This window comes from Rissa tridactyla, chromosome 4 (assembly GCF_028500815.1).
Source record: "Rissa tridactyla isolate bRisTri1 chromosome 4, bRisTri1.patW.cur.20221130, whole genome shotgun sequence".
NCBI classification, from domain to species: domain Eukaryota; kingdom Metazoa; phylum Chordata; class Aves; order Charadriiformes; family Laridae; genus Rissa; species Rissa tridactyla.
This window is the reverse complement of record NC_071469.1, coordinates 37,914,940-38,020,867: the sequence shown is the minus strand read 5'-3', so window position 1 is coordinate 38,020,867 and position 105,928 is coordinate 37,914,940. Positions and strand designations below refer to the sequence as shown.

At 39.1% G+C, this 105,928-nt stretch overlaps 1 protein-coding gene across 1 annotated transcript; it reads right to left on the bottom strand.

Moving 5' to 3' along the window:
• Positions 1-23,922: 23,922 nt before the first annotated feature.
• On the bottom strand, positions 23,923-86,671 carry SPRED1 (sprouty related EVH1 domain containing 1). Its single transcript, XM_054200003.1, has 6 exons — positions 86,056-86,671; positions 51,237-51,411; positions 45,429-45,597; positions 44,060-44,109; positions 34,712-34,870; positions 23,923-28,614 (listed from the first exon to the last, which is right to left on the bottom strand). Exons 1-6 carry the CDS (start codon positions 86,085-86,087, stop codon positions 27,955-27,957), a joined length of 1,245 nt encoding a protein of 414 aa, XP_054055978.1. The 5' UTR covers positions 86,088-86,671; the 3' UTR covers positions 23,923-27,954.
• Positions 86,672-105,928: the final 19,257 nt, after the last annotated feature.

Genomic DNA, 105,928 nt, shown 5'->3' with positions numbered 1-105,928 from the left:
CTTTTGCTAATTTATGTTACAGGACAATACATAAACTAGTAATTTCTCCTGCTGTCTTTTGATAACGCTGCATATATATGATAGCCAAGAACGTGCATCACTGTTTTAATTGCACAAGATTTTTTTGAAAAATTCTAACTTTATAGTAGAGGTATTACGTATATGAGGAAGTACAAGTCTGGATTTCACAAATTGTGCCTTGAGACCCACAAGTGAAAGACATTTTTGGTTGTGATCATATCCTTAGGTTGCTTAACACCTTCTTACAACTTTGCCATTCATTCAATCCACAACTTGCTCCATGTCAATTCCCGAGTTTCCCATCTCAGGAGGAGGAAAAAAAATTGTGACAAAGCTGGCTAAAAAATATTTAGTAGCAGCCTACTCCCACAGGAGTGGACTTTGCCTTTGCCCTGTGCCCTTTGTAATATACAAACAAGAACACCAAAAGAAGAGGTCTCAGTATACAGCCATTACTTTCATGCGAAAGGCATATGTGGCTTCAACTATGTCATCAGCGCCCTAGAGTTTTTTGGTTTTTGGCAGGATTTCTTTTTCACTAGTTTGACAGTTAGCCATCTCCCTCAGCTGTCAGGTAGGTCCTGAAGTAGAAGTAGAAAGAAGTAGAAATGCACAGCCAAGTTTATAAAATTAAGATAGCACTGGATCAGCAATTACTTGAAGCAACCTGAACAGATACGAAATGACATCTTAATTGAGGATGCAGCTGCAGCTGTCTAGCCCTCTCTTAAATATATTGGAAAGCACTCCTGAGTTGAAAGCAAGGTGAAGATAGGAATTTGGGGGTTAGGTCTTCCGCCAATTCATATTAAATCTCTACAATTACAAGTTGCCTGTAATCTTACTAAAAACCAAAACGCATAACTCGGTTTTCTATTGATGTTAAACTCAGGTAAACCTCAACCACTTACCAAACTACTTGTATGAATATGACAGGTCATATGTTGTTATGCTATTCAAAACTGCTGGAGAAGTGTTCCTACTGCCAGGCTTGCAAATGCACACCGGGTCTTCTCAGAGAGCCTAATGGCAAGGGTGGAGTGGAAGGGTCCTGCTTACGGCTGCAGCAGAGCGGTCACCTCCTGGTCTCTGCCCTGCCAACAGGGCAGGCTTTTGGTTGTACGTGGTGCGTACAACCAGGTGTCAGCTCCTGGTAGGGAAAGTGAAACTGCCCACAGATTCGCTAGCTGCACGTTTCGAAAGATTCAGTTGCTTTGTCCTTCTCATGTGCAGCACAGGAATAAAAAACATTGATCTCTCGAATTCAAATGATGAGGAGACAGACCTCCCCTGCAGAAGAGGTGCAAATAATTTGTAGTACTAAGAAATGGTTAGCAGACAACTATTGACCACTAGAGGGGATCATAGGAGTGGAGAAGGAATTGAACATACTACATAATAAATGCTTTTCTGTAACACAAGCTTGCCTACGTGCAATGGTGTACCGTATGTGCACAGTTTAAAAATAATTGAGAAAAGACAGAACTTTATGCATGCTTAAATACAAGAAGCTTATATTAATTGAGTTTAAACAGATCAATAACAGGTTTATTTGTTAAAACAAAATAACTTTTTATGCAGTTTTTTTTTCATCAGTTTAAATTAATACAGGTTTAACCTGTTCAACTTTTATCTATAAAAACGTACTAGCCATTCTTTTAACCTATTAAAAAATAGGCACTGTTCTTCAGACTTGCTGACATTCAAACAAGTGAGGCTTGCTTGTTTAAAAACCAATGTTAAATTGTTTTTAATCCTTCTATAAACTCCTTCTTATCTTTAGGGATGATTTGGGAGTACCCGGCCCAGACAGTATCAACTTAATTATATCATTGTGGAACCAGACTGCAAGTTAAAATTGATCTATATATAAATTACATCAATCTTGCAAATAAAGTAGGTGTGAATGATGGGTATACTAACTTCACTGAACCTGAACGTATTTATACTAGCTGCAAGAATCCTGCCCATCAATTTAAGGGCTACCCTACTGAAATTGAAACTGACCTCCCATCATAAACATTTGATTTCGAAATCACCCTTCTAACATGTCCCAGACCAAACCAAGCCACCTGAAGTAATGACATTAAAGTTTTCAATCCAAATTGAATTCTCTTGAGAAATTATGCACAGTGATTAATTCTGCAGAATGAGAATTTCAATTTCTTGAAAACGGACTGCTCTCAAACTACTTTCTCAGGGCACGTGTTTCTGCACAGATGGTGGGGAGAGGTCAGAACCTGGCAGCCATCAATACCCTGCACAATGACTGCAACGTACTGACCAGTTCTCTTTTTCCAATACTTGTCTAAGGAGACAGTGGCTCTTCATTGTCCTTGAGCTGGAATAAAACAAATAAGGCACAGTCTAGGTCTGTAATGTTATAGACTTAATTGCAGATAGTTGAAGTTACTGAGACTTTTGTCATTTACTTTAGAAGGAGTAGGTGTGGGGCCTAAATATTTTAGTGAGATGTGCTTGTACCTTTTAGCATCACTGATAAAAATTAATAATTCCTTGCAGATGAGGCATCTACATTTATTTGTTTCTGTTTTTTTCTAGTGGTGCATTACAAGAGAGGCGTTATGACTGTTGAAAGAACCTGGCTTCCTTTTTGTGTAAGTGGAGTCTAACACTGAATATATTAATACACAACAATATAGCAAGAAAGGTGTTGACCAGCAGCAGCTTTACAAAAGGGAAAGCTGAGCGACTCATGGAATCACCAGCACCTTTCTCCTCTGTCAGGGGTTTCTATTTAGTTGTCTTCTCACTACCAAGATAGTCATTACACTGTGAGGACTATTTACTTCTGAAGTTTCTCATGGATTTTTTCAAGGAGAAGGTGAGAAGATGGTTTAGTCTGTAGGTGCCCAGTAACCATTTGTTTGCAGAAGAGGCTGCTGAGTACGGGTCATAATTTTGTGGACATTATTCCATTATGAATGAGACTGAAGCCTCAAACTAATGCAACATAAGTGAGCAAAAAAAGACAGACCTGCAGTAAGTCTGGCCCCTGCTACAGCAAATGTTCAGCCTGGCAGGACAAAGCAATGAATATTCCAAATTCATATTTCTCATTCTTTTAAAAATAAACTGTGCCCGTTTTGCTCTTCAGACCATATGGCATGAATCATTTCAGTGAAGCATTCATCACATCATGATTTACACTGACATTATTTCTTAGAAGTTAAGTGGTGGGGCTTCACTGTGAGGAGCTTCATGTATTACAGCCGTTCTCTTTCATTTGTTTGACTGAAAGGTAACTTTATTCATCTCAGCTCAAAACTAGAGTTACAGAAGTGAAAAACCAAGCACAAAGTGTTCCTACTTTTAGGTTTTCTGGTTGAAAATTAATCTCAAAATGTACACAAACTTTAATTTTATTTTAAGCTTTTATAGTCATGTTTGATGTAGTCATAGGTGCCTGTTTGATGCTTTTACTGTTTTCATTTTAGGAAAGTACAACAGAGAAAAGTCTTATGATAGTTCTTATGCAAATACTGATTTAATTAAAATATGATGAATATTTAAATGGCAAAGAAGGTATGTTACCAGGTGTGTGAGTTGCCTGAGAGGGATTCTCTGAGGTCGGAAACCTGCTACTGAATCCCCACAACCTGTGCCAATAACTCTGGAAGGCTGCAGAGTTCCCCAGGAAAGCGTTATGTGCAAGGGCATCACAGGTGCTATGCTGCCTCCAGAGGGAAACCTGGCATATAGATTTGCAAAAGCTCCCTCTTTCAGCTCACGACTCTTTTTTCTATCACTACCTGTTTCTTTATTACATGGATTTGCCACAGTTAAGTGAATTTTATGTGATATTTTCCCTCTATTAGCTTCTTTCTGACGAGAACAGAAATCAGAGAAAGGAAGATCTTTTGCACATAGTAAGACAAAAATGATTTCTCTTCTAGTCACGTACACAGTGTGACCTTGGGAAATCGCTTAAAACTCTTTGTGCTTCAGGTCGAAAAACCAGTGTTGTCTGGGTAGTAAAGATGTCAGACCAGAACTTAATAAATTTAAGACATAATAATCATCGTCATACTCTCCTCAAGTGATAAAATGTAAAGTATCAGAATATCTGTCCCAATTAAAATAAAAGATGGGAAACACGGGATATTATTAAACGATGGGAGTAGTTTACTTCTAAAAAAAACCCAAACCCAAATCAAAACATCATAAAGTGGCAAATGTTGGGTCTTGAATGTAAAGCTGAGATTTTCAAAGTATGAGACATCCATTCCACTGGGGCTTGACTCACAAGTCATACTTCACAATTTGTAGCAAAACTGGATTCTTAACATATTGGAATAAAGATTTTTAACAAGCTTCCATCTGTTAAACCAGCAAGTTGGCTTGGTCTGATCATGCTTGCTGTTTTAATAAATAGCCAGCATCATTTTTCAAACCACAGCTTTCAAATTAGTGTGGAGGATTTCAGCTTGCACTGGTTGTGGCCGGTCCTGAAAGGTTTACATTGCTTGTACGTTTGGAGGAGCCTGCGCCACAAAGAGGGCCCAACCTCACGGCCCGGTGGCTCGGAAGAAAGGCATAGCAGTGCCATTTAGGAAGGGTGGGCTGAGAAGTGACCTCAGGATAGCCACTTCCTTGACTAATGGTATTGCAAATGAGACGTAATTGGTCTCAAACAGGAAGGGAGTGAACCACTGAAGTCCGAAAGCAACTCCCTGTCTGGAAGGTGTGTTTGCCACAGGAAAAAAAAGCTACTCTGTTAGCATGGGAAAATGAACTGAGGGCATATTTGTCTTTTTGTTGTTTTTTTTTTGTTTTTTTTCAACTGCACAAATGAAAATGTCAAAATGTCAACAAAGAAGTGTGCATGAAGTGAAATTCTTGCTTTTCCCTCTCTGAAAGAACACACACTTCTAATTTAAAGGCTTCGATAGTGCTACACAAGCAGTTTTCAGGGAGCCTGGTAATGGAAAGGCTTCAACAAGCAAGATTAGAACCCAACATTTTGCGTTCTCTGACAGAAATTCCCTTCTAGATAGGGAATTAAGCTTCAAATCAAAGGGTGACCTGAATGTAAATCAGTATAAACTTGTGATTCTGAAACTGTAAGTAAACAGGTACTCACCTCCTAGCACCACAGGCATGCTAACTAGGAAAGTTAATAATGATGTATCAATAATGGGTACTTATTGATAATCATGTTGTGAGGGAAAAAACAACAAACTTACCTGGCTAACACATTTATCCCAGCACTCAGTACTGCCAAGTTGCCTTTTCTTTCTATCACTGTATGTAAGAATAGAGAAAATTAATTCAATATCCTAAATTGTTTTCTCTGGACAACAGACATCAAATTAATAACCTGTTGTCCTTATGCTCATTAAAAATGAAAACTGCCAGAGTTTGTGGGTAACATGACTAAAAGAATCTGAAGAGGAGAGAGGCAACAGGAGGCTATGAGAGGGTGGGAGAAGGGACATTTAGGGTGTGTATATATATATATACATATAATCATTTTATATATTAGTGTTAAAGGTTAAAGCAAAGCATCAATGAAGTTAAGATGAATGCTTGTGGTCCAGAGTAAAACATTCAGAAAGCCATCAAAGAGAAATCATAATGGGAGAGGTGATAAAAAAAAACAAAGAAAGGATTAAAAAACCTACTAAATATTAACAGCTAAAATGATGGACAGGCTAGAAAGGCTGAGCATGCTTGCTTTATGCTCCATGCCTCTGAAGTCCTGAGTGTGAGGAGTATCCAAACTAGGAAATGGTGAGGATTTGGGTGCTGGCCTCCAACCCATACCATTAGAGGTTTTCTTACAAGACAACAGAAAAAAAAAATTAATTGTCCAGTCTGTTGTCTCTTCTGCATCTTCTCTGTTTCTACATCCAAGCTCATCAGTGTCTCCTGCATGCTTTCCTGGGGTGTTTGATCCAGACTTTTTCTCCTCTCCATCTCAATCTTGTTCTTGTCCCAGTTCCCCTCATGAATTCCCACTGCAAAGCATGGGAAGTGCTAAAGGCTCAGTGAAATGGTTGCTTAAATAATCTAATCTACGTGAAGCAGCTGAGCTGACAAGGCTGAAGTAATAAAAAATTGAGTAAATTAAAGGAGCCTGAAGTATTTGAGCCCAAATGATTGAAGTCTGACAACATTAGAAACAATTAAAAATCTGTGACGTGGCCTTTAATGCATACAGTCTTCCTCTCATGGAAAATGTAATACAAACACACATACACACACACATACATACATATATGTATGTATACTTAAAAGGAGGTCACTAACTTATATTTGAAAATGTAATACATTCACACATACGCACACACATACATACATATATGTATGTATACTTAAAAGGAGGTCACTGACTTATATTTGAGGCTGGGGGTAGGTTTTGGTTCTTCGGCTCTCTCTTTCAAATGATTTACCTATGTACTGCTTTTGTAAAAAGATCTTAACCTAATTCTATTGGATTCTCCTAGAAAAAGAAAGAAGGTATTTTTGGAAAGCTTCTTTTGCTTTGCCTTGAACTGTAGGCATTTTTTTTTTAATAGTAACTCAGCCTTTTGGTTTTCTTTCACCCCTTTCACCCCCTCTGTTGCTATTCCTTGAGAACTGTGGGTGGCCGATGAAGCAGTGCACATCACATGATGTCACTTAGCAACATGATGTTCATAAATAGCAACAATCATTTTTCTAATGGCTAGTTTTCCCCATCAGGAAAAATGCTTAGACCCAGTCCTTTCTGACAGTGCCGAATTCTTCCTCTGACCTTCCAGCATATTTATTGCTTATGCTTTCCTTTTTGGGGGTCCGCTGCAAATGGTAACATCACAGCTGATGCTTTTAGAAGGCTTCTAATATATTTCTGAGCTTATTGCTAACATATAATGATAATAATTGTTAGCATCCTTGAAGCTCTTTAAGAATAATCTCCTCTCCCTTTCTGCAAATGTCTGCATTGCATAAATCTCAGATGACCTCAACATACTGTTGGTGAGATGAAATCAGAAGGGTCATCCACAGATGACTTTTTTTTTTTTTTAAATGCCTTTGGGGAATACTCAGGAAGCTCAGAAATGTTTCAATTCTTTCAGAAAGAATCTAGCAGGCTTTTGCATCCTCTTAATATTAGTGTAACACTTTAAAATATTGGCTATTCTGTGAAGGCCTGCCTTTGTTAAATGACAGACTTTTGCCAATACCATACCTTCACATGAGTTATTAAGGCAGAAACCAAAATATAAGGTTATAAACTAAGAAAACTAGAATTGTGCAAGCCTTTGAAAAGGATCTTGCAAAAAATTGCTTAGGAAACATAGCAAAATTATGCAACCACCTAAGCCCAGCTTGTCCCCAAGGAGATCTCTGTCTGAGAGCACAGAAAAAAACCCGAATCCTGTCTGTGCAGCACCAGTTCCCCTCTCCCTGACCATATGGCTGCTCCTCAAAGAGTTGGGGGCTCTGTAACTGAGAAGAGGGAGTAATGTGGGTGAAACCAAGACGCTGTCATCGTGCGTGTGTGACGGCTTCCACAAATTCTGCAAATACTCTTTTCCCTCTCCCTAGTTGCATTGCTGGTTCATACCCCAAGTAACTAGTGGCTAAACTACACAGATAGGGAACATTATTTGGATTTCTTGCTCCCTTTTTTTTTTTTTTTATTTGATTTTTTGAAAATCTAATATGCTGTGGAACAGGGAAGTAAGGAAGACTCAATTTCCTTTTTATTTCCAAGACAGCTTTTGTCATTCATACCTTCTTTCTGTGGAGCTGCATTTCATTTCTACAAAACTGGCTAGGAAAAATCTACATTAGAAACATTTAGCTCACAGAGCTCTATTCAGGTCTGACATAGCTGCACCATCTCATATCAGCAGACTGTTACTACCTGAGCCACTTCAGGGACACAAGCTCATATCTCGGGGGTGACAGCAGTAAAACCGCTATGAACAGTCTTGAAATTTCAACTTCAGTGTGTCTGGTGGGAGCCAGAGGAATACGAACCACGAAATACACCACTTCCTCTTCTTTGAGGGAAGTAAGGACAGTGGTACTTAATCAACAGCTCTGAAATAGTATACTAAACCCTTTAAACTCAGCTTAACAGGAGAGGCAGATACAGTGATCCCTGTAATATATCACTTTCTACTGTTTCTTCCTACAAGCAAGCAAGTTAAGACTTCTGTCATGAAAGATGAATTCATCCAAGCTGGGATTTTGTGTGAATTCTGCAGACTGAGAAAATGAATGAGAGATTATGGCCTCTGCAAATGCATGTTTTACTCCCTGCCAATGCAAGAAGATAAAAAAAAAAAAAAAGTTCACATTTTAACTGCTATGTACACAATGTGATTACTCACAGAAATCATCATGTTCAGGACATGTGCTGGCTGGAGATATAGGAAGAGCAAGTCCTTAGCCTGACTACTTCCCAACATATTTCTATTTGCCTCGTAGTCCTTTTACATGTTATAGTGTGAATTAGAGTTGGAAGAGATGGCTTAATGAAGGACAGATTGTGGGGTGTAACAAAACAAAAATCACAAGTGAGCTGCAATGAAGATGATTTAGGAAGGAAGAATATTTCATGCTCTTTGTATGTCAGTAGATGGTGCTCCAGATAATATCTACATATACAACATATGTGCACAGAGCAGTTTATAGACAATGATTATTAGGTAGCCTTCCCTTAGTGGAATGGAAAGGACTTCAGGGGAGAAAAAGTATATTTAATTCAAGCTATTTATGATTTCAGCTATTTTAACTTAAAAATATACCTTTTGACCCTTATTTTCTTAACTCCTCGTTGTGTTCAGATGTGTTCATAGAGGGTTTTTGCTTCAGTATATCTTCTGGCTTCTGCATCAGCACCTAAGATAGTAAATAAAACCAAACTAGTAAATAAGTTTGCTTCACAACTTAACTGATTTTCATTGTAATCCCCATACACACAGCTACGTGTACCTCCCTATGAAGATCCATTTAGGTCCTTACCTGAGAATGATATTCCTTAATAGTCTTTCATACCCCCCATGTTAGCAAGAAACTTACTTTTAATATGTTTTGTCTTAGCTCTTGATGCCAATCTTCACAGATTATCATTCCCTTTATTTGTTCTCATCATTAGGTGACACATGTTAGCATTATTTAAGTGTTTTCTTGTAAGAGCTTTTGCTCATCCTTGTTTTATTTTTTACAATATAGACATCCATTTGGACACCAGACTACCTAGAAAATTTCCAATCATAAATACGAATAAAAAAATAAGTGGTGTTGAGACATGACCGAACCTTGAGGTATGCTGTTTCCTATTGGTTTTACTAAGATGAAGAGTTCAGCATCTTGCAAGAGAGGAAGTTCTTTATTTGGTGACAGTTACAAATCACAGCATGTACAAAGTACACAAATTGTCAATGGCCCACTCTGCTCCCACACTGTCAATGGAAAAAGTTCCTTTAGGCCAGGACAAATTGAGTGGACACGCAAGGATCTTTTCACCACTCCTTCCTAACACAGGGTTGGTGCTCCTTGCTGCCTTTCTAAACAAAAAGATAAAATAAAGGTAGTGAAAAAATATTCTTAGATGGAAAAAGAAATGGTTTTAGTATGTGATTCCGCTGAGACACTGCTGAGTTTCAAGAAGAAAAAAATGGTGGACAGAAAGGAGGAATCAGGATAACATGCTGGAGCAGAGTCTCCAGGTCAGTTTTCAGCTCTGTCAGCCTTCTTGCAGACAAGTTAATGGAGGTGCTCAAATCTTCAGCTAGGTTTTGCATGCTACTGGCTGTAATGCATGCCCTGACGTAAGTGTCCAGCCTATACTCCATAAAGCATGACAAGACTGAGATGTCAAAGGGTGAAGTTCATAAGACTAGAGTGATCTGAGCAGAAGATAGCCTGGTTATCCAGTAGGACACATTGAGGAGCTGGCAACGATCTAAGTGTCACTGTTGTTCTTCTAAGTAACAATCAAATTCTTTTTTTAATAGCTAAGAAAAGAGGGTTGGAGGCAGTACGCTTCCACTCACTATTCCAGCATTTTGTGCATTGTGGGAGATCCAAATTCAAACCCCTACTGTGTAGTAAACAGGCTGAGGCTTTCTCAGGCAAGCCCTCCTCTGAAGATCATCAGTTATGAATAAACTGGTTTCACAGAGAAATTTCTAGAACCCAGTGCTCCCCTGCCCAGCTGCATGCCTTGAAATTGCACCTTTTGGGCACAGCAAATATGTGTTCTATAGAAAACAAACTCCACTAAAGACATTTGTCAGAGCACTAGGTGGATGGAGCAGTCACCTAGGAGCCATTACACCGGTGCTGATGGGGGACCAAACCTGGGATCTACAGCCCAAGGGGTTACTCAAACAGGCTGAACTATTGGGACCACCTCATATGCCTGTCTTACTGGAGAATTTATACTCCAGATTTAGGTAGTAAATCAAGAATCACAGATAAAAAAGGATGAGGAACCTCTGTTTTGTGAATCCTGGCAGAACTCCAGAGCTGCCCAGCAGCTAACTCTTTGATACGGTTGCAACTTGATGCACCTGTATGTCTGTCCGACAGATAATATAACTTCACACATGAAATATTAGGTATTGAGTGACTTTAGGTGCCTTTCTGTGTTGAGTAGATAAGGCAACTGAAGTGTCTGAAAGTGCCTACAGAAACACTTGAGGGAAAAAATTCTTGCTCTGAATTTAGCCCATGATCCCTATGAGACTGAGTTAGCTGTCTGTGAACTGGGAATACTATCACATCCTTACTTCCTAGAAGTATTGTAAAGGAAACCACTTGGTAAGACTGAGAAGCGCAAAGGCAGTACAGCTGTACAGAAAGGGAGGGAAGTTAATATAGTCGATAGAATACAACACTTTCTTGAGATACAGATTTCAGGAGAAGAAAATATGTTTTCATATGAAAATGTTAAATAAGTTTCTTCCTAGATACTACAATGGTTGTAAACACTTATAAAGAAATGACCAACTCTAGAATCAAAAGGAAGATTAGCAGCTTTAGTTTTATATGCTGGCAGGCAAATTCTTTTCTCACTTTGTGGAATTCATCCAGGCTTCTATTCTCTAACTTTAGTGAGTTACTCCAGATTTAAACCAGTGTAAGCAAGGGCAAGTTAAAAATACTTGTGCCACAATTGGCCTTGGAAAATACATTTCTCCATGATAGACATTCAGCTGACTGCTGAGGCAGACAGCATGTCTTGCCCATAATCATTTTGTATTTGCTTCTTTTCCTCAGTCCTTAAAATGAGTTCATGACTTCATGAATGTAAGAGTAAATACATTATATAATGAATACACTTTTTATTCAATATTTGGAGGAAATTAAAGTAAATGTTGTATGTAATAATACTGCATGGAAAAAGCAATGATAATTATCTGATGAGAGAGTTTATGAAGGGTACTCAGTTAATCCTGTGGTTTGAGGTAAATGGCAGACAATCAAGTAAACCTAATTAACATCATAAAACAAAGACAAACAGCATTAGCCCACCAGCTCTTGGCAAATCTATTATTTTCTTCAGAATATCATTGCATGAAAAAGTTAGGGTGCATATACTTGAATAAACCCAATTCCGTAAGTGACTTGTCACATTGTACTGCTGAAAAAATATCAGTAAAGACCTTTTAGTTCCATTTATAGAATGTTGCCTAAATGGATTCCCGTTTCATTTGGAATAAGAAAGAAGGGTTTTTTGTTTGTTTTGGTTTTAAATAAAGCTATCGGGCTTTAGCCAAATCTGACCTAGACTTTCAATCTGCACTCTTGCAAGCAAGTCCTCACTCCTGCAGATAGATCTTTGGGAATGAGTTTTGCCTAATGGCATTTCCTCCCATTTATTCTGGTAGATGAGTATTGCACAAGGAGAGGGGGTTAGTGAGAAAAGAGAAACCACACAACCATTGCAATAATAACGATACCATATATCAGTGCAGACAGTTAAATGAGAGCATCTCTGTTGCTTTAGGTGCACTTCTCCCTTTGCATCAGTAATCATTGAAGGTGAAGAATCAGCACCTGGAAAAAGCTCCTGAAAACAAGTATATTTTCTGTGGATTATATTTTTGTTTGGAGGGAAGGATCTGTGACATTTTCTTTAGGGTTTTGTAAAGCAAATATACATAATGTATCATTACATTTGATTTCTTGTCATCCTGTTGGTTCCTTCTGTCCTCCATTAAAACCTGGAGAACTCTACATCACTTGTAGATAGTCTTTCAGTGAATATAGTACTGTGGATAAACATTATGAGATGTACTTTGGACGTGACGAGGGTCATTTCTTCATACACATCTTCATACATACACAGATTCGGACAGAATATCAGAAGATGGACAACACAAAACCTTCTTAAAAATGTCTGTTTCCCCAAATTTACATAGAATCGAGTGAATGGGACTCAGAAGGGTTTTTGAAAAGTGAATATTTATTTTCCTCTACACAAGCCATCTGAGGTGAACAGAAACCAATCTTTCAGATGAGGAGGATTACCAGATAAAAATAGCTACCTGTATGATGTTTCTCCTAGGGAAAAGGGTAATAGAGTATTTTCATTTTTTTCTGTTCATAAAGTACATATATGCTGCTTAAGAATTAGCAGTCCAGTTATTTCATCATGTCGATTATTAAAGGGTAAAAGGAGTAAAATAAGGTGCCAGCCCTGAATCCTTGTCCGTCTTCAGTCCTGACCTGGCAGGAGCTCTTTCCCAGGGAGAGTCGGTGAGGATTTTGCCATATGTATTAGGAGTGATCGGGAAGACACATAGAGTAGCAATTGGCCATCTGCTGGAAGTCTCTGGTAAGTTGTTCTGTAAACATGCTCGATCTTACCTAGATTTCTTTGTCTACAAAAGGAAACGGAGGATAGAAGACAACTGGAATAAAGAACAGTTTTTCTACTTTAAACTCAGGATTTGTGCAAAACATTGGGTGCTTTGACCATGATTTATGAAATTCAATAAGCATTAGCTATAAACTTCAGAATTTTGTTTTGTTTTGCATAGATGTGTCTATGATGGACTTTAATTAACCTTTCTATACTTTTTGGGTTGTCATACTTTGTTAAATGTATTGCCCGTTCTTGTTAATCCTTTGTGGTTTTTTCTTTTTTTTTTTTTTTTTCCTCTCCTAATGACAAAGCATTGTCTAGTTAGATTTATACAAAATTTATCCAACTATTAGTCTTTATTGGGAACTAATAGAGTAGAGAACTCACTATGAAGAAATAAAGCAAGTTAAGAGGGATACGTGCATGTAGTAAAGAGGTGGCATGGAATGACAGGAAAAGGGCAGCAACTTTAAATTAAGAAAGGAAAATGATGTAATAATGATTAAGCCACAAAACAGAACTCCAACACAGTGAATGAGCAATGAAAATAAGGTAATAAAAAGGAGCACTGAACTAGCTTATGAGACATGTTATTACAGTGAACATGATGCTAGCACTGTTTATTTTGGTTAGCATTATGGCCACCTTCAAGGTTGCTATGACAAATGTGTGTGAGTGTTTAACGGAAAGTGAACATTTTTTTTTTAGCTAAGAAGGCATCCACCAGCTCTCTGCCTACTCAATTTCCTAAATTACATGCCACATAAATTTAACTTTATTGGCACTAGACAAATGTTAACGTTAACCGCTTATGGGTTAAAACAATTTTGGAAATATTCAGTGTGCTTCTCTGTTGACATTCCTCAATTCATACATTGAAATCCATGCGGTTAAGCAGTTTTCCATGAAAAATGAATTCACTCAAAATGTATAGCACAATAAGAGCACCTAAATAAGAAGTTCTACTAGCTAAAGGGCTGATCCACAGATAAAATTAATATATACAGCTTCTACTGGATTTAAGGGAAATTAAAGTTGTTTTCATAACTGGCCTTTCAATGACATTTTTTTTTTTTCACGGCACTGAAAGAATCTTATTCATGTGTGACTGAGTGACACTAAAATTTATGCAAGCTTCTTACAGCAGAGGGAGTAAAGGAGGAAAAGCACAACAGGGTTTCTCCATACGACTTACAAAAACATTATCAATGTGGTTCATTCATCGAGCAATGACAAACTCAGAGGCCCGTTACCAGCTGAAATGGATGTACTGAACCAAACAAAGAGGGAAAGTGGAATTGGGACAACGACAGCCTGAAAGTGAGCTAAAAATAGAGCACAACAAGGCCATCGGAACAAAACGCACAGGAGGGTCACGCACTGTCAGTGCCCCTTTCTAGGTTGTTATGTAGCAACGCAGTTCACAAAGATTAAACTAGGTATTTGGGAGCTTTGGTGGCATAGAAAGCAGGTGAGGGGTTCCCACCTGGCCTATCAGAACACATAGCAGGAGCGGTAGAAGGCTAGATTAGCCTTGCAGCATTTGCAGCTGTGCAGCCAGTACTTAAATAATGAAAACACTAAATGGCAATAAAGTGGGGTCACAATGGAAGTTCTAAGGCAAGGAAAAAAAGCTGTTGTAAAAAACGAATATAAGATCAGGGAACCCATCTAATCAGACCTCATAATTTAAAAAAAAAAAAAAAAAAAAAAGGGGTCAATTGTCTCTGCCAGGACCTCAAGCTGAAGGTACACTTCCCTCTAACCTGATAACTAAAGAATTTTGTGGTATTATTGTTGGAAACCTTGATATACGTTTTCTCTTTCCTGAAACGCTGTTCAGGAGATGTTTTTTTTTTTTTTTCCTTTGTTCCTAGGGGATGATTGGTAGAAAACTTTGTCATTGTCTGTACATCTTAGAACAAGATTGCAATTTCATTGTTAGGGTGCTTGATGAAATGTAATGCTGTCACTGCTAGACTAACAAAAAGCATCAGGAGGCTTCAAGTCACACCACAGGAACCTGTAAAACTACAAGTGATATTGATCACGTTCTTGTCTGGTGTGTGTTGTCAAAGATTCAAGCTTATAAGAGATCTCCTACAGGGCTGGCCATGACCCTGTCAAAAGGATTCTAAAGCAGCATGCATATAGAGGAGACACTTCTACAAACGTTCCTGAAGTTGATGTCTTTCTAATGCTACAGGTAGCAAACAGCATAAGAGCCTAATCACGTACAGTTGCTGCTCAGGGAACATTGTATGTAAGCAAACAAGTACCTGAGAACAAGAAAAGGAAAAAAAAAAAAACCAAAACACTTCTGGGATGTACTTGATGATGGGAGAGGAGCAGAATCACCTGGCTGTGGAGATTTTGCTTAAGATACCACATTCTGTTTCAACATAGGAGTGAGTATTTTTACCGTTCCTGGGGATGTGCTGTGGTTCAATAAACTCTGCCCCACTGAAAAGAAACTTTTCATGCCATGTCTCCACAGAGTGCTCCGTGAGATCTTTGTGTTGGTAGAAGAGCTGGAATGGCTGTGATCGAGCTGAATGCAAGAGCAGAACTAATGCAGGGATTGAGGAAAGTTGAATACGGAGCTGCCAAGGTAAACCTCATCTCCGCTTTCTCATTCTAGTCCACTAATAGCTTGAAAAAATGGAAGCAACCTTTTACAGTTGATGTTTAGCATCAGCCCTCAATAACTCATCAGGAGCTATTTCACCTGAAGACAGCTGTCAATAAGCCATTTTAAGACATTATCTGCAGTGTTATCTAGCTGACTGATACACTGTTCCTTGCTCACTGACGTAGCTACAGGGCATAAAAGTCTTCAAGCTAAAGTTTTTGGAAGAAACTAAGACTGTGCACTGAGCAATTCTTTGCATTCACCACATTGCATTTCAGCTCAGTTACCTTTTTAAGCAATTTTACATCCTGAATGCCTAATATGTATGACTGCTGTAACTTGCTATATTCCAACATATAATTCACTTGGAGGATGCTATAAAAAAAACCCCAGCCACCAAAAAAACCCATTTGGGAAGAATCTTTGCTTCAGTCCTGATTTGACATCACGAATTACTGTCAATTGTCATCAGTATCATACACAGACAGAGGTAAGACACTAATTTTTCAGGTATTGTGATGATAGCCGATGACATGGCAGGCTTTTGAGTGCTTCTGCTTTCTAGCTATGTCCACTGGCAGTAAAAGAAGCACCTGTTGATACCTACCTCCTCTTGATGAGCTTTTTCCACTTTTGTAACGAAACAAGATGAGAGTGAACTGACAATCTTTCATGATCTTCTTTAAACTGTCGCTGTAGCTGTGCTATTGGCAAGCTACTTACTGTCCAAAAACGGAAGCAAAGAACTCACTGAAAAATTTTATTAGCATCTTGTTACCAGCCTCATTTCAGAAGTTGTTTAAAGTGTGGTGACTACCCAAACATGTCAGCAGCTGGTGAGATTACTGCAAGTAGAGCTGATCTTACAAGTCAGAGGTATAGTTAAGCCCTAACTACACCATGTTGTGTAAACAGAAAAAAAAAAATTCATTGCAAGATGGACGGCGGCTGATAAGGTGCCATCTGATCATCCATGTAAATACGCAAACTGAAGTTCCCCTTGGGCTGCATTCACAGATGTCAAAGTTCCACCAAGTCCTGGCAGCATGTTCACCAAATGCTCTGACAGCCAAGCCTTTCATCTCAAGTGATGTTGTGATAGTATGTCAGTCGCTCTGTTTTTACAGACATGAATCACTCATGATGTCAGCCTTTCCTAAATGACCTTTGCAACACATGGGAGCAGTTTCATTTAAATGTTCTTACGTCCAGTTACCACACACACAGTTTTGAACTGGGCATGCTTAAAGACCTTTTCTACAATATAATCATTAATTACACAAGGTGAGATTTTTCACACATGAAAAATTTTCAGAAGGCACGTAACTCCAGAAGAGGTCCACGTGCATAGCAGGATCAAGTTTGACCATATACATATCTGCATAACTTTGATATCTTGCAAAGGACAGTTCTTTACACAACAGCCTGATAAGGAAGCCTATATTCGTTAAAGATTCATTTATGGGTACATGATGGTAACACAAACTATCACTGATTTAGTACATGCTACTTATGAATTCAAGAGCAAGCCCATACAGTGTTCCATCTGGGTCTACAAAAAGACTCCACTGTGTTACCTAAAGATTGCCTGCTCAGTGAAGGGGAAGGCTTCTATATCATCCTCAGAAGAATAACAGTAGATTTTCAAGAGCAGATGCTTAGGAAGAGAGTGAAAAAATACAAATCAAAGGATCAGGGACTTGAAAAAAGCAGCTGCCAAGTGCAGGTAGCTTTGCACTTGAGATGTAACTGAAACCTAAACCCTAGGGGTATGTTAATGGTAACTTCTAGATCATGCTTTAGTCAATTAGAAATACCTGCACTGGACAAAGCACATCGTAAATGTTAGTTTGGAAGATCTGAAACTACTCTAAGTCATCTAGAAATAGAAAGTTCAACTAGTTGAGCCTGTTTTCTAGGTTCTTCTAAATAACAGTAACTGTCCTAACATACAGTAACAATACAAATCTGCTAGCATTCTCACCCTACTTTTCACTCTAAATGCAAATGTATACGTTAAAGAAATTGAAACATAGAAGCTGAAGAGAGAATGAAGATAACTATTGCAGTGAAGGAGTTTCAGTAGATACGTATGGGACACACATTCAGGGTGTGAGGTCAGAGCAAGCCTTACAGCTCCAGTGGCTGACGATCATAACTCTGCTGCCAGCGTGACCTTTCCTCCTGCCCAAAGGTATATTACTGCACGACTGGAGAATGGTTGCATGGAAAAGTACAACCAACGCATCCGCTCCTACCTTCCCTCAGCTTATTTCCCGCCTTGCTGGAAGGAGAGGTCAAGTTGATTTGTGGTGTTTTTTTTGTTGATCTCAGGGCAAACCCCACCTATTTTACTTACACTACTATAAGGCCTCAAGGTAGTGTTTACCAAGAGATGAGATCTTCAATTAATAAACATAGGAAGACAATACTGTCAGTGGTTAGAACTGCTACCTCTTGAATGTTTGAGTCAGCTGAGAGGTATCAGGCTGAACAAATGAGGACAGAGAGGAAAGCAAAGAGGTAACAGGTCTAAAGGGAAGAGAGAGTGCAAGAAATAATTAAGCACTTCTTTGGAAAGACTAGGAGATCAATGGAGAGAAAAGCTACAGAGAGCATGAAGTCATCAAGGATAGTGCAGGAAGGACTTGAGTCATGATCAGCACGTTACTGAGTAAGCTGATGAGCCAGAGTTACCACTTCAGAACTGGCTGGAGGTAAGGCAGCAGGCACCCGTAGACAACAAGACACCTGACAAGCAAATGATGCAGTTCAGGTACTTTCAAATTTTCAAGAAGCACAAAAAGGGCCAAGGTCTTTAGAATATTTCATTATTCTAAACTTTGTAAGTCAGAAACAGGACTAACAAATGTGAACTGGTACTGATATAGTTAAAAATCTATTCTAGTAACCACTTGAGAAAAATGTCTGTCTGAGGATGGATGTTTGTATGCAGTAACATTACTTTGATTTTTTTAGGAGAGGCATGAAGGGGAATGACTCAATCTTCTCAACTCCCCACCCATCCTTTGGCTCCATTTTGCAGTAGGTACAGGGTCCCAGAGCCACGGCCATTTCTAGCTGCATGCGTTAGGACACCCATGTCCAGTCTCGCCCTGACACTGATGCTCAGTCTGAGAATGCGCGTGTGCCTTCCAAGTACACTCTGCTCAGCCATTTTTGCTCAGGAAACTTGCCTCGGTTTCCAGCCAGCTTTTAGAGAGGCTTTTAAGATAGATTAGTAATCTGGAAAAGGTTTGGTGGGCCTGATTTATTTATTTATTTATTTATTACTAACCTACTACTAACCTACCTTAAAAGTTAGTTAGCAACTCCGGGAAAACATTTTCTGTGCCAAAAGAGCATGTGAAACAGCTGTTCAGTACTTATGCAAACACCTGTGCATATTTTTAAACTTACTAACAGTTGGAATAGCTTTCTCCCTCACCTCAATACTATGCTAATACTTATTACTTATATTGAAGCCTTTGTTCATGAAAGATATTCATATTTTAATAATTCTGTCAGTGAAAAATATTGCGGTATAATGATGACATGACTAAAATGACAATCTTTCTGTGGTACTTGAAACATTCAAGCATTAAGATTAAGAGACCAGATTTAGCAGGCACAAAATCACATCACTTCTCAGAGACTGCTTTCTTGCTTCTCCAAGATCATCTTTTTTTAAAAAAAACAAACCACAGAATTGCTGATGCTGTAAGTGACTTCTGGAGATTGCCTAGTCCAACCCCACCTGCTGAAAGCAGGGTCAGTTTGAGCAGGTTACTCAGGGACATGCCTAGGTGAGTTCTGAATGTCTCCAAGGATGGGGACTTGTCCACCTCTTTGGGCAACCAGCTCCAAATGCAGTAAAGCCTTCTGGATACTCCTTCACAACTGTGACGTTAGAAATATAGGTTTACTTTACTAACATAGCCAACACAGAGTTGTCTATGCAAGTCTGCCACAAGCTAAAATTATTCAGAAGTCTGAATACCACCGCCACTTTAGAACAGGGTGTTAATTGAAATGTCTGGAGAGCAGTCAACCTTCAATATCAATCAATTAGCTAGTCATCTGTGTAAATCCCAGACAAGCGTTATTTACGAGGGGAAGTGTTCTGTACTATGACTTGGTGGATTTCAGAGACAGCGGGAGAGCCAGGACCTGGACTGTAACAGACATTACATATTTATTCAGGTACACAATGAGGCTCAAAGGCCCTAAGGAAGTCAGAAGCTGCATAGCTGTATTTAGAAAGTTTGAAATCTCTTGTGAATACTGTATCACTTGTCAACTCATCCTGAAGAAGTTAATTTTGTGAACAGAACCCAAACAATGCTCCTCTTCCTTTGCTCTCCCTTCTCCATGCCCGTTATTCCACACGCACAAAATTTACCCTCTGTCCCACCCTGTACCTCTTCAGCTCGGGGATCATCATTCTCACATCTGATGCCTCCACCGATTTCCAGGCTTCTAAGAACTCACCGAAGACCACCAAGCCCAAGGAAGAAAGAACAGTCATTTCTTCATTCTCATGACAGAAGCAGCCCTGAAAGAAAAAGAGCTCACTCTTTCATAAGCAGCATTTTTAACACATAGCTGTAACGTCATGGAAAACAAGACCAGTGGATCCTGCACAGCTGGTGACTCAACGGCATTTCTAGTACTGTTGAAGGTCAACAGTGACAACCCTCCCAGACTAATTTGTTCCACCAGGTTGGTTTCAACAACTGTTAAAATTATTTAACTGCATTACTGATGCGATTGTTAGGGCAAGAGAGCAAACCAAGAGTTGTTTAGAGCTTCAGGGTTTCGTTTCTCCCCTCCCCTGGGAAAGAGTTGCCCAATAATGTACTGGAGAGTTCATCCCATTACCCATCTTATAGAGAGTCATATGTGAATAGGCAAGAGACAAATGAAAATTTAGACTTTATACTCAGACACCAGCTCTTTGGATTTGGTCAGCTGTGGCTGAATGCCCACGTAACAGAGAAAACTTCTCAGCATTACCATATTCGAGAGAGATACAATATTTCCTATTCCTTTGGCCCTTGCAATACAACTTTTAAATACTATTTATAATGGGCATTCAGTAATCAGCCGCTATAGTCATCAGATGCACACACAGCCTGTAAGAACTGTATATGCTGGCAGATAAAGCTGAAGACGACTTCAGACAACATAAAAGGAAAAAGGAACGAGTTATGGAAAAAACATAGGAAAGATCAAGTCACTGTAACACTTCCCTCATAGGCAACATAAAGGAAGAACAGAAAAGCACCTAAGCACGTTGGCAGATGTGAAGGGACAGTCAGCTTGGCAAAGGGACAGTGACAGCCGCTGACAGCAGTAATATGGTTTCACAACGCCTTTTTACTTCAGAAATCGCCTTTTTACTTCAGAAATAACGAAAATTCTCATATCCTGTTTGAAAGAAATTTTTCACTACACTACTTGCCGTTGACATGGGATACAAAATGACAAGTTACCTACACAGGGGCCTACCAGGTCTTCAATACATGTTAATGGATTTGTTTTCTACAAATGCAGTAGTGGAAGGAGAAAGCTCATCCAGGAATGGTTTGGTGGGCTGCAATATTGGACCAGGGGAGATTAGCCCATAATTCAAGGCCAGTTTTGCATGAAACAGGATCTTAATGGGCTTTCTTACAGCTAATTGTAGCATTGCCTGGAGAAACAGAGTTGATCGATCAATACTATATCTATGTTTAAAACGATAACTCTTTTCCTTTTAAACATTTACTGTTGATCCCACTAAATATGGTTCTATCATCACAAAACCCCCAGTATTTTCTGTTGTTAGCAAGCTCATTAACATCTGCACATTGTCCTTCCTGGTGAAATTGCAACCCTCTCTTAGCAAGGTTGCTCGTTAGCATGGAAAGCAGGTAAATCTGTCTTTCTATAAAGTCTCTCTTTTCAGACAGCAGGTCAGACTGCAAGAGTTTTCATTATCTACCATGAAGGCCTGGGTAGGAACAAAAAAAAAGCTTGCACCGCCCCCCCCTCCGCCTTTTTTTTCCCCCCTCTCTACCCATCCTCCCACCAAACACTGAGCTTTTTGGTCTTACCTTACCCCTATACATATTGCTCAAAATCAGGACGCAAATTTTTTTTTTTTGGTGGTGGTTGTTTTATAAATAAATAAATAAATAAAAGCAGTAAGTGCCAAACATGAAATAGTTGTTCCTGCGCAATACTTCATACTGACATAAATAACCATACATTGCTAAAAACACATCAGATACCATTTGGTGGGTACTGAGATGTGCCTGCAGTCTGCCAAATCACCACTTAGCTGAAATCACAATTCATCTGAGAGGCTTTTTCTGTCAGTGAAAGTCATCATCTTCTCAAATACTCCCAGATTTTTCAAGTCAGGGCATGGACACCTAGAGCTACAAGCTTCTTGAAGAAGTGACTTACCTCTTTCTTTCTTTTCCTTCTAGGTAAAAGTAAATATTGCTCATCATTCGCATTATGCAGTACTCAAAGCATGTTTTAGTCAGATCCCATTGTGTGTGCATGCACGCACCCTCCAACCTCGAGTTAAAGATATGAAATGTGAGATTAGTCTTTTATTCGCACTCATGTACTTAAGTGTCTTTCCAAGCTATTAAATTACATTACATAGTTCAGTGTTCCCAAATGATGGGAGTGATGATACAACCCTACAAGGCTAAAGTCTTTCGTTCTGGTACAGGAGCACATAGTGACCCATAACAGTAAGCCAAAAGGTTCAAGAAACAGTGATACAAAGTACTGATTATTAATTGCTATATGACAAGGATAAATTGGGATATTTTTATGAACTCTCTTTAGAGACTGGCCACAGTGGTCTACAGACTGTAGTCTGTGGATTAACTTCAGTTTTTGATTTAATTTATGAACCCCAGCAACTGAGTTTGACTTAACTGTCAAAAAAAACCCAAAACCCAGCCCCTTACCTATCTTTTTTTTTTTCTTGTTCAAAACTAGAAGATTGTGCATTATCTATGACATTAAGGTAAATTTGTCCAAGATCTAATACTAGGTTTTCAATTTTTATGATACCATGTTTAATGCCGAGTCAGGTTCTCATATGTGGTCTTCACATAGTCCTATAATACTCTCTGTTAACCCCTCACCTTATTAGTCACTTAATTCATTTGCCTGTTTCCTCTCTCTGGTAGAGCTGCATTTTCAAATCATCAGTTAAAAGCTCAAGTATCAACAGTTAATAGTCCGTGTAATGATTACACCCAGCAATAATAAAATTCTTCAAGTTAGAAACTGATCAGATGAACAGCGAGAATTACTTGATCGGTTGTTACCAGTAAGAAAACATTTGCAAAAGCCAGAGGCAAAGACAATTCAATTTAGAATAATCCATCCTGAAGCCTGACCACTGAGCTTTCAAATTAGCGTCTCACAGATTTCTACGTGCTCATCTTCATTTTTCTTCCTGGACTGATTAGCTTTCCTTCCCTTTCTGGTGTATATCTTATACTTTAACTTGCACAAAGCTCAGAATTATATTCCGAGATAACACATTTTTGCGGTGGGGTTGAGCGGGAACTCAAACACGATTCATGTGAAGGAATCTTGACCTCCATAGCATGATGTCCAGGACAAGTACTGCTGTAGGTACAAAGCAAGCTGGTACAAGCACGTTTTTGTTTAAAACATTATAGCAACTCTTAAAAATTGTTCTTCCAATGAAAAGATGCTGGAGCTTGAAGGTAATACAATGTTTGTTTGACCAGTCTTAAAATCATAAAATGATCCGATTAACATTTTGCTTAACCAGAAAGCAGAATACTATGGCAAAATGATTAACCTGTATTTACATCTCTTTATTCTGTTCTTCAGCTGCAACATTTGATTTCATACACAGTGTTTTGAGTAATCCCAACACAGAATGGAAAAACATGTCAGTTGTTTCATTTCAAGATAGTTTTAATCAGGTAATTACAGGAAAAAAACATTTAAACAATTTTTATGGTGTTATCTGCTACGTCAACTTACAAGGATATGATGTAACAAACCAGTTACAAACTTAAAGGCATATTTACAGTATCTACTCAAAGTAACAAGCTATATTCATATTCATAAAGGAAACACCTATGGGATGAGTTAACTAAATTATACATCATTTAGTAGAAAGAAATAGCAGTTGAGGTTTAATGGAAACAATATACACATGAGGCACTTGGAGGTCATTAGGGTAGAAAGCAAATGGCACCAAGCGGAAGAAGGAAAATTATGTACAGCTTATACTGCAGCTTTGAACGTGAAGGCTGCTTCTTCACCAAATGCTTTGATTTCTTAAATGAACCACAACTTTTGCAATTAAGAGAGAGAAGCTTTCAGGAAGAAAACCCTAACAACGAACTGCCCTCCCCCCCCGCAAACCCTCCTTGTATCTATCAGCGCACCAAAGGGAATGGAAGTTTTATCCAGCCAGCTGCTGGACTAACCGTACCATAAGGCATCTTGTTCAAGTTACTGTTTTGTTGCCAGCCACCACCCTCGATCTTCATTTTACTAATATGAATGTATCACTGTACTGGCTGCACACTGGCTGCCATAAGCTCTGAAAAGATTTAAAGTCTAATTTAAACCTGTGCATTATTTACACAGGAGTTCAACATTATCCTCCAGGAACACACGAACAGACCGTTCTGAAGAGAACACATCTGAAATGGAATGTTATATTCCAACACACAATATTAAGACATTCTTCAAAACACCTTTGTTTCTCTAAAGGAAACTGCATTGGTTAAGAATGTTTGGAAATAAGCTCTGGAAAAGCATCCGAGTTTTATGCCATCATTTTCTGCTGTTTACTAAACAGTTACCATAGTAGTTGTAGATTATTGTCAGAATATTGCTTGTAATCTTGCACACAGCTACTGAATCGCGTGTGCGAGCCCACAGACCCACCTGCGCATACTCAAAACTTGATTCGTGTCACAAACCAAAAGGCCGGATTCCCTCTGCACGAACATCAAAACTCCATCACTTTGCTGTGGGGAAAGAACTTCAAGGGGAAAAATAAGTAAATAAATAAACATAATAAACCCCCCAATCTTTCTTATGAACCCAGTGACAGAATGAAAAGAATTGTCACTTCATTCCTGATTTTTATGCTCTTGTGTAATAGGCCATCGTAACTGTTTTAAACCTATGAAAACATATGGTTAAAGCATTTTTATTTTCAATCAGTATTAATACTGAAACTTAAGCAGCACAATGAGATAAAGAATCACAGTAAGAGTTCAAATTACTATTTTGTAAATTCGTAACTAAAGCTTAACGTATTTTTAAGTATGAGCATAGTAAGTTAGATAAAGTAGTGCACCGATAGGCAGTTAAATTACTAGGTAATCAAACATCATGCCTGAATGCAGCTGAATGGTTTTCCCCCAGTAGATGGTGCACGAGTGCCACTATCATTTAACTTCCTCCCCCACTGTCAAAGGGAAATACTTAATTTTCACGGTAACGGAGTCTTTCAACAAGTGAGGGACTTAATATTCTGCGATGGTTTCCAAGGCTCGGGCCTCCCCTCCAAGCAACACAAAGCTCCGCTACTACACGCCTGACAAACTACAGTTCAGATGTTAAGGGCAAGGGGAGGAGTAAGGATTTGGGGAAGAAATTTCTCTTTTCCCAAATGCTTAAGAAAGTATTTCAGAAGAGACAGAACAAATGTTACTGTGCCATCAAAAACAAGAGATGCATGGACGTAACAGCCCGTTCTGGAAGGGGTTTGCTGTATGTCCACCTTCCACTACTCATCTCTTAACTGCAACAGTGGGTAAGATCCCAAACATCAGAAGAAAAAAAAAAAGTACGTGTGCGTCCTACTAAACCCAACCCTTACCTAACCGCGTTATCTTCACAGTTCTTTTAGTCGCTCTCAAACCAGGCACGCAGGCTGACGCCTCCAGCGCAAGAAGAAAAAGTGAACACAGGTCAGTTCAGTGACCCTTTTCAGATGGGCCAAGTCTTCAAAGAGGAAAGCAAAAGGTTGAAAACATTTCAGCAGCAAAGTGGCTAAATGCAAGGGGAAAATATTAACGCACGCATTCAATAAAGATATTAAAGCATATGTGTTTTGTATACAATACAGTACAGGAGCAGGAGTTTCACTATGTTGTAATAGTGCTCAGAGGAAACTGTTAAGCTCATTTCTTCCTGAAGTACGTACACAATATGATTCTACAGCATTTTCCTATACAGCCAGCAAGTTCTTTTCTTCGGTTGTTCACACCTCTCTCTTCACCTTGAATTAGGAACCTAGCACTTACAAATATTGAATTCCTCTTGTTCACTGGAAAAACATCACCTTTTTTTATCAAAGTTGTTTTTAAAGTTAACAGTCTATTCTAGGCAACCAAGTTTAGCTGAAAACGCGTGAAGCATGAAAACCAACCAGAGTAGCAGCTTTCAAATATATAAACAGTAAAAACCAAGACTGCTGCTACCATGTCGTATTCTTGGATTTAATTCATCCAATCAACTTTTAATACAAAACTAGAAGCTCTTCCGTAACTTCTACAGTTATCAATATATTTGTCTTCTTTTCAATGTGAAATAATACTTTGAGATGATCTATGTACACAAGGTGGTCAATTCAAGCTGTAATATAAATATAAATGTTTTCTTTTAAAAAGTATTTTACAGACAGATAGTGTTATATACACTTGCTCATTTTACTTCTGGGCTACAAAGGAAAATTAAGGGCACTGATACATGCAGAAGGAAAAATGACACAAAATATACTGAAGAAATGCATAGGAAGTGAGAAAAGTCAGTCATGTGCATCTTCTAAAGTCAATTGGTTTTTTTTTTTTGTTTAATAACAAAGTATAACTGAGGACAGTCTGTCCCACTCCAGCCAGCATATCGAATAGGCACCTCTGCTGATGAATTAAGTCTGGTTTTAGTGTTTTATGAATCTTTAATAAGAAGTAAATGTTTCTGACTTCATGACAGAGCAAAGCATGTAACGTTTTAAAAAATTCTCTATGGGTTAATCGGTTAATTTTTATCTGAAAGTTAAACACTTTAGCAAGTACAAAGCCATAACAAGTATCATACACGATATACCACCGTGCATACACACACACACACTCTCTCTCTCGCTCCCACCCCCATCCTCCCTCCAAATTTCCTCAATTAAGAAGTTCACTCCAGTTTTGCCTGGGCTGTAATTTATTTCTCAAGCTAAGTCTTTTGTTGTTGTTTTTGAACACAACACACAGCACTTTTGTTCTTGCCCGTTCAAATAAGAAGTTGTTGCAGTTCAAAATAATGAAAACAATTTCACTTTTGTTATTAATCTTTTGTTTTAATCATAGTACTTGATAAACAGCTGAACAGGATCCTAGTTTAACAGAAGGATAAACAAGAACACTGATGACAATTTGTTACAACTGCCTTAATGTACCTTTTGCTTAATGAACATTTGAATATGCAATAAAGTATTTTTGGAGGACACCCCAAAAGAAAACAACTTGCTGGTTGAGCAACAGAAACAACTTCCTTTTTGCTATTATGTTGAAATCAAAGTCATTTATATATAAAAATAAATGTTATGTTCTAACAAGAACATTTTAGACAATTACATCTGTGCTTAACAAAAAAATATTGGTCACTCAAGACTAGAATAATTAATATTTTAAAGGTTTTTAGATTATCAGAATGTATGGATACAACTCAACACAAACTGTAGCTGAAGGGAAACAGGACTGAAAATATCAATTTTTCCATCTGGAATAAAAATGCGACTAAATTAACTAATTAAATATTTAAAATACTACCATGGAATGTGACAGTAGATATGGTCCATACCTACTATTATCAGAGGGAAGGAAAGTTTAACATGTAATAATTCGTACCTTACACATTTAGTTAAATATAAACATTTGTTATTTATACATAAAGTCGCTTCCAAAAAACTATTAATAAGTGATTTAGTTGCACTTAAAATCAGTTTCGCTTCTCATTTGCCGAGTATTAACTTTTCTTAATCTTAAATCAACTGTCACTAGTGCACTTTTAGTTAAAATTTCCCCTCAGGTAAGTTTTAATCCTTTTAAAAGAGCCCCCTCACCTAAACCATGAATGTACAAAGTGGCAAAAGTTAATCCCTTTTAGTATAATCATAGTTTATATACTCATTTTATAGCCAATAATAAGAATAGGCTTTCCTCTGCAAAATCTCCTTCCCAACTTGCAACAAACGCCACGCGCTCGAAGGAAATAGTTAGGCATGGCTAGCACTTGTAAAATGCCAAGGTCTGACAAGTCTTGTTGCTTCCTCCACATCAAGCATCTCTTACATGAAAGAAGATTCCCTTCGGCTTGCCAAAAAGCTTCCACAAATCCAAGTTAGATGCTTCCTGGAAACAAAGATTTTTTCAGCTCTGTTTGGCACGCGACCGACTCATCCCGCAGCTTTATGCTTTCCTCCACAGCACCCACACACCTCACCACAGTGATGGCATGCTCGCAAGGGGAGGTAGCAGCACATACACGGTGCAATGAACGAGAGTGCCACCAGCGCTAACCAGCGTAAGCAGAACTTGTCATCGCTAGTGTCACACGAGCAAGGATCAGAGAAATCTCCTTCAGAGTCTGACATGCAGTGATACAGCATGCTCTCTGCGCAAAGCATGCAACTAACTTGGTAGATACATCTTTTAATAGGATCTGGCGCATCTTGACATTTTCCTCTGCCATTATCTTCGTGATTAAACCTTTCCTGGCAGTATATACAGCGGGAACGCTCACCATCCTCTTTTCTTCTTTTGGAGTTTTTAAATTTTGATGAGGAAGGCTGAGTTTTAAATACCACAGAACTCTTTGAGTCTTTCAGGGAATTCAACTTAGTTCCATCCCCACACGGGTATAAATAGTCAGATTTTTTACTGTCTGATTTAGAAAATGGTATATTTGAGTCTGCGTCATCCCTCTCCAGGTCGTTCTTCCACATGTCAGGATGCCTGTAGTCTGCATAACGACGTATCAAAATGTCACGAGGGTTTATTCTAACGATTTCATCTTCATCCTGAAAACTAACGTGTCTGATTGACTTCAGCGGGACCTGAAATGGCAAAGCAAGAGAAGTTTACTATAGCGAAGTCCCAAATTTATGGCCAGAATGTAAAACTTAGATTAAAAAAATTAAAACACACCTTTTTTTTCCTTGCTACCTGAAGATAAAAACTTCAGCTTATTTTCTCACTAGTACAATTTACCGACTTCCCCACAATAATGAACCTTTTGCCTGATATTAAACCCATAAGCTTTAGTATTCTTTCCTGACTTTTTAGTACCTCATAACAGCTTTGGATATTTTGGTATCCACATAAAACTTGATACTGCTCTTTGAATTATGCTCAAAATTCAGGTTTTTAAGATGTTAAAATAGCAACTAATTCCAGAGATCAATTACACCTTATGTGAATTTGCTGATTTCATAGAATCATAGAACCATAGGGTTGGAAGGGACACCTGGAGATCATCTGGCAGGGTCACCTTAGAGCAGGTTGCACAGGAACACGTCCAGGTGGGTTTTGAATGTCTCCAGAGTTGGAGACTCCACCACCTCTCTGGGCAGCTTGTTCCCATGCTCTGCCACCCTCAAAGTAAAGAAGTTCCTCCTCATGTTTAGGTGGAACTTCCTATGCTCAAGTTTGTGCCCGTTACCTATTGTCCTGTCCCTGGGCACCACTGAAAAGAGCCTGGCCCCATCCTCCTGACACCCACCCCTTTAGTATAAGTGTTGATAAGATCTCCCCTCAGCAATCTTTTTTCCAGACTGAAGAGACCCAAATCCCTCAGCCTTTCTTCATAAGAGAGGTGTTCCAGTCCCCTAATCATCTTGGTAGCCCTTTGCTGCACCCTCTCCAGCAGTTCCCTGTCCCTCTTGAACCAGGGAGCCCAGAACTGGACACAGTACTCCAGGTGCGGCCTCACCAGGGCAGACTAGAGGGGGAGGATGACCTCCCTTGATCTGCTTGACACACTCTTCTTGATGCACCCAAGGATGCCATTGGCCTTTTTGGCCACAAGGGCACATTGCTGGCTCATGGTCATCCTGTTGTCCACCAGGACTCCCAGCTCTCTTTCCACAGAGCTGCTCTCCAGCAGGTCAGCCCCCAACCTGTACTGGTGCGTGGGGTTATTCCTCCCCAGGTGCAGCACCCTACACTTGTCCTTGTTGAATTTCATAAGGTTCCTCTCTGCCCAAATCTCCAACCTGTCCAGGTCTCTCTGTATGGCGGCACAGCCTTCCGGTGTGTCAGCCACCCCTCCCAGCTTTGTCTCATCGGCAAACTTGCTGAGGGTGCACCCTATCCCCTCGTCCAGGTCATTGATGAATATATTGAAGAAGACTGGACCCAGTACTGACCTCTGGGGAACACCACTCGTCACTGACCTCCAACTGACCTCTGTGCCCCTAATCACAACCCTCTGAGCTCTGCCTTTCAACCAGTTATCTATCCACCTTACTGTCCATTCATCTAACCCACTCTTCCTAAGCTTCCCTATGAGGATGCTGTGGGAGACCATGTCAAACGCCTTGCTTAAGTCAAGGTAGACCACATCTACTACCTTCCCCTCTTCTATCCATCCAGTCATGCCATCATAGAAGGCTGTCAGATTAGTCAGACATTTCATGTCAGTGATGATCCACTGCTGTAGGATTAACACCCTGATACACTCAGAGTTACTCGTATTATCGAGGAGAAGCTTTCCTTTATTCCTGATCTAAGTTTTCAAACTCCCTCCACTTTTGCAGCAAGAGTATTGAATACTGGTTACTTATTCTCAAAGCTGTATTCCAGATAAAGATTTTGCTACATGAAGAATACTACTCAGTAGCATCATCAATCAATAACAGTGGCTTCTAAATATATCTCCCCTTAGCTAATATACAGTACTTAAATCGATTAGTTTAGGACACCAGCAGGCAAACACCTAAGTACTTTTTAAATTCTCAACTTGTAACGAACTGACCATAATTCAAGACTTTTTACCTCAAAAGACAAGTAAGAAGGAACATGCTAAACACACAAAAGAAAGAGCAGAGAGATAAGACAGAGTTCTTGTTTATTCTGCCTTATGACGAAAGGGCATGGGGGCATGAAAAAGCTGTTGAAGGTGGCAAATCTGAATCACTGGAAACAAAATACCGCAGACCTTAGATATAAGTGTAAGAGTGGACTGCCACTAAATGCCACTGAAATCACATTACAAGTGGCTTTCAAGAAAAGGTGCAAACAACGACAGGATAAAAATTTAGCACATGTGTATGGAAGGAGCTCCTGAAAATAGCAGATAGTGCAGCAAAAAAGCAAAAGTCTCAGTATGTCCCAGTATTCCTGCCTTACAGACAGGCAATTATTTTCCTACACTGTAGGGCTATTATAATCGGAGCCAGAATATAAGCGAGCTTCAAGTCAAATTCCGCCTTTTTCTCCTGTCAAGTGCACACACAGACTGCAAACCATCTCACAGAAAAGACTGAAAAATATCACTCCCATACCCATTAGCATTACAAATTCTTCCAGGATCATGAATTATTTGGGAATGCAACTTCGGCATCAGGATCGCTGCTTTGAGAGTGTTTACCTTATTAGCACAGATCAAATTAATGAGAATTAATGTGTCACCATTCTATAGTCTAGGACAACAGTTGAACTGTATGTTCCTAATCCGTTGCAGCGTGTAACAACAAACTACTAAAGATGGTGTTTTAAGTTAACAGACTTCTGTCCCACTTTGCACGTGTCTGTGCCCCTACCACACTAAAGCCTGCATGCCCTGGTTTTAGGGTAGGAGGCAGAGGAGGGAAAAGGGAAGGCAGCTGGGAAAGAGGAAGGAATTGCTTCTTAAAATATGCCAGCTTCTCATTATGTAAGAATATCTGTAGCCTGCTCTAACCATCACTTCCCTGCTTGATAATCCTTGCGTGATATATTTTAAGTACAGAAGTGTAATTAGAGCTGCTTTGCCTTGGGAGCTTCAACTGGAGTATGCTAACAACAGTAATTTTTTTTTCTTGGCTCCAAGCCATGTAGTTGGACTTCCACAAGGTCTTGAGGATACAGGGTGAAGAAAGGTTATATCCTATTCAGCTACCATCACTGCTTTTCCATACTTCCCAAGGCTCCGATGCAAGCACTCAGGCCTCCCCTTTGCTTACAAAAGCAGAATGCTTCTCAACTCTATTCTGTTCTTAAAGAAGAGAAAGAGCCTATTGTTTTAGCATCAGTAACTAGCTATGGCTAATTGGCTTTTTTGAACAGTTAACAGGGTAAATTTATTTAAGGGAAAAAGCAACAAAAATGTCAATTCCGTATGTTACAGGCATAAAGGATCCTTACCCCACTGTCCACACAGAATATTATGCATGCATTTAAGACATTAAATAAAACCCATTGTTTAAAAGAAAACAACCCCAAAACCTCAAACGAAAAAAACACCCTCGACCTCCCATTAGCCAGACAGCTAATAGCCGTTAAAGATCACTACAAATACTAACAACTACAAAATCTGAGCTCTTCTCAGTCTTTGAAGGCTTGTTATTTGTTTGAGTGGAACACACCACATACATAGAATCCATTTCTTTTTTCAAGTCCTCAGCCAAACACCTACTAAAACGCTTAAGGTCTGACATGTTACAAACAAGGCAGCATTATGTTCTTTATGCAATTGATGTTAAGAAATAGTTTTTTAAGAAAGTACATGGGAAATGCTGAAAAACAAGCAAACAGGAGAGATGTTGGAAAAGCTTTATTTATAAAGTGCCTACATATTGGGCGTTTAATGGGACCTATACGAAAGCATGAGGTACGTGAAACCTTAAGAACAACACACAATCCAGATTCAGTTAGGTACAAATACTAGTAAAATTCAATGAGAATAACGCACTTAGTCCTTGAGCCATTCAAAATCACAACTCAGTGCCATCTCTGTGGAACAGCTAAAGCAGGAAAGGAGGAAGAATATTCAGCAAACTCAAATTCCAGAGAGAATCTCATTATGAACATAATTAGCCAACTGGAAATTAAGCAGAAAATTTTTGTTGACATGGCTGAACTCGCTAGTGTTACACCTTACTTGAAGGGGGCACCTTTAGACAGGACAAGGACACCTGCTTGCTACTGTAGCCTTCACTGTTTCTGCTCAAACAGACCTGCCTGACTTTGCTCAGCTTGCAGCTCCACCATAGGAGGACACCAGCAGCGGAATGTATCACCGCAAAGTACTAAATTTAAGTACACATTTGGTGTATCAGGAGCTGAAGAACTGAGTGACTTGGGTATTTTTTAGTAACAAAGTATTACAGGTAAAGATCCGAGCTGTCATTAATCACTTCAGTTTGAGCACCTACTTCTTGAGCTGTTCAACTTGTAAGCAGAGTAAGAGTGTTCAAACTTATTTATACGAAATTGAAACAAAATAGGTATTTACCTCAAGATCTGCCGTGCCACATGGTCACATACATGGAGTTCAGCAGAGACAGTGCAGTGTGAGCACATACCGAAAGTGAGATTTTGTTGACTTGCCTACATTCTAAATGTGTGCACCACAGGACCATGCAAAAAGCATGGAGTGTCAGATGCAGGTGGTGCATGAGATGATGATGACCATGCATGGTGATATGAGAAAAATATCTTAAAGAATATCTCCTTAAATTTCCATGGTATCTCCCATAACTTCAGTCTACAAGAAGTGAATTCTAGCACTGTCATTTCTAAGAAATTCCTATTTAATGTCTATCAGACAGGCACTACTCAGTGTACTACAGCTTAAACTATAATTTTCTCAGTAGCCAATTCTGTATGTGCTCTTAAAACATAAAGGTATTTTTAGGCTACGGCACTTTTCTTTACAACTCAAGGAAGAGTAAGAGCACAGACATCAGTGGTTACTGTAGCTGTTGAGCGTTAGCTGCAATAACCTAATCACCCATCTATTCTATTCTAATAAATTTTTAAATTCTCTTTGCAAGTAAATGGGAGAAGGAAAAAATATGAGGTGACCTATACAAAGAGATAATTGGAGCAAATCAATGATTAAAAATCAGCAGTTCATAATTTCAAGCTCTTTAGTTAGTTCTCCAGATAACAGTTTCTTTTGCCCAATAAAGCAGTTAGAAAGCAGCTGATACAAGACTTTAATACAATCCTATCTTTCTTTGCAAGCATGACTGAGGGTATTAAGAAGATTTATTTCAAGGAGCAGAAATATTTTCTGATGATGTGTTCACAACTACTTGAACTTGCATTCAGCTTTGACTTCTGTTATTATGCTTATTCTAAAAAGCTTCCCATGTGTTTCCTTCTAGGGGTAACACCCTCAAATTATTATCCAACTCTCTATTAAGTCTACTTCTACAGTCTACAAAAAATTGTCAGTTCTTTGAGGCTTAGAAAAAAGAAAAATGTATACTGTTAAAAGAAAAGCTGACATTGCCTTTCCAATGTTGTACGTTTCCATTGCTTTGCTAATGTTGTATAAATATGACCTTTTATAAAAAAAATGTCTGTATATCAGCCTTCCTCACATTAGTGTTTTTTTTTTTTTTTTTTTTTTTTTTTTCCCTGTTTTAGTCTGTTTACCAATAGGTTAATACTTTTCATGCATAACAGATAAAGTGTTTTCCTTTCTGGACCGAAATAGAATATTTTAGTCTAAATAGGCAGTTAGAAAGCATAAACAATGTTTCACTAAAAATATTTAGCAAAAGTGCCCTACTGTGTAATTCATCCAAGATAGTAATTTTAAAGATACTTTTCAATATTTCTAATTGAAACAATATTAGTATACATGTAACCAGACTGAGCTCAAGGCCAATTAACATTTTCTGAACAAATTTGAACAGCTTTTTAAGGCTGCAGATACAGCGGTCTGTAATACAGAAATCTGACTTCAAAGAAACTGGAAGATTTATTCACGTAGTCCACTGCACTACAAGCATAGGTAAATACCTTCACAAAGCTTTACCTCTGCCACAATAATGCCGTAATAATTCATCTGCAAAGCTTACACCGATCATTTCAAGAAGTTGAGAGTGTAATACTACATACAGGGACTTAGAATGAAAGTGCTTTCTTGTCAGAAACTCCACACTGTGCCATTAATGCAGTAAGCAAAGCAAGAACTGCTTCTTTTGCCGATAGTCTTACCTGGTTAGGTTGGCTAGGGAAACAGGCTCTCCTGGTGTTGAAATCCTCAAATGCTGAAGGCCTTAAATTTGCACCGTTGTAAGGTTCACTGGTTACTACAGTTTCGTGTTGGAAAAGGTGATCTTTCATTAAAGAACCTGATGTATTTTCTTGAGTAGTCTAGAATACATAAAAACTCCCTTGAAATGGTTTTGCATTTACACAAAAACCACACCAAACCCACCGAGTTGATACATAAATGCACAAATATTCTACATAACGTGTAAGAAGCACCTATAAAAGCAAGTATTTTGAAATACACATTTTTAAAATACTTTTAAGTATGCAAGTATTTTCTTTACTGTGAGTCAAAATAAGAGTTCCTTCTCTGCAGAGCGTACGCAACTTGGGCATTAGAGATACGTGCCCTTAACTCAGTTGCCAAATCAGACTGAGGAACTTCTTTAAGGAAGGAGAGATTAACCCAGTCTCTGAGATTATGCCTTCTCTACCTACCCACGAGGCTGCCAGTATTTACAAATATACAACCGGAGGAAAAAAATATATTCTGAGACTACTAAGGCAAGAGCTAGTCAGACATTTTAATATATTAGAAACAAAATCAGCCAGAAAGGAACAGAAAGTCAGTTTTAACATATACTGTCTCAATTAAAATATCTAATTACAGCAAGTGTATATTAAACAACTAATGACTGTCTTTTTGAAATCAAGGCTGTATCAGGCAATTTGATATAAAAATGAGACCATGTGGCAACATATAATGAGATATCTGCAGGACGTGTGCCACTCGGAATAAGGAAGAGGAAGTATGTTTGGGTGGAATATTGGCTTGTGAGATGATCCAATTTCTGGAAAGAACAGAAAAAACAAACAGTTCGCATTCTTTAGCTTAACTGACTGGGATATACTTAGGATACAGTAGAGCATATTGATACAAAACCCATTGGAGTGCCAAAATATGTACTGTAGAATGTTTTGTTTGTATTGAGAGACGCTGTAAAGTTAACTGGCTGTCATCATCTGATAGCACTGAGGAAATTCTGGCATCAGCGCTGGATTCCAGCAATTAGAATGTTTCAGCCTTATTATAAGGATTTGTATACATCAAGAAATCATGAAGGGGGAAACAATAAAAATACTGCAGAAAACTACTGAGGCAGAGGCAAACCTGAAGTTTCGGCAGGTTAAGTACGAACATTGAATCATTAGTTTTCAGTTACCAAAATACTTAAGGAACTTATTCTGGGATTACATTAGCACCTCACGTACATAAAAGCTTAATGCATCAAGTTCTAAGACATCTAGATAAAGTGGAAGTAGCTGTTCTGTAATTGATCCTTCGGAGAAAGAAAATCATCACCTCACTAAGAATTTATATATGGTTCAGAAGCACTCTGAATGGAAAAACATTAAAATTAGGAATTAATCAATTATTAGCTTTTAATTAATACTAGAGAGCATACACCCCATGAAAGACGATAGTTCAATCACATTGAAGTTCCACTGAAGAACTTTGAAGACTGGCAAAACTCCATAAAGAAGTACTTTTTTCAGATCCTGGAGCATGCCAACTCCACTAAGCAATCGACCCTGTTGTTGTCAAAATTAAATTTTCTGGCCAAACACTGTTGGGAAAGGAGTACAAAAGAAATGTTCAAACAAACAGCGAGAGTTAGATTTCATGGATGCATACTTATTTTAAGAGCAAAAAGCAACAAATATTAGTGCAATATCGCACATCTTCCTAGCAGGAGGTACTCCTGCAGATACATTGCCCAGTGACATAAAAAGCTTCCAAAACACTGGTTCAAACCACAGGAGAGCTGCATTCAGAATGAGGAAGAAATGCTTACAACTATTTTTGGTTTGAGCAACGTTATAAACACTTACAAGCAGAAACTATTTAAGCTAGGAACATACTATAACAGCTAGAAGCCATTTTACAGGAACCACAGTGATAAGCGCTATCTAAACCTCTCCCCACCCCCCCGCAGCCCCCCTAGCTATTATCAATGTGAGTGGTGCAGGGAGAAGGATGAGAGCTGCAAAAACTACTGCCTCCTTCCTTCCCAGGGAAAAAACCACATACTACCCACAAGCCAGTCTTTATCCCTGGGTGAGATTTGCAACAGCCTGCATTATTTCCTGTCCCTACAGGTGATTCACACCTTTTATTCTTCGGAAATAAACTACCTACGCTATAGAGCCAAAAAAGGACACAGGGACGCGCTCAGACAGACACACACGCTCCCCTTGGCAGTCAAGAAGGGCTCCATCTAATAAAGGATGCAGGCACTGATCATCTATTGCAGTGCTAACTAGCAGCGCCAGACCCTGATGTATGAAATACAAACCTTAATCTTAAAGCAAGCCTTTGTGCCCTACACGCGGCAATTATAAAGGAATGCTTTTTATAAAATTCCAACACAGACACCGCAATTCAAGCTAATTGACTTCCAGGGACAAATTTGGGGGTGGCGGGAGACAGAGAAAGGCATCTGACCTTTGTAAGGCGAGAACTCATGAGACTGCTGTTGGGAAAGCACACCGCTCAGCCTACCAACCTAGGCACTACAGGTGAAGCGGACACAGCCTGGTATTATTTCTGGTATTTATGAAAAATGAAAAGCGATCGAGTCAGTATTGGTCTTTCTTAGCCTGTAAATATCTACTACGCACAACTACAGAAATGCCAGATGAACATCCCGAACTCTGTGTTTTTAATTAAACTGATAGTTTTGACCCAGCCGAACCACGTTTATTAGTATCAAAAAAGGCTTTCTTTGGATGACACTTCCCGCTCCAATGCGACGTTTTATGACAAGGTCATAAACACCTGAAACCCCACATTTATAATGGAAACACTGACAACCTGAAGGGAGAGGCCCTAGAAACAAAAATGCTATTGTATTGAAAATGCATTTAAGTAAAAAGCAAACACGTGAAGTTTTCCACAAGAACTAAGCTTGGTATATTAAATATACCGAATATTACCCACAAACACAGATGCACACATTCCCCTTTTCTACTGTCCAAAGCAATTACACCGCCCACATTCAATATCCTTTAACCACAGCCTGCAAAGTACAGTACTGGCATAGGTTATTCAGTATCATCTGTAAAGTAACCTACGCCAGTTTTTAATGCACAACGGAAATCTGGTTTGCTCCCAGCTGCTGGTATAATAATTACTGTCCTATGGTTGCTAAGAGATACCCTGAATTTTTTTCCAAGACTACTAAAACATTTCTGTGCGCGCAGGCAAAAGGATGCCGGGTAAAGCAATAAAATGACTCCAGCTGTAGCTCTCCAGCAGAATTCAAAGCCAGATGACAGCTGTAGAGAAAATGAAAACCAGACTGAGCTTCTCTTCTTCTTCAAATTTTCTCTCCTTACTTCTCCCAGTTTGCCAGAGTTAAGGCTGGGAGAGAATTCAACATTGTTCTGCAAACATTGTTAAAAATGTTCTGCTCTAAGTAAGTTTAATGATTACACAGAAGGATGGATGAGAGACCACATTTCCATTGCATCCCAGTTCTTGTATTTACTTCCCACGAGGCCGGAAAATCTGCTGTTTGATGCTAACCAACACAAGCAGCATTTAAATGTTTTTTTCCTTAATTTTTTAATTGTGAATAAATGATACAGGTTTCAAAAACATCTGAATAACTTCCTTCTGCTTTAGCTATTTTTAAGACTGATGGAGCAACTATTTTCATGCTTGGCAAAGAAACTCTATTACAATCAGGTATGTATTTCTGACATGAACTGAAATATTACCTAGATTACTCTGAATGCTTTATACAGTTTAAAGTAAAAAAAAATAAGGCATTTAACATGCCTCTTTCTTCCAAGGCTGTACTACTTGAATGTATAAAGCATATTAGAAGTTTTTAGAGATTCCAAGGAAGGAACTAATAAATTAAAACACAAAGCATAACTGAGGAAATAAGAGAAAGATGGAGATGTAAAAAGGCTGTTAGGGATACTGGTGAGAAAAAAATTTATAATTTCCTCCGCTTTTCTGAATGCTACTCCACCAAAAAAAAAAAAGAGTAATAAACCCAAATAATTTTGGCACAATATATTACTAGATTTATTTTAAATGGATAATATAAATTAGTATTACGTTGAGTTCTAGCAACTTCACTTCACCTAGACAATTTATTAAGTGCACTAAATAGTGCTGCTCTTTAGTGATTTATCATGTAGTGTTTTCTTCTCCACAAAAACAACACAGCGTCAAGGGTAAATCACTTCACATTTCCTTACAAATCATAATGTCGAGTTATTTTTATAATATAAAAATTCTGCGAACCTTTTGTTATAGACAAAATAAATTGAATGGTCACTAAATAGTGCATTTACAAAGAGTTCACTAAATAGCATAATTACAACAGGCACATGAACCACTTACGTCCTCCTTGCCTGCTCAAGGACCACTTAAGATGCATGTACATTGCAGGCCTTTTCCCCTTCGTATTGACAAAAAGCCCAACATACCTATTTCTGAAAGAACAAGCCAAACTTTTTTTCTGCTTATAATTTACCAGTCTACAGTTTTCTTCTGCCAGTAGTAAGAAACTCAAAGAGCATAAGTGCTCCATTTCTTATTATTTCAAAACTGTTAAAATGTGTTGGTAGCCTATAAATAACACCAGTATGGCTGAATCAACAAAACCTGAGAGAAATGACGACTCATCTGCTCTATTTTTCAGTACTTAAGAGCAAGACGTTCACACGTCAGTACCCCAAACCCACATAAAAATACTTTCAAATGCATGAGCTCTAGATTTCATTTAGTTAGATTGACTTCTGAGAAAAAAAAATATTCTGATTTTTACATTTTTTCAGTTAAGCTAGGTAAGTTCTAGAGCAAGAACTACATTTGGTAGAGGCAAAGAATCTGAACCAACCTTTGAACAAACAAAAAACTGACTTAGACAAGCTGCCTGTCTACTGCATTCAAAATGCCTGGTTTTATACCAAAAAATCCAAACTTCCTACCAAAACAAATTCCAGGGTGTATTTCCATATCAGTATATATACATTCTCAGGATCCATTTACAAACATTACAGGAAGTCAGATAGCTCAGCATTAACTCATTGGTGTATTTCTATTTGAAATTAATCTAGTAAGACTAAGGCTTATTTAATGATACAAACAATTCGCACACGTTATGTTCCTTAAACAACTAAGAGTAGTTGTAACCAGTTAAGCAACCTTTACAAGCAAGTAGGAACACCCTTAAGTGATTATATTTTTTAATACTAAGATTTAAACATTATTTGTGAACAAATCTGAAGATCATCTTAAGACGTTATAATGAAGTTACGTCTTCTTAAAATGATAAATTTGATCTTCAGTAAGAAGAATGCCTTCTCTGTGAGATTTTATTTAAAGAATGTTAAAAAAAAAAAAATATCTAGTGACCCAAGTGTCCTGGTTTCAGCTGGGATAGAGTTAATTTTCTTTCAGATAGCTGCAGTGCTTTGGATTTAGTATGGGAATAATGTTGATGATACATATTCTTTCAGTTGATGCTAAGTAATGTTTACATTAGCCAAGGACTTTTTCAGCTTCCCATAGAAGCTGAGAGGGAGACAGACAGGACAAGGTGGCCAAAGGAATATTCCATGCCACAGACGCCATGCTCAGTATATAAATGGGGGTTGGCCAGGGGCAGGGATCTGTGGTGGCTGCTTGGTACAGGCTGCACAACCGATCATCGGGTGGTGAGAACAACCTGTGTCCTATCACTTTATTTTGTATATTCTTTTCCTATTATTATTATTGTTGTTGTTTTTCTTTTCCATTATTGTTTGAATTAACTGTCTTTATCTCAATCCACCAGGGTTTTTTTTGCGTCTGCTTTTCTCCCTCTTCTCCCTCCCCTGCTGGGGGTGGTGGTGAGAAGGTGGCTGCGTGGTCCCACTTGCTGGCTGGGGTTAAACCATGACACCAAGATACAATACAGCAAGCGAAATGCTGGCCTGGAAAGCATAAGATAAGAGTCCCATTTTTGGATTTGCATTTAAGAGTTGCACATACAAGTTTTGGACAGCCCCTATTTCTGCTTTCTGCATCGATAAAACGTGCTAATACATACTACAAGCAGGCACTGAGGTTTAACAGCAGCGCCACTGATGAGATCAGAAGGCTGCGTGCTTTGATCTTCTTTGGATCATTTTAGTTGCTCTCTGTTGCACCGAATATAACTGGCCAGTAAAATAACTTATGCAGCATGTTTTGCTTTCTTCATCACTAATCATCTTAATTTTTAAAAAAACACTGTTAATGAAATTTATGTACGAACTACATGCTATATTCATACTTCAAATACGCACTAAATACAGGATTCCTGCTGTGTAAGGAGACTAAAACAGCACAGGCAAAGCACCTTGACAGCAGATGATACAACTGACAAACACCTATTAACATTAATATTTTCAGTCGTACCTTGATGACATCCTGGGGACTTTACCTACCATACTAACTAATGAAGAAAGAAATGAAACTGAAGAATACCAATACACCTGACGGTTACTACAGGGTATAGACAAAAATATAAGTGCATTAACAAACATGCTATGAAAAGTGTCATGGTTTAGGCTGGGCTGGCCACTCAAACCAGGCCAAAAGTAAGTGTGAAATAACCCTTTTCTCGTTTTGATATTCTGCTATTTTAGAAACAATTTATGACTACTTAATGTTTTTAATTAAATGGAGGAGCTCCACTGCTTGATCTTCTGTACTCCATTCCTTAGAGGTTACAAATTACAATTCTGGAAGATTGTTCTGATGAAAAACAAACATCCCGTTGCCTTCCTATCTAAGTGTCAACCTGCTCTTTAACACTCTATCCACACTCTAAAATGCCCGTGTATAGATATACTCCAAAACTTACTCAAAAACACTATTAGAGACTTGGGAAAACAGCTTATAGAATAAATATGGGAAAAAAATACCATTAGGGCCTTTTAAAGTATAGCAGGGTAGGAAGAAGGGGAAAAAAGTCAACATGACTCTTCAAATACGTAATATGTTATCTTTGAACAAAATTGTCTTAGCAGTCTTTCATGTTAAAAAAACCCCAACAACTGGGGTATCAAGTTCCACTTACAACAGGGGGAAGGAATTAATCATCTGGAGGAGAATGCACACTATTTGGTATTTCCAAGATACTCTTGATGACTAGACCTGGTGCCTGTAACTAAAATGCTGTAGCCTTTCTACACTGACATTCATAACCCTGCAATTACGGCTTCGTTAGTGATACATAAACCTGATTTAGATGAAGCCTAGCTAAACCAGGGCAGTTTCAGCCTTCCCTGCAGTTCTTTTATTTTGCCCATTCTGGTATTGTTATCGATAGTCAATTCTCGTATCGTTTATTTTACTTTGATATGCAGAGATATGGTAAGAGACTGGCTAGCTTTTCTGCCTCTAGAAATCAGGTAATTCTTGCCATCTGTCCACAGCACGAGTCCACAATTAAGCAATGTGTGTAGTGGTGAAATCATGAAATATGTTTTCCTGTCTGGAACGTAACAGATAATTCTACCAGCAGTTTGCACCAAACAGGATTGTTTGTACCTGTAAGTTATATATAGAGAGAGGTTTTTTAAAAATATATGTATTTATTTTTAAGAATATATATGTATTTATTTTTTAAAATATATATAAAGTAAATCTACATCATCTATTTACATATCTAAATATTTCTACATTTACATCCATATAGAATAGATGATGTAAATACACTTTTCTCCACTTTCCCAATAACAAACTTTGTAAATATAAAGAATCATAGATATTTGCTTCAATTTTGGCATCCTTATATAGAAATGTAATAACTAGGCAGCATAATCAAGAGGTAATTAGTTTCCTCTAATCTCATTAGGCCTGTAGAAATTGCTCAATTATTAATCCTTGCAACAAAGCGTGTTTAAACAAGTCTTTTAAAAGCTGATTAAGGACTGCATTAACTTTGGCACACATTTCCTCCACCCTGTCAAAATCTCATTCCTATTTTAAATCCACAATATCTAATATTTATAGCAATTTTACTTTAAAGTGCCTTAAAATAAAGCACTGCAAATAAAGAACAACAGGTGGTTGCACGGCCAACACTTACACAGAGATACATTTCTTCTACCATAAACCGGAAAGAAATCAGGAGACTCTTCTGCATTGCCACTGCATTGCAGTATCCTTTGTAGATACTTGACTCTCTGTCTCCTGTCATGATTTGATTCTTACCCATATCTTCAAAGCAGGCTGCTAATTTTCTTGATTTTGTGTTGCAGAGGTTCTACACTGCACCTATCTACACTGATAAAGAATTTAGTATTGCGTAAGTGACAAAACTCTTTCCCTCAAGAAACCACTTAGGAATACTATCAGTTTTCTGAATAGTCACTAAGACCCCTGACTCAACTTCTTTCTGTATCAGCTTCATATTAATTTAAATATCTGCACTCTGAAAACTGAACGTATGTGTGAATAAAGCCAAGACTTTCCTCTGAAACTGTAAATAAGAAAGATGACAAGCACACATAGACACAAGTAGGTTTTTACTCAGTCATATTACAGCTATTTACCGTATATATGTATCCATAATATTTGTTTATACTGGCTTTTTAATTACATGGATTCTTGGACATTACCAGGCAGTGCTCCACATCAGTGTTACAGTACTTGATATGGTATTCGTGTAAAGCATTATAACTCTGAAGCACAGTACGAGATAAGTTTTTACCTCTTATGCCATTATGACCTATAGAAATTGAACGGTGCAAATATGGATCGATAAAAATTTGAATCTCAACAAGTGACTGCTTTATCTTCAGTGTGTTTTTAAAAATGAGCTGAACTTCTGTCCTTGTTCGGACTAGGTACTTCTAACAGTTATCTCAGCATCTTTTCAACTCTAACCATACAATGTTAGAATTGTCTATCACTGCAGAGTGAAATCTAGGAAGACAAATAAATAGAATACGCATGTAAAAGGAGAGGATTCCTGACCCCTCTTTTTTTTTTTCCTCCCTCAGAAGAATGTTTCCTGTTCCCATGAGTTCAAAGAGGACACAGAACCTAGAACAGATATTGTAAACTTAAAAATTAAACTCTGAATGGTTAATCATCCTATTGATTAAATATTGACTACTCAGTTTAGGACAGACAATACTGTAAATCCTCTAGATAACTGTTCTGGAACTTATTTCACTGAACTGAATTTTGCTATTGCTCTTATTTTCCTTATTCTCATTAATGAAGACAAAAATTGTTCAACGAATTTCTTCAAAAAATAACTGCACAATTAATTTAATAATTTAAATACTCACTTGAAAGCAGTCTTCTGCCACTTCAACATCATTTTGGGAGGGTGGATAACCTAAAGTAAAAAAAACAAACCAAAATAGACAAGGTTATTTTCTTTTTTTTATGGTTTACTGCTGCTAGTAGTCCACACCATCCTTCAATATTGAGCTACGATGATATAAATATGCTTGTTTACTTTTTTAACCAGTAGATCACTGTATTTCAAGTTGATTTTAATAAATACCATTCATTTCTACATTCTGTATTTTATATACCGAGTATTCCTAGCCACACTCCTCTCTCTTGCTCACACCTTTCTTGCAAAAACTTTTTCAAAGTGTCATCAGAAGTCAGAAGCAAGGGAGTATATTCTTGTTAATGTAGCGTTTTGAAAATTAAAGGTAGATACATTTGGTTGGCATGAATGCACACTGTGCTATATTTTGCTATAAATCAGCAGAAATTGGAACTGTGAGACCCTAAGAGAGACAAGAACTCATATGTTGTCTAATTATTTCTCTTGCAGGGATATGGATGACATCAGCACAATTCAAAAGAAGTCATTCTAGTATGCCAAAAAGCATTTCCCTTCAGAAACCTGTTTCTCCCTTTGCTAACACTGTAACACACATTCAATCCCTAAAGTTACAGCACAGAATATTTTGTTTCAATTTCTCCCTTTGAGTTACTTTTTTTACAAGCCTGAAAGAGATGTTCTTTCCATTCAATAGACACCTGTTCTCTTCCCTCTCTCCCTTTCCCCATCCAGCGATACACTTATATTTTCAGCTCAAAATCGAGGCTTGATGATCTTCAGTTTGCTCTCTAGTTTCCTTGAGGTCAGTGAAGCTCTGGAACCAGTTAGCCACATTACTTTTACCGTCCCATATAAACCTGTCCTCAGAACTACTTTGTCAGCTGTTAGTAAACAAATAAAGCTATTAGCTGAAAGTATGTGCAGATAAAAAGAGAACTCAACAGGCCTCAAATCATTCAATTTCATAGCTTATCCTCTAAGAACACAGAAACCATAACAAGCTTCTGAGAAGATGATCCAAGTAACACACTTTAGCACTCTAGCTTCCTCCATTTCTTCATCTTTTAAAACAAAAACAAAAACGAGCCAATGCTTTATTGTATAGGGATGTTTTGGGGAATTACCTTATTAGTGTTTGTGAAACAATTTAAACAATTTAAGACACTGGGATGAATGGCACTTTAGAAATACCAGAGGTACTATTTAAAAACTGCTAAAATCTCAATATGCTATAGATCAAGACACATCTTTCAATACTGTCAGCATTAACATTATGCAAAGTGCTTTGACTTATCTCATTTACTAAATGCTCAAAACACATCCCCCCCCCCAACCCCTCCACCTGAAATACGTACCTTGAGAAATATCCTCTACTGCTCTCCGAATACCTCTGTCAAATGCTCTTGCATCAGCAGGACTCTGAAATGTGAGGCCAAACTTTTTGTCATCAATCTTCCAGTGGTAAAAAGTAGGAGTAACTTTGTTGTAAACGAGGTCCTTCTTTAATGTGCATTCCAAGACCACCTTCCAGAAAGAAGACAGGAGGGAAAGATATCACTGACTCACATATCAAATTTGAGAATAAAATGTAGTCGTCCTGAATCACCTGAAAACATACATCATAAGAGCAGGTAAAAGTCTCTGCTTAAATTTCTTCCTGTTACAAGGACATAGTTTTAACTTTGTTTCCATTATGGCCAAATCATTCGCAAAGGGCTGCTGACAGGCGATATGGGTTAAGGACACTGCTTGTATTCCCAGTGAATCTTCCCAGCCCCAGAAGTATCTCCTACCCGCAGCAAGTACTTCTGTCAGTACAGACCTGCTAGATGCCCAGCAAATTAAATAGGCCGTATCCCAAAAAAAACATTATTGTGCTGATATCAAGTATTACTGTATCACTGGGATTTTTATTTGTAAAATTTTTGAGCCCTGGACTAACTTTACGCTGCTTTCAGGCAATATCAGCTTTCTCCCAGAAAGGCTACTACACAAGAGAAAATAATACAAGAGAATTGTTTTAAAAACTGAAATTAATCAAAACTAAAATATGTATTACTGCCTGTACCTAGACACGAATATATTTATGGCTCATGTTCAACTATAACAAAAACAGTAATTAGGAATAACTAACAACTATTTGGCTACAAAACCATTACAGGTATACATGCACATTCAGTTATGAAGCAAAGCTGCAATCTTCACACCATTTCCCCACTTTAAATTGGCTGGTTTTTTAAGATATATTTTCTTATTTAATTTACCTGCAAAAATGATTTTATGCAACATTGTTACATTGAATGTTTCTTGATTAAAAAAAAAAATCTAAGGTGAACAAGAAAGTGCGGAAGTGCATGTACTGATCCACTCCTGTTGCACTAGGTATAATAAAATGCAAAGCAAGGCAACCTGCATCTCTGTATTACTACCAGGTTCTGAAAACCTATACGGAGAGGTGAATGAGGAATTTTAATATTCTATCATTTCAACATTAATGTATTTTCAGAATTTTCATTTTTAATTTTGTTACACATGCAGCTCTTTGAGGGAAAAAGAAAAAAATTCTTTACAGCATGTGGAAAAGTGAGCTTGATTATAACCATAACTTAGGAAAAAATCTCCAAATTTTTTTAAAAAACAAACCACACCGTCTGTACTTAGATTATTCTTATACATCCTTTGTGTTCTTCCTCTCCATTCCTTGTCTAATTATTACCTAGGCAAAGAGGTTTTTTTCCTCCTGCCCTTCATTATTTATTCCCCCTACCCTACACCCCACCACTAATCATCTCGAGTTTTACTGCCTTTTAGCTCTGTTTCTAGAAGGATGACATTCTTTCCGCACACAAAGTCTTTCAGCATTATTTTTGTTACTCCACCCTGAATTCCCTAAATGGTAAACAATCTGTCGATACAACTGTGTACAAGAAAGCATAGGAAGGAATCTAACTACTTGCTGTAGATGCGCAAGAAAAGGTGCTGCAGCAAAAAAAAAGTATCCTTCTGCAGTTCTGAAGTGTATTAAAACATTCTTTGTTCCTTTTGATGATTTTAACTCCTTTTTAGGAGGAAGCAAGTTTAAAAATGAAGATTTCTCACATCACTGCGTTTTCTAGGTCTGTGAGCACTTTTTGGAGATCCCTACTATATTAAACACCAACTATTTTCACATTATATTTTGTGTGCAGTTTCATCCAAAGTATCAACAAAAACTACTGCAAGACTGATTTTACAGCATCTCAATGAAGACCTGCTCTCAAAGGAGTTAATCTAGATTACTTTATACTGAAAATTCATACCTGGATGACAAATATTTTTACAAGATGGTAACACTGGAGATAAACTATTGGAGTAAAACTGGAATAAACTCTAGTCATAGCAGCCATCCCACCACGTCTCTGTAATGCCAATAAAATCACAGCCCTGCAGGTGTGCGCACGTCTCTGACTCCTCTTTCTTTATTCTCCATGCTACATGGGTTTGCACAGAGGTATTTAAGTTGGGCCCCTGATGCAGCTGCCTTACTGGCTGGAGTGTCCGGAATTCCTTTGTGCTGCACTCCAGGTGCTCTCCTGCTGACCCTGATCCTTCTCCGGGCTCTGGGCAGCTATTGCTGGCACTGGCATCAAACTGGTAGGAGTGGGATGGACTGAGGTTCCCCTCCCCCGGCAACTTTTGTTTAAAGCACTCTTCAAACTGGCCTGGGGACCAAGCAGCGTGACCTGAGCACATTCCTGCTACAGAGCATGTGGCCCCAGTGCCACCGTGACCCCGTGACAGGATTATTATTCTATGTGTGATTTTTTTTTTTTCCAATTCAAAGAGTAAGATGATGTAAGGACTGTACTAGAGCCCATCAGAATCAATCTTTTATCAAACTTTAAAGCCAATTAAAAAAAAGAACGATAAATCTTTTTGAACTGCAGGTTTTTAGAAGGGAACAGTATTTATATTCAGTTTCAGCTTTGTATCTCTCCCTTTACACTATTACCTGTTCTTCAAAACAAAGATTTTAAACTTTGATTTGTCACTCCTGACTCACGATCCAAAAGATACTAGTCTTTTTTTTTTTTTTTTACCTTCAGTAAAAACTTGCATGGCAAAGGACTGGAGAAGAAAATAGAACAGAGAAGTCTACTAGACGTTTCATTCAAGAATGTAAAATTCACCAAAGCCTGGAAAAGCTTGAGCCTGATGTATGTTTAACACTACTGCTATTAAGATAGAAGAGAGCTACTGTAAACACAGTAAAAGAGAGCAGCAGACCTGACCAGGTTAGGAGGGAGCACAATTGTTCCAAGCAGACTGGCTGGAGCCAGATCTAGGAAGGCGAGTATAATAAAGGAGGAAACGTGTAATTATATCAAAGTCTTCACAAAATACCCTTACATTCCAACGCAGATCTAAACAACCTGAGCAAACTAGCAGGGAGCATTCCCTCTCCTAAATTAATTCAATGGTGACACCACTTTGATTTTCTTCTCAGATAACCAGGATGCTTTTTGTGAACCCCATGAGATGTTTTTAATAGCTCAGTACCGCACAAAAATTTTGGAAGTTCTACATGTAGCCTGAAGATGGATTGTAAAAGGGCTAACAGCAATCTAGCTCTCAGGTATATAAAGAAACAACAAGAACACCCACCCCCCATCCTCCCTCCAACAAGGAACTTCAATATTTTTGAGTCCCAAAGCATGTAATTTATACAACTGACTTACAGACTGAGATCTACAGTTCTAATTAAATGTCCACATATCCTATAAAATACATGGAGAGATCTGGCACGCTGCAATTGCAACGTGCTGTCAGAAGCAGTACCTGGAGAAGCAGCAACTCAAGGTACTTTACAAGAAACAATAAGAGAAGAGATAAAAGATCTCTCATTCTTTTTGAGTATAACCATTTAAAAGGCATCATCCATCAAATACCTCACCGATGGATGTCAAGTTGCTTTGGAGTAAGTTCCACCTTTCTACTGACACATAGGTTGAACAGTAATACTGGAATTATGTTTCCTACGTACTTCAGGTAAAGGCCACAGATACGAATTCCATTTGCTCTCTAACCTGAGGTATTTCAAAACCCATGCTTCCCTGTGTCCCAGAAAAGCACTTCAAGTTTCACGCTATAGGTTCTCCAGGGTAAAGGAATTTCTGTAGTTTTTCTGGAAGCTAAGCCAGTTAGCAAAATAAAGACTTACTGGCCAGAGGAAATAGAAATATAATCTAGTTATAAAGGTATTTTAACAGTGTGTAATGTGACTTGGGGGGGGGGGGAGGGGGAGGAGACTCCATTTGTAAGGATTACTTCCTTTTTTTGAGGAAGGTGGTGTTGCGTACTGTGAAATTTTGTCGTTAATTCATTACACTGTATCTCTTGCTTGTCAGTGCATTATTTGAAGTCCACAGAAATACACGCATCCATAGCCAACTTTTACTCCATTACGAGAGCACCACTGTCTTTACAGTGTTCTTCCTCGCAGCCTAAATCTGTACTTGTTAGTTAGCTGAGCTTTATTCAGTATACATTGGATAGATGCTCTTCCCAGCTGCATTTTTTCCACCTTTTATCCTGTGTTTTTGAGGGGCTGACTTCCAACAGCAACTTCCTAAAACTGCAGTAAGATCAAAATCTGCCCTGACAGACGGCGAGACAGATGGACACAGGACAGGACACACACAATAAAATGGGGGCAAAAAAAAAAAAAGAAGAGACAAACCAAAAAACCCCACGTTCAATGCAATAAAGGTTTGAAAAACATATTTGTCCTAACAGGAAGAGGAGCAGGTACATTTAAGCCTTCTACCAGAAGTGGAAACGAAACAAGGCTTGCGCAGGGGAAGCAGGAGAGCGAGTGCAAGCAGATCAGGACGCTGATGGCTGCCACATTTTCGTACGCGTGCGGGAGAAACATTAAACCAGCCTTCGGTTCTGAGCATTTTATTACCCTCAGATTCCAAAGGCAAAAGCTGTGAATGCCGAAAGTATTAAGAATTAAGAGAAAATTGTCAAGTATTTCGAAATGCAATTAAGCTCCTCAAAACCAGCCTCAATAAGGCTAAAAAAAGTTCTAAAAGGGAACTACTGCAAAGTGAGGAAGGAACTGCAGGTGCGCATAGCTGTGCGGGAACACAGGGTACTCTGCTAATAGCACTACGCCTCGCTGAAACAACTGAGTCAGCACAATTTCTATTTATATGCTCTCTTCCTACAACAGCCAGAGTCAAGGCAGAAAACTCAGCAGTCCCTGCCTCCAGGGAGAAATTGGTCTGCTTGAGGAAGAATCAGCAGTACGGTATAAGAAGTAATTCTACCTTTTAAGCTTACATAGGAGTTGTAAATTATCGGCAGAAAATAGTAAGTTCTCGATAAAGTCATTAAGATGGAGGTTTTGCGCTTTCCCCACTTCTTTTTGTTTCCACAGTAAGATACCCCCCACACACACACACCCCCCTTCAGAAACCTATTTGGCACAGAAGAAACCAAGTAAGCCAATTTTGTCTTCCGTAGACCTGCATATAGAAACAGCTGAGATCCTACAGCACAGGCTTCCTTCTGCGAGGCTAACTTTTGTGACGCTCTTTAAGACAAGTTTGTCACTAGTATTTTGTTTAACGTAGCTGCTAAACCAGATCAACTTTTGGACCTGTCAGCTTCATGCTTTCTTCCAATACAAAAGTTGTTTTCATGTGAAATGGCTACTTTTTGTCATAGCCAAATTCCACAACTAACTGAAGCATTACTGAGTAATTAATTCAGATTTTGTGTTTTTAAAAAGTTATCTCATTTTCCAACACTCCTGTTAAATACAGTTATCATTGGTGTATAAACAGGTTAACAAGATTTAAACTTAACCCTCCACTGGAAAAAAAACTGAATAGCAAGACGTTTCCCCAAATGGATGGAAATGTGCAATGAAAAAAAATATGTTTTAAAGTTTCTAAGAGATCAACATGCTTAATTCTAGAAACGCATAATATTACACCTAAAAACAAGTAATTGGCTCTTTAGGTATATAATCATTGATATGGATAAAAGCTCAGCATCAGCATTATACTGAGACTATGAATTTACTTTCTAGTCTAGAAGCAACAACAAGCAAATGTCTATTCTTAGGTCCTGTGTGGTTTTAATAGCAACACCAAACGGATGTAAATTGTTACCGTTTTATCCCTGAGTCGTTCTCCATGGATAAGAAAATCAGCACAGCTATTCTCTTCCTGGGGAATGACTTTGAAGACTGTGACACAGCTTAGTCCACCCCCTCCGAGTGGTAACCATCCACCACTTGAGTCATCCCGGGTCATCACCACAGCTCGCACTCGTGCATAACTATTACTGTAAGAGATGCAAAAGAAGAAATTAGTTTTTCCATAAATGCAAACCAGCTAAGTCTAGTTAAAAAAAAAACCAACCAACCAACCACACACAAACAAAACAAAACAAAATAAACCCACAATCAAGATCACGATAAGTAACGTCATGGAGGTTCAGTCACCACTTCCATAACAGTCAGCTAGAAGAAACCAATCTAAGAAGACCCCTAAAAAAGCCTTTTATGCCTTCATTAGGACTTCTCGGAGCTTATATGTAATTCCTTGTAAAGAAACTTAACCAGACAATATAGTTCCTCATAGTCAAAACCGATATTCTTCTAAAAAACTTTACAGTCAGTGACCTAGCTAGAGAGGGCTGGGGGGGGGGGCGGGGGGGGGGGGGGGGGGGGGGGGGGGGAAGAGTAAGAATCAGCTCCCGATTTATTTTCGACTAATCATGAAGCCAGTCAGCCACCATGAAATTGCACAGAAAAGAGAACAAGAAAGCAGAAAGAGGTCAGGCCTTCTGCCACTGAAATCTAAACAAGAACAGGCTTCTAGCCAGAAACCCCACTCCCCTTCGTCCCTCCCTCCCTCCTCCCCACGCACGCAGCCCGTCCTTTGCAAGGCTAGGTCAGGGCACACACGCTGTGGGGTTTGACAACAGAACCAGTTACAGCTACTTAAAACCTACTATTTGCAGCGTCTACTAGCTGGTTCTCTCCTGTCTTCGCAGTGTGTGGAAAATTACTTGCATTTTACAATTTAGCAGCTTTTTCCATCATTCAGCATTTTTATAAAATAAACAAATGGTTATCACTTCATCACTTAAAAGCCAAATTCCTTTTTCAGAGTCTCAGAAAAAGAGGTTTTGTTGATCTTTCTCTCTCTCAGCTTTTATTTATTTCTTTTAAATTAAATGACATGCTTTAATTTTGGTTACGAATTTGCTACTACATCAGTTGGACAACCCCATGGTTTACCAAGGAAGTTATAAGATCCTACATTCGAAGTATGATTTCCTGCACGAATATAATAGTACATGAATGAGTATTCCAACACTTTAAAAGAAATAAGCTTCACAATATCTTTTGCAACATATTTCTGGTTGAGGGTTTAAGTACTTATGCCAGTTAGCATTAGTGACATCAAATTTAAGGATTGAGCAGGAAATTAGAAGAGGACAAAGTTGCTCCTTCTGTACCAAATTATTTGTGATATAACCATTCACCAAACTGTTGTATTTTAAAAAAGATCGCTGCTTTCTCTCCCCCCCCAATGTCCCAAAATAAGCGAAGGTAGGCTTTTTTGCGTAATTAATATATTACGTTCTCACACACACATATGATTCACACATATGATTCACTTTTATATATATATATATACACACAGAATTTTGCTGCAAGCATCTAAAGCTTAAATACATAACGGTTTGCAAAATGGGAAATAAGACTATCCAATTTTAGTTTACAGGCAAGTGAATTTCTTTGTAGAGACTTTGCTTGCCCCCCCTCCCCCCAGCAAAAAAACCAGCCTCCTCCTCCCCCTAAACCTCATAGTTAAAATGACAGTTCAGTCAGTGTTTCTCACCGTTTCTGTACCAACATCTTTTAGTAACTCCTCCCACACAGCAGACAAATATTATCAAGAAAAATCCAATCCTTCACTGTATGCATCTATCAATTCTAATATCTGCAAATAAAAATGGCTATATTTTGGTGCTTAATAATACTGAAAGTTGAATCATTCATTGGTCTCTATCACTGTATTTCACTCAGAGATAAGTTCAGATTGTAGTTGTACACTTAAGACACAGGTAGTCATTTGTCTCTTGTTCCTCTCAGATGAGGAGCCTTTTCTGACCAACTGAGGACACCAGGACTGTCCTCTGAAACAGTGAGAAACAGGATGCACTACCTGGTTAAACCTACACACTCTCTTTGCTGTTCTCCATTCAAGCAAACCACAAATTTAGCTTTAAAGTTATTCATTCTATAAATTTCATTGTAGATCTGAATTAGAGCTTCCTTTTGTATACCAACAGATTGCAGCAAGAATTCGGTTAAGCATCATTTCGAGATATCACAGGATTTCACTCAGGCTACATGAGAAAACTTGAACTAAACCAGATTAATTCGTCTTTTTTTTTAAATAGAAGTTTACACTCCACATCCATTTTCTTTTCAAGAATGGCAAAGGAGAAGCAAAGATGGATGATACATATCATACCTCAATGGCTTAGCTACTTCCATTTGTCAGAAGTCTTCTGTCAGTGTTGAGCTTTTTTCCCCCCTTCCCTACACTGAGACGCCTACTCTGGTCTACTTAAATCATGTTCTACTTCCATATTTTCTATTCTTTATACTGTTTTAAGCAATACTTATCCTTTCAAATATTTCAGAAACTACTTTCAAAAACACTGCATTCGTGAAGAGCAAAAATGAGCGTCCCCAACAGGTAATATTTAATGAATAACCTCTTAAATGAAAACAAAACAGTTTTTCCAACCACCCTCCCTGTAAATTAACTAGACAAATTCATTACTGTACTTGCAATAAAGCCAAAGACTATGAAGAGATTGCTTAGTTTTGTGTTGTTGTTTGGTTTTGAATATTATTTTTCACATTTTAAAGGAACTCACAATTGGTAATGACAGCTATTTTTAGTAAGAGTACAAAGCTGGTGTGCAATTAGCCACAAAGGAGCAGCAGGACTTAGAACGATTTCCATTTCCAGAATCCTCTGCAAACAAAACAGCATCTGCCTGTCACACTACTGGTGCTGCTGAAGCCACCTAGATCTCTTGCATCTCTGTAAGTGTTACAGCCCCAGCTACTTAGGGGAATTTTAGAACAAATTGCTAAAATGCCGGTGTAGTTTAGCTGTGGGAAAGAGGACAAACAAGGTGCCACTACTAGGCGTCACCTACTCTTGCACGTTTAGCAGCTCTATCAGGAATACCTGAATAAAAGAAAACACAACAAAAATGGAAATCAGTTAAATATTGCTCTTATGAAACCTTTTACTAGAGATACCACAAGCACATGAAACGTACCGTGAAGAGCAGCACTGCAACAACAGGCCCAAACCTACTGTACCACATCCTGCCTTTCCTGAGACCCCCTGATTTTGGTTGTAGCCACTGGAAACTCTTGAGGCAGAGCAAGGTTTACAGGAAAAGCCAAATGGGATTCTGTCCATAGGAGCACTCTGCTTCCCAAGGGCCAGTGCTGAGCATCAGGGAAGACTGGGGACAACCACACCGGAATCCAAGACTAATTCCTAACAATTATGGAAATGGATCTTCTCTCTAACAGACGAGTGCCTCAGGTAAGGAAATGAGAGTACGGTATTCTCATGTGATTACAGCGCGTTATAAATTTTAATGAAGTAGGTAAAAAAAAAAAGTTATCTAGCAAGTGATTTTCCCCTAGTAGTTAAGAGCTACTGAAGAGTACAGCACATGTCGGAACTGCATACCTACTAAACTTGAAAGGAAGTCATTTTAAGATAGCATAGCATATTGTGTAAAGTTTCATACTGAAAATATTAGCAAATGAAGATGACTCTTGTACCAAAATCAAAAGCTGGAGTGGGGTGAACTAAAAAGCCTGCGAAAGCATGAGGGGGCAGAACCAAAGGGCTACAAACCCCAAGTGGACAGGAAAGATAAAAGTTATGGTCCTTGCCTGCTATCAACTTTATTTTTAAGAACATCAAGCACTAAAATCTGACCACAGGTTTTAAAAGCTCTCCAAACACTGTGTGTTTTTATCCTTGTAATGCTCTTGGGCCCAAACTGACTTATGACCTGGATGACCAAATGGTCGTTCAAGCCCAGGAGACCTTCCACTGACCTCCACAGGCCGGGACCTTCAGCTCAGCAACTCATGAACAATTCTCTTTCTGGTGGCTGGGGGGAGGGACATAATTGTAATTTTGTCACTATGTTTGGTTTTTTTTTATAAAAACAAATAAATTCTTTTGATAATTTGAGGTATTTCTTATGTGTAATATCAAGCCAATTAAAGATACCAAATGTTATTACAACATTTGTCCGTCCTTCCATTAACGATCCAAAAGAGAATGAAGGTTAAGAATTTTCTGCCAAAATATTTTTCCCAGAGAAAAGGGGAAGAGACGTTGAGGGAGGAGGGTAAAAAAAAAAAAAAAAAAAAAAAGGCAGCTATCTTGTTGCATTACATTTATTTTAATCCAATTTCAACAGTATGCAAATCTTCCCTCTCCTAGATTCCTATTAAGCATTACCATGCTTTTATTTGTATTGCATCTTGCACATTTCTGTTTTCATACAGGACTGAAAAATAGTAACAGTGAACTCAGAAATGTTTGATAAGACAATTAAGCTGCAATTACAAATTGTTTTTCAGTACTATAGAGCTACCACCATCAACGTCAAGAAACCTGGATCTTCAAGTGGAATTATAGACTGAACCATACAAGAAACTGACCACTCCTTAGCTTTGGTAAAAGTATATAGCATTATGGTTTCTCTCAAAGCTGGAAAGCAGATTTGCAGAAAAGGACCTCAGGTTTCAGGTGGACACCAAGTTCAACATGAGCCAGCAATGTGCCCTTGAGACAAAGGCGGCCACAAGTATCTCGGGCTGCATTAGGAGAAGCGTTGCCAGCAGGTTGAGGGACATGATCCTTCCCCTCTACTCAGCAGTGGTGAGGGCACACCTGGAGTGCTGTGTCCAGTGCTGGGCTCCCCAATACAAGAGAGAGGTGGAGCTACTGGAGGGAGTCCAGCAAAGGCCACTAAGAGAGTTATGGGACTGGAGCATCTGTCTTATGGCTGAGAGAGCTGGGGCTGTTTAGCCTGGAGAAGAGAAGACTTGGGGGTATCTTATCAACATATATAAATACCTGAAGGGAGGGTGCTAAGAGGATGGAGCCAGGCTCTTTTCAGTGGTGCCCCGTGATGGGACCAGAGCAATGGGCACAAACTGAACCACAGGAGGTTCCACTGGAACATCAGGAACCACTTTTTCACCATGAGGATGCCTGAGCACCGACACAGGTTGCCCAGAGAAGTTGTGGAGTCTCCGTCCTTGGAGATATTTGAAAGCCACATGGACATGGTCCTGGGCAACCTGCTCTAGATGTCCACCCCCCTCCTTGAGCAGGGGGTGTGGATAAGACGACCTCCAGAGGTCCCTTCCAACCTCAATTATTCTGTGATTCTTTTATTTATTTCATCTTGTATTTCAAAGCACAGCAATTTCAATAAAATACAACTTTATAAATATAATGAATACGGGTTAATTTATGAGAATTCATGATACTTTGAAGTAAGAGTTGTCACTGTGCACAACTGCTATTTAAACACTTCTGACAAGGCAAAGGAAAAAAACCCCATCATTCTGAATTCTGAAAAATCGTGACACACTCTGCTATGAAATTACACTGTATTTGCTGGCACGCAAGCAGCAGCTCCAGGCTGATCTCCGAATGTGAACTGGTCATGGATCAAGGCTCTTTACCTTTGACTGGTACTTTACACACGTACTTTAACCCCTCCAACTCCTGGTGCAATATCCTTAAGTGTTTGTAGCCTCACCCAAAAAGCATACACAAACCACACTTGGCTTTTTATGGTTCTTACTATCCAAACAGCTTAGCAGAAGATTTTACAATTCCCAGCTAGACAAGTGTCCATGAGTATGTGCATGCCTGGAGTACCAAAAGGTAATACCAAACCACTGAGCTAAAGTCTTTTACTTGCCGATAATATTTGTTGAGTATTGACTCAATTTAGGAAAAAAAAAAAATATTAATTTCAGCCATATCACACAAACATATCAGTACGCTGCTGATGATATAAAACCCTTTGTTACTAAAGGTTTAGAGAATGACTGCCACTGGCACAAAACAGTGATGACTTATCTACAACAGAAGGAGATGCAAATATAGCACAAGTACTAAAGATGACATAATTTACATGAAGAAAACATATGACAGAATATCCTATTAATTTTTATGAAAAGGAAACTGCGGTATATACATTTTTTGCCATAACAACAACTACTGTACGAGGCTCTGCCTGACACGACTGTTACCTTTCTTCTCTCCAAATTATACCAGCAAAGCAGAACATAAACCAAACTATTATACTAGTAGAAGATAAAACTTTGCAGATTTTCTCCTTTAAGAGAGAGGCAAAAGGTATTCTTCACAGCAAAGACAGGATGTACCAGCAACCGTGCCTGACTACTATGTCTAGGAAATTTATTTTTGTGAGGAGCTTAGCAAGGAAAAGACGGATCTCCAGGAGGAACTACAGAAAAATGCTGTTACATTTAGGATACTGGTACCCACACTGATTTACAAACAAAGAGCTTTGGACTTTGCCAAAAAACCTGAATGGGACATTCCTGCTTGAAAAAAAAACAAACAAAAAAACCCAACCCGAAACCACCAAAAAACCCCTTCCAGAAACCTGAACTACCAAGCAAAATGGCTTGAACCCAAAATGGCAGAGAGGAAAAGCTACATGGGAAACTGTATTATGTAAGGAGGGATAACTGGTATCCTGAAAGAGCCAAAAATACTTGATTACACAGGACATGTTTTTTTTTGTTTTCCAAAAAAAAAAAAAAAAAAGCGTTTGACAGTGCAAAAGGGAAAATGAGACACAAATGAACAAGTGTCCAAAGTGGGAAACTGTCAGAACAATACACTGCTGTTATGAGGTGCTCTCTTGGACACAACAGCAGGAAAAAAAAAAAAAACCCAAAAAACCAACAAACCAAAACCCTGAAAAAAATAGCAGCACTAGAACCACACCGCTATTTGAACACAGACAACTTAAGATTTCTGACCATGTAGAGTAACTGACACTGCAAGGTAGAATGGCTACTACTGCAAGACTTCTTGCAAAGCACAAGAGCACACGAAGAACGGAGAAGCTGTTAGAGATCTGAACACACACAGTAGATATTTGACATTTCTGTGAATAACATGTTAGCCCTGCTCCCCAGCGTCTCCTCTTGTTTAATAAATTTAGCTAGTTTCTATTACTTCTGTATGTCATCCATGAGGATCGGTTATATAAAGTAATATTTTAGCAGATTAAAGGAGATCATGACACATACTTGGGTTCTACCTCATTTAAAGCAACCACCTTCTGGATGCCTAAATTTTCATAATAGCATGGATTCTGCAACACTGTATGGTCAAGATATATTACTTAGAAAATTGCATCTGATATCAAATACGTAACCAAATAAAAAACTCAAGCAAACTTATTTTTCTTTCTACCCTTCCCCACAGAAGTTAAAAAGAACCAAAAAGATGGGTCAACAGGTTTTGGATACGTGGAGCAGAACTAAGAGAACAGTATACAGTATGTAGTTCCCCTTTGTAAGAGTTGGCGAGACAAGCTCAACATGGAAGATGCGTTTTAACGACTTCCACAGCTGTCTGCTTAACAACAGAGGACTCCTGGATAAAATTCTAATTTTAGGCAGATGGGATAACAGATTTTGAGTGGTCAGATCCTGCCACTCATATGCCCCCCAAGCTTAATGAGATTCCTCCAGAAAACCCTACGTTTGCCTCATTTTTAGGAGATGACACCCATGAACTCCAGAAATATCTACTCCTCACCTCAGCCCGGCTTCTCCTCTCTATATATATTCCCATAGCTTTTTTCTTCCTCCTTACCCCAGAATTTCTGAAGATCCACAGGAATCTCTTTACTCCATTTATAGAACACAAGTGTCTGTACCTCTTCTGATTTTGTGAAATCACTGCTTATTTCTTATCGAGTAGCAATCAAGCTACTGGGTACTGATGCCATGTATTAACTGTGACTTGCTTACCATGGAAACATGCAGATAAAGATGAAAAAGCCCACAAATAAAACAAGAGAAAGAGTTAATTTTTTTTAGGTAAGAAAAGGTACCATCTCTTTCCAATCTTGCAAAAACAGAGGAATGTCTAAAGAAACGATGGAAGACAAGCTTTTAATTTTCTTTAGCACTTTGGCAAACTTAGGACAAGCCTAAGGCAGATTCCACTGAAACTAAGACAACTTGACACTTCCAGTAAGTGTCATTAGACAACAACCATCCAGTCTAGAAGGAAATTTTTTATTTCTTTTAAAAAAAATTAAGCTTAGAGATTCAGTCATGCCTTTTATTTTCCTTGGAATAGCAATGATTACTACAGTTTGTGATACATATTTTAAGGAAAGTTTTTCAGCTAATAGTTACACCTGAGCAAGTCAGAGTTCTCTCTTCTCTCAGGGCCGTTTTTGTCCCCTCTTACATACTCAAAGTCCCTGAGCTTCACTCAACTATGTGAGTACAATTAGATCATCCTCATAGTCAAAGCTATTAGTCATCAAGATTAAGGATGGCAGGACTCTGGAGACCCTGTTAACAGGAGATGTGAGTGCATTAATCAACAAGTCATTTTGTAATAAAGTTCTTGACCACTAAAATAAGGTGAAGGTAACTATTATATTCAAAGATGACCATAGTAAGATTCCTTATGAACAATTTTAGCTACTCTAAGAAGGTATGACAGGCTGTGCTGAATATATGTTATTTTCAAACAAGAACCCGTGTACTTTTTATTTCATTGCTCCTTACATTTAAGAGTAGTGCTCCGCAAACAGCCAAGATGCTATTATTCTCCTTGTAACACAACTATGAGCCTATTTAGCAAAAATAAAAGGACAAACCACATAAACCCTGCTATACTTTCTCTAACGCACCAGAAAACATTGTCTCAGATTTTATGTTTACTCTGTCTGAATTTCTTTCAGCTTGACCTGGACACTACACTATTTGGGACAGGGACTATCTGTAATAAGCATAATTCAATAAATACCTGAGTGCATAATGGTATACAATATGTAGAGTTTAGCTGGTGAGCTGCTACATACTCTTAATCTTTTACCAATACATTTACGGAAGAAAACAATATCAGTCCCACTCAGGTTACTCACCTCAAGCAACACTTGGCATTAGGTAGGCAACCACAACATTTACAATTTTAATCTTGTCCCATTAAAACAAGTTTATAAGAGGTCCAGAGATCATTCCTGGCATGCATTTCCCACTCAGCCTGTACAGAAAAGGAACAGAACCTGAAACCAAATAAAGCATATCCACACTTATAAAAATAACCTTCCTTTAACCGTCTTGCTGAGCTGTGAGATTGCTAATGAATGTTGTATAAGAAATAGTGTCTTAAAACTATGTGAATTAAAACTGTAATATCATGTGTTGATATTGTTAAGTCTAAAGACTGTCTCAACGTTTACACTGATGTGGCTTTTCAAGGACTTTAACCTGCCCATATGAAAGTGATCTTGCAAAGTAAATTATATTCCAGGAAAATCCCTAATGCTAAACTGCTTTTTTTAACATAGTAAAAAAACAAACATCCAAAAGGATGTTTCAAACCCACACAAATGGGCAAATCGTAAATGTCCACACTAATAAAACAGAAAGACTACAAGCCAAACTGCAAAATGCTTAACAAACAGCACCAAAATCAGAGTAAAAAAAGAAAATCTGAACGAGCCTTAAGGATGACAGCTTGAATATCTATTTAAAAGGTCTATGTTCAGTGACCGAAAGGAAGCTACTATTCCCATGCTATGCAGCACCACACTTTGTGGTTTGAATCAGTCTTTCTGTAGTTTTAACAAGCCATGAATATTTGGGATAGAGGAAATAAACTGAGACAGACAAGTGAAAGACAAACGCAAAGACTTCTGTTACATTAATCCATCAAAGGAGAGGAAACAGAAGATTAACAAGATTACACAAAATGTTTTAATGGTATGCCCTTCATACTTGCAATACGTCAGCATGAACAATGTGACTTACACAGCCAATATATAATTGTATGATCTATGTTTGATAATCTCAGCAATAATTAGCATCCTAGCCAGCACTCTCAAGCAGAGAAATATGTGATTCACAAGTCCTAAGGTCAGGGAACATACGAATGTAACTAAGCCTTGTGTAACTCCATTCCCGGCTCCAACTACTGCTAAAGTAATACCTTTCACAAGTTTCTACAAAAAGCTGTGTATAACGAATACACAGGTCATACACGAATGTAAGTAACACACTCAAAGGCCTCTCAGTTCAGAAGGAAGATTATGTAAATTGTATTGTTTGTTGCTGTTCCACAAGACAAGTTTAGAAAATTGTAACCAAGTACACAGAAAAAGAATAAAAAGTATAGGCGCACTCCCCCACCCCAATATGTAACAAAACAAAGTAAGAAAACATTCACATTTCATAAATAATAGCTAGTCACGAGAGCTCCTACAATAATCTCTGAATCTCTCAGTCTACTCAGTAACTGCAAAGGGATCCACAAGATTTTTGGCAACAACAAAGTCCTAAACAAAAAGGTTACAACACTGAGATCATGAGATGATTTAGTGTTATCTTGTTGCTTCCTCTTCGGACTTTTCAAAACCATTAATACCATTATAAGTTATGCGTCTGGGGAGGGGGGGCTTCACCATAAGGAGGAAGTTCTAAAAATGGTGCTGGAGATCGCCAAGTCAAACTGCACAAAATATACGATTGCAGTATCAAGAACACAAGTGCAACGTGACACAATGCAAGCTTAAAACAGCTTTTAGACAGTAGAATCCAAACAAGGAATAAAAGAAAGGTCTTTCTGCTCCAGTCAATCTATGAGACAAAAAATGTCATGTAGGAACAATTAGGCAGATTTTTTTTGGTGCAGCTCTGACATCTATGTTGCAGTTTTACGAGACAAAACAGATTGCTATCAAACATAAAAGTGTTTTAAGTGGCTATGTGCCACTTCTATTACACAAAATACGGTGTAATAAAATAATTTATAAAATATAGTATAAAGTACAAAATTAAGAGATCTTACTAAGTCAATGAGATATACCTTAAGCCATTCCACAAATATTTGTATTCTTGAATTTAACAGCACTGAAAATGAATCCTGACTGCTTAAATGAAGAAATACAAACAGAAAATTAAATATCTCTGCTTAGAGAGACAGAACAAGACATTATATATTCAATAAATATAAGAAGAAGTTTAACTGATGGAATGGACAAAGAGGTGTAGATAGTGAAGATCAAATTCAAGAAACAGGAATCTAAATTTGGCTGTTTCATTTGTACCCATTTGTTTTATAATGGACATTTGCTCTTATTCCATCAACAGAAGAACCTTCTCTATTCATATACCAAGCACAGGGTCTACTATTAAAACAGTAAGAGTTACAAATAAGTTTCCCTTATTATAAATAACAATGAATTTTGAGTACTTCTTTCTGCAACAAGACTGTACAAATAATCCCAATAAACCAAAAGTCATTAACTGCTTTACTAGCTAAAGAAAAGCAATCAGCATTTTATTCTGCATCCTGAAAAGTGAGGTCAGAAGACCAGTACCATATTACAAGTAACTTCTTTAGTGATGCTAACAAATGATCTCTAATTCTTGAGCCAAAATTTTCACTATTTAGGGACTTAAGCCTAAAGTACCGGCTGCATCATAAAGGTTCGCCTAACAGAATTCTGTAGACTTTGTTCACAACCCAAGGCTGGGAATGCATTCATCACATATAAGCTTTACATACAGGATGGAAAACCGTGGTTTGGAGGGCTCTGCTGCTTGAATTTGGTTGCTCAAACACCCAAAATGTATTGCATTTGAAAAGAAAGACTATTCCCTAGCCATGCAGTAGTTCCTAGACAGAATTCATTTGCCTCTAATTTTTAAGCATTCCTTCCAGTGTTATTAAAGACTTATTATTTTAAAAAACTTATTCACTAAAAAGAAAAATCAAGAGGGAAGTGACTGTTTGAGTCAAAGGATTCTAGAACTGTCACTCTGCCATTGTAACTACCTGATGACTAAAGAAGCTCATCCTTGTTTTCTCCATCCACGTGTTGACTGGGAAGTGTCGTGTGACCAGTACTCGACACGACCATCTCTTTGAGGCATTTTCACAAAAAACAGTAAAAAACCGATATTGACTATTCCACATAAAAAGCTGATGTTTAAAGAAAAACAGCTGACACAGTTGTTTCTTTAGGAAGCACAAAAAAGAAAAGATTGCCCAAGAGTTATTTAAGGGGAAGAAAGGGGAGCTAAAAATGCCAGGACTCAAGTAACAAAAATGAAGTAATAGATGTTTCAAAAGTCAGTAACATGAAAAGATAAGGGGCGGGGGAAGAACACTGCTTGCATAAATTCTTCCCTACCGAGTAAATAACATTAAAAAAAAAAAAAAGGAAAAAAAGGGGGGAGAGGAACAGGAGACAGAGAGGAAATGGCATCTCCTTTTCCCAAACAAGCAGCAGACACACAAGGAAAAACTGGGTGCCCTTCTTCAATGCATGCAGCACAAAGTATTTGGTTTTAACCGTATGAGAGAAGCATAATCACAAAGCATATCACTGTTCAGCATGCAATTCTTATGCTATGGCTTTCTATAATACACTTATCTCTTCTGCATTAAAAGTGAAGTATAAAATGTCATACCTAAATCTAAACTAGTACAAAAAATGGTTAGGTTGGTTCCAATAAAAAAACCACAGTAAAATACTGAAGTTTTTCATTTATAACATTATCTGGAAATTACTTAATCCATATACTACAAGCTACTGTATTGAAACTATTATTATGATAAATATTCTAAGTAACACAGGTGGAAAACTGCTAGGGATCATGAAGGTGTGGAAAGAAAGATTCTAAGAAGCATTTGCACAGCGAGCAAGCAAAGACAGATTAAAATGCTTAACAATCATGTTTCTTATCTTTCCTGCAACCACTTTCTGCAGCCTGATTTCAGGAGGTCCTTCAGCAGAGACTGGTGAGAGAATACAAAACTACTGATAGTTCTATGCCATCTTCTGCCAACAAATCCAAGGCAACTTTCATACCTGCACTACCTTTATCGTGGTAAGCATTTTAAAGTAATACGATTTGGCACTGCTGCCAGAAACACGCTCCAGTCGTCTCTTGCCCTGATCATTTATTGTTGCCATGCACTTTCTCTACTGCTTCTGCAACTTTGCAGCGATCAGCACTGGGAAGTTGATGTGAATCACGAGTAACACAGAAGAAAGGTTAACTTCAATGCAGAACAATCACCCAACCTGAATCAGTAAGTGACTGATTTTGGTCACAAGGCGCACTCGTAACCCCTCAAAGTGGTTCTGTAGATATGATACTTCGACGCAAGTTCCAGAGGAGTGTCTGAACATGCATACGGGTGTTTGCTTCACCCTTAGCAACTGCTGCCAAACTCTCATTTACTTAAGTCTGTATGGATCAGGAAAAGAAGGTGCCAGTCACATTACAGGTCAGTTGGGAGTTTGACTACTTCTCTACATTATATACGTATTTTGAGATTAAACCACAACAAGCAATATGAACATCTAAGATAAGTCACAAAGTTGGGTACATTTGATCTCTTTCTGCAGTATCAACATAACTTAAGTCTTAAATTTTCCTTTTCTTTTTTTTTTTTTTCCTTCATGTGTGTGGAATGATGAGCACCAAACAAAGTTATGAATAGTTCTCTTCCTCCCAAGAAATGTACCTTTTCTTCCTCTAAATTCTTACTGCCAGAGGTTCTGGCCTTCTTTGTATTTAGTGAAGCCCAGTTTATATTCTAACAAAACAGACTGATTTTCCTTTATGTAATGACTGAATACACGAAGGAAAAGCCCTCTTGATTCCAGAAGATGCAAGGGGATTAACTCTGTTAGCACAGAAAAAAGATTCTCTGAACACTGCGCAAAAAGTTTATCCCACAATGTGGTGAAAACTGAGACACAGAGAAACCACGATTTTCAAGAAATGCACCTGAAAATACATCACAATATGAGAATCAGTTATAAGCACATCTAACCTGCACGCAGCTTTTAATTTTGGTATCATTAATCCACGTAAAACCTAGTACTTTCAACACAGAAACAAAAGAAATGAGCACTATCTTGCTGCAGATTAAAACATTGATACAGTATATCTGGCCAAACTTTTATACTCCTAAAACAATAATTTTACAATAAAGTAACACTTAAGATTATAGTCCTACTGTATGAATTTAGAAGTCTCAATGCAAACTATAATAAGACTCGGCAAGGTTTAAGAGTACTCAGTCTGGATCTTTTTATTGGAAAGGAGTTATAGCAACCTCTGCGTGGAAGAAGTTTAATATATACCAAACAAATGTGATTTGTCTGAAATGATTCATCAGCTCATCTTCATTGATGCACAGTCACCAATATTCAAGGAAATATCACCCCAAAAAAGTTTCAAAATAGAAAATTAGCCTTGTAAGAACAACATAGAAAAATTCATTTGACAACTGAACCTCTTCTCCTAGGAAACATTCCTTCACTTTTAGGAATAACTAAAATTGATGAAGTCACTACACTATTAACTAACTACTTGTAATGGAGATTCTTTAAATTTTAATTGAGACTAGTCAGTTTACTGGTACAACACATTTTCCAAACTGCAGTACTATTGGCATTGCGAATCACTGGTGCTTGTTGCCACTTTTTTTTTTTTTTATTTGGCATTACTATGCCAAGCACATAAGGGAGAGGAAATACAAATCTCCCCTCTTCAAAAGAGGAAGAAGAAAAAAAAAGTACATGAAAACCCTTCAAGTTTTGCAGCTATTCATCCTTTAATAAGGATCATCGTTTACTGAAGTTTATTCAGCATTTGTTGAGAATGCACGGATATACAAAATCCATTAATTTCAAGCTTTAAACACTGGGTTCCAGTACACTGGCACTCAGAAGAAAAACAGCTTCCAGATTACACTCATGCAAGCATTTTGACACAGACAGACGATGCGTCTCCACGAGACAAATTAAAGGGCGATGCTCCATTGAACAGTTATAGGATAGGAGTACAGCATACTATGCACAGCACACAAATGTTACATAGATCTCATTTTGTGAGCTCCTTATTAATTCCAAGGTTTTATTCATAGGAGGTATCTAAACAGTCATACATGTCGAGTTCTCCTGGTGATTCAGCACCTGTAGGTCTGCAGCAAAAATTATTGATTTTGTGGGATAATGGGAAGGCAACTAAACCTACTCACCTAAATCCAGCCTGAATCCCTAACCCTTTCTTCTCCTCCAGACTTGGGGGACAATTCTGCTGCTTTCTTTGTGTTAACCCAAACCAGTATGCAACTGTGAATTGAGATGGTTGTCCAACTGAAATAGAAAACCCATCATCCCAAGACGACTGTTCTGACAGATCAGTGCCCCAAATCACCTGCAGTCACCATGCCCTTAGATAGAAGGCCAAGATGTGTAGGTGAATGCAAACTACCCCTTTCAGTGGCAGCCCAAAACTATTCTTCATCATTAGAAACGCAGATTTACACAATTATTTAAAGACTTACCTAAATTATTCAACTGGGGGGGGACACTTTATATATAAATTTATTTTTAATCTGGAGAAAAGCCATAAAAGTTGTTCTCTAGTCAATACACAAATTTTAATTCTAAATAGTTTGCCTTTTTTTTTTTTTACTGCTTTAAATCAGTTTGAATGATGACCAATAACATAGCTGTTTGTCCAACATATCTCCCTGTACAGTATGGGAACAAATAGACAAAATTATCCCTTTTGCTTTAAGAGATACAGAAACCAAGAAAAATTTTTTGTTGCATTTGACATATTTCAATCACTGTAGAACTGTAGATCTATTATACACACACACTTCCACCAGGAAGGAAAGTCTCATTCAGTCAGGATACTGCTACAGTAGTGTTTTCCAGATATAGTCAGTAGTGCTTACATTCAGTTGTACATAAAGGTTGAAAAAAATAGAAATTACAAAGAAAACAAAAAAAAGCACCATGATTAACTTCATGCAACTAGAGGCTGAGAATATCACAGCCTTGTCTCAGATATGAAATAAATACTTTTATCATTTTCATTTGAAATTAGCCCTATAAGTCTATCTATGCATTTACTCTTGATCCTCACGCTCCAGCTTCCTGAGCAGCAGTTACACGGTTAAAACTCGATGCCTGTTAGAATAAACTTCTGGTGGGAAGTGCTAAGAATTCACCCCGCTGCCTACCAATCTATCCAGAAATCTGTTCTCACTCCTACTTCCTCCTGTCTGTTCCTTTCTGGAACAGCAGTAGGGGGGTTGGGAGTTTGCCTTTCCTCCACTGGATCACAGTTGTGTACATGAACTATACCGGACCATATGGCAATCTCTTTCAATTCCCAAGAGGCAAAACAAGCTCCCTCCAAACCCAATCGGAAGAGATCCAGGTAAGAGAAAACCTACCGATAACAGCGTTCACGTCTCCATGTTCACAGAGACCAGTTACTAAATTCTGCCAATACATTAAAGTAACAAGTAGGAACTATAGAAAATGTTACTTCAAGGGTAAGAGCCATCCTGTCCATACTCAAGCATTTACGGCGCGCTCCAGCTTCTTCTTCCACCATACACAAAACCAGCCAGCTGCCAACTTCCAGTAATCCGGAGAACAAAGACTCAGATGCATTGTTCAGCACACAGGAAGGCTTTGACACATGAAGAAAATTACTCTATTGAAGGAAAAACAGTGGCCGTTTAACAAGCAATGTGTGCAGAGGATGAGCCTACTCGCAGGAGAGTGGAACTGAAGAGGAGAAAGGTTGAAAGCTGAAGAGAAACCTCCGTAGCTGCCTGGAAGCTGCCAGGTGGAGGCAGGCCAACCAGAAACGTAGTGGAGATGGATTTTCCTTTCGTGAGGGGAAAACATTAAAGTCTTATTAAACACCAAAGTGCAAAAATCCAATAGGAAAACAACCCCCAGCCACAGCACCTCGGGAAAAATTCCACTGCTTGCTCTCAATGAAGGGAAGTTGCTCACAAGGACCCAACCTTTGGATACATAAAGTTGTGTTTAGCTCTTCGGTAAAATTAGGATTGTCCGATCAAATACACTGGAACGGATCTTGCTCACTTCCTTTTCTGGAAAGTTAAACCAGATTTTTTTTTTTTTTTTTTTTTTTTTTTTTTTTTTTTTTTACAGAGACTATTTTCAATCCTACAAAATAATAATTGCATTTTATAACACCTTTTAGCCCAGCAAACAAGTTCTTGTGTAAAATAGTACAAAATTTTGTCTACATTTCCATATTAAGTTTTAGGGAACATGACTTACTTGAACATGCAAGGAATTGACTTGACAGAAAATAGCTCCCTCGGCTGGAGCTGCATAATTTTTACTTTTTTGTTTAATTCCACTAGTAGAGTCATTAAGTACATAACCAAATTATATTTGTATAACAACACAGTAATCTAAGTTTCTTATTTTAACTTTTCCTATTCATGACTATGTTCTGAAGTTCTATACAACCACATAGATGGTTGAGAATAACAAGAAGCAACTATATCAGAGGGAGGAGGGTGTAAACCGAAAGCAGCATAAAAGTGTTGTTCATTACCTGCCCTAAAGAAACACAAAAACCACCAGACAGACAACTGCCAAGTAGCTAGAGATATATCCAGGATCTGTCTATATTGGAATATAATTACAATAAAAATCAAAACTAGACTATGGTTTGCCATTGCATCATTTCTTCTTCAACTTTAATATTGTACACAACATGAAGACAGACATGGGCCATACAAGATAAGATTGAATAATCTTCTGCCTTTAATTGATAGGTGTTAATGCACCTGTAGTCTGTAATCACAGATCCATGACATTTGATATACTAATACCAGAAGTGTTATTGTAAAGAACCATTCGCTCCTCATGTGAAGGTTAAATACTCTTCCCTCTCAGTTTAAGGGATTTGAACATTTCTCTCTGTCCACACTTCATTAAAAAAAAAAAGGACATAAGCAATTAAAGAAATAAGGAATGAGGGGCCCGAGAGATTTTAATAAAATCTCTAAGCACTAAACTGAACTAAGCAGAAGTCTGATCACATCAGTATTTGCCTTAGAGAGAAAGAGTCATCCTTTACTGAAACACTACTCTAGACATGACTAAAAATTGCTACTTTCAGAATAACAAAAAGAAAGTTTTCTTTTCATTGATAAGCAGCTACAAAAAGAAGGCACCTTTCTTGGTTCTGCTTTATGTCATGATTCATGTTATGAAGATTAAACATCCAAAAACCTTGAGGGTTCAAATGTTAGCATGAAAAAGTTAAGGGCTTAAAAGTTAACTCTTCCTCACTTAAACCTTACAATGAACACTGGCAAGAGGATATCAAAGACGCCAGTAGCCTATTGCATTTTCAACCTTCGGAAAGGTTACAGCTACCTTACAGCTGGAAAAAAACCAACACAACTACAAAACAAAAACCACAAACAAGAACAAAAAAATCACAAAAAGACAAACAAACCCACCTTTGAATGAAACTTTGAAATCCACATTTAACAGCAATGAGTTATAATACTAAAAAGTTCAAAAGTTAAAATACTAAGTCTTAGAAGTCCTACAGGGCGATATAGGTTTCAGAAAGCACACGGAACCTCTTTAGGAACAAGGTTCTCTAATTCACTCCACAATAATTTAAGGTTCAGTTAGTGTCAAGCACCATTATTTCTTAAGGGCTTTTCTCAGACAGATTATGTGTCAAATAGCTTTAACCCCAGAGATGTAACATGATCTTATAATAGTTATGACTAAATTACAAGTTTTAAAGTAGACAGCCATCAAAGTAAGGAGAACAGGCAATCGTGGATTCAGGAAATGTACATTCCCCCATAGTCAGCTAATGGCAACTTTAATAGGATGTGATGGATTTTTCTCCACCAGGAGAAAATACTGCCTGCATTTCTGCTTCAACAACCCACGCCAGCTGACTAATGGAGTTATATTTTTGTCTCATATGAGGACGGTTACTTGCCCATCCTCTAGCAGTTGCAGAATGAAACATTAACAACAGCTGTGGGGCGAACAGAAAAGCTGCTCTATTTGGTAGCCAAGATCCAAAGTACAGGCCTTTCCCCTCGAACAGTGAAGCTCATTTTCTGTCACCGGGTGACGAAAAGGCACAGCCAGAAAAAGGCCACTTTTAGGGCCCAAAGTAGCTAACTGAAGACACTTTTAAGGAGCAATAAGTCTTCATGGGGAGGAAAAGTAAAGGATTCACAGGAATTAAAAACAGGGTTCTTGGACAGACAAGAGCCCTTGGGAGCTTAGAAGTCGTCGTTGGAAAGAAATAGTGGCGGATCAAAACGGGTTTCTTAAAACAACTCTTATCAAATACTATTAAATGTAAAAACTCTTTACTTTGGCATAATAACAATCCTAATTGTAACAGACCAATCCCCAAGAAACACTTCTGCCACACTACTGAATAATCAGCATATGCCTGCAACTAGAAACATCATTTTACGCAAGCACTTGGGCTTCAGTCCTGCAAAAATTTAAATATATCACTCTGAGTAGACCTACAGATCTCTGTGGAAGTCTGTAGAGTTTATCAGACACGTAAAAGCTAGCACATATTTATAAGTCTTGCAGGATAATTGCTTTTGGCAGAATATAAATAACATTGCTCTAATGTGTTTCAGCATCATGGTCTCCTGCCTTAAGAACCAGGCATTCTGGTGAAGCCTGTCATTCTTCATATAAAGACTGGCAGCTGCATAGCCCACAGAGGCATTTAAACTTCCCTTTGCATTTTCTTTAGAGTTTCAGAATAGCGTTTGGGCATTCTTTAAAAGTAGCAAGAAAGCTAACAAGTGAAGCCGATAAAAATTGCCTACAAATGCTTTCTTACCAGTGCCATGGATACCACTGGTAGGACCAGAAGCAATTCTTAGACAAACTATCTATAGCTTCCAGCACTTCCAAACAGTACATCAATTAGGCTGTGGAGTTTACTAGGTATTTTTCCAGAATCCAATGCACTGGATGACAGGGCAGTAACTCAGTATGAGAAGTAGTCTTAATAAAGGACTCTAGTGTTCACTGTACTATCCTTCAATGAAAAAGCTTAGAAATCTGCTACAAGAAGAACTTTTTAACAGCAAGACAGGCATCTGAAATAATTTTAGAAACTTAATGCCAGTAGTTTGCCTAATTGACTTTTAAATGCATACCTAAAACTAGGCCTTCGATTTCTCTCCTTGTCAGTCTTCTTCATCTGTTCAGCATTGTCTTACTGTCTCTATTGCCTTTCATTTTAACTTCTAGCAAGGATAAACCTGAGCAAAGAAAGGGAACTTTGGTAGCTGTCAATGCCATTGAGAATTAAAAGAATGCTATCTATCACCTCCCGCAGTCACTACTGCTTCTGCGAGCCCCAGCTGCAACAGCAGGTCTGTCTTGGCAGAAGGCCCAGCTCTAATAAGGGGAAAGGAATTAATATGTTTTGTAGACATAGGTAGCTCTTGCAGCAGGTTTACTTTTGCCCTTCCATTCCCCCTCTACCCCCACATTTTCATTTGATACCTTCATCTCTCTAATCCCACCTTGAAAAAACAAGATGGTTTCACTGATGATACATCATCAAGATTTTACAGCTGAGAAAGTGCTGCATGCAACAAGAACAGCCCTGGTATGATTTACTTCTAAGAAATGGTCTACGAGAAGTCCAACAACACTAACAGCAATGCGGGGGAAAAGAAGTATTTTAAAATACTCAGCAGCTCTCTCAAACCCATATGATTTCACATTTACAGTTTGTATTGCCTTGGCCCAAATAACCAGTTAGAAATTCCTTGCATTCAATTGATTTCTATTAAGCACATTTTGTTTCGTGTACAAAAATGACAGACAGACCTACAGGTAAAGGGAAAACAAAGATAAATTTTTGAAGTATTCAGCTGTCTTTTAGTCAAGAAATGTTTTGTTTGCACCTCAGATGTATCTAGAGTAAAGTACCATCTCAGAAAGTACATTAGATCTGATCATAAGCACATACAGTCTTTGAAACATAATTAGACTGCCCTTCTGATAGCCAAGGTGCAAACAAAGCAGTTTCCAAGCATTAATGAGCCAGCCCTGACTGAATGGACACTGCAGGAAGGCGACACAGGCAATCGATCCCCTCCCCACTTCACGAGGTCCTTGTTCAAGGCTGAAGCCCAAGAGCACCAGCACCTCCCAATCCCCTTTCTCCTCCTGCTAACACACTGCTTTAGCATCAGAAAGCATGCAGATGACAGTGACGTGGCCATAAATTGAATGCATTTCCTAACAAAACTAAATTGCCAAGTTTTTCCGTAGAACATCATGCTTACCATTTTATCTCATCACCTTATTTGCATGGTTCTTGTGAGACAAACCATTTTAAGAAAAGAAATACCCGTGCAGGACCCAATGCTCTGAAATACTCCGTTTAGACACTTATTTCAAGTTCTAATATGCAAACATGAAAAGCAAACTATACCAAAAGATGAAAACTGAATAATCTGGCACAGGAATTTCAGTTGACTTCAACTTCTGCATGCCTGAGAACGCAACACTTGTATTAAGAACAGATAAGCCATCCAAAACTAAATTGCTGCTAAAGTAAAATAAAGTCCGAGCAAACAACCGCACGGTAAAGTTCTCCACCAAAGAATCAAGAAACAAATAATATATTTCAGCTCAAACTTCCTGATGAGGAAACAGATGCATACGGAATTTGTCAACAAGAATTTTTGCCAAATCCTTTATGGCAATACTTAGGGTTTTACATAAAGCATTAGTATTTTAAGGCAACAGCAGCGTAAACATCTTAAGATAATAAGTTAATATAGTGCTAAATCATTATTAATTTGTGATGTTCTTGAAACATTTTCTGCAGATATTAATTGCATCTCTGAAGATCTTCTAAATCTCAGTTATCAAGTTTTCTTGAACATTTTCAATGGGAGATTTCCAGTCTCCCAGGAAGGAGAAACTGTAGCTGACCCCTTTGTAGTTTTCAAGTAGTTGTGAACCATCACCTATCTTGTTGCAAAAACTTCCCCAAACCAATTCAAACCACAGATCTGCTTCACCATTAAAAAGCAAACAAGTGAGCAGTTAAGTTCAGTGGATTTTAAATAAATCTACTCCCACTCTCCCTCATTAACTGATCTCAACTGTAAATTTGCTTTAGATGCTTTAAGAGGTGGCTATTAACTACACAAAGTTATTTTGTGTGTCAAAATGACAGCACCGGTGATATTTATTTAGTGAAACTGGATTTGTCTATGTTGGTAAAACGCAGGGTATTAATAGAATTCTTTTTGTTTCTATTTTAAATGGCTTGTGTACTTATGCAACTTTAGCTAATTCTGAGATACTTCACAGATTGACAGAAAGGATCTGAAAAAAAAAAAAACAAACCCAAACCAAGCCCATTCTGAAGAGTGAAGTATTTCAAATTATGTAAGTAGTCTATCAAAAAAACATTAAAACAAACCCACCCATGGCACATTATCAGTAATACCACCACAAAAATTCATACTATTTGGGGGAGGGGGCATTTAAAAAGAAGTTTAGATTTACATCTTTTAAAAACACTCACAGAATTATGAAGATTTGCTTGTGAGCACCCTTTTCTGCACAGTTTTATAAAGGAGCATCCACTTCCAGGCCTTCAGAGCTACCGACATAATTTCATGCAACCCCAAATAGTATCATCAATACTGAATCCAACTTAATCCTGGAGATCTTGGAACCTCAGTTGGTAGCAGCCTCTACCACCAGATTGGGCAACTGCTGCTACATGGCTATGTATTGAAATGAATAAACCACACATGAAACATTTTCCTATGTGAAGGAAATAGTATATAATGGAGCTCAGGAGCCTGAAGATGAATGAACAGAACTTTTATCATTAGGAAAAAACAAACCTTAAAAAAAAATTAATAGAAGTAATACATAATCCTCCCTACTTCTGCTGTTGGATATTAGAGCAATTTCTGATCATGCTCTCTATGGAAGTTAAAGGTATACAGATACTACCTGGCTATTTAAACCTCGAGAAGTATCAATCTGAGCTTCTTGTGATATACTGGAATAATGCATGAAGAAAGGGTTAGACCAAGAGAACTTCCTACTTTTTGATGAGCATTGTTATTGCCAAAGGGCATATCCCAAACAGAAGCAATTCCTGAGAAAATAATTTGCTGAGCTGTAATAAGAACTCATTGCGGAGGAAAGCAAAAATAGTCCTTTGGAGAACACCATTTTCCAGTGTAAATAAAGACAACAGAAGCTGCATCCTACCGAAAACACGATACAACCAACCTGATTTTCTTGTTAATGATAAAAGATTGAACAGCATCTTTCAATTTAACTCTTAAGACTGCATTCCTCAGGAATCAAATATACCATTTTATTATATCCACAAAATAAGGGGATATTTGTCTCAGCTGAGGAATATCAAAACTTAAAAAAAAATCCCCTTTCATCACCTAGATCATAGATATTAATGCTGTAACTGGGAAACGACAGTTATGCTTTCTCCACTCTAAAATACCTAATTGTAAGTTAGACAAGAAACAAAATATGTAGAAAGCAGATCCCTTCTACTATAGGATACTCTGATTTCTGCACTGATTGTAATTGCCTTAGAAACAAACTGTGAAGAAGCCTCAGAAAAGCTGGCCAAAATTACTCTTGCCCTTGTCCTGTTCCTTCCTTTGACATGTGACAGTTAATTAGGGTATCTCCTGCAAGTTCTCTACTGAAACGATCTCTTCCTGAAGCACATGGCAAAGATTTGGATCATCGTGCCTTATTTGGGATGATAACATTGATCAAGGCTCATTGTTTGCACCCTCCAGCTGGAAGGCACATGAGGACCTTAAAGCTGGTTTAAAGCTTTTACTTCATCCATTGAGCTTCAGTTGTTGGGATCAAGTTCATGCAGCACAGATTTGCCGAAAAATAGAAAAGCCAATTCTATACCTCCCAGTAGCTGCTCAGGCCTGAAAAAAAAACCAACAGCTGAAACAACAGCTTTGGTAAACTTATTTCTGGTTATTCCACAAGTCTATTCCATACATTTTGATTTTGTTCAGAAAAGCAGCTATACATATAATCGTAGTTCTACTTCAGGAAAGCTTTTTCACAAACATCAAAAACGTTGAATTTTCTGCAGTGCAGAAGTCACTCAACATTGATTTTCAACATTTCTCTAATGTCTTCTGCTTTCACTGCTGAAAGGAGGATGAACTCATAGCCTGTGGGAAGCATTCTGTCTTTCTACAGCAAAGGAAACACATGTTTTTATTTGGGTTATGTTTTTGTCGTCCCAGAGTGGCAAAAAACAGGCTTCTTGCTAGCATTGCTCAAGGGTAAAACCCTGGTATTAAGACCTGTAAGGGTGCTCAGTGGGCCAGTCAAAATGTCTCAAAGAGACACTAACCAGTGTCTTATTTTCCAGAGAAGCTTTTCAGGATAAGCTGCATGAGAACACTAATACAGAGAAATGCTCAGAAAAGAGCTTTCTAAAACACTAAAAACAAAACAAAACCTACAGGGATGGGTCTCTCTAAAAGTCAACATACTTCAAAACACAGAAAGATATGCCACTTTCAGCAGTTAAAAAAAAAAATAAATACAAATAACAAAATAACTAATGCAAGAAAAGTACAGCTTTAAAAAGGTACAGCAGAGAATGAAAGAGAGAGGAGAACCTGAAAAGCTCCTCTAATTAGAAAACTAAGCTTATCAGTTTCCTCCCCAGTTAACCACAACTTACTGCAGAAGAAGGAGAATAAAAGGCACCCACAAGGAAATTGCACTATACTAAACTATAGCACTCTAAATTCATGTCTTTTTCTGGAATAGCTTCCTTGAATAGAACTGTTCTTCATCCAGAATTCAACTAATAGATGAAGGAGAGCTCATGTTTTCTACGTTGCTTCAGGGGAATGAGCATGGATATACCCTCCCTTTGCAGGATCTGCAGGCAGCCATAAGAGAGAAATGAAAGGTAGCAAATTCCTGCACTGCAACCGAGGGACTTCAAAGAAAAACAAAACTGGTTTTCTATCTGTGACAAACATACAATGTGCTTGCACAAGCGTCTCCCTTACACTCTGCAGAGCACCCTAAGTATATGACATAAGACATTTAAAAGCATGTGATAAGGCAACACTACTTCAGCTTCTTCTGAAACCAATTCCAAAAAGTCCTCTTCACCCCCCCAGACAACCTGAAAACAGAGAAGCGCCTCGTCCCATACCAAGACTCCCTCTGCCTGCCTGCAGTCAAGAGGCTGGGGTGGAGGTATGGTCACGGACCAATTTTCAGTGCCCCAGGCAAATGCTTAACTGATTTCTGCAAATCCTCCATTACCTAACGCGGGGTTGTTAACATGCACGATTCTTTTCCATCACCATAGTAACAAAGCACGTACATTTTAAGGTGCATATGGGGGCTCTTCTAGAGGATGTGTCATGTTGAATACAGCTAAGACAATGTAAGATATTTTAAGCTAGACCCCGTTCAGTACAAATACAGAAAGCATGAAAGTACTGTGCTAGAGATCATCACAGGACTGTTTAAGCAGTGGTTACACATCCATTAAAAAGTTTTCTGGAGGCTGAAAGAAGCAGAATATGAAGTAAGATTCAGTCAGGACATTCATCGGCCTTAACAGCCCGATTTTAGACACTCTTTAGACACTTCTTCAGGAACCACAGAACAGAACATAGTAAAAGATTTGAAGAACGATACACTTTACCTACCAATTGCTAAAAAAAAAAAGGATAGAAAAATAGATCTAATTAGAAAAACGTATTTACCGATTAAGAAATGACAAGCAACTGGCATTTTCGTTTCAATGAGAGCTGCAAGTTCTTTGCACTTACATGACTGAAGTATGATACTATTGCCGTAGGAGGACACACAAGTGACACCACAGAAATCCAGGCTTAATTGTAATCCATATGTTAGATGCCTCCACAGCAAATATGCCCATGGATGTCAACAGCCTAACTGGCACCCTGCGACTGCCATGCTAGAGCACATATCCCATAGTAGCATGACTTCTCTTAACAGATGTCATTATCACCTTAAAAGAACCAAACCAAAAGCAAGTTCAACATAACAAATGCATCATTCCCTCAAATAACTTCCCATACACTGTGCTAGAGAGAAATTCCAAATTAGGGGGGGGGAAAAAACCCAACACCAAAACTCCCAACTTTCAGATAAGGATTAAGAAAATCACGCTAGCAGAAAAATATGTAAGAAACAGCATGCTACAAGTCTGGATAGAATTACAGCAATATTACCAACACCTGAAACACTCCCATAGTTGAAATCTGAAGATTAAAGGCTAAACCCAGACTAATCTGCAGAAACAAACAAAAAAACCCGAACAAACTTGTTAGAACATTGTTTTACTTTTCAATACTAGCATTTATAGGATTTTAACGCTTATTAAGATGCAGTCTTCAATTATACAGCACCACCTGTGCGTGATCAGAAGGTGCAGCCCTCCTCTCTGGCACAGGATGAGCAGCAAATGAGGCAAGGGGCTGAAAAATAAGAAAATGGGTGTTTCCTAGTATCGAAGGCTTGAGAGCAGAACCCAGGCAATCTGATTATATTCCTGGCTCTGTCTCATTATCAGAATCATCAAAATTCATACCCCCTGACCGCATGGATTGTATTTGCACAAACAATCTCAGTTCTCAAGCCCAAAAACTCACAAGCACTTAATTTTACAACTTTGCATTCCCTTGGCACACTCATTATGTACCACTGATATCAGCAATCATAATTTCTTCTACAGCTTTTTTTTTTCTTTTTTCTTACAGTCATGCAAAATTAAAGTAAGAGACAGCGACCCCAAAATTTTTTGCATAACATCAGTAGCACAGGTCAGTAGCATTGGAATTATAAGTGGAACTTGTAATGAGATAAATAATTGCCCCCTGAAGAGGGCATAAACATACCCATCTTAAGGCTACCCTACTAGGAAACTTCCATTCTACTCTGGGTCCTAGAGGGAGCAAAGACCAGCGATTAGCAACAGTAACTAGTGCTTAAAAACATGCAGGTTTGGCGCACAAGGTCAGCCACTTACATAGATTAAAAAAAAGCCAAAACAAAACAGGATTTTCCATTTTAAATGTATAGGCCTCAATTCTAAATCCTGAATTAGTTTCTTTACCCCTTTCAAAAATGTGTTCCCATTCAAGGCTCATCATATTATCGGCCTCAATCACAGGCTTCATATTAAGGCATGTTGTACTGGGATCCAGAGTAAGCGCAACAGGCACAGCAAGAAACACCTAGGGCACAGAGCACTTCATCACGTCTGAAAAGTTTTAGGAAGCTACATAAAAATTCCTAAATCAGAGCAGGCTCTGTACTCCCACTTTTCACTACCCTTCCTTAATCCTTTCAAAAGGTTAAGAGAGAGAGAAATCACTTCTGCCCTCAAGGTTTATACCACTTCACCAAAACAGTTCTGCACAATTTCTGAAAGAAAAAAAAAACAAGACTGGCAGGAATCCTCACTGAGAGTTTTATCTTACCAATACTGTGTTTCTTTAGGGAAGGCAGGCAGTCTCAATAGCAATTTTTAATAAACCTGACACTAGTTTTCAGTAATTACTTGTTTTATTAATGAAATTCTTGATACTTCTTTTTGCTACACTTATTTATTCACAGCATTTGACTTCACTAAAACTGAAATAAATCAGTTTCATTTTTGCTTTGACAAACTTCAGTTAGTGTCGCAACTCGTCAGTACAAGACAAAGGAAAAGGGTGATTGTCAACAGTTGTCAGATCATCTTGGGGAAGACCTATTTATTTGGTACTGGTTTTCTGGAGTTTCTTTTTAAAAAAGAAAGAAAAAAGGACAACTCTTCCATAGACTTTCATGATGCCTGCTCTCTCAAACCATCCAAGCCAGCCACCAGCTCACAGGATTTCTTTAGGGGTTCTGAAGAGGAGAGTGTTTGACTCACTGTAGCAGAAGTACGGATTACAAGACTTCCTCACCTAACTAAAACATCACCAATGGCAGTCAGTGGTCAAAATTTTCAAACACAAGAATGGATACATCTGGGAGGGAAAACAAAAAAGATGGAGGAGAAAAAAAAATACCTTTACTACCTCATTTTTAAGATGGTTTAGATGTTTCAATAGCACTCATTTGGGGAATTCTTGTGTAGCACACACATGAAAAATGTTTTCTTCTGAATGGAAGTCTGGTATCAGGCAGCAATGCAGAATGGAGCACAGTAACTGCTGATGTTTCTATGGCCTATTTTCCCTGTTTGAATTGAAGTATTTACTGTCATATGACAGTGAGTTAGTTCTTAGAGAAAAAATGCTTGTGATCTCCTTGCATATATAGATGCATTTATCATCATTCTATTGGGACTGTTTAAAAATTATTATTATTAGTTTTCCCCACCTTATTTGGAGCATTGGGAATTAGGGCCTGCAACTGCGTGTAACAAGTCAGTTATTATTTAATCAGAGACACATTTATAAACAATTTTAGTATTCAAAGCACTTAAATGCAAATGTTTTGTCCCTTACCATATCTAAGATAAAGATTTGTTGCTCCTTTGTTTTGCTTTGTTTTTTTATGTTTTTCTCATCATATGTAGGAGAAAAACAGGGAATATAGAGCACTGAATATAAATAAATGAATATGTTATTTTAACAAACTGATATCACAGATATCGGCATGAACATTATGTAAAAGATAAGCTTGGAAAGATGTGAAAACACAAGCACTTAAAATATCTGCTTACTTCCTACAAGTAAGTGCTGTTGAGTAACACCATCGTCGTAGAGACTGATTGCTATTACAGATATTTTTCAAGTAGGAGAGATACCGTGTTTACCCCGGTACCATATATACATGTTACTATATACAACATGATACCACCTCACCTACGAGAAAAACTACAGCCAGCTAACAAATTTTACTAGATCATAGTCTAAACACTAGCAAAAAAGAAATAATAATCTTCTATTACAGAGTACAGGAAAAGTAAGCACAACAAAAGTATGTATTACTATTGTCTTAAGTCTAGAAATATATGTTAATACAGCATACCAAAAGAGCATCCAGTCCCCTTCCTTCCCTCAAAAAACACAAGTATTGCCGAAGATTATTTCTGCTGAATACCGAGACTGGTTAGAAAAGACACCTAACAAAGTATTAGAAGGTATAAAAAAAAAAAAATGTTGAAAATACGTTTACATCTTCTTGAATTTTAATGTGGAATATTTGTACCACATTAGTCACCAATAATTAAATACATACTTCATAACTAGAAGTGCTTTCAGAAAGAGGAATGAATATTTTCAAGGGAGAGAAAGGAGGAACAAATTTTATATTTTTAGGGATCATTTAATTGTTGTTTACAACCAATTCCAGCCATTCAGTAACTGTGCTAGTTAAAGTTTTCTTACTTAAATGTTGTCGCACATTAGAACAGAAAAGAAAAAGCCAAAGATAGTTCCTTTTTAATATATCCATAAAGAAACTGGCATCCTCAACAACATGTCAACTCCCAGCCATCTTTCAAATTCCTTTAAGGAAACCGCAACGTGTTCCAACCAAGAAAGAAGAGTAAGAGGGAGAAAGCAGACATTTGAATATTAGAGCAAAGCTATTTAAGACAACATACATCGCATGCTGTATCATAGATACTTTACTTGAATCAGAGAGTAAAAACCGAAAAAGACAAAAGGATTTCCTTTGTCTCCTTTTTAAACTTGTATCATTATTCTGAAAAGTATTTTTTATTTCTCGCATTTGTCACATCCCATCAAGTCAATCAGCAGCGCATATGATTTCTCCAGATATACATAAGAATGAGCAAGTAACAAACAAAAATGCCAGTGTTTAGCCTAAAAACCACCAGGAATGGCCTCAACTTTAATCCTATGCCTTCTGATCCTGTCAAGATATATTTCTTTCAAGAAACATCTCTACTTTTGAAACGTACACTAACATTCTCACTGGCACTTTAACACTTCAAGAGCATTAAATTTTGAATGAACAAACACAGGAAACACTTGTCATTTTATAATTCAGACATTATCGCTAGCTTCAGTTATGCTGAAATATCCAGAAAGCATTTTTCTGCAATACCACAGTAATCAAGCAATGTTGCCAAGGTGAACCTTTCTTTAAATAAATAAATAAATAAATAATAACAACAATAATAAAAAACCACTCCTGACTCCCAGATTATGTAACATGCAAATTCAGTTTCACCTTCAAAATATTGTCACATAACATGAGCCAAAGAGACAGCAAGAAGCAGTTCATAAAACCGGAAAAGCCTCCCTGGGACTCTGTAAAGAGCCATTCCCCAAAAAGAAAACATAGCAGAATAGCAATGATTTCATATAATCAATTGGTTTAGAAGATGCTTTCCTGAAAAAAAAAAAAAAAAAGAATCTTACTTCTTTTTACAAACCCTTTATGTTATGGGATGAAGAATTCCAAAGTCTATATATGCTCTAAATAGCAGAAAGAAAATTAGCCTGCTGAAAAGCGTTAAAATCCTCCCAGAACTAATATAACCAAACTAGTTGGCTTTACTTTCTGCAACACGATTTCGTGTTCATCTTTCAGTATTTGGGCATGTAATACAGGGAGTTCTGAAGCACAAATGAAATATAAACAGTATTTTCACAAATATTGAAGGAAGACATAAAGATATCAAGTAAGAATTTTATCTTCAAAATGTAGTTCGGCTTTACTTTTTTCAAATCAACATTTGAGGTTGTTTATAATATTGTAATCTAGAGGCTGTTAAGCACATAGCGTTAGTATACACTCCGTGTTTCTTTAAGTTATAATCTCTTGAATTAAATTATCAAGGAAAATGGAGTATAAAATTACTTATATTTATGTAGCAAAAAAATTAGCATATGACAGTCTGAATCTGTAAAAATACAGTACGTAAAAACAACTCCAAATATAATTTAAGAGCACAAGCATTCCCTGAAAAATTTGAAGAGGCCACCTACAATACCGAGGAAAGTAAACAAGCCAATAAAGCAGTGCTCCTACTTTTCAATAGTAGCAACTCAGACTCCATCTTAAGCCTGTCATCATTCATCCCTACTGAATGGGGACTACGTAATGTAACAATTATTCTTTTACCTAACACTGAAATTCAGTAGCATTTCCAGACAGCAATAAAATCTGCCACCAAAACAGGAATTCGGTACAGTGCTCGCTGACCTGCCTGCTTTGACATTATTATGTTAAATTGCATGAACAGCGAATTGACCTATGAGTCCACAAATCCTACTAATTCCTTCATTTAAAAAATGATATTATTTGTGAGCACCACATTGTGTTCATGCTGACCACACTGATTGCAAAACACCACTGAGGGGAAAAAACTAATTATCTGGAGGTATAGAAATACTCTCATTTAACTAATACCTAACTGACAAATACAATAACATCATTACGAGGACAATGTAAAAATCACAAAAAAGATTCATCTGTGGGAATCAGAATTTTATAAGGCTGCCTGCCGTACATTCATGACTGACAAGAAACTTAACAGTCCTTAATGCAGCTTTTTAATTAATCTTTCCCACCATCATTGAGAATTTAACATTATTAACTGAGGTCAAACTCTGAACACCGCAAATATTTATATCTTACTCCACAAGATGAAGTTTTATAAACAAAGAATAATGCTCAATTACCAGAATATTCCCAGTAGCCACAATGACACAAAATGCATTGCAAAGTACCCGTATTCGCCCTTATATGCCAAGAGATTTGTTAATGAATTCAAGGCCATTGATGTCATCAATTATACTGATAAAATTAAACACAGTGAACTTTTGAAAAACGACGAATTTCAATTTGTAGATCTGCCCTATTTTCACAAATGGTTTATTTGGAGTTTCAATCATATTTCCCAATCACTTAAAGTGACACACTCATGCTATGCGCAAAATCAACCAAAGAGGAACGACGACTCTGGCCTCACCAAAAATGCTGTCAAAAAAGCAAATGAAACAGAGAAGAAAAATATTTTTCTTATTTTCTTTTTCTTCTGATATTTTAACAACCAAAGTAAAGAAGAAAAAATCTGTTTATTTGAGAAAAAGCACCGTTTATAGTGCTTTGTAAGGTTATACAGATTTAGCTCTACAACAACAATGAATTAACTCACACGAAATACTGTATGTATCCTTTCTCATTCTAAGTAAAGATTAGTTATCTTTAAGGTATTCTCTCAGGTTGCACTAAAAATGAAGCCCTCTCTGCTCCACGAATGTATAATTAAGGATCACCTTAGTGTAATTTGTTAAGATAATGAAACAGTGCATTCATGAGCAGCGAACATCACCATTTTAACACTGGCAACCACAAAACAGTTACATCAAACTGTCTGCTTCGGAGATCCTTCATCACTAAGTTACACTCGATTTTATTTTTTGAAAGATTTCAAAATACTTAAAATATTGACCTCTAAACAGTCCATGCCATATTAAAAACATTTCTCTGTTATTCTGATATTTCAGAGGACTCTTCAGCTACGGCAAAGGTTAAGGAGAAATGGCGATAGCTAATCCGCTGTAAAATTCTCAAAGTAAACAGACAAAAAATGAAGTGCTTTGCTGATTTCTATCGATTTAGTTGTCTTCACTGTCACCTGTATTTTATAACAGGCAACATTTTCAGATGTCTCGCTAGGTATGACTGACTTCCTTCTACATTATGTCGGTATCTTGCAGATGCAAGACAGAATTCAATAAAATGTAGATCAACCCACATGGATTAACATACTGGTCTGAAAACACGTTCACAATAATGAATTTGATTTTCAGCATTTTATTTTTGAGTTAGTATTTCGGGGGGTGGGGGGGATATTTCAATGTTTTATGAATAAAACTCTTCCCCGCTTAAATGTTGGGCAGCACAGGCAGAAGGTACTTCCGAGCTAACGCTTCTCGATAGGAAAAGGACAAACACAAACCATAAAAACAACTCCCCCCCCCCATCCCCCCCTCCCGCCCCCGCATCTTTACAGCGATTTCCCATGCTCGCAGCCATGAGCCCTCTTTCCGCTGCCCTCTCCGAGAAACCTGCCGGCCCGGCCGCCTCTCCCTCCCCAGGCAGGTCTGATCCGCCGGGCTGCTGAATGCAGGCACTGTACTGCGCTGTGAATGGACGGACAGCCAGGTATTTTATGAATGGAGCGGATCACGTGCTCCCAGCACCTCCCCGAGCTGATATTTCCCACATAACTGTGTCAACAAGCAGCGAACGGCACATATTAATACAGCAGGTCCCGGGGACCGTCCCCCGCCCGCCGCTGCCTGCAGCCTGGTCCTTCGCACAGCAGCGGCAGCCGCCGTAGGCCCTCGGCAGAGGCAGGTTTTGCCGCAGGTCAGCGGTGATGACAGCACTTTTTTTTTTTGTTATTTTTTTTTTTTTTTTATGAATGGAGATTGTGGTATGCAAATGAGAGCGATTCACAAAAAAGGAAACATGGCGGCGGCCCCGGCCGCCGGCCCCGCGGGCGCCGCAGCGGCTCCCCTCTCCCTCCCTCCCTCCCGCCCCGCTCCTCTCCGCGCCCCGCGCAGCCCCCGGCTCCGCTCCCCCGCGGGGCTCTGCCCGCGCCGCGCCTCGGGGAGCAAACCGCCCTCTTTTCGGGAAGCTGCCCCGGGAGGGAGGGAGGCAGGCAGGGAGATGGGAAATCCGCCGTTCCGGGCGGAGGAGCCGCCCGCCCCGCCAGCCGGGGCTGAGCCCCCCCCCACCATCACCGCTCCCCACCGCTACAATGGGCGCAGCGCTCTCTCCCTCCCTCCCTCCCATCGCCATGGCCGCGGCCGGCGCCCGCATCATTCATAAAATCAGCCTCGGCGAACACCGACACCACAAACCGTAACGCCAGAGCTCGGAGACTGCAGCGATCAACCTTAAACTTCTTCATCACAGGGAAAGTTTCAAAATACTTCATGTTTGGGTTTTTTTTCCAGTGCCATAAAGAACTCGGATGTTTTCTGACAAATATTTATCTCCTCCGACCCCAAGTGTATTTCAACGACAGATTACAGGCAGGGGGATACAGCCGCACACACATTCTCTGGATTTCCTCCAAACCAGTCACATTAAAAATATTAAGAGATCCCTGAACTGTCCCCTTCCTCTTTTTCTTTTTTTTAAAAAAAAAGAAAGAAAAAAAAAAGAAGTCCCAAGTGCTCATTAAAAGGAAAAAAAAAAAGGCTTTAGGGTAGGTTTAAGCTGTATTTACACTGACTGACTCATCCAATTAAAATTCAGGAGCAGTTTCCTGCAGGATGAAGCTCCCACACACTAGTTTCCATGTGAAATATCTACAAGTAATAGGATATTATCAGAGGTGGTACGTGCCGATACCTCTCTGGGCACTCAAAAACCAGCCTCCCCCTCCAAGACACCATCATTACCTGCCCCGTTTCCTACGGGGCTTTAATTAAACCACGCTTTGCTGGCCGCTGGCTCGCAGCCCTTCTGAACCGAGCTCCTTCACAAAGAGGGAGCTTCTGGGCTTCCATGTACGCGAAGCAGCAATGCGCAGAAGGCGCAGAGGGAGGCCAGGACACGTTCGAGCGGGGGGGACCCGCCGAGCTCCAGTCCGACCCCGGGGCGGAGGGGAGAGCCGGCAAGGGATGGGGGGGGGGAGGGACACGGACGGACGACGACGACGGGGACCGGCCGCTTGCTTACTCGTTGTTAGAAGTCGCCGTCTCTTCGCTCATTTTCTCCTCACCGCGATCCGACAGGCAGACGGAGCAGCACCGACGCAGGCAGGGCGCAGCCAGAACTCACCAGAAACTTCACCATTGTTACCCCCCCCCCCCGGCCTGCCGCCCCCGGCCAGGGCACGGGCAGCGCTGGGAAGTGAGGGAGAGGGAAAGGGGAGAGGCGGGGGGAAGCGATCTTTATCCTGGAAACACGAAATCCTGTTGTCCGGCGCTGGAGCGTATTTCCCCCTGTCTTTAGAGATGATGATGATGAAGAAGAAGGTAACGGTGGAAACAGCAGCAACAACCCCGGGTCTTCTGCTCTGGAGCTGCTCCCGGTTAGAGGGGAGCGGAGCGGCGGCGGCAGGGGACGGCTCCCCGCCGCAACAAGCTGCGCCGCACCGTCCTCCCGCTGCAGCTCATCTCCCGCTGCAGCCGCCTTCGCTGCTGCTGCCCTCCTCTTCCTCCTCCTCCTGCTCGGCCGCCTCCCTGCCCGCCCGCCTCCCGCGCCCAGCCGGGGCAGGCGGCGGCGGCACAAATTCCTCCAGACACCGGAGCCGCCACAGGCCGGGGCAGGCGGCGGCGGCAGGGGGGGCGGGGAGGGAAGAAGGGGGGAAAGGAGGGGGGCAGAGCGGCTCGGCGGGGCTCTCCCACCCCCTCCGGAGTGAGGCCGAAGCGCTGCGGAGGGCGGGCGCGCCGGCCCCGAGGAGAAGGCTGGCGACGGGGGGAGGGAGGCGTTTTAAACCAGCCTGGGGGTGGGAAGGGGGGGACGGACGGAGGAGGGGGGGGGGGGAGAGGGAGGAGGATGCGTCACGGCTGTTTGTGTGAGGAGCGGAGCGGGGAGGGAGGGAAAGAGGGAGGGGAAGCGGAGCTGCCAGGGCGAGAGAGGCGCCCCCGGCCGCTGGACGAAGGAAGGAGGGAGCCGGCGGGGAAGTTCAGCGGCTGCGCTCCCTCCCCGGCAGCAACTCCATTAGCAGCGGCCGCCGCCGCCTCGGCTCCTCGCCGCCGCCTACCGCCCCCTCCTCACAGGAAAACTGGGCGGAAGCGTTGACTTCAAGCTCCTTCCGCCGCCACAGCTTGATCCAAAATAACCGCAGGGGGAAAGGGAGGAGGGAGAAGAAGGGAAGAGCGGGGGGGGGGGGGGGAGGGGGAAGCGATCCTCTGCCCCGCCGCGGCCGCTCGGCTTTCCTGAAAGTAGTTCCCTCCTTCCCGCCCCCGGCGCTGCCTCACGCGCTTCCCGAGGAACCGCCGCACACGCAGGCACGGCGCCGCGGAGGGATACGCGCGCTGCCCCGCCGGCCCCCGCCTTCCTGCTCCGGGAGCGCGGGGACGGGCGGCTGCGGGGGCCGCTCCTGATGTGGGCCCTGACGGCCCCGGCCCAGCGACCTGCCCGGACCGCCGGGGCCGGTGTAGCGGGAGCGGGTCCGGCCCGGCGGGTCTCTGGGCCCGCGGGCTGGCTTTTCACTCCTCGGCTACTTTTTGTTAAGCCGAAGTGAATGTAAACGCCAAGCGTGCGGCGGCCGCCGGCGGGTGCGGGGGGCTGGCGAGGCGGGACCCGCCGCGTCCCGTTCCCGCGGACAGCTGGCGGCGGTGGCCCCTGGACCGCCGGGGAGGAGGGGCGGGGCGGCGGGTCGGGGAGCGTGGCCGCCTGAGCCCCGGTCCGCCCCGCGTCCCGCGGTACCGTGCGGGGCTGCCGCCGGGGCAGCACCTGCCGGGCTGCGGTGCCCGGCCCGCCCTAGCCCAGTGTAAGGAGAGGCCGCGTGTAATTAGCTCCCGAGCTCTAAATGCGGGAGCGGTTGTGAGCGGGCGGTGGGGCGGGAGGGTGCGCGGGGCCCCGGCTTGGCCTCTGCCCCCGGAGGCGCAGGGGGATGGAGGCGTTTGCGGTGGGTGCCGGGGATCGGCGCCATCGGGGAGCCGCAGCACCCCGAAACCGGGTCCCTTCTCGGGAACTGACACGGGGAAGGTGCTGCCTCGTCTGAGGGAGAAGTGGAGCGGTGCTGCAAAGCCCGAGGACTCAAAAAAATCATGAGTCAGACCATCAAATAAATTAGATTATAATAAAAGATTATATTGTGGTTTTGTCTGCCGGTTGGGTTTTGATTTCTTCCTGCCTAGTGTCTCTATGCGTGCCTGCCAACTGATACCTCTCAGTGTCGAAACCTATGGAGTAAAATACTGTGGCGCTACTGTAAGAGACACTTCCCTGATGCACATTCATTATTCTCGGCTTCCCGTGAACTTCCTCACTTTTCCGCAGCTGCTCTCCAAGAGCCTTCGCTGTCAACTCTAATCCCATTTTAGTTTTTCCCGTAACTGCGGGGTTTCTTTCCAGCTCTGGCAGTGTCACAGGAGCAGGGATGAGCGGTTCTCTCTTCCTGTTTGAAAAAGATGGGGCGAGCTCCCCTGGTGATAATAACGTGGCTGATTCCCACACTACCATTAGTTGGCTGCTTTTCCCAAGGAAGGGAGAGACGGGGACATGGGAAATCGGGAGGAGTTGTCACCATTTCAAAGAAACCTGGAGTGCCCCATCTAATTGTAGGCCAGACTACAAACTTGCAGCATCCGTTTGAATGCACGGAAGCAGGGTGGTATTGCATTTATCAAGGGTATTTGTTAAGGAAATTCTTCCTTTTCACATAAGGTTGAAGATACAATATGTCCATGGGTCTTAACGATGTCCAAAAATTTTTCTTGAAGATTTTTCCTTTTTCTGTGTGATGGAAAACTATAAGAAAATGTTGCAGTGAGGAGAAAGCATATATAGTTTCAGGCAGGTTTTTATTTTGAGGGCTAGTTAGTTAAAGCATTTTAAGCATAAATTTATTTTCAGCTTATAGCAGTCGAGAAAAGGCACGTTTCATTTCTAGATGGTTTATGTTCATTGCAATGTTCCTATGGTTCGAAACTCCATGTTTGTATAAGAGGGTTCTCCCATACGCATAATGGAACAATTGCAGTAAACTGCTATCACGCTTTCTCTCATAAAGGGCCTAAAACATGTTTCAGGCAGCACACATCTCAAACCTACTGTAATAATGCTTGATTCCTTATCTGGGAGACTTTTGGAGGAAAATTTCCAATTGTTTTGTAAAAACTTTTTTTTTTTTTTTTTGTAAAAGAGTATGCTCAAAAATGGCTCAGTTATTTATGGCACAACCGCATCCAAACACTGAAAAGACATTACGAACCCATTTTTGTACAATTTTACAATTCACATGAATCAAATTGAGTATTTGGTGGGACCCCCCTCAAGCGTTTTGAAACTGAGCTGTGGAGGCATAGTGTTATTCACTTAGCAATGAGAATCCTTTCCGAGAACTTCCTGTCTTGTAACTGGCAGATAACGTGACTTCCCGCTAATTTAATTCTCATTTTCTACTGGCTTCAAAGTTGAAATATTTAACGTTCTGTAAACTAATGGTTTTATTGAGATAATTTGATTAATACAATCCTGTACAAGAATACTCAAGAATCAGCTCAGTTTGTCAGGTGGGGGTATAGCTCTGTTCAGGTGCACCTGAAGACACATGATGATGACCAGAAAGAACATTAATCTGTGTTTTTATTTTAAATTTCCTTAAATATATTTGATGTAAAAATAATATTTGTCATGGCAATTCAATAAAATGAACTGTTTCGTAATAGACTACAAAAAATTTCAAATAATTTCAGTCTCCTTAAGGTTTCTGTGAGTATCTTTATTACGCATAAAGTGTATTCAGTTGTCAACTGAAGCCGTGAGACTCATCCTGCGATTTTTAATTGTCTGTGTGGAGCAGATAAGGGGAGAAGGCCCCACCGCTTCTTCACCTGTGGTGGCTCTTCAATTTCTGCAAGCAGTCTCATGCTGCGGTCTGCGTAGCTGAGGTCTTGCGAACAGTTTCTCCCCCTTCACCCGGATATCACGAAGAAGACAGAAAATCTGTGCTGGTCTGTGCCTTGATTTTGAAATCCTGTTTGCTTTCTTCTGCCCAGGTTGGAAAGATCAGAGAACACGATCTTGGAGTACCAGCGTCTTTTGTACCTGCAGCAGTTGGTTTCAGGGTCTTCTAGGTTCATTTTTTTGGAGCAGAAAGAAGTGATTAGGTGTTTTCAACATAAATGGCTTATTTCAGAAGTATGAGTGAGCCTTGCCAGTGCAAACAAGGCAGGAGCGGGCTAGGGACGGGTGACACCGTTCAGAAACCTCAGACAAATGGCTGCTCCACGTCCTGCGTGCTTGTCTTTGTATTGTCTTGTCTTTCTTCATACATTCTGTGTCTCTCTGCTTTTTGATGTTCCAGACTTTACAATTTAAATATCCTGAATTGAAATCTGGCCTTCCTGCACACGACCTGGAAAAGATAACTCTAAAAATGCAAGCTTCTGGTGCTTTTCACTAGAGCTACTGAAGTGCACTCACTCAGTGTAGGTACAGGGATGACTTCTTAGCTAGAGAGAAGATATGCCCAGTATGGAACGGGGCAAATGCGGTTAAAAATGATGATTTTTTTTTACATTGCTTTTGATGTTTTCCTAGATCCAGAGCCTTAGTTGCACTTTACAAAAACTACTTGATACCTCAATGCCGCTGCTCCGCTGTAACATTTTGCTAGCCGTGGACCTCTGAGGCGCAAGTATTCTCTGGCCTTGCTTCCAGAGACCCTTTTAAATGAGAAACGGGGAGGCAACGGTTACTGGTAATGGAAAATGCAGGCAATGTATGTAATTAGGAAGGCATGTAATATACAAGGAGAAATTTCTGTAAGCGAAATAATCATTTGTATTCTGAATTTCTGTATTCTTGTAATTTGCGCACATGTATGCACCCCAAAGTCATCAGCGTGTGTCCTTCTGTAACTAAAACTAGTCTTAAAAATGCTCAGTTAACCAGGACTAATTATGATGAGGCAGCAGTTCTGCTCTATGGTACAATAACAGGATTCCTGTTATTTGCCTGAATGCAGAGCCAGCGTACGTTCAGCCCAATATCCTTGTTCATCACTCCTTCGCACGCGTCTGTGTGTATCTGGGAATGTCTCTGATGAAAGAGGTGGTCAGGAGTGGCCGTGGAGTGTAGCAGGACTCTGAGTCTGCGGCAGAAGACTTGCTTATATATAGAAGACGTATTAGGGGGGTTAGGTTGCATAATTCTGATCGACATGGCATTCAGATCTTAGAATCTGTAATAGGATCAGTGGAAGTTAAGTAATGCCATCCAGATTAGTCGGTCATGGCAGAACTTAAGTGACCAGTTCTTACTTGAGGTTTTAACTCCTAAATGTGGAAGTTTTGAACCCCGCCTCTACAGAACGCAGTGATGCTTATATTCGTATCCAGATGCTAATGACAAATTTACAAAAAATGGAGGTCGGACGGACGTTCTGCCATTTTGAGGAAAATTATTAGAGGTCATTTGGGAAATTCTTCTGTAATAGCTTTTATTCGGAATCCTAGAGTGAGTTAAACACTGGGTCATCACTACACACATCTTAATAAGGATTTAGCTAAACTGAGCTGATTAAATCTTTGTTAGTATTTCAGCAAAATCAGATTTTGTTAAGTTCTAACCAGGAATCCTGTTATTGCATACAGGATAAAAAAGTTGCCCTACTTGATGCTACTCTCTCAAAAAATGTTTTCCAGCAAGATACAAAACCATGTTAGGGTCAAATCTGTATCAATTCCAATGTGTTTGAGATGGATCTATCTCATCAGAATATCAGACTTTCATGAAATATTGCAGTTATTGATTTGTAATAAGCTAGAACTGTTTATACTAGATAGAAAAATGCTAGCAATCACTGCTACGTGTTGGAAAAATGGAGACCCATGTGGGAGGATGGAGGGGACATCTTGGGTGATTTCAGATGTGTCGGCTCTTGTACCTTTGATGTGGCTGATGTGGTTGACGTGCACAGCAATCGCAGTGGTGATCGGTGGTATCGGTTGTTCAGTAACTTTAATCTGTCCTTTTTGGGCATGCTCACAGGATGATTTGGGATAAGCGTTGGTGCCTGCTGGCCAGCAACTGGGAACAGATTCATTGCAGTCATTTCAGTCTATGAAATAGGAACCGGAGACACATTTCTGTTCCATATGCAGAAATGTGTTGTCTAGGGGAAACTGTGGTCTAATGTGCCAAATGCAGAATGACCCGTCAGCAGTTCTGGTTCTCCTCCCAGCCCTGCCACCCCTGTGTTGTGCGATCTTTGGCAATTCATTTAAAAATCTGCGGGGTATGGCGCGATTGAACAAGGGCTTGCAATGTATTTGAAGAGATTTCAGCTGAGAGGCTGTGGTCAGTTGTATGCAGACTTTTAATTCATTTCAGGGAACAGCTGGGAGATTAGTTTCAACCTACCACTGCAGGGGGTTAAAGCAAACCTGTTTCTTTTGCAATAAAATGAACAAGGAGCATTTACACAACAGTTTAATATGTTCAGCCACGAGGAAGTAGGTTCCTACATCGCTCAACTTCCATGGAGGACAATTCTTACTCCACCTTGATTTCGCGCCCTTCTAGAACTGAGGATGGAAATATCTACCATGTTTTTAAAGGTGCCTCAGAGATTCAAATGGATACATAACTCTCTCAAGATTTTCCATTCCAATAGAAGCAGAAAGGAATCAGAAATGGATACACAAGTTCTGAATGGAGTGTTAGCTCAAGTGAATGTTGCACACAGTCTTCGCTTTGGAAAATAGACTGTGCGGTACCAGGATTGCAAAGAGAGAACTTGCCTTGCTCCACTTCAGATGCCCAGTTACTGCAGTATCTTCTTCCACCATGCTTACTATTGCCATCTTATTGAAATTGTTTAATTTAAAAGAACGTTAAAACCTGAGACTTTCTGCATTGTGCTTGTTTCTTTTCCTACAAATGGGCTTGTGCCGCAAACCAGTGTGACAACTAAGCTGTATGTGCCATTATATCTAGGAGCCACACAGAGTTGTGTTAAATTAACTAATGGCATGATTATACCATCAAACAAATTCAATTAAATTGTTATACATGCATGATGCCTCTTGTAGAAAAACTCAGGGAAGGAGAGCAAAAATTTAAAAGAGCAATATAAACTAATTTAAAAATCAAGCATCCAATATAGAAGGTTTTTTGGTATTTATACTGCATGTTTCCATTCCTCCCTCTTTACTTCGAAGCAAATCCATCCTTTTATTTTAAAAAATCGCTGTCTTTCTTCTCAAGTAATGGAGATTATGAACATTGTTTTAGCATTGTAGTGTAGTTCAGATCAGGGCTATTTTAAATTCCAGTTGCCTAAGAGATTTTTCTTTTGTCCAAGAAGGTCTTGAAGCAAAAAGTCCTCTTGCTTACTTCCCCAATTCAGGCTCATCATGTGGAACCCTAGAAACTCACTGCTTCGAGTTGTCAGCACTCGGACTGGGTTGTGTCTCTGGTTTAGTGACTAGCTTAGAGCAGACTCCCGACTTTTAGATGGCTAAACCAACCCTACTTACGAGTGCTTTCTGTGCTTTAAAAAATGATCAGTCTAGCAAATTGGTATAATACTCTAGGGTCTCTCAGCTCCTGAATGGCTGTGATGGCTCTCAGCTGAGAAATAAACCAAGGTGCTGATTAGCAGTGTTTATTAAAAGCCCTGTGGCACTTTTTGCCCAAGCTGGCTATAGATGGGTAATCACATCCACCGTTACATAACGAAGATAAACATTTCACGGCGTTATAAACTCTCCTGCTGTGAAGCATAAGCCACCCACCAACCGCCTGATTTTAGGAAGAACCCTCTCTATTACATAAGTGTTCAGTATGGGGGTTTCTTGCACCTGCCTCTGAAGCATCTGGTACTTGTCACCTTCAAAAACAGGATTCGAGACTGGATGGACAACTAATCTGAGCCAATCTGGCAATTTTTATGTAACCGAAGGCTCGTTGTGACAGGAGAATGTGTCATAGTTCTCGCTGATGGATCTGCCGAGTTCCCAGGGCTATTTAAAATATGTATTGTATGCTCTTCCTTAAAAGTTCATTTTTAAGCTGCTTGATTCAAGGTAATATTGCAGGAATCGCTGTACAAATGTGCAAATGAGTGGGTCTGTATTCATATGTGTGATTGTGGGTGACTTTTAAGTACATTTCTGTTCATGAAGAAGCAATGAATTGCTAGCAGAGAAAGTGGGAGTGCTATTACATAAGTTGGAGCTATCCAGGATATCTTTAACTCGTTCTCGTATGCTTTGTGCATTTTTCCTTTCTTCACGGAAAGGGCAGAACAGGTGTAACGATTTAACATCGGCCGTATCTCACCCTGGATTCAACTCCTCCCAGCAGTGTTTGGCTAGTCTGGATTCCCGATTGCTCTGACGGGCAGATCATGCAAATGCTACCAAAATGCTGGTGAAAGAATTTACACGAGAGATCTATATCAGAGGATTTTTATCATTTAGAGGAAGAAAAATTTTAGATACCTTCTACTGAAGTAACATCTCTGATTTCAAAGCAGTCTTTGAATCCTAGATAGGAAATCTGTTATTTTTCGTGAGAATGTATTAGAGTCTGGGATGGTAAATGGTCATGTTTAAATCAAAGTATTTTATTTTTAGCACATATTTAAATCTCACTGATGTTTCTGCGAATTAAGCACATGCATCAAGCTAAGCGCATTCTTGACCGCTTTGTGGCTTTAGGATAATGTAACTTGCTGCCTGGATTAAAACACGTCTAAGTGTTTCCTAAATAAAAATCTCGTAGTGCACAGCAACACAGTGAAACGTTTTATTGTGGGACATTAACAATACCATATCTAATTGAAACACAATGCTCTTTAAATAAAAAAAAAAAAATTGGCAGCATTAGATGCTGCATACATGTTCCTTGGTAGTGGTATTTAATATTTTAAACATCAGATTGATCCGAAGCTCTCCAACCAATAGACTTCGTGAAAAGCTCTCCAAACATTTTCATCCATCGCTGTGGGTTCCAAATGTATCGGCTCTTTGTCTTTTTCCTGGTTGCACTGATTGCAACTGTCACTGAGTCACACAGCTTGCTTTGGGCCTGCAGCCAAGCTGATTACAACAGCAACTTGTGAACCATAAAAAGGTAGTCTCAGATCTCAAAGAGAGATGAATTATAAAGAAAAAGGACATATGAATCCATCTGGAAAAAAAAAATGGACTCAAATGGTATTTTTGCCTCATTCTCACTACTTTCTTGAGAAAGAAACTAGTTATCAATGGTGAAATTAGTTATTTTGAGACTTCACAGGGAGCTTCAAATGAAAAAGATGATGAAGCTGTCTGTAGTCTATCAGGTGTTAAGGCAGTACCTGTTAGTCCAAAGATCACAGACACACAGGTTTAGGGGCAAATAAGCCAAAATAATATCTTAGTTACTTTCAGTGTATTTCTGTGTTATTTATTTCTCAGTAAAAGGAGTGCTCACCAGCTGTCTAGGAATATTTGACATCTCCAGGGTGTAAACAATAAAACTAACAAATTTTTTTGTACAGTAACATTTACACGGATGATCTTTATACAAAGGATGGTTAACATACCAAGTAGGAATGAGCTAAGCTATTGTCTTTTGGGGGGCCTGGAAAGCACTATTATTAAAGGTACTATCACAGCCTTTTTGGATGACTGACTAAAAAGTTTTCCCCCTGTCTTCCGCAGCAAAGCATGGCTCACATAAATCATTTTGGGTAAAAAACACTTGAGTTCCCAATGTTTTAACCCATATATTTTAATTGCATGAATTCAGTGGGGGTTGGGTATATAGATAACTTTTAAAGGTTTCAGTCCTGGCGAAACACCACTTCAATTTAAAACATGAAGTTTTGCATTAGATAAGATAGAAGTATTCTATAAAATGATAAGGAGCAAGATATTAATTTGATGTATGTGGCTCCACTGACATGAGCACCTCTGTTAGATAACTTTTCTTCTGGGGTGACCAAACTTCATGTTAGAACAACCCAACTTGTTTCTCCTCCATACTCAGTGGGAAGCTGATCTCTGTCTTCATTCCCTAATTAGGAGAAGACATCCCAATTTCCAGCCTACATTTATTCATGATCAGATTATACCCACGTGTTCTCATGAAAACACTGTCTGCTAGCTTAAATATTTTTTTTGCCCTTGATATATTTGTAGTCTGTTGTGATATCGGTCCCCATAGTTTAGGTGGACCAGACCACAATCTTCTATTTTGTTCTCATATGCCAGGTTCTCCATTTCCAAGACCAGTTGAATAGCCCATCTCTGCAACTGCTTTAGCTTGAATTCATCCTTCCTGTACATCAAACAGAGGAATTGTTCATATGAGGTATTTCCAGGGCTCTGCACTAATGGTATTAATCCTTCCACATCCCTGATATAGCCTATGAATGCATCCCTCTTTTTCTTTGGTTATAGCAGATTGGTAGCTCAAAGTGTTGCATCCAGTTAACGTACACACATCATTCTCCTCCTGAGTCGTCTCTAGCTGAGGAGCTCAGATTTTACAGTAAAACTTTTGTTCTTATTTTTCTAAATGCTTGATTTTGGCCTTTGAATTTCACTTTATTCCAGTCCTCAAAGTTATCCAGTTTTTCTGGTGCTCTGTTGTGATCACTTTGCTTTGTCAGTCCATCTCATAACCACAGATGTTTCTGTGACATCTACATCCATCTAGATGCAAATAAGACTGATCCCAAGAGCAGCGCTTGAGGAGCTCCGCTGGCTGCCTCTCTCCAGCTTGGTGCTTTGCTTTCGACATTTGATGAGAAACATCTGCACTTTGCAAGGTGACGTGGAGACCGTTGCTCCTGCATGTATTTTTAAATGAGATTTTAAGGTGCATTTTGTAAACAGAAGAAGTAGAGACAAGATACCTGAGTTTTTTTGGGGTTTTTTTTGGTCAAAGGAATTAGAATCCTCATTCAAGGCCTTAAAGCTATTTCGGTCCGTTAAAGTTCCTCCTGCTCCCTCAGGCTGCTAATATTTGCAGGCAATGCACTAGTTTGTATGAGAGCATTTTAACAACTTCAGAACAATTAAGGGCAAATAAACAATATTAATATTCAGATTAAACATAAAGAAGTATAATCTAATTTTGCTGCTTCATTTGAATTCAGATTAGAAGCCACCAGAAAACCTACAGCTCATCTCCCATTTCATTCAAGTTTGAATAAAAACTACTAAAGTAAAACTAAAAGCCTTTGTGAGAAAGAAGGTCGTCAGGTTCATTCAGATCCAGAAATTCAAATATATCTTGGAACAGTAAGGCAGAAACCATACTTACCACTTAAATTTAATCTGCAAATCACAAAGCTGCATCAGAACTGGCAACAATTTATATAATTCTTTACAGTTTCAGTATACAAGGCAAGACATAAAGACTAAACTAACACCTACTATCTGCTTTCTCTCATTGCTTAGCTTGTAAACTGTTTGAGGTAGGGCTAGTTTTAAGATTATTCTGTTTCCATAGTGCTTAGAAAAATGGGCTTTTTTATTCTTAGTTGGCACTATTGTAGGAAACACCATTTCTGAAGAAGTATGGACAAATACTGCCCTGTTGTCAATGAATCATGGATAATAGTAATGCTTTACATATTTCCTCTTACCCTCCACATTCTGTAAAGGTTTTTAGAAAAAGAAATCTTCCACTGTAAATTACAAAGTATTTGCTGTACAAAGAGCAGTGTTCAGTTAATGTAATGAATAAATCCAATTCACAAATATACAAAGATTGAGTCAGGTTTTAGAAACTATTTTTAATTCTTTCCATCGTACACGCAAGCTGCAACACGTCTGATAAGACATTCCTACATCTCTGATCTGTATAAGAGAAGGGGGTTTTAAACCCTATCCTTGATTTTCTGAGATTGATTAAAATGCTTCAGCACAGCTGAATCGTGCAGGTGTAAATTGTCTGTGTGTGGGAGGAAGAGACAGAATTGCTTCTCTTCAGCCTGATCTGACTTACACTACAGCAAACAGCCTTTTCTCCTTTATGAAATGTGTGGTAGTCAAGAAGCATCCTGCTCCTCTTGTGAGCCGGGGTACTGACAGAGTGTTTCCAGTTATTCATTCTAGATGGGAAATGCAGACAAGTACAATGCAGAACACATGGTTGGAAATGTGCTCTGGGTTTCTGGTGGAATTCTTCCATTGCTAAATCAATCTTCTCCTAAATGTCTGTGAAGTGCCCTTGCTTTTCATCTGCCTTTCACATACACACACACTCGTTCACAGACACACACACATGTATAGCTGTGCACAAATGCACGCGTGTGCGCGCAGATATGCACACACATGCATGAACACATCTCTCAGTTGTTTCTGAAAAACAAAGTGTTTATAAATTAATAAACCTTTTCAGCTGCTTTTCTTCCATGATATTACACCTACTTGGCAGGCTTTGAGGCTGCTGGTGTCAGCACAAAGATCTGGCCTTCGTTGCGCTAGCCACTGAATGTGCACACGGAGAAGAATAATCCAATAAAGCATGGAAGTCCAATAGTGTTTGCAGGCAGAAATGGGAGGCACCTGCAACTGTTACCTGTCCATTGCCTGGAGATGGATAGGGAGATTAGACTGCAAGCGAGGCACCTAGATCATATGCCTGAAGATATGTGTTGCATATTTTTTCCTGCTGTGATTTGCCCAAGGTTGTACTGAGTCTCTGTGGTAAGAGCATGAATTGATTCCAGTTCCCTTGATTTCAGTCTAATATGTTAACCGCACATTATTCTCCTACTGTTACTAGAAAATATGTACCTGAAAATGCTGTGGATCTGAGATTGCTGGGAACTGTTACTTGGCTTGACTGGCTATGAATCAATTTAACAATAAGAGTTGGCGTACTAAAGGTGGATTGGTAAAGCATTTGGGGGAACTAAGAAATTTTAAAAGCCCCAAGAGAGAAGCAAAGAGCAAAACTTTCTTGGAAGTCAATGGAGAGAGCAGCTGATTGACATATATTTTATAGAGAACTCAAATCCACCTAGCGTGCAAGTTAATGTAAAAGCAAATAACCTTTGTTTTTTTCAGTCACTTGGCTAGAAAGAAACTTGCTGTTCACAGAACACAGACTACATGGAGAGCTGCAAAGGGTCATCCAGTGGAAAGTACATTTTGAGGATGTTCTTTAGACTCTTGTCTTTTTAGATTCCTGTCATTGAAGTCTTGAGATATCTTCTCTTTGCCAATACGCCCTACTGAATGAATGTAGCAATTACCTCTATTAAAATAGCCAATAGCATCTGAGCAGCACTCCTGTAACCACAGTTCAGGTTTCAAAATGGAAAAAGGAAGCACATTTATCTTCAGGAATGAGGAGGAGTCAAGCAAAACAGTCATTCAGCACATTTGTCTCTTTTATGTCCCCTGATCTCCTGAAACCATCAGAAAGATTTTGCTGTTGTGTGTTTCACGGTCTTAACAGTCCGATAGGATAAATGGTATTTGTTAAAAAGTTTTTAAAAGTCCAGGAATAAACAAATTGGGTAGAAAGAGTCAAGGAGGGCATTTTTCTTGGTCTGGTGCTAGATCTTCTAGTACTTAAAAGCTTTCCAAGATCAGTTTCTCTATTTTGCAGTGGAGAACTTGCATACAATACCTAGCCATAAGATTTTGCTGGTTTTTATTACTTTAGCATTTATGTAGTTAACATTGACTGTAACAATTAACTTGGACTTTCAGGCAATGATTGTGTATGGCCTACTATTCCTGTATGTGTTTTCAAGTGCTATGCTGTATGAATCCTACTAGCAAGAATTTGCTGTCCTCCACTGTATTACTTTTCTAGCAAATGTTACAGATATTCAACCTGACAAATATGCATATGTTTACATGTACATGTTCAATTTTGCTTTTAGAAATGTTATTGTGTTTTGCATGGCTTACAAAAGGTTTGGGATCAAATTTCTGCCTGGTGTGAGAAAGTAAAATTATATTACTGGAGAAACATTGGCTTATGGCAGCCATAAGTGTATATGAAATGTAAAGAAAACATATTCTTCCAGATTACAGAAAATATGCTCTTTGATATCTTCTTCTGCCAATCCAGCAGCGCAAGGCACATTTCCGGAGGAAAGACATTGTTACTGGGAATATCTAGTTTTGCAATAATTTGCTAACAAGACTCTCTTGATCTCGGGATTTACATCTAAGTTAAGGCAGCCCTGAAGTGATCTGACCTTGGGACCAACAACTTCAAGACTTGGTGAATGTAAAAGGAATCCCCCCCCTTGCCACTACGGCAAATCCTCTGAACATTTCAACTGCATTCAGCTAGGTTCAGCTAGATCAGGGAGTTTTTCCTTTGTCCTTTAATCTTTCCACAGCTCTTTTTCCTTCCTCCAATAATGTCAATGCTGTTGGGTTTTATTTTATTTTCTGCTAGTAATAGAGTCATAATCAATGACTTTCAGGATTGGCGAGCAGTGGACATTTGCTTTGGGTTTACCCCAAACTGTCAGACCATTACTATCTATCTCCTATGTTGGCCATGACCATTTTTTCACTGCTTATATATAAGCTAGCTACTCTATGGTGATTACTTATATTAAATGAAGCACATGGGAGAAGCTTTGCCACCTTCTTAATGAATCTTCTGAGACTGATTCTTTTGTGGTTCAGCTGCCTTGCTGTAGCTTCCAGATCTTTCATTTTCAAATCTACCACTTAGTTTTCCACAGACTTTTGTCATTTTCTCACAGATAAGGTGAAGAATTGTGGAGTCCAAGAGTTGGTGTATACTGTTGCTTTCCAAATCCCACAAAGATTATTCAAACACTGCAGATCACCGGAAATTTCTTAGGCAAGTCAAGCTATTCTAAATGAAAAAAATCAGATACAAAAAAATGATGATGTAAAATTCTATATATTTATGATTAAAATGCTCTCATGGGATACAGAAGCACACAAGATATGCTGCTCTCAAATTGCTCACAGGATTGCTAAAGAATTCATCCTGTTATTCTTAGAAACAGTTCTGAGAACATTTCTTTTTCTGTATGATCGCAAATAAATCCTGCTTCATCTCAAAACCCACAGAGACTCAGAAGTCCTTTCTGGGCCACCTTCGGATTGATCGGGATACCCCATTCCATGATTTTGGATGAATCCCTGAATCTTTTTGAGTAAGATTGTTACTATAACATAACTACCACTCAAATAATAGAAATGATGCTATCTCTTCTGCTGTCTGAATAATCACCAGCTGGAAAAAGCTGTAGCTGCTATCAGGCGATACATAAAGGGCTGGAGAGTCAATATTCATCATCCAATAGGATGAAGAACTGAACTGGAGTATTTTTCCATACTTCAAATAATTCTCTTTATTTTTAATATGACATTTTTAACATGAGACTTTCTTTACATAAATTATAGTTCTTAGGCTCCACCTTACAAAGCGTGATTGGCATTTAAAGTAAAATCCCTTTCCTGATCAGCTGGTCTGCAAAATATATTTTAAGGGGAGATCCCCTATACAGGATATGACTTGTAACCCTGTTTGTATCCACTTGAAAGCTCTCTTTCTAGATTTCAAAACCATCCCTGACTTGGCTTCACACTTTTCTGGTTTCATATTCTGTTCTTCCCAGCCCATCCATTTCCCAGTTTTAGATTTTTCTCTGTCTTCTTTTTCTGCCCTTTACTTCCGTGAATCATTCTTCCACGTGTACTACACATCCTTTCTTCCAAACAAATGTGGCTGGTAATTCTTACATGAAAACTAGAATTGGTGAAAATTGGAGTAATGGTGCTGAAAAAGCTACAAAATTTCGCCGTTTTCATAACGGTTTCACTGAAGATCTTAATTTCTCCTTTAGACAGATTTCCTCTGCGATATATTAGTGATTTAGAATATTGAGTATGATATACAAATCTGTCAGATTTTGTAATGCAAAAATACATGAATAAACAAGTTCCTAACAATCAGAAAGAGGAATTATATCTTCACAGAAAACAGAAATGTCCACTAGGACTGGCAGGTGTGGTCCCTTAGACTTCCCTCAGACTATTTGCTTGAGAAAGCCTTTCCCTAGGAAAGCCATGCAATCATACAGTGCAGAATATGCCTACGAGGCATCTGCTTGGGGTTTATTTTACCACTTCCATGTTGTGCTATTTTGGCATGACCATCATTAGGCATCTGAGGTCTGAAACAACCCTACAATAAAATGCTGGGTTTTTAGTATAGTTATAAAACACTCACAGCATGAAGTCCGTCACTGCCTCCTCACACACCACAAGTTAGGAAATGGTGTGGGATCACATTTGCCTGTTGCTATTTTCTTAATGTAATTTGCATGTTTTTCAGGTATTTTGTTTTTTCATTTACAATCCTTGTATTTTCCGTAGAGGAGAGTGAGCCACCGGAAACTAACACACAAAAAGTTATTCAAGATATATGAAAAGGAGAAAAAAAAAAGAAGTCTGAGGACACAAGTGCTATGTTCTGTGAGAAAATGGCATGAAACACGTGTGCCCATTCTTCTTCCTCTTGTTTGGAATGCAGACACTATCTGAGGTTAGAAAACACACAAAACCAAATCTACATATGCAACTAATTTAATCAAAGGGATGGGAGGGGTGACTAGAACAGATCGAATGCCAAAACCATACTTTGCCACAAGAAAAAGTGTGGGGCTGGGAGTGGAGTGGATAAAAGATTTAGTCCATATGGTCTAATTATTGATGTTCAATGCCTTTGTCGTCTGCCAAGCACAGGGAGATGCAACTGGAAGTACGTTGTCCTGGCTGAACTATCTGATGGTTGCTTTCCCCATATTTCTGTTTAGAGAGTGATAAATCACCAAGAACTACTACGTAACAAAGTTTTCTTCTTCAAGGAAAGGCTTGTGCCTCCAGTCCCCTCCAGTTATATAGAGTCTATGGAGACAAGGACAAGAGAGCATGGGGTATTTCTTACTGTGCGGGATGGTCTGCTTGCCTGTGGCACCTAGAAGGGTGCTTTAAGCAACATAATTTTCCTTTTGATCCTGGCAAAGGTTCGGTAGTAAAACCACATTGTCCTTGCAAGAGCCCTTGCGTCAGGGTGAGCGGGAAAGAAAAGTGACTAGGAGGTACGAAACAACCTAGAATTTGCGTTTTTAGCTGTCAAATGGTGCTTGAATAGTTGCTACCATTGCAATTAATTCTCATGAGCTATAACTTCAGCCTGGGAGTCGTGCAGCACAGACATTGCTGGCAGTCTTGGTCTCGGGGTTCAGTTTGGCACAGGAGTGCGGGAGGGAGGATGGAGGGGCAGTGGGACCTGACGGGCTGGTAGCAGAGCACAGGTCATCTGCGCTGCAAACAGCTCACTGCTCGTCCTCCACGTTGTCTCATTGTTCTTCTGGTGCTTTGTCACATCTGCGTGGGACGTGTTTTTCCCCAATATGAGAAATAAATTTAACTCGCAGTACTCTTATTACTCAAATGGGGTGAGGCATACGTGTTTAATATCAGTGCTGGCATTTTTGGAAAGCTTTGTAGATTATATTTCCTGCTGTGTTCAGAATTCTCATCTGCTCAATAAAACAGTTTCTACCCCTGTCCACCCCCCCAAGCAATCAAAATTGCCAGTTTTCAAATCAAATACTCCAGCTCTTTTGAGCTTCTTCCTCTTAGAAAAGGCATATCTAGTGCCAGTACTAATAAGCAGATTTAGTGCCAAGCTTCTGCTTTGTTCGATCACGCATTTTAATCAAACTTTCAGAATTAAGTAAAGCATTAAGCACACTTCTTCCACTATTCATTTTTTTAGTGAATTATTCAGTAAGTATAAAGCAATAATTGGCTACTGTATGTTGTGACAGATAGCCTCCCTCTCCCGTAAGCCACAAGTACGAATATTGAAGGAGCCATCTAATTCAGACTCAGGTTGTTACTGTATTGTTATACAGATTTTTTTTCCGGTGGGCCAATAGCTGGCGTCTCCGCTTGCGGGCAAGAATGTTTTAATCCACAAAAGGATTAAACATCTAACTGATGTTTACATTAATTTTACCATCAAATTCAACAAGATCAAGATTAGCTCTCAAACAAACCATTGGAAATCTACGTAAATGCACTTTTTCTACCCAGATTTTTATCACTTCTCTGTTATTGGTTGCAGATAAGTTCAAGTCCATGAAAGGGCAAGTATCTGTCATTTAGCCCTCTAAGAAAGGTGCTTGTATACAAGCTGCAATTTGCACCTCCTTACTTCAGTAAAAACAATATAAATAGCTCTGATCAGTGCAGGGAGCTATATTGTGCTCTAGAGCAGTCTAATCAATTGCCAATTTTTAGTTTCCAAATCAAAGCTGTTTATTAGACATTCAAGAACAAATCTATATGCGTGCAAAAGTCTAATTTTTAAAGGAACTCAAATTACTTAGAAGTAACTCCACTTACTAGGAAAATAAGCAAACCCCAAGCCATGAAAACCCGAAATAACAAATGTGTTCCCAGGTTGAAATAAGTTTGCAGAGAAATTTAAATATTGTCTATAAATTCATGCAAAGTGGTTAAAGTATTACCATTATAGTTCCGAATGTTTGCCCTTCCTCTGCATGAGTGTAATGACAGTCAGACCTACACTGATCAGAATAACTAAATCATTTGGTGATAATACAGTGAATAAACATTTGAAAGAAAATCATATAATTTATTTCATTGATTCTGCATGGCATATTTTCTGGCTAAGTACAAGAATGTCAATGAAATGCATAACACCTTATCATGCAAATATTACATGTGTTAAATGAACTGAAACCCGATCATTTAATTAATAATTGTCTTGCTGTATAAAAGACTTTAACAACATTTGAGTATATGAAAATATACAGTAAAGCTTTCCTAAGTTTTAAATCCACATTTCATGTAGCAAGCAGGGAATAACTCTGCTTGTGTGTCATGTTATTATCCTGGAACTTCTGCTTCCTAGCAAAGATCAGTCAGATTGGTTGTACTGATAAGACTGAAGCGTTCCAAATTTAGGGAGCCATTTGCAGATTGGATATCTGTGCATATTTACCAGTTTTCCCCTTAATGTATGTGTGTGTCTCTGTACAGGCACACGCATTCACACAATAGAAGACAGAGAGGAATGTTCTAAGTAACTTGTAAATAAGTAACTTGGTAGGACACCTGCATACAAAGAGAATGTTACCGTAAGGACAATGCAAAAGCTTTACCTGTAGCTTTGCCATAATGGAGGAGGCTGTGTTGACTGTATATTTTTTACAGTGAGGATAGGAATGTTCAAACAGGCCCCCTTAAGGCAGATTTAGACAAGCTCATTGAAGGAGTTCATTTGCTGTAGAGTTTATGCTCGCCATTAACCTGAATTAGCCTATTTTTAGTGCTGAGGAAAAGAGAATCAGTGTTATTGTATCAAGTTTGGAATAGCAGCTCTCCCCACTTAGGCACAGGTAATACAGCATGGAAGGCAGCACAGTTACCAAGGGCTTCAGGAAGTGCTTAGTTTTGGTTAAAGGATGGCAAATAGGTTAACTGATTTTATTCATGAATGGAAACAATTTCAGGCTGGTAATATATGGCAAAACACAAAAGCCACGTCACAGTTTCAAACAGTCATTTTATGACTGAACATAAATAATTGTCAGCTATTGCCTTACCAATTGTGTATGTCTGAAATGGAGCTTTACAAACAATCACTTTGCCCCACAAGAAAAGAAATACAGAGAGAAAAGTTTATTTTACTCTGATACCTGCCAGAGTCTCCAGCTCAGTCACTCTTCTTTCCTAAAGAGCAGCATCTGTCTGCTAATGTGTTAGCACTTATCTTAACATTATTTTTAAGAGTTCAGGAAGTACATTGAACAAAAACTGCTGCTGGTAACAGGCTTAGTTCTAAACAGAAATCCGCAACAGTACTTTCCTCCCACAAA

Excerpts from the sequence above, each read along its gene's own strand:
- SPRED1 (XM_054200003.1), bottom strand. The coding sequence starts at position 86,087 with ATGAGCGAAGAGACGGCGACTTCTAACAACGA. Across the intron at positions 51,412-86,055 it reads ACGGCGACTTCTAACAACGA|TAATAGTTATGCACGAGTGC; the intron begins GTAAGCAAGCGG and ends CATCTCTTACAG. Across the intron at positions 45,598-51,236 it reads AACGACTCAGGGATAAAACG|GTGGTCTTGGAATGCACATT; the intron begins GTAACAATTTAC and ends TCTTTCTGGAAG.